Source organism: Macrobrachium rosenbergii, chromosome 42 (genome assembly GCF_040412425.1).
Source record: "Macrobrachium rosenbergii isolate ZJJX-2024 chromosome 42, ASM4041242v1, whole genome shotgun sequence".
NCBI lineage: Eukaryota > Metazoa > Arthropoda > Malacostraca > Decapoda > Palaemonidae > Macrobrachium > Macrobrachium rosenbergii.
In genome coordinates this window covers 46,762,769-46,906,947 of record NC_089782.1, presented here as the reverse complement: position 1 = coordinate 46,906,947, position 144,179 = coordinate 46,762,769, and the positions used below count along the sequence as shown (strand labels likewise).

Genomic DNA, 144,179 nt, shown 5'->3' with positions numbered 1-144,179 from the left:
AATAGAATATGAAAGGAGGTGGAGTAAAAGGAACGAAAGGGGTTGCAGCTATGGGCCGAAGGCACACTGCAAAGAACCTTAAGTAATGCCTACAGTGCACCGCATGAGGTGAAAAAGTTAAGTATACCTCAGTTTAACCACACCACTGAGCTGATTAACAGCTCTCCTAGGGCTGGCCCAGAGGGTTAGATTTATTTTACGTGGCTAAGAACCAATTGGTTACCTAGCAACGGGACCTACAGCTTATTGTGGAATCCGAACCACATTGTAACGAGAAATTAATTTCTATTACCAGAAATAAATTTCTCCAATTCTTCATTGGCCGGCCGGAGAATCGAACGCGGGCCCAACAGAGAGCTAGCTGAGAACGATACCAAACTGACGGCACTAACCCCCTACGGGAAATGTTTCCTGATGTAGAAGTGCCAAGGGACTTCAGTTGTCTTTATGACTTTTGTTTTAAAACAGCTCTAAAACAATTATTAAAATGCATGGAACTAGAGCAATGATTGATATGCCTGTAACTAAACCAGTTATTGGATTTCCTGTAAAATTTAACAAATGTCTCTGATTGAAAAAATATTTTCTCTTGGCGACATATAAATATGAAATGCGGAAGAAAATATACGATACATAGAGAAAGAGAGAGAGAGAGAGAGAGAGAGAGAGAGAGAGAGAGAGAGAGAGAGAGAGAGAGAGAGAGAGAGAGAGAGAGAGAAATTTTAACGTCACTTTTAACACCCTTGCGTGCACATGCAACGCTCAATAAATTTCCGTACTGTTGGGGCAGAATCATAAAGACAATACGTTATTTTGGAATGCATATTTTTTTTCTTTTTTTGGTGCACAGGTACCTTCAATGTGTTTTCTGCGCTTTTGGGTGAGATAGGACCTACATAAAATATGAGGGTTTAAACCTCCCAGCTGACTTAGGTGGAGAGGAAAAAAGAACATCAGTTCTTAAGTAACACAGACAAATGTTTATCCAGTGGAGAGCTAAAATTAGTTCCTGACATACGGCGAATTAAGCTCTGGTTGCCAAAAGACTTGTTGTTCAACTCAAAATCTAGTTAATATTATAACAGTAATAAATAAATGATAAATAAGATTACTATTATTATGATTTGAGGGGAGTAGACCCTCTTTCAGGCAGGTCTTATTGAAAAGGATGACTGTAGTTTGCGAATTTATCTGATACAGGATCTTTTCTATTGTCTTTATAATTCGCTTTTCAGGCTCAGCGACGTTGGTCAGCAACTGGCCAATATTCATGTCGGAAAAGGACAGTGTGTGATGAGGAAAGTGTTTTTATTGAATTATTCATTCAAAAATCCGTGGATTTCTTCGTAGTCTTGCTCAGTGGTTTGGATTCTGTATTCTTTTCATAGTTCATGTTGTGGTACCCCTACAAGAGCAACCGAATTATCCTCATCAACCCACTCTTCAAAATCTAAAATAAAGTACCCTTCTGATATCTTCTAACTGAATCGTTACAGTTTAGTAACTCTACCCAAGTAACCCTGTATTTGACACATTACTTATAGAAACTGTACTAGCTATATCCCTCGAGCTTGTCGCTACCTTCACTCACACACATTTGGCCGGGCATTTTCACGTCTTTCACTCGTACTTTCACCAGAGCAACATACCCGGGCACAAAAAACTCCTTCAGACAAGATACCCTTCTAAAACTTTTCCCCCCAGAAACATGTTCAGTATCAACTTATACAATATACTGTTATCAACTCCCGATCCCTTATCATTATCCCTGACCAAATCACCCCATCAATCTCATCCATCTCCTCGTACGGGACAAAAGCCCCAGGTACCCCAACAGTTATACCTCCTACCCCTGTATGAGCTGAGATATGGTTCCGTCGACGTGCCTGATGACCCAACAAAAATGTGTCACCCAAAGCAGCACCCTGTATACCCAAAAATGGCTCTGTGATAACTCTATTACCCAGAGGAAAAGCAGACATCCGTGGAACCTAAAACAACCAACGTACGAGCCTGAGCATCACACACTTTCTCTTCAGTAGGTCTCAAATAACAATCGGGAAACATCGATCGATATAAACCATAATTCATTAGGTTGGCAGAGGCGCCAGTGTCAATAAATAATAAAACATCGGCTCTGCACACTGACCCTCTCACAATAATATTGGCTTCGACTCCGGGGCCTCAGCTAGAAGTCCTATGTGACAGGAAAACTCACCCTTTCCTTTCCAACTGATCGACCTCCCGCAAATTTTCGCCAATCACTAGATCCCTTTGAAAAACCCCCTTGAGGAGCTTTCTTACCCTAGTTACCAAAACTCTGAAATGCAGGTCTAACATTATCCCGTTTAAGAGACGGACAAGACCGCCAAGAGCGATCAGAACTCTTACAAGTGCCACAATGTTTACTGTAACTCGGCAAAACCTCTTAGCGTGTCCCTGCATATTACAATTAAAACAACGAAACTGTGGCGTCTGATCCACAAATTTCCTATTACTGTCAACTTTGGCAAAAGGGCCACTGGAAGCTAGATTGAGCTCCCTGTCAATTTCCACGTTCCTGCAACAACTGCCAGAAGCATAGGCTGAATCCCCTTGTGATAGGTTCTTTGAAACACACGCAGAAGTCTTCAATACCACATCAAAAAATGTACTATCAACTGTCGGGCATTTCGACATAAGCTTACGAACCTGAGAAAAAATTAATGCCTCATCAGACGAATGGTCTATAATCTTGTCAAAACCATCCACTATATCACCAGGGACATTTAACACCCAAGCGAATTGCAACAATTTATGGTTATACAGGGAGATGGTGTCAAACAGTGCCCATGGAGACCCTTTCAATTTCTCTACAAACTCTCCCGCGGCGTCGAAAAGCTGAGAACTAAACTCAACCATCGACTTTTGGCCCTTCCGAATTTTATAAAAACTCCTTATATCACGGACGGAATCTCCGCACTCCTCAACACCATAGGCTGTCCTAAGAAATTCTTGGAGACCCGACCAAGTCTTGCACCTGGCGAATTGATGACTGCGACAACAATGACCTAGATCGCCTTTATTAATATCTAATAGAGTCTTAGCTTCCCCGGATGCCTCTATGTCATCTTTAATTCCCTTAGCATTTAGAAAATTGTTACACACTCAATAAAAATCTGCACTGGTTGAGAAAGAACAGCGTCCACGGCCCCTTGGAATGGACGAACTCCTGATGCGACCACTGTGATTTTATGAAGCAAAGTCTGGTCAGTGTACCCTTCAGCCATTTTCCCAGCTTTCCCCTTCTTAAATAGTCTTGCTAATCCTTTACCCTTCCTCGAGGGCATAGCGGCAGCCTAACTCCTCTTGGCTGATCACAAATGCAAAAGTTGCAAAAAAAAAATATTTCCCAGGTCATGTGGAAGGAAACCCTAAAAACAAAAAAAACTAAACTCAGTAGAAAAAACTAAAGAAGAGAAAAGACAACTAAAGACAAAAGAAAGGATTCTCTCCAAAAATCTCATACAGGAAGAGCCCCACAAAGTTATTCTCCTTTTATTCCAACAATTAACCCACAAAATCAAAAGGAATTATTAATTAAACCCACAATCAATTTATAACTCCACAGAAAAACAAACACATCGATGGGCCGCACGCACAGCTGACCGCAAAGCAGGTCAAGATGAACATTAAGTCTTCAAGGGCAAAAAAAAAAAAAAAACACCAGTCCACCCTCCGCGAAAGAGAACGCACGTCTACTCTCAAGTAAAGAAAATGGGACTAGAGCAAACGAAAGAGGAGGAGACAGGAGGAGAAGAAAGAAAATTTGTTCCCTTCCCCAAGTGCAAAAAGTCTCCTCCCATACACCAATTTCCCTATTCCCCACAACACCTTGCTTTGCAAAACCAAACAGAAAAATCGTTGAGTGCAAAAGCAAAACCTTTGAGACGCGTCCACTACTTGACCTCTGTTGCCAAGGAAAATTGCAGAGTAAGCTCATACCCGCAATTCCAGCCCCAAGAAAAGAACCCCTCTTACACACGTATGTACGCAACTAAAAAAAACAGTTCGAAATAAAAGCACGCAATACCGGTAAAAAAAAAGATAAAGAATCATAACCAGAGGAAAAAGATGTCGCCGAATCATAACAAATGATAAAGGACATTCGCGTCATGTCTTAAAAAAAAAAAACATAATAAGGAAGAAATCAAATAACCAAGGCAATAACTGCACACTGACGGAAGTTCTGCCTGACAACAACGGTGCGAAATCTTCCCACAAAGAAAAACACTTGTCGAGATAACACGCTGCTCGTATTTATACATTAAACAGTCACACAATTAAATACACCGCACTTAGTAAATTCTTCCCCGAACACTCCCCAATATAAACTAAGGCCCAGTATCACCCATAAAAACACAATATACAGCGGTGCAACATGACATAATTAAACGCATATACCAATCTGCCACACACAATATAGACTGACCAGACGGCATCCTACAAACCTTACCCTTGACTGAACCTCAGCAACCTCAAAAACTATGGATTAGACACTAATATCTGTCGTTTTCGGTTATTTTCACATGTTGTAGCTTCCAGGGCCAGTGATGTATACAGTATATATATATATATATATATATATATATATATATATGTGTGTGTGTGTGTGTGTGTGTGTGTGTGTGTGTGTGTGTGTGTGTGTGTGTGTGTATGTGTGTGTGTGTGAACGGAAAGGCAGGCGAATCAGCCAAAGTGATAAAATGCACAGGGAGCAGGAAGACCTCCACAGTAACGGCATTTTTTATTGCTTATTGTTGACGTTTCTCATTATCAAAGCTGGGATAATACATTAAAATATAATTATAAAAACAGACTCATACTTTAAAATTACAACCAAAATATAAAACAAAGTTATATGAGGAAAAAATGTAGAAAGACGTTACCAGTTGGACGAAGTGCAAAAGCAGAGTGGCATAGAGAAAGAATTGCAGGCCGGGGTAAACTCATGTCAGATAAAGAGTTGTTTAGGCAGTTTGGGTATTCAATCTTGGTACTAGTAGTTTAATAAAAGTGATTCAAAGATAGGAAGCGAAGAATTGGGAGCTTTGGAAAGTATTTTAAAATTTTTATAATATATTTCACTCTTACACCTTTTGGCGTGTTCTCGAATATCTGAGAACTACGGATTAGATCATTTTCCAGTCCTGTAACTGAACACCTTATGATAATCAATTCGAGCTTTCAGCAGGCGGCGTGAGGCACCCACGTATCTCCCCTGACTACATCGGGGGCAAGAAAATAAATAAACGATGTTTGAAGTCATAAGAGGGCTAATTTTGTCTTTGTACTGGAATATCGACTTATAATAGCAAGAGGATTAACTAGAATCAATTTACAGTTAATGGCAGGTGCATACTGTTGACTAAGGTTGTTTAAAGTGCTGTAAAGACTTAATCTTAGGAGCTGTGGTTATCTGTAATTTGGGTATATATTTATTATTCAGAAATATATTTAAACATGTATAAAAAAAAGTCTGGAAGGGTAACAGTTCCCTAAAAAGTATTTGTATAAACAAGTTACTTCATTATTGAATCCAGACCAGCTGGGAGTTACAGTAAAAACCCTGTGAGACATAGAAAAGGCTACGTTTCTCCGGTATGCTGACAAAACACATACAAATATCAAGCCACCATGGAGCATGAGAACGACAAGTTACCCTTTCTAGACGGTTTAGTCACTCGAGAAAATGACCGTTTTAATTTGTCAGTATTTAGAAATAAGACCTTTACCGGTCACGGTTTGAATTTTCATTGTCACTGCTGTTTTAACTTTAAATTAAACTCATTGGTTACCGTTTTCCACAGAGCTTTTTGCTGTAATTTCCAGCTGGTTTGGATTCTATATATATATATATATATATATATATATATATATATATATATATATATATATATATATATATATATATATATATATACGATATAATATATATACATATATATATATATATATATATATATCATAATATATATATATATATATAATATATATATATATATAATATATAATATAATATATATATATATATATATACATATATACATATACATATATACATATATACATATATATATATATATATATGTATGTATATATAAATATATATATATAATACTGTATATATATATATTGTATATATATTTAAATATATATATATATATATATATATATACATACATATACAGTATATTGACCAGCCACAAGTATAATTTACCATATTGTGTTTAAATACCATTATAAACTGCGCAAGAAAAATTAGTTATATTTTCATGCATCTATAATTTTAAAATTGAATCAATATCAGTCTTGCATTAAATGACAAGATAATTTATTCTGCTGTGAAATGGTTCCCAAGAACATGTGCGAATGTAAAATTCTGCCGACGATGATGAAACTGAAGTCATTTTATTATTTTACCTTTACTTTTTTATTATTTCCTATGAGTATGATAAACTTACTTACTGAACCACAGAGAAACCAATCCAATTAATGATTCTGATTCCCACTAAGCTACTAAGATTAGTGTACAAGAAATAAACAAAAAAACTAAAAACCTTGTATTAATATCACCTCGAATATACGTACCATTTAGTCCTCAATACCGATTTTGTTTACCTTAGGAAGAAAACGGCGGAATTTTCGAAACGGAAAATGAGCAGCACTGTGTATGGGTTCAAAGCACATCTTTAAGCACGTTGTCCTCAGACATTTGTCTCTGTAAGTCATAACCTTATCCTTCCTTACCCTTCTCATCCAAAACTCTAACCGCAGGTTCAAGACCTCATAGCAAAGAATGGAAAGACCACGAAAGCTATACAGACAAACAGAGTCTTCGCAGTTCAGGAAAACGACCAAGTCAGTGGAACTGGGAAGAGACGCTATGCTAAAATCTCCCTCGACCAAAAGCAGAGGGTATTTCTCCACGCGCTGGAGACCACAGAGCATCCTCCCAGTGACTCCTACCTCTTGAAGGTAAAACCACCATTCAGAGGGTTCTCATGCTTTACTAAATAGCCCCTTGTGTTACCTAACCATGGACCTATGCTATCTTAATGTGTTACTGAGCATGGTAAGACTATGGTTTTAATATAATGACTTGTTCAAGGTCTATATATATATATACATACATATATATATATATATATATATATATATATATATATATATATATATATATATATATATATATATATATATATATATATATATATATATATTTATTTCAGTCAGTAGCTCAGTGCATCTTAGAAACACTTCCTCAAACCCCAAATTGAGAATCCGGGCTCTTCGTCTTTAATTAATAACAAATTATTTCTTTAAAGGCAAATTAAACAGGGAACTCCTGACTCAGCCCAACTAATAGAATCTACAGAATAAAAATTCACCTAAGTTCATTAACATAAAAGTAGACCTACTTATTTCAAAGCCTTGAGTTCATTTGAAACTTATTATTATTATTATTATTATTATTATTATTATTATTATTATTATTATTATTATTATTATTATTAATTCCCAGCACAGCGACGTCATACAACTGGTGGACATTTCTCATCGACTGGCGTTCATAGAACTGTCTGTTGAAGACCAAACACTCGGCCGACTTCTCATACGCCTGGCCCCAGACACGAATTTCGCCCGCCAGTTTTCCTTGCTTTGCACTGGCGAACTCGGGCCTTCCTACGCACGGACGAACATCCTGAAGGTGATGTACCAGGGCGAGTGGACAGAGAGCGTCTTCTTCGGAGACTACGAGTCTAACGACGGCGAAGGAGGGAAGGCTCTGGTGGCAGGACCCAACTGGACAACGGAGCACATGCAAAAGATTTACAAGAGGCCGTGGAAGGCGGGCGTGGTCGGTGGCTGGGGTTGGGAGGAGGAGAGGGCGTGTCAGTTTGCCATCCACACCCAAAATTGCGACGGGTTCGAACTTCCCGGCTGTTTTGGCATGGTCGAGGATGGCCTGAACATCTTAACGGAGGCCCTGTCGCAGCAAAAGGATATAACCGAAGTCTGCATCAGTGACTGTGGGATTCTCCTGTCCCAGTGATGAATCAAATCGCATAAGTTTGAACGAGGTGCAAAGGACTGCTACAGACATTTTTGGTCTCTGCAGTTATTCATCGTCTTACAAATATTCACAATACGGTCATTTCATTTGTTTAGTTTTCAATCAATCAGCCTGAATAAACAAAAGCATAATCTGCACAGGCAAGTTTTTATCGCATTCCCATTTACAAATTAATCTGTTTTACATATTATAAGATAAACTCGTTGAATGGGTGATTGGAATTATCGTTTAAAAATAAAAGCAAATAATCAAGAGAGAAAATAATCACCGTTTAAAAGGATTAGGCAAGAAGCTAATATAAAATAAACAAGCTTTTCACAATGAATTGAATGACTCAGTATAGGCTGATGACGTTTTTGAGTTAAGCTTGGGAATCAGGAAAAAAGAATGAAATTTACTTATTTACCTATCTCTCACATACAAATATTAACATCTGGGTGAACTGTACTTTAACAAGTGCATATTGTATTCGATATATTACAAGTACTATATAATTATTAAAATTTTGCCTTCCACTTTAACAACCATGGGTACATACTACTATTAACAGTGATAATATGGGTTCTCCCAATCCCCAGAGCCTGTTCCATGATTAACACGGGATCCCTGCCCTATATATGACCTATGTGAATAAAGAGATAAGCCATATTTCACGGTTTTTGTTTGTCCCTCTATTGTAATACTGTAAAATAAATTCGTCAATGTATCCTATACCAGGGGTCGGCAACCTTTTGAACACTCTGTGCCAGTTAATAATTAATACATTTTTTTTAAGTACCTTGCGTGCCAGGTGCTATTTTTCAAGCACTATTATAGATAATATACATATATCCTGGGGATAGGAAAATTAAAATCATAATTGTACTGTAATAGCCATTGTAATTATATTGTATTTTCCTGAACATGCATACAATAAATGTAATTCAAATATAATTTTTATTTATTTATTTTCTGCATCTATTATTGTCTGTAACAAAAACTATTTTAGGTTTGAAGTTTATACACTTAGTATTAATGCGATCCTTGCCCTTGCTTCCCTTTGACCAAAGTTGAAATTTCAGGTGAATATTTCGACACCTTGAGTTTCACGCAACCCTCAGAGTGATCCGTTGTAAGCCTGCTGCGATGAGGGCTGAGGATGTGCTTCATTTGTGAAAATATCTGCTCACATTGATATGTGGATCCATACGCTGATAGCAGTGCAAAAGCTACTTTCTTCATGCAATTGAATTTATCAGGTAGTGATGCCCAAGACCTTAAGATGGATGTTGCATGATCATTCTTACTGCTTTCCAGTATTTCTCGAAGATCTTTGAATTTAGCTGACCACAATGTTGAGGCCTGAAAGTCGATTAACTGCATTTCTAATTCCTCAGTTTCCATCCACTCAAAGAGAGTCGTGTCCAAGTCACTGTATTTAAAGGTGTCCGGTCTGATTAAAAATGAAAACACTGGGCCCATGTGTTGAAAATCTTGAAACCTGATTGAGAATTCTGACTTTAATTCTTGCATGTACAGTTGTAGATCAGAAGTGTTGACTGGATGCATTGAAGATAAGTTTTTCAGATTTTTGAAATAACGGAAAGAGCCGGTTTCCACATCTGTTGAGTAGATTGCAAGCTTTGCAACAAATGCTTTCCAATTATCGTACAAATCAATACTGTTTTTCCTGCACCTTGCAGGAGAAGATTGAACTCATTTAGATGTTTGGTGATGTCTGAGAGAAACATAAGTTTCACAATCCAATCTCCGTCTTCCAACTCAGGATAGTCTTGGCCTTTTCTGATAAGAAAACCTTGATTTCATCAAAGCATCCCACAAATCTCTCCAATACCTTCCCACAACTTAACCACCTAACACTGCAATGCAAAGGTATATCTTTGTACACACTGTCCACCTCTTCAAGAAAAGCTTGAAACTGCTTGTGCATAAGAGGAGAGTGTGCAACAACAAAATTCACTATTTTGTGACAGTAGTCATCACCTTCTTGAGAACAAAGCTCGAGATCTTGGCACATAAATTTTCTTGATGAATTATGCAGTGCAATTTCAGAATGGGGTGCCCAATTTTCTCCTCAACCAACTTCGTAAAACCCTTGTTTTCCCTACCATAGCAGGAGCACCATCCGTTGTAATTGCAAAAATCTTTCCTATGTCTACCCCTCTGTTCTCAAAATGGTCGGTGAATGCCTTCAGTATGTCTTCTCCTTGGTGGTTCCATACATAGGTTTAAGACAGCACAGTTCCTCGTGTACCTCTGTGTCACTATACCTGGCAAAAACAGCCAAGCGGGGAATGTCATTTATATCCACGCTTTCGTCAAGGGCAACACTGAACACAGGTGTAATTGTTAAAGCAACCGTTTGCTGCTGGGTTACATTATCAGCCATTTTCAGAAATACGTCTCTCCACGGTCCTAGCTGAGACAGGCATGTCTTTTATCCTTGAGATAATCACGTGTTTGTTTGTTATTCCATCGAATAATACTTCAGAGCACTCCAGGAAAGCTGCTTTTATAAAATCTCCATCAGTAAAGGCTTTCCATGCTTAGCAATACACAGAGCTAGTTTGTAACTGGCCTCAGTTTCATTACTTTTGCTAGCACTCAAGTTTTTAAACACATTACTCTGTTTTCCATAGCGGGATACTGCTTTCTTGATCGCCTCAGCTTTGTCAGCACTATCCTTGAAAGTCTTTTCGTGCTTTGTTTCGAAATGTCTTTTAACACTTGATGTGCGGCATACGACATTCTCGCAGCAGAGAGCACACACAGCACGGTCATTCTGCTGAATAAATCCAAAGTCATTTGTCCATGACGACTGAAATGATCGGACATCAAGCTTTGACTTTTTCGCAGTAGCCATGGCGACAATTAAACTGGGAAGGGTGTTAAGTAAGGTGGCTAAAGAGTAACTGAAACAACAGCAGAGTACGATGCAATCACGTACCCCTCATCGTGATGAGTATGAAACGTTTTGTTACAATTCATGTATCATACTCGTCTAGCCTACATCTCGTCCAGCCTACATCTCGATGCAATCATGCACCGTACCCTCATCATGAATATGAAACGTTTTTGTTTTAATTCATGTATCATAGGAAAAAATTACTTTTAATCATATGATTTGAAAGGAAATAAACCATATAGATAAGAATAATAATGCACAATACATATTCTCTCTCTCTTCTCTCTCTCTCTCTCTCTCTCTCTCTCTCTGAAGATCTCTATATATCTCTCTCTATATATATATATATATATATATATATATATATATATATATATATATATATATATATATATATATATATATATAATTTTTTTGTTTTGTTAGGATTTTTTCTTTGCATTTTCGAATCACATGCCGTGCCATATGCAAGCACACGGCGTTGCCATCTTTGGCACGCGTGCCATAGGTTGCCGACCCCTGTCCTATACCGTCGGGCCAACATCGGGTACTGCATCAGTAAGCAACATCGTGTACTGTAAGATATTGTACAGTACAATACAATCTGAATTCCAGCACCACCGTCGCACAGTAGTTTGTGGTTTGCTTTCTTTTTTGCCGGTCCCACTCCACCTTAGACGCTCTGTGAGACCGGCAAATTAATCCCATACACAGTAGTACAGAAACATTCTGAAATATATACGGCATACTCTATAACTGGAGCTCCACAATGTTAAAAGCCCAGTGAATAACAATCAATATTCCCCATAAAAATAAAAATTAAATTACTGCAGCCTATCTTCTAACACCTTAGAGCTTAATTAAAAGCATTTGTAACTCAAATTTAAAATTCGAAATCAGTCACTGCACTTTACAAGACGTTATATTTTCTCGTACAATAACGAAATTATTACAAAAAGGACGAAAAGTATGGGAAAATTTTTGAAGCAATGATTTCGTTTAGTAGGCCTACCAAACGCAACGTGAATCCGAATCAACACCACTCCATGGCTACATGCAGTATTGTTAAAACATGATCATTAATAAATTGTTTCCTCATCACATATTCTGTTTTGCACTCTTACATGTTCATGGACCACCAGCTTGTATGATGAGAAGCAGAGTTATGAAAAATGAATAACCACATAGCGCGTATTCTTTAACTTACTGCACATTCGCAACCTAACCTGCATTGCTAGGATTATAGAAAAGGTGGATAGCCTAGGTTCCTGTGTTTACTTTTATGAAAATACAGATAAACTCATTTATTGTTACTGAGGGGGAGATAGTTTACTGCCATAATTGTGCCATGAAAATTCTTAAAAGATTGATTTTGGGGTTAATTCTTGGTAAATAAAACAAAATTTAGCCTCGTCAATGCCGTTTGCGAGATGCCATGATCGAAACATAAAAAAATGTTCATGGAGAAATTTCAATTCACTTTGTAAATTTTTCCCATGTTTTACTACATCCTTACACCATCCTAAGCTGGTAAAATCACGGATGCATATTTGCCTTAATTCCTGTAAAAATCTAATGTTAATCCAAATATTCTTCAAGTATAACAGCATCAAAATAAATATGCATATTTAATGAGCGGAATAAACTGTTACAAGAGTATCAGTCCAACTAGACCCCTCTCAAACTCACCTAGCCCAGTGAAAGGAGAAATAAACTAAATTGCGCTGACAAATTTGTAAACTTGCATTCTCCTCTTTGCTGTATTAACTGTAAGTAGTGTATCCTTATGAAAGGCAATATAGCCTAAATTATCACTCTGGTGATCGAAACATCGAACGGAACATGAATGTCGTCAGACGAACGCTATCCATGAAATGGTAGGCTAAACATTACTGCCTTTTTGCTACCACTACTGCTTGAAATGTATGCAGAACCCATTAAAATAAAACAAAGGAAAAAAATATTTTTGTTACTACCGGTAGCCCTACCACTGTTCAGAGCTGAAACAACAGCTTTGTACCTACCAATTAAATTACTGCTTGCCCCTACTTGCCCAGGCTGATACTATTTTCTACTTGATAAAGAGCCTGGTAATTTTTATCAGGGTCTGAAGAACATAGTAGGCCTAGTGTTGAAATGTGACCAACAATAACCCGGAGTTCAAACCATGCCCAAAATAGGCCTAATCCTCAGCTGAGCCAAAGTTGAAACAAATACAGACTACTTACGATTACAAAGTCGATAGGCAGATCAGAAGTATGAATCCGCATTTTTAACAAAAGTATTAATAAGAATATTGATTCACTGTCGGTTATTCACTAGGCAAAAGAGTAACTAAACGCGTCAAAGGGTTTCGCTGGAATAAATGACTAAACTAACGAGTTGATAGTTGTTCGTCAGGCGACGTCCACACAGCCAACAACGTCACTGAAAAATAAAGAACACTGAACAACGTGCCTTGTTGCCTACGACTGTCAACTGAAAACAAAAATTTTAAATTCCTTTTATTTAAAAAACAGTCGAGTATGTTTTTTTCCCCTTTACTTAGCCATGAGCACGTTTGATCAACAAGAGGATCTCTATACCCTACCTGTGGATAAAAGCTCTCTCTCCCCTGTTCTGGCATTTTTTTCCTCAATGCCTCTAATCCTCCTAAGTCATTTATTTCCCATTTCCTCTTCATTTCTCCTCTAATTTTATTTCCTTTCTCCTTTCAATTTACGTCTCTTGGCTGTTCTTTTGAATGGATAGGATTTGATTCATAGAATTTAGGCTGTCAAGCCAAGCACTGAGCAACTTCTACTATTCGGTGCTTAAGACAGTTGAAACTGTGACTGGAGTGGTTGGACAGCAAGAGAGAAACCCACAAACTAAATGATGGAGTAGCCTACATGGGTCTAAAGGTAGAACTGGGGAAAACCCCACGGTTGCACCAAGAAGCAATAGTTTTAGAGGTTGAACAGCAAGATTCATGAAAAGAAGCGAGGGCAACTTTGGACCAAAGGAAAGTGCAACTCCCTTTAGTAATGTCTACTACTCTACTATGCACCGCGTGAGGTTCACTAACCCCGCCCACCCCCCAAGAGTTAGTTTTCATGGGATTCATTCAACCGATCTTAGACTATAAAGTAACTCTTAAGGTAGAAAGGAAACGCCATAGTTGTAAATCTACTATACTGTAATTTACATGAGAAATTTCAATATAAAAATGTGGAGTAAAACAAAAAAAAACTTTATACAAGGTTACATATTTTCCTTCATTTAATAAGACAATTCAGACCTTGAGTAAGTCATCATCAAGTGTTATACTAAAATATATAATTCACGGTTAACAAAAGGAAAAATGTCACTGTTATTACCTAATTTGCAACTACTGCATACCGTAATTAGATCTATAACAGACCATTCTCTATACAATACTGTATCTTAATGGCTTCAAGTAAACAATACTAGCATTGTACAATATAAAGCTAAACTGTATCAAACTCAAGCACTGTACTTCACTTCACCTACAAAATATGACTTTCCTTGTTAAAAACCGCAGTGAGGATGAAGCCGGAATTTCAGTGTTAAATATTTATCTTGTACAACCAGCTTCTGACTACATTCTAGTTTTTATATTACAAAAGAGGAGCAAAGTGTAACTGTCAATGTGCATTATGTAACAATTCCAACACGATTAAATTTTGATACTGGCTCATTTACATTGATCTTTGTACATAAATTATGGCACCATGCTGCTGAAACACTAATATCTTTGTTTGGTATGAAGACCAAAGCTTTATATACTGTATAAAAAAAAACCTGGTAAACATATCTTCAGCTGAACACAAAGAAATTAACAAACAATACACCTTGAACTAGGTCGAGGCAGAATATATACGACAGCGGAGCGTTGGAGATAAGGAATGACAGGGTTTTGATGAAGCATAAAAGACAAACGCGCAGGGGAGACCCAATTGCATATCATTTTAGTTTTCTATTCTGTTGCATCCAAGACTTCCATCACTTGGCTCTGGCTATTGTTGTACTTTTTCCTTCTTGAACTTTTTAAAAAAGTCCTACTTGTTACTGAATTTCATTTTAAATCTTTAGATATATTATTTACTGGACTTTATTTTAATCAAATTCTGGCTATACTTCTTTTGCTGGTAGGAATGCCGCCACTTTTCTCCAATATGGAGTGTCAGAACCCTTAATCATTTTAATATTCTTACTGTCTCTGTTAATTTCTGGCTATACTTCTTTATGTCTGACAATTTTCATGGCTTTTTCTTGCACTGCTATTCACTGTAACCACATTGTAGGCTACATTCCAAGTATTGGTTCCCTGCCCTTTGATTTTAGTTACAATTATGAATTTGCATTAATTAATTGCTTGTAATTCCTTGGTAGAGATTGTTATGATTCACAATGGTAAAGACTCTTGTACATGTGCACTTGTACTTTTGCAATCTGTTTTAGAAATTGTTTCCATTTTACCCCATCTGGTCGTTTTGTCCTCTGCAATATGCCTATATTTTTACTGGATTATTATCAAGTAGTTCATCCAGACCACTGAGGTAAATAAATGACAGGCTTCAGATATTTTGTAATTTGTCGAACTGAAAATGATAAGAGATGCATATTTGTTTTCAAATCTGGGCACTCACTGCCAGTTACATTTGCAGTAAAAGGAATGAATGAGGTAGCAGCTAGGGGCCGAAGGGACGCTGCAAAGAACCTCCAGTAATGCCTACATTACACCGCATGAGATGCACTGACACGACTAACGCCCTACGGGGATTTTTTGAGATTTATCAATTGGAATCGTTGTAGAGCAATTACTGTTAACTTTTTTATTAATTTTACTTTCCCTGGAGCTTTATTTTTAAATGAATTAATTTCACTCATTCTTACATCCTGGGTAAGGAAATCAAATTTAATTAGTTCTGACATCATTTTCTGTATGAAGTTTTTTATTCAATACGACAAGTCTGGTCTTTTTTCATCTCATCAGTTATTTTAAAGAAACAACTGAGGTAAAAATATATTATATGCTTTGTGACATGTCTTGGGTCCATGCTTTGGTTATATCTATGACTGCCATCGTGACTGTATCGATATAACTGCTTCATTTGTTGTCACTTCTGTTATTTCTTCTGCGACTAAATGCGTAAAAGTCTCCCAATTTTGTTATGAATTAATAATGATCAAAGCTGCCTCAGTCAATGAAAAAATATAAAGTAAAGAAACTCTTTACATAATTAAGAAAGAATGGGACTGAATCTCCAAATCTATACAGTCATGAAGGGAGTAAAATAACTACCTACCAATAATTCTTTAAATGAGAGGAGGACCATATATTTTCTTTGTAAAATACAACGACCCAGCACCTAAGCAATTTTTTTTTTTTTACCCCAAAGCGTGCATAAGGAAATTAATGGGTGATTTCTGACTTCATTTCAAGATGAAGTTGTAAGTGCACCAAGATATCATTAAACCTGACAGTGAAAGTTTTGTAAAGGACAACAATAATAATAATATAGTTTTGCAATTTTCCTACAAAAAACCTAAGATAGGATATTCAACCGAACATCACAGTACAAAACAACAACTGATGATGATGAATGATAAAAAAAAATTAAACATATTCCTGGTAGTACTTTAAAGAATTTATTACTACATTTTGATTTAAAAATCAAACACCCATATACAATAATATAAAATATCACTGACCTTGCATGAAACCTGATAATCAGGAGTGACTTGCTAATAATGAAAATATCTATGACAGTAACTTTGAAGCACCCCTGTGATACTGTGCATTTGTTTTGTACACTTATTGAGAGTTACTCGTTTTAAAGTTTCAATTATACTGTCTATAATGTACAATGTATAGGCATCTTGAGAGTGCGTTCTACACTCAAGCTGCGAGTCTTTTACAAATAAACCATCATAAAAGTGGCACACAAATATAAGCCAAATTCGTACCTCTTAGCCCAATGAAAATCATTTATACAACACTCTAAAGAAAAACTGGAATAAATACATATTACACAGTAAAAATATATAATACTGTATGTTGTTACTATTCTTATTATTGTTATTACTATTATTATTAAATAGTTTAACCACCACGTTAACCTTCTGAACTCTTATAGGTCTATTATTACTATTATTATTAAATAGTTCAACTTAACCACCAAGTTAACCCTCTGAACTCTTATAGGTCTGGACTCAAGAGTGACCTCAATGAACTATGTTAAATCTTATTTAATATATTGCAAATTCATAAAAATTTATTATTGAGATAACCTGGAAATATTTCTCAATTTACAATATATAAAAAGTCAAGAGTAACAAAAAAAACAAATCTACAAGTAATACTGCAACACAAAAGATATTAAGATTAGTAGGTATGCCAACTGATGCAACACATACAAGTGGAAGGTCAAGAATAGTATTAATATCACGGTTGTGCAACAAAAAGGAAATTGTCTTACAAACAACAGTCGTCTTGGGTATGTGGTTCATAAAATCATTTATCACATATCATAAAAAATCAAGAAAAGAATATGAGATACCAACTTCCTTCACAATGAAAATTAAATGGAAAATGGAACGGTAACAAACAAAACAGGATAAAAATTTCAAACACTGTACCGAGTTCACTTCAAAGGAAAATGTAATGATTTTGGGCTGAGACACAAATCAGAGAGAGAGAGAGAGAGAGATGCAAGTTCAAAGTAACTAAAACACTGTAGTCAAGCTATCGCAGTTACACACGACTTGGCCTTAAATTCATTCTATGGCATGAAACAATTTAGGAACACCTGTGGCAGGTTTTACTTATCTCAATCAATTTAACACTCTGGTCCATACAAAAACTTGAACACTTATGTAACAAGAATACAAATCTTTATCACTGTGATTTTAAAATATCAAATTTTAAAAGCAATTTGTCTTTTCCAAACAAAGAGCCTTGAAGTTCTTTACATAGGAATTTTGCTTTGAGTGCGAGCTGAAACGGTCTTACAAACTTACCGACAAGGTAGTTAACTACTGATAGGTGGATGAAACCCTACCACAGTCAGTCTGCACTCCAATTTGCCTTCTTGCCCAGGTGCCAAACGAGAGGGTTGACTGAGGTGGACAGTAAATGTAAGTTTGTGTTGGGAAAAATACAAATTATTTTGAAATTTTATATTTGTTCCTATACATAGGAGACTTATCCACTGGAAGGAGGAAATCTCAGTATCTTCTACACTGACTGGTAGATTCGCCCAACCTGGAAATGTCATACTCCTGGTCAGCTAGGAGCAAAGGAAGGATGACTAAGCAAATCTCGCCTGCTGCAAATACGGAATGTTGCAGCTGCTAGACATTTGAACCATTAAGTAATGGATTTGTAATTACTTAATCATGCCATCAGAACCTGAGAGAAATGTGTCACAGACAAACAAATAAATGACACCAAGAGGTTTGTTTTATCATCTATCCTCCTCTCCTTGCCAAAGTGGAGAGAGACTTGCATCCACTCATTTCTCACGAAAAGACTGGTACCCAGTCAAATAGCTAACCTGCATTCTGGTTTGTCCAGTTTGTACAGTATATAGAATGGCACCCTGATTCTACTTTACTAGATTAGAAGCAAGAGAGAGAGGAGAGGGAATCCACTCTATCCCAACCTCTCTCTTGCCAACCAATTACCTAAATGAGACGCTATCTGTCCCCAAAGGGAAGACTGGCCAGCTACCCAACTTGTTGAGCAGCCACAACCCAGTCCAAGGAAAGCCCATCCAAGGGCTGGGGGGCAACGTTTCCCAGGTAATACCTGGTAAGCCCACAGGTTCCTACGAAGTGTTATGGAAAGTGCAATGCTCCCTCATGAGCTCTTGCCCAGACTGCACACTCACCCTCCACAGAGCAGTCATACATCCACTGTGAGAGACCAGATAGCTCACCTCTTCTTATGCTAATGTCAGGGCTAACAAAAATAGTGTCTTAGGAGTTTGACTTGTATGGACTACAGGTCAAACTCCTAAGGACAAGAGTCACTTCCCTTCCAGGGGTCCACATTCCCAGAAGGGAAAACACTACTCAAATCTTCTCATGAGTATGGAACTCTCCCTCGAGGAGAAAAGATCTACTTCTCAGTCTCAAAACCTGGCCTACAGCTGATCTGTGCCTTCAGTAACCGAGACAGAGAGAAGCTTCTCATGTCAAGTAGACAAGGAAAGCCAGTACCTGCTAATGTGCAGCTCTAGCCAAAAAGGTACTCTGTCTATGACACCAACCGCAGAGGATGGCCCACACCTTTGGTAGACAGCTGCTGAGGAAACGAAAGCATTCCAATATTTTCATAGCACCACAAGATAAAAATCTCACTGGAGAAGACACTGGACAGCCTCCCAAGCGTGTGGTACTAGTGTTCCCGTGGCCTAATGATACCTCCTACATGCAGCTGATACCAAAGGTTGTGCCATAGAAGAAAATCTCTCAGGACCTTGACAACAGAGTAACAGGTCCTGATAACATTCGGCTTGTGATTCTCATGCCATACACCAGAGAATCCACCTGGTCTGATACACTGCTAGAAAACTGTAACCCTGGAAAAACATCAGCAGATTGTGCCAAGGTACCTTCCTTGAGGCAATCCCATTCACACATTAGCTTGATGACTCCTAGAAACCAACCCTTGCAATTCACCCCGGGGCATGTTACCCTTGATCCCCAGGCACCAGCATCCTGATATACTCCAATCAAATCCCCAAAGGGGTTGGTCAATCACCTGGGTTACGGCCCATCCAGTCCTAAGACTAATCCAGGCACATATGCCTTCAGGAAAAAAGCTTGGGGAGAGTGAATGTTCCCAATTCTATCCCACGTGTATATCTAACGCTTGCTTCTCGGAAACATCTAAAGAAGTACAGTAGAGGTAGTAGGCAAATGGTCCTGGCAACCATGCTCAGCCTGGTAAAGACGGCCTATACCAGATGAGTTAGGCCATGGGTCGTCGTCAACCCAAGGTGACAACAACCCAATGTCATGACTAGTGAACTTGCTCATGTGAATGTGGACAAGGGCTTGCTTGGCCTGGAAGACGTTGCTACATAACCCCTATTACAATCCTGGGGACCCTGGCCCTTCCTAGAGGAAGAGCAAGGAGAGGGAAAAGAGCATCTGCATGCTTGATTTCCTTTACTACCGCTGGGACTTACTGACAGGGTGCATGGCCCTGGACAGCCTGGTTAGCCTAGCCAGCCAGGCCAGTGCCAGTATGCCTCGGTCCCTAGGGACCCCATACAGATGCACCTGTGAGCAAAGCACCAGGTGCAGCACTGCATGAGGCACAGCTAGCATGAGCCCCCTTTCATTCTGCTGCTGAAAAAGCCAGACAATACCAGGTTTCTTGTGGGAAAAACCAGGCTAAGTTGCCTTCATCCTCCTCCATTGGAAGTTTTGGAAGAGGAAGGAGAGGAGGCGTAGGAAAAAGTATATCGATACCTGCTGCCACTGAGAACTTAGTCTAAAGATCAGGTGTGCTGACTGTAAAATGTGCATGCCCCTCACCAACAGCGAATGGGTCATGCAAGGAGCTCTTATGCAACCTGAAAGAGTCAGGGTAAAGGGGCAAAGATCTCCTTCCTGCCATGGTCATCCCACCTTGGATGGACAGAGAGAACCTGGATAAACAGAAAGAAGACCAAAAACCCTTTGTCACCTGTAAACCTCAACCGTATGCCAGGTACATGGGAAGTGAACAAGCTGCACAAATGGGTCACACAACCCCTCTCTGTGTGACCCTGATGAATTGTGCTGAGAGGGTGGGGAGCACTCCCATTACCTAAACCTTATATCCTGGATAAACAGAAAGACCATTACTAGCCCAATGCTACCCATAATTCATTCTGTGAAACAGGTAATGGAAGCCCACAAATAGCATGAATAGGTCTTGCAAAGCCCTCGTCTGTGCTGCCCTGATGGGTCGTGTGAGAGGAGCTGTCCAGCTCCCCTATCACCACAGCTGCACAACTATGGACAGACAGAGAACACTATTAGCCCACTGCCCCGTGAAACCCAATTAGAAGACTGGGTAACTAGAAGTGAACAAGCCATATAACTGGGTTGTACAACCCTTTCTCTGTGTGACACCGGGAGTTGCAGTGAGAAAAGACTCAATTTGATGAAAGTTGGAAAGCTTACAAAGACGAGACAGAGTAGCCCTCAAGTCTAAAGGATAACACCCAGTGCCAACTCTGCAGGAAAAAACAATGAACTGTTGGTGATCGAACTCCCTGCCTTTTCCCACAGAGAAGAGAGCCCGAAGGAGGCCTAATAGGCTTCAAACGTTAATGTTAAACTTTTCCCCTCAAAACCTGCAGCGAGGGAGAAAAAGAATAGAGTCAAGAAGGACAATGACGAAGAAGACGTAGAAAGGTAGGGAGAAAAATGACAAATTCATCAATAATTTGTAGTTTTCCTAACATACAAACCCACATCATGCGATAGGAGTATCCTTAGGCGCACATGCATGCAGACGGCTATGGTAGACTCGCTTTTAGAGAGTAGCATTTGCTATAAAAGAGGCCCCAAGACCAGCATCCTCCAATTTGTGAATAGCCGGAAGGAACCGAGATATTTCGCCCAAGATGCATGAGAGAGAGAACGGGAAAGAGGGGAGGCATGAGGTGGGAAATTAAAAAATTCACATGATGTTGTGGGTTTGTATGTTAGGAAAAATACACATTATTGTTGAATTTGTCATTTGTTCCAACACTGTTATAAACACCACAACATTATGTGTGTGATACGAGACATAAAAAGGAGGGAGAAAGATCTCTCCATAAACAAGCAAGACAATTAAAAGTAACCACCAAAAAATAAAATGTTTTTAAAAGAATAATACTCACTCTTTAAAGTGATGTGATGGAACATGGGAGCTCGTTCAAGCGGAGCCAGACAGTCCTATCAATCTCTCCCTTGGCTGAGTCGGTTGAGCTTCAGACCGTCCGATGGAGTTCAATCACCGACCGGCTGATGAAGAGTTAGAGGAATTTATTTCTGGTGATAGAAATTCATTTCTCGCTATAATGTGGTTCAGATTCCACTATAAGCTGTAGGTCCCGTTGCTAAGTAACCAATTGGTTCTTAGCCACGTAAAATAAGTCTAATCCTTGGGCCAGCCCTAGGAGCTGTTAATCAGCTCAGTAAAACTAAGTATACTTAACTTAACATGCATGCCGGACCCAGGTGATATTATGGAGAAGAGATGCTCAATGAATGTGAACAGTTAAAAGATCATATCTGTCACACCACTTGTTGAGCTGCCACCACCGAGCCTAAGGAGAAGGTGTCCAGTGACTTATGTGTGACATCTTTCAAATTAAAGACATGAATGTGGTTTGTCTGTTCCAAACTCCAGCGCAACTGATAGGCCAATATTCCTGATGTCATGGGCTTTAAAGTGTGTTGGTACGGTAGATACATCACGTTCCAAACTGTAAGCTCTGCTTATTACTTCCCTCAGCCAAAAGGAGATAGTGTTTTGGAAATCTTTTTAATACAACCTGTGCTAAAAAAAGTCTATGTTGCGCTGGTCTGAGGTAGGCTGTACCCTTTAGGTAAGCTTTTGATGCGTTGTCGGGCAAGGCGACATTTCTCCCTGGTCATTACCCACAATGTCCTTAAGAGACGGAATGGAGAAGCCATCACATCTTGGGTCATGGGACGATGGGTTCTGGGTCTTTGAGATGAAGTCTGGCAGAAAATTGAAAGCCATTTCCATCCATGTGTGCATGGGTGTGGGTTACATTGTAAGAAAGTGCATGAATCTCACCAACCGTTTTAGCAGACGCTAAAGCTAAAAGAAACAATGTTTTCAATGTTAAGTCCCTGTCTGAAGAAGTTTTGATGGGTTCATAAGGAGACCTGGTCAAGGAAGTTAAAACTTTGGTTATATCCCAATCAGGAGGTTTCAAATTTCAAGGAGAACAACTTTTCTCAAAGTGTATGATCATATCCGAGATCTCCAAAGATCATGCCAAATCAATATCTCTAGCTTTAAAAACTTTGGAGGGTCAATCTATACCCTTTCACAGCCAAGACAGAGAGGTTTTCTCATTCCTCAGAAAGAGAAGGAAATCTGCTACATTTTTACAGTTGTTTTGAGGGGATGTAAATCCCTCTGACTGCACCAATCCAAGAAGACTGACCATTTTCCCTCGTATAGCTTCTTGGGGAGGATTCTCTAATCAACCTGGGAATGACTTTTGCAACCTTTCTAGGAAAACCTTTCTTTCTGAGGAGTTGCTAGATAGTCTCCAGCCGTGAAGTTGAAGTGATTCTACTGACTGAAGTATCCTTCCGCTGTGTTCTTGTTTTAGTAGATCTGGTGTTATGTGAAGACATCTTGGAATGTCTATGAGAAGATGTAGGAGATCCCATGCCATTCCGCTTGTGGTCGCATTGGGGCTACCAATGTCATTCAGAGACCCTGAGAAACAAAGCACCTATTAATCATCCTCCTGATTTGGCTGAAAGGAGGGAATATGTAAACGTCTAGGTTTTTCCACTGGTGTTGGAATGCATCCTGCATAACTGCGTTTTTGCACTGGAGAGCAGTATAGGAGTAACTTGTGGTTCCTCGAAGTTGCGAACAGCTCCACTGTGGGGCCCAGCCACAAGCTGAGGAGTCTGTTCGCTGCTGACTGAAGCAAGGACCACTCCACCCCAACTATCTGTCCTGATCTGCTTAAGGTGTCTGCTCGATGTTCTTCTCCTGGGATGTATCAGGCAGTTAGCATCAGACCCTTGAGTTCCGACCATACGTGAATCTTGATAGCCAGTTGGTTTAAGGAGTGGGAAAGCGTCCCCAATGCTTGTTCAAATAGGAGACAACCAAAGTGTTGCCACTCATCAAAACTGCTGACTTCCCTTTCAGGCCTTCTTGGAGAGATGCAGAGCTAACCAGCTTCAGCACATTTATGTGTTCTTTTGTTCCATCTTGCTCCAAGTCCTTGAAATGCACTTTTTCGTTTAGGTGTGCTCCCCAACCTCTCCTGGATGTGTCCAAGAACACTGGCATCTCCAGAGCTAACTTGCCCAATTTCATTCCCTGGAGATAATTCTTTGGATTTCTCAACCATTGTAAATCTCTCCTGGTTTCCTTTGTTACTGCAATCATTTCTTCTGCATTCTCTTGATTTTGGCTATTTTCTTTTAACTTCCATTGTAGGGAATGTATCTGAGCTCTGCCTCTTGGAACCAGTTTCTCAGGGACACTAGGTGCTTGATTAGAATCTGCCAATTCTTCATTGTTTATATGGGCTTGAGAGGAACCTTCTCGAAATTTCCAGAAACTTCTCCAACCTTTGCTGTAACGGGAGAGCCTTCAAAATCTGGGTATCTATCATCATTCCCAAGTACTTGATTCTCTGTGTCGGAACTAAATCCGACTTCTTGAAGTTTATGAGAATACCCAGAGTCTTGCACATCCTTAAAACCAAGTCTCTGTCCTTCTCGGCCTGGGCTGCAGAGGGTGAAAGAATGAGCCAATCATCCAGATACTTGCAGAGACGGATGCCTCTCTTGTGGGTCCATGCTGAAACTAGTTGAAAAATTCTGGTGAAGGCTTGGGGCTGTCGCTAACCCGAAGCAGTGGGCCCTGGACTGATAAGTTTTCTTTCTTGAGACAAATCGAAGGATTTTCCTGGAGGAAGGATGAATCAGAATTTGTAGATAAGCATCCTGTACATCCAGAGATATCATAAAATCTCCTGACTGATTGCTGCCAGAACAGACATTGTTGTTTCCATCTTGAACGGGTGAGCTGGAGAAGCCTGTTCGGTGATGATAGATCTATTATTACTGGTCTCCAACCCCTGATGCTTTCTATACCAGGAAAAGGCGGCTGTAAAACCCTGGCAATGGTGTCTTCACTACTTCCACAGCCCCTTATCCAACATATTCTGAATCTCTTGCCTTCTGCTTGGGAGAGTTTTTCCTGTAGGATGGAAGCTCAAGAGGAAAGGGTATCCATCTCTGGTGTCAATACACCTCTCATATGCAGGACTAGTTGAGTCCAGCATCAAAAGACTAAGTCAAACTTACCAGGGAATAAAGCTATAAAAGCCTACTTCCCACAACCTGTAAAAGCGAAGGCTGTGACAGGAGAACTCCCTAACTATGGTAGGCACACTCTCAAAGTCCTTCAAAGGTGACTAAATCTCACATACCTGAAAAATATTATATTAGGGATTAAATTAGGAAACTGTACAGCTGCCAATGAATGTCCAGAAGCCGTTTCATTTTTGACAAAACAGGGCCTACATCATTACAAAGAAAACTATGTGCATTCCTTGTAGTAGGCTTATTTGACCAATGGGTTTGAATTATAACAACATAAACAGTCAACAAAAGGGGAAAATGAATACTCCCGTTTATTCATCAGAAAGTCTGAACAGCAAAGTCGGACACAGAGTCCTGTGAGACACCTTAACTCAACGGCAGCCAGAAGCAAAGTACAGTGCAGACTAACATGTGGGAAGGGTTTCCCCAACCTGTCAATAGTTAACTACCTTGTCAGCAAGTCTGAACTGCCATTTCCAGCTTATGCTCAAAGCTATATTCCTTTATAAAGAACTTCAGATTTGTATGTGTAGGAACAAAGTTGTATCTTTTGCCATTATAGCAATTTCTGTGGCAAAGAATTTTGTAACGGGGTCATCAGTTATGATAAAAACTTATTTCAAGTCATTACACATCTGTGAAAATTAACATGTATCTATCAACACATTCTTAATAGTAAAAGAAAATTAACATTCACGTCAAGTGATCATAAAATCTTTAAAAAAACTGGCTTCTTCTAATGAAAAAATAAATCAAGAAAATAACTTGCAACACTTTGTCATTAAGATTAGCATTCTTCAGTACATTACCTCACGTTACAACTGTGGCAAGTATAACACATAGGTAGGAATGTATTGTCCTTTTATTATCTGTAATAATAGAGCACCTTGTGTGTTATTACAGTAAGTGTACAAGACAGAAGATATCAAAGACCTTTATTACACACCCACTCCCATAAAGGAAAAACCTAGCATAAACTGCTACAATGACGATGATGTGATTAGTTAAGAAATCTTTTGAAATTCAGGGTTACTTAATTGGTTCGTATGATACTATTTGGGCTACATCCCAAACTTCCTCCCATTCACTAATTATGCTAAAGATATACTGATCACAATTTCAAAGTATTCTTGGATAGGAATAAAATTTTCATTTCAATAAGAGTAAATGCATATCATTATTACTGGGTAGTTAAACCAGACCACTAACTCAAATCACCTGACTCATGGGGCTGACCCTGAGAGTTTGCATTACATATTAATATTTATACATTTAAAAAATTATAGTTTAAAAAACTTCATGATCTTGCAGCCAGCCTACAGATTATGTGGCCTCATTAAAATATCTAGTAATAATAGTTTGAATAATTAATGTGCTTTTAAAGGTGAAAAAAAAAAATTAAACTCTGGTTCTATGCATTATCATCATTCTGCCCTTATCTCCCTCAGCTAAAAAGTGTTTTTTAAGAAAACTGTAATTGCTATTACAAAAGCCTGAAGTTACTGTATACAGATTAAAAATTTTTATATAAAAAATAGTATGAAACTTATTTCCAGTGGTTCCTCTATGCCATTTATAGCTACACATACATACCAACCAGATACTGTATGTAGTTATGCCTGGTACAAAGATTTTCAGTGAATGTAGATGCAAAGAATCATTCAATTGTACCCTGCAGTATATGTTAAGTGATATTTTGCAAAATGTGTACAGATTTGGATAGCATAAGATTTAAAAGATGGCAAAGCAAGCACTTGTGTGTGGTTTTGTCAATTTTATTTCCTTACAATTCTTTAAAATTTTGCTTATATGGATGTATCATAACTATTCTTACACTGACAGTTGCTGCCTGGTTTTCCAATACTGTTTGGCTGTGTATCCCAAGCTAAGACAGTTTCACAGAACAAGTTCTCCTCTTTTGCCACAAATCTTTTGTACAGATTACAGCACAATATAAGCACTCATATTTAATACATATACTGTGCTCTTCCCTTAAATTCTGAGAAACCTAGTACTTAACCTATACTATACAATCACATCTCTCATTCAAATAAATAATGCATACACAAGGCTTTATATCTCAGAGATATACTTCATTATCTCATATATCCATGAATAAAATGAAAAACATGAGGTAAAATATCTAAAATCCTATAATATCATAAGTTCACAGAACCAGGTTTCACAAATGCTTTGAGACACACATAGATAGCCCATCCCCAAAAATTCAACAGTAAAAGTTTCATGAAGTTGGCACCTAGCACTTGGCAAAAGCCCCATTCCTTTTCAGGATATATCCATATGAGGCAGCTCTTGTTGTGTACATTACTGTACAATATGGCATACTAAATGCAAACCATCCTACAAAATACCCAATGTTCTGAATGTCCTCTGTTGCTTCCACAACCAGGACATCCAAAAGTCTGATAACAAGTAAAACCTGCATTTAATTTTCATCAAACAGAATACAACAAATGATAACTTGAAAAAATCTTGGGGTCCCCATTAAGATTTGCTGAGATATCAACATAAGAATATAAATACAAAAACACCTATTTAAGACAAATGCAGATAACAAAGAACACTGAAATAAACTTTAAGATTAAATGCAGACACTTAAGATGACCAAAATAAAGAAAAAGAAGGTATGGAAGGCTGATTCATTGACAAATACAAGTTATTACAACCTTGGGAAAAGTGTCTGAAAAGAAGGTCACAGGTTGAGGACTGTATAAAACAATAGTTTGTAGCTGCAGACTGTATATCAATACAGAACAACAATGAAAAAACCTAAGTACAACAAAACACAAAGATCCACGTTATACATATCTCAAAATACTGTACAGTGCTTTAATTCATGACTGGGCATAAATACAAGGTAAAATATATACATGAATATCAATTACGTCACACAAATATATATAATATATATACATCTATTTACATATAAACATAACTACCTCAGACAAAGGTAGAAAATCACCACTGACCCAAATTAAGGGAGGTATAATGTGTCATGGGAGGCTGAGATTGAAAACTCCCAAACACATAGTTCATTGTTTCTCCCGTGTGAGCCTGTTCTCTGTTGACAACTGGTTCAGAAATTAAGAACTGCGGGACACATTCTTCAATAGTAACCTGGGAAGTTGGCTGTGGACCCTGAGGTAGATGGACAGTTTGATTTTGAGGTTCATTCCTTGCTTTTTCTTAAGTGACCCTGACGAATCACCGATTCTACCATTGCCAACTTCATTCCTGTCTCCTACAACTGATGCAACAGCTGCTGAGGGAGAGTTGGCTTTAACATAGGCATCGATTTCACCATCAATGTGAGCGTGCTGTTTAATATGGGTAAGTACCAATGGTTTCCGCATATAGCCTGCCCCACAAATAGTACATTCATATGGCTTCTTATCTGAATGAGTGAACATGTGTGCTCGACAATTGTTGGAGGAATTAAAAGCTTTTCCACATATCTCACACTTGAATGGTTTTTCCCCAGTATGAATTCGCATGTGTTTCTTATAATGCTGCTGATAGACAAAGCCAGCATCACAAAACTCACACCGATAAGGTCGTTCACCAGTGTGCACACTCATTGTGTGTCCATTCAGAAGTCTTTTCCATTTGAATGCTTTCCCACATGTCTGACACTTATATCTTTTCTCCTGCAAATGTGTGACTCTTTTGTGAGAGGATAAGTTACTCTTCTGACGGAAACATGTACCACAAATATCACACTCGAATGGCTTTTCACCAGTGTGTGTTCTCTCGTGATCTTTTGCTTTACTTTTAGTTGTAAATACTTTGCTACACTGTTTACATTTGAACTGTTTTATGAGTTACATCAAAAGCTGTGCAATTTGCTTTCACTTTCTTGGTTCCTTTGTGAGTTTTTATGCTTTATAAATCTTTCTTCACTAAGAAAAACTTTGATCACAAACATTGCAATTAAACCAATCTTCTTTCAAACCATGAATTTCCATATGGTTTACCAAGCACTCCCTAGTTTCAAATACTTTGTCACACACAGAGCACATGAAAGTAGTATTCTCCTGAAAGTGTTCTAATGAGGCATCATCAATAACAACAACTGCTAATTCCTCTTCTTTGATTTCTATTTCATCTTCATCATTTAATTCTTCAGGCACCTCCTGAATTTGTTTCACAACAACTTTGCCAGATTTAACGGTCAGGCTGCTTGTTTTCCGGGTCGCCCAATTTTTCCTGAACGCCCTTTCTTGCTTGGGCCCTTGGACTTTCCTTTGTCTGAAATGAAAAATAACCTAGAATGGAACTTAGTATGGATAACGTATTCCACCTAAATTAATTTGTACCTCTCATTCTACAGTAGTGTGTGTCTAGAACCACCTATACACATTCAACTAAAAACAAACTTTATGCACTTTTTCTTCCCTGGCAAAATTTAAAAGCTGCAAAATCATGAAAGTTTAAAATGAAATTTACCCCCATACTATCATTCCAGTCACAGGATATCATTATTCACCCTGGACTGACAACAAACAGAGCTAGTTTACAGCCTGTATGCCTTGATATTCATTTCTATACAACTGCCCCAGACCAAATGTTATTCTGGTGTTAGTTTAAAGCAGAAGATCCAATACTTATGCCTGACAACAGTAGCTAACAATTTAGTTTGTTGGGTGACATAACACCAAAAAAATTTTTAAAAACAATGTCTCTGTTATGTACTAACTGGACACGACTGCATCATAATAATAATAATAATAATAATAATAATAATAATAATAATAATAATAATAATAATAATAATAATAATAATAATAATAATAATAATAAAATAAAATAATTATAATAAATAATAATAAATAATAATAATAAATAATATTATTATTATTATTTGACTGCAAAGATAACAACAACCTTTTCTCAGACACAACTGATAATAAAAAGGATTTTGACAAAGGAAAAATCTATTTCTGGGGAGGGGCCCGTGACGGTGAAATAGTCCATTCAACACTTATTTCTAGGTAATTAAATACCAGAGAAAAGCTAAAGTAAAGCTGGGGTTATACCCCACAGAGCCTCCAAGAAATGGAGTCATGTATGGTAAAGGGTAGATTGTCACAATCACAGGATGCCCTATAAAGATAAAAAGTCCCAACGAGAGAGGTGCCGATACAAGCCCATGCAATGGACTGTACACAAGGCAATACTAGTTGCATTCCATGTTAGCACCCACCCCAAAGGGGTGGGTCAATGACTCGGACCCCTCCCCAGAAATAGATTTTTCCTTTGTCAAAATCCTTTTTCTGGATGGGGTCCCGTGTCACCCGGTGAAATAATAACAGAGAAATAAATATCATTCTTATGCTATAAAAGACAATGAATAAGGGGAATAACTGAGGCAGTGAAGGGAAAGTGACTAAGAATCAGAAAGGGAACCAGAGAGAGGGACAACGTTCCTGCCGCCACCGTAGGGAATTTAAAGCTGCTAAAGATTTCAAATAACGTTGAAAACTAGGGGAGAATTCCACCCTGAACATTTGGTAAGGTCCCCGAAATTCATGTAATGAAAATAATTAATGTAAGTGGCCACTGCTCTAATATTGAGCTTTGGAATTGAACCTGAATAGGCTTGTATTAAGAAAATACAAAACTTGCTGCCTAATAGCAGACACAATGACAGTAACCCCCTTTTCTAATAAAGAGAGGGCCTGACAAAATTGCGAGGTCATCCTACTAATATACATCTAGACAAATAAGGTAAAACAATCTGAAGACAATACAAATTACAACCTATCAATGCTAAGTTTATCTACTTATATTTCACTCAGGATCACAGTTCTGGAAATGAATCATTTCAAAAAGGATACCATAGAACATGCATTATTACCTGGAGAAGATGGTGGTTTGCTGACTTTCTTTGGTTTTGGCTCTGGTGGTGGCTGAGGTGCCCTGGTCTGCTCATCAATAACAGCTTTTCCAACCATCCCTTTCTTCACTAGGGCTAGCGTCATTGTATACTTGGTTGAAACTACCTGAAAAGTTGCAAAACAAAAATTTTTAATACCTTCTCCTTTTTTAATAAATATCTTCTAGACTATAGACAGAAATACAGTAATCCCCCCCGTATTCAAATTAATACCTCCAAGGGCCTGCTGGATGCTGGAAATTTCAGGATATGATGAAAATACATTCTGCAGATGTAAAACTTTGTACCCTTAATAATATTACCTTGTCAATACCACATAACCCCACACAGAAATCATTCAATAATGTGGAACTCAACATTATCTGACATAACAAGACCAGAGACCAAGGCCCAAAGATATATGATATACAGGCTGTCCCCAGTTATCGGCGGGGTTCCGTTCCGACAGCATGATGAAAACCGAAAATCGCCCATAACTGAAAATCGGCAATAATAGCACCGATCCCTGGTTATCGGCTATCTGATCAGCATCGCCAATAAGTGGGGATCAGCGCCCGATAACCGGGAATCGGCACTGAAAATCCAGTTATCGTCGTCATTAGACAAGTCCCATAAAATCGGATCGCCAGTAACCGAGGCCACCGATAACCAGGGACTTCTGTATATAAATTTCAAAAAAACTGAAAATCTGCTCTTCAATGGTTGGCAATGCTGCAAGGCCTCAGGAAAATGTTGTTAAGACTGCTTACACTCATAAACAGAGTGAGAAAGGGTTTTGAGGGTGAGGAAGGCCTCCATTAAAAAGGAGGGACAGTCAGTGTAGAGGAACTCACTCAGAGAAGGGGTTGCTTTGGAAGGTGGGTGGAGCTAGGGAGCAGTTTCCCTGGCTGGGAGGGGTGGGGATGCAGTGTTGATTGGGTGAAGGGAGCTCAGTAAACATCGGATTTACTAAAGCTTGTTTTGTTTCCTGCTGTTATGCTTATGATTTTTTTATTTACATTTTATGCTATTTGCATTTATATCTTTACTGTATTTTCTAATTTTTTATTTTACAACCCAACAGATGAATGCAATCATGTGTGCACAGTACATACATATGAACACACTCATTTGCTGATATCAAACTTGCTACAGCTTGTTTTGTTTCGTGTTGTTACGCTTATGATTCTATTATTCATATTTTATGCTATCCTCATTTACAATTTTACTGAATTTTCTGATTTTTACTTTTACAACCCAAAGATAAATGCAACTGTGTGCATGAGGTACATATGTACGTGTCGCACTCATTTGCTGGCATTAGCAGAGCTTGTTTCTTGTTGTTACACTTATGATTTTTTAATTTACATTTTACGCTTTTCTCATTAATATTTTTACTACATTTTCTCATTACTCATTTTTTGCAACCCAAAAGATAAATGCAATCACATATGGTATGTACATACACTGGCATTGGTGACCTTGCTTGAGCTTGTTATGTTTTTGTGTTTTTACATGTATGATTTTTCCACATTTTATTAAAGGATATGTGCACTAAGTACTGCACTTGTAATGAAATACATCAAGCACAAAAAAAAAAAAAAAAGAAGATACAGGAGAGAGAGAGAGAGAGAGAGAGAGAGAGAGAGAGAGAGAGAGAGAGAGAGAGAGAGAGAGAGAGAGAGAGAGAGAGAGAGAGAGAGAACAACCAAGATGAAATACGAACAGTGATAAAATATTCTCTTGTGTACTATTATGATGTGTTATAATCATACAGTCTACTAAGCTTATGAAACACTGTACAGTAAACCAAGCAAACTAAAAAGACAAATGGGAAACGAGATACTGTGCTAAGAAACGCACCCACACACACAAACACACACCCTATGCAGAGGCAGTAACGTCAACATTGATAAAATGACACATGCAAATGTAAACACACACACACACACAGGCATACAAGTAAAGCTTGTGTGATATGAGGTGAAAGGAAAAATCATTAATTCCAATAAAACAGAAAACAATCAACTACTTTTTAATAGTGTTCTTAAAATGAATTTGCTTTGGACAGATGCCAAGGGGAAATGCCCTATGTAGTGAGAAGTACACAGAGGGTGTTTTACATAACCAGTTTCCATGATGGTCTTTACTTATCAAACAAATTTCATTTTCAGCAGACTGTACTAGGCTCAGCTTTCAAACAAGATTAACAAACTTATAACTTATGTAACAATTCATAACCACCCTTATAATTACGGTAACAACCACTTACCAAAGAACTGACATACGCAACATTGAATATGATGTAAACAAATGAGTCAGGAAACAGCTGTTTTGCAATCTTACGGGATTTTACTTTAGCATAAAGTATGTTAGTTTACCTTTGTATACCCATTTGACATTTATATACAATAATAAAAATAGTAATTCCAGTACTGTACTTGTTTCTTTAGCAACTAAAAAATGATTCTTCTAATTCTTTCTCTAGCAGGCTCAATCTGCTGATTCTGAGAACATAAATATTATGTCAATGCAAATGGCGGATGATTAGTTCTTTATACATATTGTGATGATGATATAACATCATAATAATACAGTATTACTGGATTCAGTAAGTAAAATAACAGTTTCATTACTGTTACAAATGTCCTTTTGATCATTTGCACTTTGCTTTTCCGTCTTGATATTTCAATATGACATAACGTGAAATTGAAAAAGTACTATATAAATGTTTTTGTAAAGTTCATTTGACGTTTTCCCCATGCCTTGCCCTTCAATAATGACAACCTAGGTGTCAAATGAGGAGATAAATTCATGACCGTACCTAAGTCATTACCAACCCTTGACCTGACCATATTAATCCTTGCTTGAGGGGAAAATCAGTAGCCAGTTGCACCACACGGTTCCAATCTTGTTAAATAGTCCCCAGCCAATCTTGTCACGAGAGCTCTCTGAGGACATTCCCACTCCGTTCAACTACCTGTCATGCCATTAAGCGTCACTGCCTTGACCTGACCCACACTTGCATCTCCTCCCACTAAACCTTGCCTCTCCACTCTAAGTATCTCGGTATTGTCATCTCTCTCCCTGGAACCTTTTATCGGCCGACTTCCAATGACCTTTCCAGATACCTACCAGGATTAGTGGCATGCCCAAGACGAGGACAACAGATGACCCTAGTAAGAGGGAACTGTCAAAACACAACCACCGTCAGCGCAGTTTGCAGTATAAACACGAGCTCAGACGGACCATCCTTTGCTAGTGTATCTTGCAACATCTACCTGTCAAGAAGTCTGTCTGAATAGGGGCTCCGATCGAGTCCCTAATAGATATCTCTCTGATGCTGTCACTCTGAAGGTGGTCCTATCTAACCGCCTTGCCCTTTGAACGCTGATGCCTCTGTAGCCCACCAGCGCCATTCTGCTTCATCTAATCCCTCTATGGTGGGGGAATATACGCAACGCAGCTTCCACTGATGCCCTATTACGAGAACCTGGCTCTGATCTCCTTCAAGTCTTGTCCACGGACTAAGGTAATATGATCAGTTGTTTGTTCAGCCTCACCATTTTATCTCTACCTGATTTTTTCCACCTGTTCTCCTATTTCCATATCCATACCCCTATGCGTTCTTCCCCAGACTTGTGTGATTTTGATTGTGGTGTTTGATATATCAATATTGGAATACTAGTGTTAATTTTACATTCACTTTGGCTACAAGCGGTAACATACAGTGACTTATTGATACCAGTGTCTTGCTATTTGCTTGCATATTCCAAATTAAGTGTCACACAAAGTTCCTTCATGTATTACAACATCCCTGCTCTTGCAGATCCATGGTGAGAGTGCCTGCTGTGTGAAATTACCTGTAGGTCAACAGTGTCAGCTACCTGCATTTACAGGTGCCATACCCGGTCAAGGTATCCGGAGTCCCAGTGTGATCCTTGCCTTGCTTGCTGTACCCCATCCTGTACCTTCTAAGGATCTTATCTCATATTTGCAATGTGTATTAGCCTAAGAAGGAAGAGTTATATTGCTTGCACTTGTGTGACACTCTTCCTTAGTGATTGTGATCTCAACACAGTAATTTGGATTGTGCCACAGAGCTCCACTGATAGCTCCTGAAAATATTTTCTCTTCTGATATTTTAGTAAATTATACTTTTAATTGGGGAATCTGAAAAAGTTTTCTTCTGATAAATAAATTATTCTTAATGGTTTCTAAATCCTTATTCAGTCACTGGGTAAGTCACTTTCTGTTCACTGGAGCATAGCCCCGGCTATCTAGGTTATAATTAGATCCATCCCTTATCCCCAGGGCTGTGCGAACGTGACATTACTATTACCGCTACCTTACAGCCGTCATAGCCTATATGACTTATGCAAATGGATACTGTGAGTGTCACACCTAGCCTAGGTCAATAGTTCACACATACACGTTTGTATCTTCTATATGATAATACAATTTGGTAACAACTGATAAGAAAGTTGCAGTATAAAAATTCACTAATGGTCATAAAACCATGGTAGGTTGTGGGTAAACAAAGGTAGGCTAACCACCGACTAAATTGTGTCATTTATGAGAAAGAACAAGAAAGGGTTACATGTTTTCTCAAACAGTACAGTAATATATTTTGTTATAAATATGGGGAAAAAAGATAGAAAATTCACCTTTTGCATAAAGCTTTCAGTTTAAAGTCTCATGGTTCTTGTTTAAAAGCATATTGGGTATTTACAGTTATGTGGTATTGACAAGGTTAGGTGAGGATGAGTACAGAGTTGCCCTTGGCCACCCAAGATTTTTTTACTTGCCCTTATCCAGATTTCGCCATCATCCGATGGGCCTTGGCTCTATTAATCCGGATAACTGACGGATTACTCCACACTAAATATGCTAATTAACAACAAACAACACAATTCAGTTTCCTTACCAACAACAGAGAATACACTGTACAGTACTAGACACAAAATAAAACCAAACTGTGTTTATACTGTGCACAAAATGTATAAAAAAATCTTAACACCCAAATATCCTGTGATATGCCAAAACTGCTGGACTTGAATAATCTTTTTTTTTTTTTACAAAGAATAACCAAGAAAGCAAACCGAGAAAAGCAAGCAACTCAACGCAACATGATGCTTACATGTATATTTACACACACAAACACATGTACAAATGCACAAGCTGATTTTATATTGAACAAGTGGCTACCATTTTGTACTGCATTTTGATAGTACCTCTATACTTAAAAATATAATAAAAAATTTACTCAAATGTTTGTGTGTGCAGGGTTTTTTACACATGTATGACAGCAATATTGTGTTATTTAGTACAGCATACAAAAATTTATGAAATCTTTACACCATCCAAAACAGATCAGAAGCTACTAGAGCTAAGGCTACCATAAATCTTTGTCTGAAACCTTTGCTAATGTGAAATGCACTAGATTAACACCATTATATTTAGTACAATTCAGTATGGGATATTAACTTTATCATGTACTATATATATACTGAGTTTATGCCTTGAAATTGAATATGTGCAACTTATAGAAAAAGTGACACATACTGTACTGAAACACATACTGTACCAAGCTCTCTAAGGTAGGAAAGTCAACCCATGAGTACTATTAAGACTTGAGAGAGAGAGAGAGAGAGAGAGAGAGAGAGAGAGAGAGAGAGAGAGAGAGAGAGAGAGAGAGAGAGAGAGAGAGAGAGAGAGAAAACAAAACTGCAACTGCCATTATCTTAGAAAAGTTTACAATTCATATTTGACTCACTTGATTACAAGATCTTTTAAACCTGCAAAGAGAGAGAGAGAGAGAGAGAGAGAGAGAGAGAGAGAGAGAGAGAGAGAGAGAGAGAGAGAGTTCCAACTGAACAAACAGCACAGATGATCTAAATGCCACCTAATCATTTCATCATGTCTTGAACTCATATGGATATGCAATACTCATCCCAAATGGCCTTCCCACCCCAAACTCCTGCCCTATTACTCTTTCACAAGCATCCTACCCCCAAAAAACCCTAATCTCAGTCTGTTTACGCCTGTGAGCAGCGTTACTATCATTTCTTTCAGCTCACAGAGCGGTGCCAACCATCAGTGTGGCTATTATGGGGCTGGGGCCCTCTGGATAATGTCGGGTACAGGCAGTCCCCGGTTATCGGTGGGGTTCTGTTTCTGAGGGTGTGATGATAACCGAAAATCGCCGCTAACCGAAAATCGGCAATTTCAGCGATTTTCGGTTATTGGTTATCGGCGCCTGTCAGGTATGTATCGGCGCCAATACCCAATTATCTGCGCCAATAAGTGGAAATCAGCAATTTTTGGCGCCGAAAATTGCTGATTTCCGCTTATCGGCGCCAATAATTGGGTACTGGCACCAATACATACCTAACAGAGGCGTCGATAACCGAAAATCGGCGCTTTTCAGCACTGATAACCCCCGATAATCGCCGATTTTCAGTTAGCAGCGATTTTTGGTTATCATCACACCCTCAGAAACGGAACCCGGTAACCAGGGACTGCCTGTAATTGAGGGATTAATGTATATTTTTCACTGATCTGTATTTTCTGGACCAAACACAGGGTTACAAATTTTTTTCTATTTACATGTCTGCACACAAATACAACCCTTATTTTAGTCATGACTTTCATTCCGGCTACAGATTAAAGCAAATTTTCTAGCACAGTGACATTCACTCTTCAATAGCATAAAACACTGGTTCCAGATGGGCACCACCAAAAGGGAACTTACGTGTCACAGACCCCTCCTTTCTTCCAATCTTGTGCTTCTCATCCATTCTAATTTCTTCTTGGTTGGCTGTTTAACTTAGTTAACTTTACCTTGTTTCATTTTCAATTCAAAATCAAAATATTACAATGTGACTCAGCAGTCTCATTACACTAATAATGCTGTAATCAGGATGGGTGCATGTACTATATGAAGGCAGGCCACAAGGTATATAACCTCTAATACTTCTGGATTTGTACAATTCTTCTCCTTGTTCTCATCTGTATTTATCGTTTATGGATATATAAATGTCTTCAGACTAATGACAACAATCTCCTCATTTTTAGAACAAGGGTAAGAATGTTCTGGCTATTGTTGAAATATTATACAGCCATTGTATGCCTCTCAAATCCTGCAACTAATGGTATTCAAGGTTTCATGAGTAATGATACAGGGAAGATTATTATTATTATTAATTAAGTAGGTAGTAGACCCTCTTTTAAACACATAGTGTTAAAAGTGATAGCTGCGTCACTGTGAAATGCCAGAAAATGACGTCACACACCAGACCCGCCCAGCTCAGCAAGGGTACAACAGAGAAACCCTCAGCCATAAACTTTTGGCTTGTGAGAAAATCTCGCCAGCCAATAAGCAGCGCGAATGTTTTCTCCTTAGCCAATCAGCGGGCAGCTGAATTTGGCCCCCCACTGACCTTCTCGAGTCTAAAGAGCAGGACTCACATCAAAAATCAATCTACTCCCGTCTTTTGGTGTGACCATGCTCAGTGGAGCCTTAGCAAATTGTGGCCTCAATTAACACCAAAGAAGACTTTCTCCTGAAGGACAACTCAAAAGAAGACTTCTTCCTGAAGAACAACTCTACAGAAGATGAACTACCAATTTCAGTATCCTGTTACTGTTATACAGTACTGTGTTCATCTGAAATAAATCATCTAATTTTGCAACCTGTTTTCCTCTTCAAGTATGACCAATATCGGCATGTTACTGGCAGAATACAGTATCCTAGAAAAATCAATTACAGGCAGTTCCCGGTTAACAGCGATCCGGTTTTACAGCGTAATCGACAATTTCCGCTTATCGGCACCAATAATTGGGCATTGGCACTAATATATACCTAACAGAGGTGCTGATAACCAAAAATCAGCAATTTTCGGCGCCAATAAGCCCTGAAAATCGCCGAAAATCTCCAATTTTCAATTAGTGGCGATGTTCGGTTATCATCACACCCTCAGAACGGAACCCCCACCGATAACCAGGACTGCCTGTATTAGAAAAATAGAGAAAACTCTATACTAACTGAATGCCACTGATGCAGCTATCACTTTTAACACCACTATTATTGTTATTATGATTATTATTAAATAAGATTTGGAAATCAAAGAAATCAAACACAAATCTGCACACGAAAGCAATTTCATAAATTATTCTGACATGATGTATTGCTCTATGTAAATAAATCATGGTATCAAAATGTAACTCTTGTATTTTGTATCCAAAGGGTTAGTCTTCCTATGACTAAGGTTGTGACAAAGGTGATGATCATTTTTTCTGAAAAAACCATATCATGAAATGCTACCTCTTACACCCTCCTTTAATTAAACTAGTTGGAGTGGTTTCAAAGACTCATGACATAAAAGTTTATGATGAGGATTTTGACATATTTTTCACTACAGCTGCCCAGGTCAAAAACAGCCAACCAATTGAAAAACAAGAGCTAGATTTCATTACTAGACAACACAAAACTCACCTACTGCAAAACCTTACATATCATAATGCCTTCCTTCCACCAAATTCAATAAGGAAAGTATTATCAAAATTCAACTAACCTGTACCTATATAGTATTTGTCAAAAATGACTCTTCAATTGTAATGGGTGTGATACTGGCCCCTCTGTAACAATTAACCTGTGATTAACTGCGCACTCTGTTGATACTAAGGGGTAGGCAGGCAACTACCTCTGGAACAGAGGTTTTGTCCAGGAAATGTAAAAACTGCTTGGTAAGTGCTATGGCCAACTCACCTGTTTCATATTGATAAGCTTATCCTCCAGTGCATCTATGTCATCAATCAACTTGAAACACTTTTTGCAAACTATACTTGAATGGACAAGAGAGGTGTTGAGCTCCTGGTTCACAATTGCACTCAGAATAGAATGGATCTGCATTTTTCCATGGGTGGTTGTAACCTTTCAAGAAGAAAAAATCTATCAATCACACAAAATTTAAATCCAAGTCATGGTAACCTACTCTCTATCAATCTTTCAATTTGCAATGTAACTGTAATCTATTTTTATACAAACATATCCCTGAAATAAAATGGCTTCATTTTTAATTCCTTCTTTTGTGAAGATCATACTATGATATTCAGTTAACAGTGTTAAATGCATTTATTAATATTATACAGTACTAGTTTTTCAGGTCTTCCCAGTGTTTCTTACATAATTCACGCTGTAATTAAGCTTTCTCATCTGATAAATGTATGGATTTTTTATGCTTCCATGTTCCTAATTTCTTTTCTTTCAACAACTTCAGTTATCTATGCAAATCCCACTGATACACACCTTTTCTGAAAACACTTCCATGCCTCCTTTGGCAAACATCCCTAAATGCACATTACAGACAAGGCAATGAGGTGTTGTTGAGCCCCCAGTTTTAGCAATTTTGGACGTCTGCTGAGGCATCTGGTGCATCTGGGACTGCATTTGCTGAGGCAAAGCCTGAGTGGATGGCTGTGTTTGCTGTTGATGAGGCTGCTGTTGGTGCTGCTGCTGCTGGTGATGATGTTGTTGCTGTGCTGGTAGCTGCTGGTGTGGAAGATGGTGTTGTTGCTGTTGGACCTGCATCTGAGGTATTCCAAAATGCTGCCATTTCTGCAATACATGTTGTGGTCTGTTCCAATCCATCTGCAATAAAAAGTGTCAACTTTTTTTTAAAATCAGTTATTAGCTTTTTTCTTTACTCACAATTAAAGCAAAAATTTCCCTTCCATCTTTACTCACAAAGAAAGCAAAAATTTCCCTTCCATCAAGAATCAAAGGGTGTCTGAAGCAAAGTAACTGTTGAAAAGGAGAAAACTGGAGACAGGTAGAGTTAAAGATATTGCGCTAATGTTTGGAAAATGACCAAAGGTAAAGAGTGAAAACAACATATAGAAATGCAAATCAAATGCTAGGCATTATGTCTCAAAAAGGTTTCTTTACAATAAAATTACAGTTTTAGTTTACTATTTTCTTATGTTTTCAAGTCAACAAAGAAAGTGGTAGGAGAGTGGAATAACAAGTATCGTGAATGATAAAAAGATGACTATTGAAATACAGTAGTTGAACAGAGACTGAGAAGGTATTTTTCTGTAGCTTGTTATCACTGAACTTGTTTCTATTCCCATTTATAAAATCTTTCATAGTAGACATGGCAGCCAAAAGACCAGAAATCATATCTTTTTATTTACACCAACATTTTGGAAATCCCTTCTCATCTTCAGGGCTACAATACAATCAATCTGTACATACATGCTTAAATAGCTCATATATATAAGATACTTAGTTATGTCATTAAGCCAAAAGTAAAATAAAAATAAGCCAAAAATAAAATAAAAACTATATAGCAGTCTTATGATAAAGCAAATCAAAACCAAACATAGAGTATAAATAACATAGATAAAAAAAGCTAACTCTTAAATCTTTCAGTAATAACATAAGTTATATTTGCATAAAATGCAGTATGTGTAATATATATATACCCCGCAACATAAATTCAAAAGGAAGCACTTTAGTACCTAAAAATATATTTCATAGTCATGTCAGCTCATTTCTATGTTTTGCATATAAGAGCCAGAGACAGCTGCCACAAAAACCTCAATTCAGTTACCTTATCCATAAAAATACCTGTACCTATTAGCTTCCTAATTTGAGTATGCAGCTCAACAATTGGATATGCAGTACAGGCAGTCCTCGGTTATCAGCAGCCTCGGTTACCAGCAATCCAGTTTTACGGCGGTTGTCTAGCGAAGACGATAACCAAATTTTCGTCGCTGATAACCAGTTATCGGCACCAATAACCAGGGATCAGTGCTATTATCGCTGATTTTCGGTTAGCGACAATTTTTGGTTATCGTCACGCCGTCGGGAACAGAACCCCACCAATAACCGGGGACTGCCTGTAATCATTCTGTCCAGGAGAATCCAGTAAACACAAACTCACCACATACTCTTTCTTTTACCAAAATTTTCTTTGTTGTTTTCATGGATTTTCCAGGGTCCACTTAATTTCTCAATGGTTTTTTGTATGCAGAGACCTCTTCTATCTCTAATAAACTATCCCCTCCCTACTGGCTAGGCAACCAAAACCTTCATTACACCCATACTTATCCTAACCCTAACCAATTCAAGAGATTACTGCCACTATCATATCTTTCTTCACTCAATACATCTATAACGAGTGCAAACAGAAATGACATAACTACCAATCCTTTATGCAAACCAATTCTAATTTCAATTCCTGTTTTACCACAGGGTGTTGTCTTTGTTCCTTTATACAGTGCATCATTTCAGTCAAACTATCCAACTTTCTTGGTACACTCTTTTTTCTTAAACACAAAAACTACCTTCCCGGGTATTCTATCAAATGCATTCTCTTGGTCTATAAATGCACAACGGGGCTTCTGATTACTTTCCAGCCTCTTCTCCTGTTACTGTCTCATTATAAAGAAGGCACAAGCCATACTGCTGTTCACCAATCTTCATAATTCCTCGTAATCTCTCATCAAATGTTCATGTTCTGTTAGTCCAGTTCATTTATAATCGCCACACTCCACAATATCTCCCTTCTGTTTAAACATATTTACCATCAGACTTTCCTCCAAGTCATTTGGCACCATTCCTCTTCCCAGATTACTCAACAATTCCGCAATCCGTTTTTCCACCTCTAGGCCAAGTACCTTCAAAAAGGTTAGGTTGGCTCAAGTATGCTAAGAAAGGCACTTGGGTGAAATTATATACCAGTATTTTATTCTCTATTTTATTGCTCTTGAGGTCAAGTTGGGTTGGATTGGGATGTCTTAGCAAAGGCCCCAGGTCAGGCAGGAACCAGAGCACTATATCAAGTTAGATTATGGAAGGTTATATCTTTGGTCTACCATAATTATATATATAAGGGGCTGGGGACCACAATCCTAGCCTGACTTCATAAAACTGCCTAAAAATTGTCCTCCATGTCCCCTGCTCAGAGGCAGCGAAATGATATCATGCATTACAAAAATAATGTGCCCACCGCTAACCTGCACTACATATTACTCAATATCTGTAAAGGTAAAAAATGGCTAAAACACAAGAAAAGCATTTAGAAAACTATATAATGAAAGTTCTTTGGAATGTTCTAAATCACCCAAAAATGATGTTATTTTGCCAATTAGTATTGCCCACTCAGAGATCATGAATTACAGTACGGTTCATAAACTTTCCTAATATCCAGCTCAACGTAAACAGGGGCCAGGAGCACCTGTTTCAAACAGGTCCCATGATTCTTGTTTATTAGTGCGACACACCTGAGGAATGGGTCAGGAATTTTAAACCAAGCCATATCTATCCCCAGGCTCACCTAGGTCAAGCCATAGGCCTATAGGACTTTTTTAATCCAACCAATCAGAGCAATATGAGTAACATGCACGTGCCTTGATTCAAAAACATTTGTTTTTTCAACTTCCCAATCGCCCTAATGGATGCACATTTCATAAAATTCATCAATTATATTACTGATTATGACAAGTTTAATGCCATAGAGAAACCTACTTTCTCCCAATTGAGCAGCATCACTCGTTACCTTGAATAATTCTACTAAAGTCCCACAATGGCAGGTATTATAGGGGGAATTCTCTGGCCAGTGAAAAATGCAATGTCAGGACTCTAGCACACACAAACAAAGAGGTCAATGTCCATACCAGCCAAAGAACATTTTTCTTTATGTGCTACAGTTACCAAAATGAAGAGACTGGAACCCACAGATTTCGAGTTTAGGTAATGAGTGCATTTCTGATAGGCTCGCATAGTGGTAAGCATGGATTTCAACGTATATCATCAAGGGTGCCCTAGGCCAGTGTCCATGTTTGTATTTCCATCCATTGATTTACTTGTTTGCATTTTCACAATATTATTGGGGAGGGGAGCCCACTGACATTGTTGGGGCACGGTGCCCTACTTAAGATTAGCCAAGGTTAAGATCTATTTCTGTTAAAGTATGTCTTTGATATACTTCTAAGTAGGCCATAACAACTTGTAGCCAAGGATAGGCCTTATGTTTGAATGGAAATTTGCACCCAATGACATATATATATATATATATATATATATATATATATATATATATATATATATATATATATATATATATATATATATATATATATATATATATATATATATATATATATATATATATATATATATATATATATATATATATATATATATATATATACATACATACATACATACATACATACATACATACATGCATACATACATACACATACTATGTTCAAGTTAACAGAACATAAGAGCCAAGCTAGGTTGCAAATCATCCCATATATTATGCATGTCTGTGAGTTAAGGTTAGCCTTGACTGGAACAAGTAGCCTAGTTAGACGTCCTCATGTTCAATGGGAAACTTCAACCCAGCTGACCTATACTGGCTATACACTATGGTCCCATATGAAGAATGCAGGGAGAAGCTCTGGAAAATGACCATTTTCATATTTCATATGAACGTAGGAGCAAATGTAGCCATAGGGGTCACGTGGTCTAGCTTAGGCTATCCCTTAACTGTAGCGAGCATTCTTAGAGGAGTATGGTCTAACCGAACTCACCTTTACCTCACCTTACCTTAGACGTTGTTCCCTTACCTGGCTGAGAGGGGTTTGCCCCCACTAGAACCCCTCAATCTGCACAGATATTATGATGGAATCAACGACTACAGAATGAGGCACATTTTCATGATTTTCGCAAGGATTTTTGGGGAAAAACTGAGGGTTACTACCGCATCGTGATTCCTGCCAGTTGCTGACCAAGATACTTACCTAATTTTGTTTATGTCTGTGGAGTATGTTTATGATATTTATCTTCATGTTTTTGTGAAATCATTTGAGAAATTTGCCAAGCTCATTTGCAGAAGTTTTTGTTTCTATGTTCATCCCTGAGGGGTTCGTAGTACACAAGGCGTCCCAAGAAGCTTTACTGTAGACAGAGATAGAATATAGAATTTTGGCCAATGGCCAAGCATTGGGACCTAGCCTTGCCTATGGGGTCATTCAGTCCTGAAACGAAAATTGACAGTAAATGGTTTGAAAGGCGTAACAGGAGGAAAACCTTGCAGTTTCACTATGAATAGTTCAGAGGTGAGCTAGACTATGGCAATTGACACTTTCCTATGTTATTTTACTTGCTTTACAAGAATTTAAAGTAATATTTTGTCGGCTGGCTGTAACTAAACTGTAATTGACCTTTGAAGACTACCCGGAGTGGTAGATCTAAGCCAGCATTCCACGGCAAACCCCCCACCCCCCTCCATAGCTAATACAGCAAAATTGTAACCAGTAAACACCCCTGAAAATAACAACCTAACATACCCTAGGGGTGTTTACTGGTTACAATTTTGCCATAATAGCTATGGAGGGGGTGGGGGGCTTGCCACGGAATGCCAGCTTGGATCTATGCAAGTAAAATAACATAGGAAAAGTCAATGGGTAGATTACAGTTTTGTATCCTGGGCCGCCTAACTCATTCTGCCGTGCAGAGATCCCTCCGCCAAGGTAAGTAGTTCCACCCAAACAGCTGACGACCAACGACCCGAAATGCCCCGAGACCTGCTTTGCCCTGCGTCCTTCCTCAGTCTCGTCCGGGTTCAAGAGTTGCTAACATGGCTACTTTCGTGTCTTCCGTGTCGTATCCGACCCACGTGGAATTTGCGGCTAAGAATCCAGTGACCCTTTAAAGCTTTCCTCGAATTATTTAAACGTGCATATCCCTTAAATAGAGCCGTTTCAACACCCGTCAAAATGCGGTCTAATGTCGCCGAATCACAACAATCACGGGACGCTGCTAGTTCCAGTTGTCCCGATCTCGCCGAAAGCCAGTGTCCCATCACCAAAACGAAGAAGAATGGAGCCACCGATATCGGCCATTCCGGATTTCTCAGACGATTCCGACTTCGAATGAGGTACGTGCTATTTCGAAAAGTTAACGATTTACTAACTCCACGGCCCTTCTGGGGGGGTCTGGGGGCAAAGCCCCCCCGGCCAGGTAAGGGCACGCCGTCCTATGTTAGGTTAGGTTGGTTTCATTAGTTTAGGTCGCGACCTAGGTTTGTGGGGGGGTCCAGTGGGGGTGAAGCCCCCCCGGCCAGGTAAGGGCACACCGTCCTAAGTTCGGTTAGGTCGGTTTCATCAGGTTGGGTCGCCATCTTTTTGTATCCGTCCGCCGATTCTTTAGCCAGTACCCACTGCCACCTGGTGGTGGGTCACAGGTAGGATATCAGCAGACGGAAACCCACAGCACACGAAACTGTAACTGCGCCAAGTCAATTGCCACCGCGGAACTACAGCTTAGAATTAACGAATCGTTAAGAGAGGGTGGAAAGTAAGAGAGAAGAAAGAGAATATGAAAGGAGGTACAGTAAAAGGAACGAAAGAGGTTGCAGCTAGGGGCCGAGGGGACACTGCTAAGAACCTGAAGTGATGCCTACAGTGCACTGCGTGAGGTGCACTGACGGCACTAACCCCTTACGGAGAGCTTTACTGTAGAATTCCGGACAGCCTATCTGAGCATTACCTGTGGTCCTTTAAGGTAGCCTCATCAATTTTTGCTACTATATAGAATTACCCAATTTTTTTTTAGATAGGGCCTACGGTGGGTTACACGCATAAGGTGACAATTAGTAAATACAATAATGTGGTGTTTGCCTAATTTTAATATGGTCAAAAATGATTCAAAACGCACGATATATGGTTTCTCGGGGGTATCATATTGCGAAGATTTTATAGTTCATTACCATTATTCCTCGCGCAACGTTTTGGTCAGCTGGTTATAATGCTACTCAAGACATCTACACAGATTCAAGATCATACTGTACCTTGAGCGTATGTCAACAAGAAAATGCCAGTGGGCAATTCACTCTATTTCACAGCATCAGACATTAATCGGGCGTCAAAACAGACCCAGAAGACGCCGTTGTCAGTGGTTCTGTTTTGTTCCAGCAATGCTCGCTGGCGAAATCTACAGTGTTCTAAATATAATTCGTGATAAATATATTCATTTTTATTTTTCTGCTGCATGTATTTAAATACATTTTGAATATCTCTGCCTACTATCGATATGGAGAAATTATGGTTCAATCCTTTTCTTGTAGGATACTGGCTTTTTTATTCTATATTCTAAGTAAAGATTTTGGAGCATAACATTGTCGTACTATCACTACACTGTAGGACAGTCTGCCGAAGCAGAAGGGTGGCTTATTCTCAGACAACTAAATCTATGCATTCTTTACTGTTCAGTACGACTCTACAGAAATTAAAGGTGGTGTTATTGACTCTCTATGACGGAAATACACACGAAAGCACAGCTCAGCTATAATATATATTATATTATATATATATATATATATATATATATATATATATATATATATATATATATATATACATATATATATATATATATATATATATATATATATATATATATATATATATATATAATATATATATAATATATATATATATATATATATATATATATATATAATATATATATAATATATATATAATATATATATATATATATATATATATATATATATAATATATATATAATATATATATATATATATATATATATATAATATATATATAATATATATATAATATATATATATATATATATATATATATATATATATATATATATATATATATATACATATATATATATATACATATATATATATATATATATATATATATATATATATATATAGTATATTAGTGTATATACATATCCTTTTTCCCTGAAGGAGTTAACGCCTAAAAAATGTTACCCATGATATTTTCAACAACGCGTATTAGTTTTGGACGCCTTATTCCATATAGTTCTTATTCCAGCAGTCCAGTTACTGGCCGATCACCGCCACGGGTGCTTAAATTTTCTATAGAAATACAAACGACAGAGCAAACTTGCTATGGCCATCAACCACCTAGTGTTAGTTTACAAGTAACTGCGACGCTTCGACGAACTTTACCAGAATGTGTATAACTGTGCCATTTGTGGGACTTGACCACCTTTTTTCCGTAACCGGGAATAAACAAGGACTCGAGATTTTTATATTTGATTCTTCACATTGTCAGACATTCATTTTCATGTATGTTTGGACGCTCCTTTTATTTAAGCTGGTTTTTTTCAAAAATTAATAAAGTAATGAATTGCGTTTTTAAGGGTCATTTCTGTTACTTTACTTTACTCCTCCCTGGGTAAGAAACCAAAATTAGTAATGTTGTGAGTTACACTTACTACGTGACCCTAATCAAGTATTTATTTCATTTAAAAAAAATACTTAAATGAACATATTCATCTAGTGTCTGCAGGTAAAGGGATGTAGGATACACGAAGGCCCGAGAGAAACCATTTTAGTCCTCAAGAGTAGTTACTGGACCAAGAGGCGGCTGATAATATGCTGTTAATTGGACCTCCTCTCACTTTACCTTATTATTAAGCAATTAATACAATAGTTTCTTAAGTCATTGGGATATAGCTCTTATCACCTGAATCGAAATATTTCCCATTAAGTTTTTTACAAAAGCTTCCTTCATATGGGAGCTCAGAAATAAGACTAAACATACAAAATTAAACGGATCTCTATAGCCTGCAAGTTTATGCATTCATTAATAAGCTTACGATATTCACTTAGTGGCCATTTACGGGGCTCAATTGCAATAGAAAAATAAGGTTAGATCTTGCAATAAGCAAAAGCAGTTTAGTTAAAAAAAAAGGTATCTCATTGTTCAATTACATGTATACAGGGTTGATATTTTGTAGCCCATAGGATACAGGCAACCGTATTTGACCGTTGCTAACTAACAAGTACATAATGCAGTCTAAGTGCCCATTAAGGACAAAAAGTAAGAAAAATTCACGGCTGTAGTATAAATTAAAGATTCTTAAAATTTAGTATTCTTGCATAATATGATCATGGGTTAAAGCATACGTTACTTCACTTTGGTTTTATGTACAGCGCCCCACAGGGATAATTCCCTCTCTGGCGAGCTCTTGTACGCTTTCAAAATAAGGTGCTACTTATATATTTTTTATTTGTCTTTCAGTGTTTTCTCGTCATTATCGTAGCTCCTGCAGAATAGGAGTGTCTTTAGTTTCTTCTTTAAATTTGATTTCTTCTTGTATTCTCTCCCCCTTCCGGTGGTAGTCCTGGTGCACAGTGTGCAAATGCTCTCTCGCCCGACTTACAATTCGTTCTAGGTTCAAATAGCCTATATGCTTCACTTGCATGTCTGATTACAATATTCATCATTTAGTTTATTTTAGATTAATCACATTACTGCTTAGCCAAGTCTCCGTTAGCATTAATTGTGACTATAAGATTTCTAATAGTGTTAAGTTTTATTTCCTACGGACTGTATGTTTATTAAATTGCATAGAAGATTATTAGTCATAGCCATGATCCGTTACAATATTTTCTTCTGCAATACAGCCGGTAAAGGTGTTTTAAAAGAACATGCTTACTAAAATCGAATATATTCTCCACATTCACACTTTCGATACAGTCAACATTCTAAAAAAATTGGTATAAGCCCAAATGATCAATTGCATTTGCGTTCATCGAATTCCAGTAGCCTATATTACAATAAACTATACACTAGAATCATGAGAATTTATATACCCGTTGTCACTATTTTCAGAAGTCAGCACAAAAAGTAATCATAACTGTTAAAATTATGCAGGCAAAATCTACTAAAAATGACTCCGCCCGAAAGAATGTAACTTTCCGTTGTGTATTTTCACACGTTTGTGATCATCAGTTATTACATAAAAGCAAGCAAGAGAATGTAATTAGAAACGCTTCAAAATGTCAATTGGGCCTCCATCTACTAATTTCCACTTCGAAGCCCTTTTCCGCCGGGAACGTCAAGCTCTGGTCAACTTTGTGGAGAGCAGCGACAACTTTGAACCTGACATCGCCTCGGAAGGGTCCTGCCCTGATGGTGTGAAAGAGCAGACCAAAGTTACCCCTGGGTAAAGTAAGGTCTTGGATAAGGGCGGTGACCTTGATATCGTTGCTCAGGAAATCCGTTCCTTCGAGAGGGATGTATTCCGTGGTGAAGTCGCTAAAGCCGAACCTCGCCTCTTTTAAGGGAGCGAGTAAGGCATCCATATTTTTCATAGAGTAGAACCGGGGGAACCCTCGCAGAATTCCCTCCACCTTCCCTGGAATGGGATGCGGGTGGTAGAAAGTGTACACCCAATGTCTGTGGTAAAACAGGGATATGAGATCGACAGCGTACTCGTGACCTTTGTGTAAGGTCACCAACACGAAGGTGTTGTCGAACAAGACCTCGATGTCTTCGATGTGTTCTTTCCCAATAACCGAAAGGAGAATGTTGACGGTCTCCTGATGGCTCTGTGACCTCGGAACCTCTTTTGTCACGGACACGATCACGATTCTGTCCACGTCATCTTTGGCCTCCTGACAAAGCGCGAGTTAAAGTTGGCAGATCCATCATCTGGAATGGGATAGAAAAACATTTCACCATCATAAAAGAATTAAGTGATTTCCTCGAGTACTGCGACAAAGAATGGATTAGAATAATCTCGAATACCTACAGCTGTGCATATTGCAGTCTAGCGTTTCAACAGGTCAACGTGCTATACTTCTGGTTTATTGTGAAAGTGTTCACATTGTTAACAAGTGTTTTAGTCTTAACTGTGTTATTTGGTACCTCAAGTTCAGTACCGTAAAATAAGTCTTTTTAACAAAATTTTGACTACCACAAACATAGCCAAAAGGAACTGAAAACCAAAATCAAGTCTGGTAAGTTACACAGAACACACTACCAGCACTACAGTACTGTTATCCCTGAAAACTAAAGTTCCTTCTTTAACAAGAGCTAAAGAAACTGAAGAACAATTGGATGAATGAAACACGGAAGAAAAAGGACGAATAGGCCAATGGCCAGAAGTACTTGTTGCCCATAACGACAGACAAATATGTTACAATATACATCAGAAAGACGCTGTTAGCTTCTTTACTCTTGCCATTTTTGTCTTTTCTAACAAACAAAACGTCAATGGCCAGAAGTACTTGTTGCCGACAACTACAGAAAATAATATGTTTACAATGTACGTTGGCTTCATTACTCTGATATGTTCGTCTTTTCTATATAAAAGAAACTTAAGAAAAGAACTGCAGTCGGTATTCACATAAGGAAAATCTCTCACTAACAATCGATTTGGCAAGTGGCAAAGGCAAGTAAATCTTACAAAGGTAATTAGAAAATAAAACAAGCGATTTTAAGACAATAAGAACAGGAATAATGCAAACAACAAAACTTCTTATAGTAATACTAAAAGGGATTTTGCAAAAGCAGTAGGGAATAACGTCATAAAACTATTTTGAATGGCGATTTTCTTGAAGCAATAATATGAATAACGCAGAGGACGCAATTCTAGGCTATGAAAGGGTACCAACTATCTAGTTATTGTGAATATTCCAACAAGATTTGGGAAAAACAATCCAATATGGAATGGCCCTGATTCGTCAAGCCTCTAAGCGTTAATAAAATTAACTTTACGGACAGCACGGATATCACACAACAAAAACTAACATATGAAGAGAAGTCTTCAGTTAAAAAAAAGCTGAGCTAAAATGAAACAGGCGTGGGTGCAGACCTTGAAGTAACAGAAAAAACACAAAAAAATTGTCATAACTTACGTTTTAAAGTAAAAAAAATCTGGGAAAATGTCTTAAAAGCAAAGTCGGTGTATATGAACAAGACAAATTTAAACCTGATACCAATAACAAAGCTACGAAACACAATCCTAGTTAGCGAGCACTAACGAAGCCAGGCCAAGATTAGTTGGAGGGTGTGAAGCTTGAAGAGAGGTAAATAAGTGTACCACTGGTCAGGGAGTGGTAATGGGGAGTGGTGGTTTAACCCTCCCACGCTAGACAATAACTATGCAAATTAACTGTGTAACAACCCATGAAATAAACGAAAACTGCGCATTTGAGACAGTAAAATATTGCTGGCTTCGGACTGAGGAAACCAACCTGAATGCTCTTCTAGTTAGTGTCAGTTGCTTTTTTCTTTCTTTAAATCTGCAAGTGAAAATCATTATGGACAAAGTCAACAGACTATAAACCCAACAGGGCTCCAAACGGAAATCAGACTGCAAAGAGAAGGAAGTTATGAAGAAAAGCTTTAAAACAAATACGGTGGAATAGAAAATAAAACCGATACACTTGAATTCAAAAGACATCACCAGAAAGCAGGAAAGAATTTGCTCCTCTCTGAATCATTTGGAAATGAGAAGACCCTGCTACTGCTTTAAGCGATCAATTCCACATTTTAGTTGTAGCCAAAATAAAACTCGTAGCAAACTTCTGCTAGGAAACGGAGTTCGGGAGGAAATCAGATGATTTTTTCTTATGATAAGCGAATCGAACAAAATTTAAGCATTTGGTCTTTATCGGCTGTTGTAAGTAAAGCTGAAAAGTGTTTACCAGAGTAATAACATCCCTTCCTGAAACACTCGACACCAGTGGTTCTCAAATTTTGTGGTTACTTTATCCCCGTCAGTGGTGTGATAGACCACCGTTACCTCTTTAGTTATGCGAAGTTATAATATAAAGGAAAGAAAAATACTGGAATGCTCAATTTCTAATGCATTTTTATATGTAATTAATTTCACTTTACTCAAGCCTTAAGAAATAAAGAATTTAGATTTTAGACATCATTCCTTATGATAAAAATCAGTCTATTTACTTCTGTATTATTTATTTATTTATTCATTTACTTATTATTATTATTTATTATAAATTTGCTGAAATTTACTCCAGAGAACTATTACTTGTTGAAAGTGTCTCGTTACCCCCAGAAACGGCTTCATTATCCCACGGGGGTAATACCCCCAGTTTGCGAACCACGTTCGCCTGGCGAAATCGTAAATTATCAGGTCGTATAGTTAACATTACTTAAAGTCGTTCTCGAATCATTCTTTATTCGTACAGCACTTGAAGAAATATATCATCTGATGATGCACTAAAACCTGACGATGACGGCATTGGTATCACATGCTTTAGAAATTTTGTTCTGCCATTGTCGGAAAACGTGTTGTCTGGTTCCAAGTTCCTAAGCGCTCAATCTACAGACACAGTTGCGGCCAGAGTAGCCTACACTGTTTGTGTGAGGTGCAGAGCTATTTTAACAGTCTTGCTTTATAGCTTTTCTCTTTCGTACTGTTAATCCCTCATGCAATGTTCATCGTAGGCCTAGTGTCAACTTCCCCATTCCATCATGAAATACCTTAGATTGCTTAAATGAGACAAGTTCCTTGCAAGCCTTCGTCTAAAGTGGTAGTCGTGCCATACATGAATTATTTTCTCTTAGGAGGCCCGAGATAAGAGAGAGGATTTACGTGATTTCTATTATCATGTACGCACGTCATTTCACGGAAGCTGTTTGCACACAGCTGAAAAACAGATATAACTTTATGGATAAAAGTACCCTCAAGGCTGCATTACCCAACTCCGAGTAATGCACTTTCATCTGAATTTCGGAAATCAGCACCTTCTTTATTTCCACTCATTACCGAGCTGCCATGTATTAACTGTGGATAGTGGAAATGTACAAACAATCGCTGACCAGTGGAGACCGTAGCCACTTGCAAAAAATGTTTTAGAAATAAAGGCGACTGAAGTAGATAAATTTTGGGCATCTGCGAGAAAAGGAAGAAAATTATGTTGACCTTGCTAACTTGGCATTGGATATACTAAGCTTACCCTACTCTAATACAGTGAGCGAAAGAGTGTTTAGTAAAGTCAATCTTTAAAATAAAACAAAGAAATAGATTGAAAACTGCTACAGTAAATACAGCCATATTAACTACAGATTGTGTAAAAAAAAAAAACAACAAAAACAAGGCAATTGTGTTGTAAAGACGTCAGACGCCTCTTCATTTCGTATCAATCACGTTCTTGCATCACACTTATTAAATAAACATGTCAAGAATCTCATGTTAATATTCATATGTAGAATTTCCTGGCTTTTCCGCCGATATATATTTTATCATTGTATGTATGTTATGTCTCTTAAAATTGCCATTTGTTTGACTGTCAACAAACACAAATTGCTCAGAGTGAGGGTCACGGCAATCGGAGGTCGGGCCCTACGTTTCCGTCCGCACTCTGCCATGTACAGTATACCTGAGCCCAGGTGAATAAAATTTTTTACACATCCATACTGCTAAAAACCTTGAAAGGTAGCAGGAACTGCCCACTCAAGAGAGAAATCAAGAAAAACGTTGAGCTTCAAGAGGAACTAGACCCCCCCAACACATATGCTGGCGACCTCCTAGCAGCTTTAAGGAGAGTAGGAATGCAAAATCAAGCTGCCGCAATCAAGGAAGACACGCCAATCGCAGAGTACAGAGAACATGCACCCTGGGAGCCTGAACTATTCAAGATAAACTTTACAGTCCTCCCTGCAAGCAAAGAAGCATCCACTGCTCAACAGCTAAGGCTTGCAGCCCAAGAGGCAATCAGGAAAACTGCAGTCACACATGAATATTTTACAGATGGATCAGTAGATCTCAGCATCCCAGCAGCAGCAGCTGGGGTCCACTCAACAACCCTCAAAGGATGCTGGAGGCTCTCTGACAATGCCTCCACTCTACAAACTGAACTGGTTGCCATTGCAAAAGCTCTAGAAGACTCGCAGCATAGGCAGGGAAACACAACAATTCATACTAACTCAAAAGGAGCACTACAGGCTATAACAAAAGGAAAAGCAAAGGAAAACATCAGACTTCTATCAAGCATATGGGCAATTGCAAGCCTCCACCAAAACAGGAACAGGGAAATAACATTAGACTGGATTCCGAGCCATGTGGGAATCCAAGGAAACGAAGAAGCAGATTCTTTAGCAAAAGGTGGGTTGCTACACACCAACATTAGTATCAAAATCACCCCCTCTCTCACACAACTGAAAAACAAGGCAGCAGCACACTGCCAACTACAGGAGGAAAGCAAAGTCAGAAGAGCTGTTTTCGGTGGCTCAAAAACCGCCAAATGGTACATGGACACCGTAAACCTAAAACCACACAATATAACCAAAGACATGTCACAGGCTCTAGCAGTCATAATCCATCGGCTAAGGCTAGGATACCTGTGCACATGGCAAAGAATAGTAGACAATCCTCAACCATGCAAGTACTGTGAGACAATCCCAGAAGAACCCTGAACACTACCTTCTTGACTGTACAGAAACAGAACAGCTAAGAACAAGTTATGAAGGTAATGAAAGGACAGCTACCCAAATAACAAAGCACATACTGACAAACATCCATGAATTTGCAGGCTTCCTATGCTCCTACCCACAACCATGGTAACTCTAAAGAATCCATACCTTTAACCACCCACTCTCCTTCCCAATTCTTAAATCAGACACAACAGACCTGACCCAGACAATAAATCAAAAGCCATACCATTCATCTCTAGATGCTGACTCTTTTAGAAATCACTCCCTCCCCTATCATTCCATCCATCACAATCAACACCCAACAAATACACAAAACACATACAGACACAAGAATTAGGACCGGACAAGGAATATGGCTTTAGATCACCACGAACTAGCATACTAGCTACCTGTGCCTACTACTCAATTCTTCTTTTTTTCCATCTGTCGGCCTCTCCCACTAGCCAACGCTCACTGCTATCGTACTTTTATCCTCATCTGATGGGTACCTTAGGGTTCAAAGAAGTTGCAACCATGCCTGTTAAATCTTTTCATTTCAAATTTCACCCCCACCAAAATCACTTTCATGTATCATAATAAAGTTTTCATTAACCTACCCATCTCACAGACTCATCATCAACATAGAGTTACGGGCTGCTCTAGGAGCAAGAGCCCGTGCTGGCACAAGGCCAGCTAAATCTAAAACAACAACAACATGAATAAATCATCTGTTACGGGCTGCTCTAGGAGCAAGAGCCCGTGCTGGCACAAGGCCAGCTAAATCTAAAACAACAACAGAATAAATCAGTTAGTACCCAGTTCGACCTTTTTGTCCTCACAACTGGTGACCCGAGGAGTGACGGTAAACACGGTGGTTTTGGTAAACACAGCCATTAATGGACTCACTACAGCCGCTTTACCTTCAGAGAGCCTTTAACAGAACCACACGCAACAAAAGTCTAAGCCTCTGAAAGCTGCTTCCTTGGAGAACACCCACGCCACTAATGGACTAATTACGGCGTACCCCTCCAGGTACGCTCTGGCGTGCTCAAATGGTTTGGCCTGGCCATTTATGATTCATGTCAATCATACTCAGAAGTCATTAAGAGAACCACACGGCTTATAGTTTTGACTTCTGACGAGCCCCAAACACCATTAACGGACTAAATACGGCGCATATTTCGCGTTTTGATGTGAGGAAAAAGTCAGACACTAAGGTAGAAAGTCATTCCGAGGACGCACAGATCCTCTGCATCCCCCTCTCGCCTTCGAAGGCAGCAATAAGCCAGGCGATAAAACTCCCTCCGTTCTCGCGACAAAACACCGCATCCTGGTTTCTGCGGGCAGATGTCCATTTCCGAGTGGCAAAAATTACAGACAAGGAGACCAAGGCGGACGTAACCATGACGACGCTACTGGAGGAGGTCTTCAACAAAATCACCCCATGGTTGGACTCTCAGCTGGGCAAAGTCAAGTACAGAGACCTGCGAGATTGTAAAGACTGGGTATTGAGTGACATACTGGCTGGGTGTTGACTGGTTTATTGGCAGTTCCTTACTGAGATAAATGTACAGAATCTTCGAAGATGTTATTGACGTGTGCGAGCGGTAAGGTAGCATCCACACCAAGGTCTATAGACCTTGATCCACACATAGACAGGTAAAAACAGAGGTACAGATTCGGGCATCTGTGTTTGTCGGCAGACAAACAGATGGCGATATTGAGAGACATGATTAACATACAGTGATGAAACATATATCAATGGAAAGGCCAGGAAATTCTACATATGGCCAACTGCATAAGATTTAAGACAGATTAATGAATACAATGCAGTAGCATATGTGAAATGGCGAGACGTTTGTCGTCTTCACAAACAGAAACATACGTACAGTTTGATACAGATGATTTGATGAAACATTATGCGTACTGTACATGATTATCATCTTCACGTATATGTATACACAACAAGAAAAAGTATAGACTCAAAAGTATACAAACTATTTTTGTAAATTTTAATAGAATAACACCATTCTACATTTTTATTGCAAATCCTAAGATAAATTGAAAAAGGTAATCTTGCCAATCTAAAACCATAGAACTCAATGCATATATGTTGAGGTCTATGCTATAACTATTATATACAAGTTTTCTTCACTGATTTTTCATATTTAAAACCTGACTCCTCTTGACTTTCTTGCAGCAAAATCACCTATAGTGTCATCATACGAAATCTGTTTGGATATTTCTCTATTAATACTAATTATTGCCAGCCCATTTAGGCGCTCCTGTGACATAGTAGACCTTAAATATGTTTTAATGAGCTTAAGTTTAGAGAAGCTTCTCTCTGCAGATGCCACAGTCACAGGTGTAGTGACAGCAATTCTTAATGCCACCCACATGTTTGGATAGATCTCTTTCAGGCCTTTCTCCTCCAGAAAAACAAGGTCTAATGTTGTCATATTTTGTTTTGGCCATTGTTTTGGAAATGACTGCATCTCTACAATCAGTTCATCATAATTTAAATCAGAATGATCCCCAGATGTGAGTGTATTACACAGATCTTTTGCCTGCTTTTCTAGCTCACTGGATGTCAGGTCAGAGAAGTTTATGAGAACACTGAATTTCTTTGCAACATCACTCATCATTCCAGTTCTCTCTCTCAGAGATTCAATGGCCATATCCACAACTACACTGAAAAATGAAAACTCCATTTTTCAAGGATCGGTAATAGGTTCATCAGGGCCTCATAGGAAAACTGCCTTTTAGTAGTTCTGAGTCTTTTCTGCTTTAGAGCAGCTTCCACATTCATCTCCTCACAAATCTCTTTGGGAGATGTCTGGGCATCAGCAAACCCAGTGTCTCTGTAGCTAACAAGGAGGTTTCAGCCTTCTTGAGAATGTCAACAGCTACATCCAGATGCATGCATTGTGATTGCAGAAGTTTATTCAGTTTGAACTTTTCTAAGGATATCATACCACACCACCGTACAAATAGAGAACCGGTATGATCCCACCTCTTCTGCTAAGGATTGTGCTTCAATTTTAATAGCTGGATCTGCAGTGCTTGCTCTCACATCTAAAAGAGCATCTCTCACTTTTGCAGCCTGGAATCTTACAACCTCAACACTGTTGATTCGACTCTCCCACCGTGTGTCTGCCCAGGATTTCAAAGTTGTGTCCACATGTTTCTTTAGGGTCGACCACCTTTGAGTGGAGGCAGAAAAGAGATTAAATAATTTTTGCAGGTAGCCAAAGTAGCTAGTTGCATATGAGGAGCTCTTTGCTGCATCACACACAACCAGATTAACAGTGTGTGCTCCACATGGCACAAATAAAGCCCTGGGGTTTAACTGAAGAAGTCTAGCCTGACTCCCTTGTTTTTCCTCTCATATTTGCCCCATTGTCATATGACTGTCCTCTGCAGTCTTCAAAGGGATTATTAAGCTCTTCAAGTTTTTTGAGTATGAGTCTTGAGAGGTCTTCTCCTGTTGTCTGCTCGGCCTCAAGGAACCCGATAAAATATTCCTTAATTTGTGCAGTGCCTTCAGCTGTAACTATTCGAATTATCACAGATAATTGCTCCTTGTGACTTAAATCTGGAGTGCAATCTAAAATAATTGAAAAGTATTTGGATTGTCTAATTTTGGTCACCATGCACTCCACAACCCCTCTTACTGATGCAGTCAATAAACTCATTTTGAATAATATTGCCTAGGTAGGATGTATGACTGGCACCTCCTTGCACCTTCCTCGCAATATGTTCTTTGAGAACAGGTCAAACTGAGCCATGAGTTCAACTTCTTTCAGAAAGTTCCCATTATTGGGCTGGTAAAGTGTGTATGTGGACCCTCTGAGAGGAAGATTTCGTTCTGCCAGACTATGAATTATAGCCACGAACGTGGTAAGTACCTTCGCCACCTACGTCGTTCATTGTTTATTAGTGCCAGTTCAACTTTGTCAATTGTTTGCCCCTTTTCAAAACGACTCTCCAGTTCTTTCCATGACCCCATATTCTTTGTATGTTCTGGACTGTTCTCGTGCATTTTGAGTGAGTCACTGCAGTTTTTCCAGTCATTAAAGCCATCTCTGCTTAGTTTAAATGTTTTCTGGGAAAAGAGTTTGCAACAAAAACAGTATAAACTATCTTTTTCTTGGAATATGTCAGCCATGTTCTTTTGATTTTCTCCCCCGTTCACTAGCTGTCTGTAGCAGTATTGGTGATGACAACTTCTTCCATCCTGTTTCTTTTGGGAATGGGAACTCTGATTTGATTACATATGGCCCTCGACTTGCCAACTCAATCCTCTCTCCATGAGACAACTCGGGTGACCAGTCATCAGGATTAATGGGTGCTGCTGTAACAGACTCACTGTACTCGCTTACATCTGTTGCTGTGCCTATTGGGGTTGATTGTGAAGTATCTTTAGGCTGGGGGAATCGGACATCGTCATTGAGTGTGCTGCAGCTGCTGGTGCTGGGTCCTCCTTCTGTAAGAAATCAAACACACATGAAATAGCTTTTTGAATGAAATGGTCAATCACAAGACACATTTTTATGTTTCAGTAATCATCAGTAAGTGTGTGAAAAATGCAAAAAATGCTACTAATTCTAACTGAAAAAGACATTCATTAATCATTTTAAGTAGTACATTTAAATTTACAAATATAAAATCTTATTCCACATAAACTGGCAAACAGACACGATCAAACGGACTGCACATTTAAATCTATTTACATTTTAGCTATAAATGTAAATACATTGTATTTAAATACTTAGAATAGTTAAATACAGTATTTAAATACACAGAACAAAATGTATTTGTAAATACAATTCTAAATACTCAAAAGTATTTTAAATACGTATTTAAATACAAAGCATTTAAATACTGCCCATCTCTGAGTGCATTCATAATATGATCTGTTAAACTCACCTGGTTTTTCTACTTGGGAAGAAGGCAGTGACACCGAGGCCTCCTCACACTCCTTTGTTTCAGCATTTACAGGTTGCTGTCGTGGCTTCAGATATTTTTTCAATGCATCTGGACGAAAAGAAATTATAGAATATATGTTAATTATTATGCATTTAATATAATTTAATTTATAAACATATAATTTATAAACATCTAAATTTTTATAGTACAAATATCACTGCATTGCAGCATGTAGGCCTATGCTTAGGGTCTACAAGTTACAATTAACCTCTTGAGAATCCTTGAGAATGGGCAAATGTCAATATTAACTAATATAGCACAAAATTCGATATTAGAGTAATCCAGGAAAACGTAACATTTAAAATAATAATAAAAATTAATAATAATCTTCTTCTCAGCTTTATCCCTATTTATTCGGGGTCGCCGTTTATAATGAGTCAGGGGTGCCAACACGTGGAAATGACGTCATAATTATGGATTAGGTAATTCTAGGCCGGCTGTCCGCGGTGAGCTAAACTATGGCAATTGACGTTTTCCTATGTTATTTTACTTGCTTTACAAGAATTTAAAGTAATATTTTGTCGGCCGGCTGTAACTAAGCTGTCATTGACCTTGAAGACTACGCGGCTTGAATTGCCTAAGGCAGGTAGGTCTAAGCCAGCATTCCACGGCAATCCCCCCACCCCTCCATAGCTAATACGGCAAAATTGTAACCAGGAAATACCCCTAAAAATACCAACATAACGTACCCTAGAGGTGTTTACTGGTTACAATTTTGCCGTATTAGCTTTAGAGGTTGGGGGGGCGGGCTTGGCGCGGAATGCCGGCTTAGACCTACCCTGCGTTAGGTAATTCAAGTCGTGTAGTCTTCAAAGGTCAATTACAGTTTAGTTACAACCGGCCGACAAAATATTACTTTAAATTCTTGTAAAGCAAGTAAAATAGCAAAAAAACGCCAAGTGCCACAGTCTAGCTCACCGCAGACAGCCGGCTTAGAATTACCATGGATTATTTTGACCTCATTTATGACAGGAATCAACGCAAAATAGCGCCTCCGGTTTTGACCGCGAAAAAATGATGGATGTCCTATCCATTACTATAGATCATTGGTTTATAAGGTATATAACTCCTGGATTTCATTCTGAATTTTCAACTCAGAAATATCTCCAAAAGTGAACTTTGTTTCTTATAAAACTATAGGCTAGGCTTATGCACACACAACACAGCTGCACACTTACCTCTACTTTGGGCTCGTTTTCCTCTTCCTCCTTTTTTTCTTGTTTGCTGCACCTGACAGGTTGGACTGCCTCTTCATGATTGATAAAAGCTTGAATGCTTGACAGCTGCGTTGACAACTTAAGAAGACTTAAAAAAAGAAGTAAAGATTGAGTAAACACGATGCTTAGAACTTAACTAAGGTGGCGTCGCGAGCAGGCGGCTGACTTAGTTTTAAAGCTCCTTGATACTGATGACATCTACCTATCCAGTGTTGCCAACTTTTCCGAAACATTAAACACCGTTGCATCAAGTATTAACACTTCCATTATTCATTTATTTTCGCGTTTACACTTGTATTTATTTATTTGAATTATTCACGTAAAAATAATACTTCTCTCATTTATTTATATATTAATTTTGGATGGCAATTTTTTCCTTTTTACAAATGGCGCCCCAGGCGACCGCCTGTGTCTCCTCTTGCCTAGAAACGGCCCTGATTGTACACAAATCGAGATAACAATGGTTAGGGGAGAAACAAACGGAAATATTGTATGGTTGAAGTCGCATTCCATTAGAGAATGAAAACGAGATGCTCGTTTCGTCTTGTTCACTCCGATGGATGACGATTGACGAACACACAACACACACGCGTTTGGAAGAGACGGCATCAGGCTCACAAATACTCTCCCAAGACGATGGGTAACGATCTGATTAATTTCCGGCTGCGGAGATGACTGCTCAGGTGGAGGGTGCGGTGCGTTGTGTTTGGAAGAGTCAGCGTCGGGCTTTTTCTCTTCTGCCTCAACAATACTGCCCCCAAAGCCTCTCAACGATGCGGTAATTGTCTTGCTGACAATTGTCAGTTGGTATTATAGGGCGTGGGCTGTAGGGGCGGTAGGATTTTTTTATTGTTTCGCCCGCCGGCAGGAGCTCGAGGAGGACGGGAGCAGGTTGAAGGGTGACGCCGGATGATCCTTATTATGGCTTTCGAGGGATGAAGGATGACGGCTGATGTGGTAGCCAGCTCAAGTTATAATTAGCAGGCTGAAGGATGACGTTGGCTGGTCCTTTTGGTCGGAGCTCGCCCAGTGTTTTAGGGGGTGGCTTTTCAGGTTTCCTGGAGGAGGCATCCAGGGCTCCAGTGGTGGGGTGGGTCATCTCGAGGGTTGGACTTCTACTGAGAACTCAGGAACGGTGGGAAAAGCATTGCGGCGAAGGGTCTGTTGGCGTGTGGGTTGTCATCTTGGGTCGGCTGGGTCCTTGAGTCACTCCGGGGTCACCAGTGTAAAGACTGGGTATTGAGTGACATACTGGCTGTGTGTTGACTGGTTTATTGGTAGGTTCCTTACTAAGATAAATGTACAGAATCTCCGAAGATGTTATTGACTGTGAAGCGGTAAGGTAGCATCTACACACAGACAGGTAAAAACAGAGGTACAGATTGACATCAGTGTTTGTCGGCAGACAAACAGATGGCGATATTGAGAGACATGATTAACATACAGTGATGAAACATATATCAATGGAAAGGCCAGGAAATTCTACATATGGCCAGTTGCATAAGATTCAAGACAGATTAATGAATACAATGCAGTAGCATAACATATGTGAAATGGCGAGACGTTTGTCGAGTTCACAAACAGAAACATACATACAGTTTGATACAGAAGATTGATGGAACATTATGAGTACATGATTAGAATGCTTGCATGGCAATGCAAGTAATGGTGATTGTACACAAATTTACAACAATGGTTAGGAAGAAACAGACGGAAATATTGTATGGTTGAAGTCGCGTCCAGTTAGAGAAAGAAAACGAGATGCTATCTTTTGTCTTGTTCACTCTGATCGATGACAATTGACGAACACGAACACACACGTGTTTGGAAGAGACGACGACAGGCTCTTACAAATACTCTCCCCCAAGACGTGGGTAACGTCTGATTAATCGGTGGCTGTGGAGATGACTGCTCAGGAGGAGGGTGCAGTGCGATTATGTTTGGAAGAGACGGCGTCGGGGTGACGGGAAACAAGATAAGCTCATCGACACATGCTCCATGCCCATCCCAGAGAGAGCCCAACGTGCCCTCGACCTGATGACCCAGCCCTGGGGACACATCACCCAGGGACGCCTGGGATGAACTAGTGAGGTTTCCTAATGCTGCCAGGTGTCGACGCGGACGGTCGGAGGAAGGAGATCAGCTTGTCGTGAGAAATATTCTGGCGGCGTCTTCCGCAAGAGGTGAGGGGGCAAATCACAGATGCGGACACCCTTTCAATGGATGAATTGGTGAACGTCTTCTCCTGAAAAACTCCACGAGGCCACCAAGGCCTCCAAACATGCTGCAACACCCATAGCCTGTAACCTGGTAACAGAAGAAGCCGAGGCAGAGGACACAAACGCGGTGTACAGGAAGAACGACAGCGCAGCTGCAGCAGCAGAGGACGTGGACAAACCCAGCCTGGTGTTTCTTCCATCAGAGGTTTGGAAGTGCCACCAGAAATTGCAGAGCCCCCTGTTCTTTCATAAAAACGAAAGGCGTTATTCTGACTCACAAATAACAACAGTGGCCTGCAAAACCTTAAGGAGCCCCTGCCAGTAGGGATTCTTCACCCACATCATATCAAAGCGACAAATGCTGGTAGACACCGACTATGCAATCTGTGTTTCTGCCGCCGAGGGATGACCGCAACTGCACGCGTCCAGCACCGCAACCACACTGGTGGCCGCAAATGGAAGCCCCATCCGCTGCTACGGAACTTGGACCTGCAGAATATCCATCCTTTTTTTAAATATGATTATTTTTTTCGTCATTGCGGACATCAAGTTTCCTCTCCTAGGTGCCGATTTCTTGCACACCACGGACTTTTATAAGAGACGTCGCCAAAAATGCCTGCTGGATACCAGAACCTGCCGCTCCCGACCACTCTCCACCGGGCCGGGATGCCTGCGTCTGCTCCATCTCTTCAAACAGATACAGCACCCTCCTCCACGAGTTCCCAAATGTCTTCAAGCCAGAGCTGCATCAGTTCCTGGGAGCCCAGGCCAAGCACGGCATCCATCACCATATCACCACGACAGGCTCACCAACACACACCAAATCCCGCCGCTTGCCACCCAAAAACCTCCAAGACGCTAAACGAAATTTCGCTGAGATGGAACAGATTTTCTGCAGGAAGGCATCGAGTCCGTGGGTGTCCCCCTCCACATGGTAAGGAAACCAGACAGCTCCTGGAGGCCTGTGGGGACTATTGTCGGCTGAACCTAATAACGACACTGGACCACTATTCTTTTGCCGAACATGCAGGACCTAACAGGCGCCCTGCACAGTGCCAAAGCATTTACAAAATGGATTTGCTCAAGTGTTATTTTCAGGTACCAGTGCACCGCGTCGACGTTCGAAGACAGCCATCATCACGTTTATTCAGGACATATACCTTCTCCTACTCCACCTTCAGCCTCAGGAACGCCAGGGCCACATTCCAATGCCTTATGGACACCATCTTGGGGACCTATCTTTTGCGTTTCACGTAGACGACATCCTGATTTCTCCAGGTCCCTAGAGGAACACCTGCGCAACGTCCAGGCTGTGCTGGAGCGCCTGCAGGAGAACGATTTGGTTGTCAGGTTCAACAAGTGTACCTTTGGAGCAGAAATGATAAGACTTCCTGGGCCACGAGATCTCTCCGCAGGTGTCCGCCCTATGGTCTCAAAAGTGGACGCAGTGAGGAAGTTTCCAACACCAAAATCCATCAAGTCCCTGCAGGAGTTCCTCGGCATGGTTAACTACTACCGAAATGTTCGACATCGCCTGCATCATGTATCCCCTAACTGGAGTACTGAAGGGAAATGGAAAGCTCTGACGCTTGGGCAGTTGGACAGCAGCAGGCGTTTGAACAGACGAAGGCAGCCTCCCCAGTGCCATCTCAAAATTGTATTTCTGCTTGCCCTGGCATCAGCAAAGAGAGGCGTAAGGCAAACTTCATGGTCCTTCTTATAATGTTAACCACTCGAGGGGATGGGGATCTGTTTCTGTACAGTGAATTTATCCCAGGGAACTCATGTTGAAGACTCAGAATCCATCAGGCCCTGGTGCCAGATTCAAGTCCTTCTCGATCCCCTCCCTAGAGGACTTTGTAGGTAATGAACCAGAGGAGATGCTACTTTGTCCAGTAGTGCTGCGGCGCTACTTTAAAAGACTCTGCAGCTCAGGCCTGAGTGTTGACGACTTTTGTTAGAACTGGCAAGATCAAGAAAGAGGTGTCCAAGAACACAATATCTTTCTGGCTTCGTGAAACTATCACACAGACATACTAAACATCAAATGAGGAGGACTCAAGTATGTTCCAGCCCAGTGCTCATGAAGTTAGGGGCATTGCACCCTCCCTCACGTTCAGGAAGAACCAGTCGGTATCTCAGGTGCTGAGAGCAGGAGTGTGGTCAACAGACGATGTTCACCTCCTGTTACCTAAGGGACATTGTCCACAGGTCCTTGGACAAAATTTTCCTTGGGTCCTGTGGTGGCTGCTCAATCCAGTTCCCCTAGTGGGACAGATAGCATCTGGTCTGTTGTATGGTAGTAGAAGAGAAAGTGGGTGTGTGTATGTGTGACTGGCCTCCTCCTTTCCCCTTTCTCGTACCTTTCCTCATACGCCAGGCAGCAGATAGGTTTTAGCCGTCATATGCTGGACCGACACAGATGCAGGTGAGTGATCACATCAGCCTTTCTAGTTTTTTCATTGTCATGATTTAATTGAATAAGCCCTGCCCTCTCTCTAGCAAGGGAGAGAGGGATAAGCAATAAAATAACCCATTACTGTGCTGTACAGTGAATAGCCATATTCAAGATTTTGGGGATGCATGCCACATATATATAAATAGTTAAAATCCACGAATACTTAAAACCCTATAAAAACAATTAGAACTGCCCATTTTGATAATTTAAACACAAGAAAAATCCTGTAAAAATGCTTATACCTGAGTATTTTAATTTTATATCAAAAAGTGCATTTATTCATGAAAATTATATGAAAATACAGTAATTTGCAAATACTTTTCAGTGAAAAATATCACGAATGGGCGAATTTCCCGCGAATAATGGTTATATATGTTCCACAGAGAAACCTCGCTCTCTCGCGTGAGTCCGCTAATCATGAGAACGCGAATACTGGGGGGTTTACTGTACTTATCTTGGCATTATTGTCTCTGACACAGTGTTCTTCAAGCCTTTTTCGGAGTAATGTTGCTTTTACACCCATTACTTTGAAAAGCCCAGAAGTCTGACAGTCAAGTTACACTTTGTTCCCCTGATCAGAGGCTCAACATTGCATGACCAGGAAAAAGTCCTGGGTGAGGCGAACCTCCAGTATAGTTAGGAAGTCAACTCAGATCCTCCCACCAAACAGTAAGTCTTTTATGTAAAGACCAACAGTTTGTATTCGTGTAAGAACAAATGACAAATTTTGGAAGTAATTTGTATTTTCCTAACATACAAACCTGAGGTCTTTTAACAAACTACCCACCTCTAGCCACCCGTTACCTGGGCTATAGAACACGTGGTTGCGTAACTAGCAAAGGGAGGTGGTGAAGGGTACCCCTTGCCTCTCCCACCGGTAATGCAACTACCGAACAACCTTGTTGAATAGAATAGCCTGCTTCAGCTTGTGCTGAAGGTAATTCCCATTTAAAGACCTCAGGGTTGTATGTTAGGAAAAATACAAACAACTTCCAAAATTTGTCATGTTATATTTGCAGTATAACCCACAGACAATTCTCCTTAACTGCATCCCATAACATTGGGTTCTTGTTTCATCTCTTCCTATCCTACTATCACCAGCAAAGGTTGCACACAATTACTTGTTAAAGTCAACCATTCTCTGTCGTCTGCCATGTGTACCACAGTTACAGTTCTTATCTTCCGTCATCTATTTCCATCATAACAGCGCTCTCACTGATCTCAAATTTTACCTTTCACCAATGGCAGACTTCTTTCAGCTATTTCTATCTGTTTCAGCAGCTTCTCACACTATCACTAGTTAACATTATCATCTACAACATCAGCTACTCCATATCCCTTACCAAAGCGTTCCTTTTCCAACAAACCTGCATAAGCATACCTTGTTTTTTCATAATTTTCCTCTTCACTCACAGGTACAGTCGAGATGTATTGCACCCTTGTCTGAAACTCCCACATACACTAAAGCAGTCAACTCTCTCTCTATGTATGTATATATATATATATATATATATATATATATATATATATATATATATATATATATATATATATATATATATATATATATATATATATATATATATATATATATATATACTGGTGTTTTGAAATTAGAGGCCCCCTCCACAGAACAAATGGAAAGTTATGAAGTTTTCTGCTATAGCTTATCTCCAAGTACATTATTTTAAGTTTCTATTAAGCTATTTTTCATTTTACATTTCTTGTATTTTCAGACTGAGTGACAGAGTTAGATACAGCCATGGCTAACGATTTGGAGGAAATCAGATGGATTGACCGAATCCAGGCTATACCTTCAGAGAGGCCAGGGATGCTGGCGCATCCTTCATTTCATGTTCCTGTTCCTGGATAGCTAAATACATTAAAAGAGATGAATCCTTTGTTAAAAGAAACTGGAACAAAAATCTGTAAGACTGTCATCACGAAAAGAGTGAGAACCTTGGAAGGCCTGAAATCCTTTCTCAGGAGTCAAAAGACATCATAGCTGAGGCAGTGCCACGGTAGAAAGTCTTTCAGATTTATATTGGTGCTTGAACTAGAAAAAACTCTGGTGAAAGAAGAGAAGTTTTAGTGCTGTACGAGTATATCGTGAGTTGAAAAATCTGCAAGTATCTTCGTCCATTTCATGTTATCAGCAAGCACAACATCACTCAGCAACAGAGAGAAGACCATGCATGGTTTTGTGGTTCATTTCTTAAAGATTGGGATGAAGCTGACTTTTCCCGTTGCTGCATCAGATGAATTCTTCATTTACACAGTCAGAAAGCCAAATCATAAAAATGACATCATTTGGGCTGCAAAGTTGGATGATATCAGCAATGACGTGCACTCTCGCCAAGTTGTGAAATTTCCTGAATGTTTGGGAATTTTTCTCTGTTTCACAGCCAAACGGTTAATGTGGTTCATCAAAGAAAAAGGACAGTCATGGAATGACGAATACTTCAGAGAAACTGTGCTTACTGGTGGAGTATTTCCTTTCCTCAAAGATCCTGAAATTTTGTTATCTGTTGAAGAAGTCAAATTTTTGCATGATAAGGCACCATGTTTCAAGGCTCTTCAGACACAGGAGCTGCTTTCGAAACAGTGGTATCGATTTCTTCTGTCAAGTATCTTCCTGACCTTAATGTGTGTGAAAACATTGGTAGTATCTTAAAGGATCGTGGTGAAGTGCACACAGTGAACTATGATGGTATATTTAGACGACCTATAGAAGAGAGGTGAAAAGTGCTCAGGGAAATGGGGTTTAAGTTTCAGCTTTTTTGTAATTTGCTGAAATCATACCCTCAAGAATGCAGGCTGTGGTACAGGCAGATGGAGGCAAATTCTGTAAGGGAAATATTAAATACTCAGAGAGAACCTTAAATAAATACCTGTTCTGAATTACTTTTGCTTTTGTCCATATCAATTTTAGTTTATGCTTTAGGTGGGAGCCTCTAATTTTGAAACACCCTGTATATGTATATATATATATATATATATATATATATATATATATATATATATATATATATATATATATATATATATATATATATATATATATATAGTAGAACCAGTGGCCTCGACTGTACTAGAACTCGAAATAATCGGATTTCAACGACTTGAAATGTTGAGTAAATTTTGTGTCGGAGTTCAAACAACAAATTGGAATCCGACCCGATGAATCATATGATGTTTGTAGAAAAAGAGTTTGGAAGGAACTGTTCTTTAGTTGGTGTTGTTGGTATGCGTTCTTCCCATGCTTATTTAAAAGCATTTAAAGCCCACACATGTTGCTGTTGCTGCTGTTGAAAAATAAGCCATATTATCACATGAAATGGTATAATTGCAGTATCTTATAATTTGAATTTCTTGTATGTCTTATCATAAAATTAAGAAAAATTTCCGAAATTAAATGTAATTGAACTCGGACGTAATTTCGGAAATTTTTCTTAATTTTATGATAACAGACATACAGTAATTCGGTTTATAAATACAGTATTATTAATTTCACGTGATATGGCTTGTTTTTCATTGTTATCATTATTAACAACAGTTTTCATGTGTACCTGTTACAGTACATTCTGGTAGTGCCTATAAGGCTACTTAGCCTAGCCTATGGTAATCTGACCCGCATTGGTCATAGGCCAACTTTTTTTATACAGTATGCATTTAAAAATGTAAAAAGTGCTTCTGATACAGTAAGTTATTCAACTCTGAACCTATTTAATTGTAATTTGTGTAAAGTTTTGTATAAAAGGCAAGGTTGGGGTAATGACTGGTGGTCAGGAATGGATTAATCCATTTTCAGTTATTTCTTATGGGAGAAATTAACTCTGAATTCGACAAAATCGAATCTCAACACTTCTTCTGAACGAATTAGCGTTCGAGAAACAAAGTGTTCTACTGTATATATATATATATATATATATATATATATATATATATATATATATATATATATATATATATATATATATATATACATATTATAATAATGACTACAAAAAAAATTCGAGGGTTGAGGCAAATGAATAGCAGAGAGTGTTTTGTGGGTATAGTAGGGTAAAGTGGAGGAGGAAATCAAAGGTTTTAGTGAAAAGTTCATTATTTGACTTGCAATTAAATGAAGAAGAGAAGATCATGTGCAAGAATACATGGGGACAGGGTAATATATGAAATAAAAAGAGAGAAAGAAAAAGAAAGCAAGCAATAAATATAGAGGGGAGAAACTGAACAAAACTTAAGGAAGAAAAGTTCCACTGGGATGAAAACCCACTGAGAAAGGTTAATGACGAAATGGACCTCAGAATAAAAGATGTACAGTATATGGAAAGATGCCGTCTTTAGTAAATGTAGTTAAGGCCAATGAAAGTACTACTCTTAAGCACTGAATGCTGCAATAGTGGAAAGGTTAGTGTAAGGTTGAGAATGCTTGTGGAAGTGACTTTTCAAGATATATATATAAGGAGGATAAGTAAGAAACTGCAGAATGGAAACACATTGTGAGTTGAGAGGATTACAAGCAAGATTCACTGGTACAGTGGTAATACTGTGACTACATGGCTGAACAAAGCCTTTAATAGAACAGAATAGAATATACAAGAGAACAAAACATAACAAGGCTTTTAAGCTATGTCTGGACGAAGGAAAGGTTCTGAAGGAATGGGTGAGAGGAATAATTTTTATAAAAAGGTAAAGGTGTTAAAGGTGACTAAGAATTATAGGATCATAACATTACATAATGAACCAGGAAAGGTATGCAGTGATTTTGGCTAAGAAAATACAAATGACAGAGGGGCTGACAAGGAAAGAGAAGCATGGGTTTAAACAATGACATAAGTGTGTGGATCAATTGTTGGTTATGAAATATGAAATGGTTATGTGAGAAGTTTGAAAGTGCATGGACAAAGATGTATGTGGTATGCATAGACCTAGGAAAAGCTTGATTTGTAAAGTCACCAATTCGGGCGCCAGGATAGTGTTTGCGGCGCCATTAATTAAGTCTCCGCTGAGCTTGTTTTCTTTGGTGACTTCCCGTTTTCTTCAAGCTCAATTAGTCACGCCTAAAACGTGCCAGGTCACGCATTTTAATCATTTTTACTTTATGGTATTTATACGAATGTCACACATTGTGTATCACATGTTTCTTCATTCACAGGCATCAAGACTGTATCTATATTGTAGCTCTGTATATTTTGTATTGTAATTTGTACTCGTTCACTGCATATTATTGTTTATTGTTTCGACCTCAGGTCACAGTCAATTCCATTGTCTCTCACGGCCCGGCGTCAGTCGGCCGCAATATAAGCCGCCTGGATCTGTAATAAAGCAGCAGTAACCTTTACCTGCTCGTTTCTTTGACACCTTACAGTGGTGACCCCGAGTATCCCGGAGCCATTAGCGGACTCACACAGCGACTCAGTCTTGGCTCCAGGATTTCTCCAAAACGCTCTTAGCGGCCTAAACACGGCGCTGTAACCAGCGTTTGAGTGTGCTGACTCGTCGGCGTACCCCACCAGCGCCACTAGCGGAACCACACGGCGCACGAAAGTGCGTACTGACGATACCCCACTCCAGTAAGGGGTCAAAGGAGCGAGCATGGACGCGGATATCCCCTCCTTCATGCAGTTAAACGCGGACCCCGCGGACTCCGAGGTTTACCTACCTCCCATCACAGCCGCGCCCGCCCCCGCATCGAGGCCCTCCCGCAACTCCACACCAGCGCCCCGAACACACGACGGCCGGGCAACACAATCGCGGGCCGCCCTCACCGTAAAGCTGCCGCCGTTTACGCAGGGGAACCCATCGAGGTGGCTGCGCAGGGTGGAGAGCCACTTCAGAATCGCGGACCTCACGGACGAAATCCTACAGGCCGACACAGTGCTCAACGCCCTTCCGGAGGACGTGTACAACAAACTCATCTCGCGAGTACCCGAAACACTCACCCTCACATACAGCACCACAAAAAAGTTCCTCCTCGAAGCTTGCTCCCTGCCCATCGCCGAGCGGGCCGCCCGTGCTATCGACCTTGCCAATAATCCACGCCACGACCTCAATCCAAGAGACGCTTGGGGCATGGTCGTAGATCTCCTGTCAACACCAGTCTTGGGTGGCACAAACAAGCGGCAGGAGATAAGCTTCATACGGGAAATCTTCCTTCGCCAACTCCTCCCGGAAGTACGCAACCAGATCGCTCACCCCTACACCATGCCTGTCGAGGACCTCATAGAGGCGGCACAACACCTCACAGACTCCGTCAAGGCTTCACAGCGGCTAAAACCGGCCACACAGCCGGGTCAGCTCCGTCCAGCCTGAAGAGGACGAGAGCAGCCCGTCAACGCCATCGCCAACAGACGTCCACCGAACCACAGCAGACGGTGGTCCCCGGCTTCTGTCGCTACCACAAGTGGTTCGGAAAGGACGCCCGAAACTGCCTGCCGCCCTGCTCGTTCAACCGTTCAAAAAACGGGGTGGCGGCGCCAGCAGGACAGGCCGCCATGGCAGCCGAAGAACCCAGGGCCTCAAAAAATGATATTTTAATGATAAAATAAAGTTTGTTCATACTTACCTGGCAGATATATATATAGCTGTAGTCTCTGAAGGTCCGACAGAATTTCAAATTTCGCGGCACACGCAGTGGCCGGACAGGTGGTTAGTACACATTCCCGCCGCTGGGCTGGCGGGTATCAGGAACCATTCCCATTTTCTATTCAGATTTTCTAACGCCACTGTCTCCTGAGGGGAGGAGGGAGGGCAATATGAATATATATATCTGCCAGGTAAGTATGAACAAACTTTATTTTATCATTAAAATATCATTTTGTTCACGAGACTTACCTGCCAGATATATATATAGCTGAATACCACCTTTGGAGGGGGGTAGAGACAGCTTAAGAATAATGGAAAACAATTTAAGAGATAAAATATTTTGGTTCCTTACCTGATAGCATAGCTGACTGAGTGGTTACTGTCACCCTAGCCTGCTTCTGCTTTACTAGAGACCCCAGCAAGGTAGTGACCTATAAAGCTGGCGACTGCTAGATGATCTGTCAACGGGGGCGTGACCACAATGTGACTAGACCATGGATCATAATACCAGGACAAACGAGTATACCAACCACCTAACCAGCACTTTAAGATTTATGTAAAAAAGATTGGGAAGACTGACACCATCAATCGACCCATCAACCATAAAAACACAACAAAACACAATTAAAAACCCTCCTAAATAGGATTAAAGGATAGAGCAGAGCTACCACCTGACCCCAAGGTTGTAGCAGCAGCAACGTATGGTCCCAGAGAATAGCAATTTTCGTAAGCTACCTTGACATCTCTTAAGTAGTGTGAGGCAAACACTGATTCACTTCTCCAAAAAGTGGCACTGATAATATCACTGAGCGCCATATTTCTCTGAAAGCCATGGAGGTAGCGACTGCCCTAACTTCATGGGCGTTCACTTTCAACAACTTAAAGTTGGAGTCGTCACAACAAGAATGAGCCTCCTTAATGACATTCCTAATGAAGAATGCTAAGTGCGTTCTTCGACATGGGATTAACAGGATGTTTCACCGAACACCATAAATTGTCCGAGGGACCTCGCAGGTCCTGAGTCCTTCTAAGGTAAAACTTTAGCGCTCTAACAGGGCACAGAACTCTCTCAGGATTCTGTCCAGCTAGGTCAGTCAAACCTTGAATCTCAAACGATCTAGGCCAGGGATTAGAAGGCCTTTCATTCTTAGCCAAGAAAATAGGGGACAACGAGCAGACAGCATTGTGTCCCTTGAAGCCCACATGACGGCTGAAAGCCTGAACTTCGCTCTCTCTTCGTCGCCAGAGCAATGAGGAAGACAGTCTTTCTAGTAACATCCCTTAGAGACGCTGAATGAATTGGCTCAAACGGACTGGCCATTAAAAACTTGAGGACAACATCCAAATTCCAAGTAGGGGGAATAGGCCGGGGAACTTTAGATGTTTCAAAAGATCTCAAGAGATCGTGGAGGTCCTTATTATTAGACAAATCCAGTCCTCTATGGCGGAAAACAGAGGACAGCATGCTCCGATACCCCTTGATAGTTGGGACTGCCAACTTGAGTTTTTCTCTCAAAAAGAGAAGGAAATCAGCTATTTGGCTCAAAGAGGTCGAGGAAGAGGAAACTCCCTTCTTTCTGCACCAACCTCTGAAGGTTGCCCACTTTGCTTGATACACTTTGATAGAGGAAGCTCTTCTGGCTCTAGCGATGGCCCGTGCCACTCGGCCAGAAAACCCCCTCGCTCTGACCAATTTCTCGATAGTCTGAATGCAGTCAGGTTCAGAGCGGGGAGGTTTTGATGGTATCTCGCGAAGTGGGGTTGTTTGAGCAGATCTGCTCTCAAAGGTAGTGACCTGGGAACGTCCACTAACCAGAAGAGAATCTCCGAGAACCATTGGTTCAAGGCCAAAAAAATGGGCGATGAGCGTCATCCTTGTTCCTTGAGAGGCCGAGAACTTGCGTATGCACTTCTCCCAGAATTTTGAACGGAGGAAAGGCATAAACGTCCAGACCCGTCCAATCCCAGAGAAGAGCATCTATCGCCACTGCCCCTGGGTCTAGAACAGGGGAGCAGTAGATGGGAAGCCTCGCTGTTCTTGAGGTCGTGAAGAGATCCACGAGAGGACGACCCCAAAGGGACCAGAGGTCTTGGCAAACTTCCTGATGAAGAGTCCATTCCGTTGGAAGAAGTTGGTGGCGCCGACTGAGCAGGTCCGCTCGAACATTCTCTACCCTGCAACAAATCTTGTGAGGATTGTAATGTTGCGAGCCTGAGCCCAGAGGAGAATTTCTCTTGCAAGGCCGAACAGGGAACAGAGTGTGTTCCGCCCTGTTTTTTGAGGTACGCCAACGCCGTAGTGTTGTCCGAGTTCACTTGAACAACGTGATTGGCAACTAGAGACTCGAAGACTTGGAGGGCTAGGAAGATTGCTGCCAACTCTTTGATGTTGATGTGCCAGGAAATCTGTTGCCCTTTCCAGGTTCCTGACACTTCCTTCCCTCCCAGTGTTGCTCCCCAACCCGCCAAAGAAGCGTCGGAAAACAACACTAGGTTGGGGCTCAGAAGCTTGAGAGAGATCCCTTTCCCAACTTCACAGGATCGAGCCACCACTTGAGGGAGTCTTTTATGGAGGGAAGGATCCTCAATTCTTCTTCCAAGTCTTCCTTGTTCTTCCAGTTCTCCAGCAGAAAGAACTGGAGAGGTCTGAGATGCAGACTTCCTAGAGAAACAAACTTCTCCAGCGAGGAAATGGTCCCCAGCAGACTCATCCATTCCCTCACCGAGCATGTTTCCTTCTCCAAGAAGACTGCGACTTTTTCAACAAAGAACTTGCCTTTCTGGCGACGGAGACGCTAGAAAAGCCGCTGAATTCATCTGAATCCCCAGATAAACGATGGACTGAGAGGGGATCAGTTGCGATTTTTCTACATTGATCAGAAGTCCCAGGGACTCCACTAGATCCAGAGTAAAATGAAGGTCCTCCAGACACCTTCGTGCTGAAGAAGCACGGATCAGCCAATCGTCAGGTAGAGAGAGATCCTGACTCCCGAGAGGTGCAACCACCTCGCCATATTCTTCATGAGAAGAGTAAACACCCCCGGGCTGTGCTGAGTCCAAAGCAGAGAGCCCTGAATTGGTAAGTCTTGCCCCCCAAGACAAAGCGGAGATACTTCTTCGAGCGCGGATGAATCGGGACGTGGAAGTATGCATCTTGAAGGTCTAAAGACACCATCCAATCCCCGGGACGAAGAGCTCCTAAAATAGACTGAGACGTTTCCATCTTGAACTTGTCCTTCTGGACAAAGTCGTTCAGCCTGCTGACGTCCAAGACAGGTCTCCAGCCTTCTGGATGTTTCGGAACCAGAAACAGTCTGTTGTAAAATCCCGGGATTTTTGTGTCTAAGACTGGCTCCACTGCTCTCTTCTCGAGCATTTGGTCGAGAAGGTCGAACAGTATCTTCTGCTTGGCAGGGAGGTACTTGGGAGAAAAATCTCTGGGGGTCGAAGACAAGGGCGGAAGAGTCAGGAAAGGAATTAGGTATCCTCTCTCTACTACTTGGAGGGACCAAGAGTCTGCCCTCTCTCTCTCCAGGCTTGAGCAAAATGAAGAAGCCTGGCTCCTACTGGCATCTGGAGGAGAACGAGTCACTTGCCGCCCCTCTTGGGGACGACCTTGCCTCTAGGAAAACCTCTGCCTCGAGGTGCGGGTTTGGAGAAACTACACGTGGAAGAGCCTCCACGAAAGGGCTGCATTTCTTTTTAGCCTGATGAGGCACAGAAGACGACGAAGAAGGTGCTGAGGGACGCTTAGAGGACCTGGAAAGGAGGTCTTGAGTGGCCTTCTCCTGAAGGCTGAAGCGATATCCTTAACCAAGGTCTGGGGAAGAGATGGCTAGAGAAAGGTGCGAACTGAAGTTCTCCTTCTGAGAAGGAGAAACCGACTTCGCAAAAAAAAGGAGCAGAACAATGCTCTCTTCTTTAAAAGAGCTGACGAAAACTGAGAAGTCAGATCTTCAGAGCCATCTCTGACGGCCTTGTCCATACACCGCAAAAACGCTGGACAGCTCCCCAGACTAATAGAACTAGGGCTATTAGCCTTAGTGTGCAGAAACTTCCCAGACACCAGTCCAAAAAGTTAAAAACTTCCACTGTCTTGAAAAGTCCTTTGAGGTGGTGGTCCATTTCAGTAAGAGTCCAGGAAACCTTGGAAGAGGACAAGTGGGATCTCCTAGAGGCGTCCACAAGACTAGCGAAGTCCCCTTTAGAAGTAGAGGGAACTGACAAACCCATATCTTCCCCTGTGTCGTACCATACTCCGAATTTTTCCCGACAAGCGAGAAGGAGGCAAAGCAAAAAGAAGTCTTCCTTGGTTCTTCCTAGTAGACATCCAGTCTTGAACTTTCTTAAAAGCCTTCTTGGTAGAGAAGGACTTCTTCATTTTAAGAAAGCCAGGAGATTTCTCGCCTGAGACGAAGCCAACTGCGACGGGGGGGAGCGAGGAGCTGAAGCTTGAAACGTATCCGGAAATAAATCCTTAAACAGACAAGTCAGAGTCTGATAATCGGAAGAAGCAGAAGGAACTTGTTTCTCTTCGTCCGAGGGTTCTGACGGCAGGGGTTCTTCTTCCTCAGCTGGAGGATCAGGAGAGCAGGGAGGAAGGAGTCCGGAATCGCTGATACGCCAGCAATTAGGACTTAACATGCTTGGAAGTAGAGGCTAAATCTTGATGAGCCTGAACAGAAGAAACGGGAAGTTGGTCATCAAGAAAAACTGCAGGCGTGGTAGCAACATCCGTATGATGAGAAGAGATAACACGAGGAGAGCGAGTAGCGTCCTGGCGATGAAGCGCGCGCATCTCCGTGAACTGGCACGGAAGAGGCTTCACGAAGGAGAGCGCGAGGCGTCCTGGGTGGGCGCGCCGAGACACAGGGTGAGGCGGCGAGAAGCGTGAGCGGGCGCGAGAAGCGTGAGGAGCGCGCGAAGCGCTAGAAACTCGAACATGGCGCGCATCGGGAGAGACGTCAAAATCTTCAAAGAGAGAAGGAATTTCTTTAAAACCTTCCTTAGGCGCAAGACGAGAAGCTTCCGGAGAAGCAGCAGACGAAGACGACGAAGCGGGAGAGTGGGAAGGCCTAGACTTCTTCACAGGCAGATGCAAATCTTTCGACGCGCGGCCTGGCCTTCCACGATCCATAAGAGAATCCAGTTGCTGTTGCATGCCTAACAAAATCTGGCAAGTAGGGGACACAGCTCTCTTAGCAGACGGACTGAATTTGCGAGAAGGCGAGCGGAGAGAAGGCTTCTTCTTTCCCAATGGGGAAAGGTCTCCCATCTTAGCGAGCAGCGTCAAACTCGAAGAACGAAACTTCTTCCGATGAGGACTTCCTCGAAACTTTCAGGTGACGAGCGAGAAAACGTCTAGAGGAAGAGGGACGTGAAGCGTCCTCTCCTCTCAGGCTTCTCAAGAGGGGTCGAGAGTCCAACCGGCGCTCCAACCCCGACAAGGGAGGACATGTCGGAGGACGAGAAGCATTCTTATGGATGCGTGCCCGAGCACGATCCCTGGCAGCCTGGGTGGAGTCAACAGGACCTGCCGAAGGGACGTCAGATCGGAGGGGAGTCCCCGTAACCTTCATGCGGCTTTCGACATGCCCTCTCCCGGGTCTTGGGAGTTCGGCAGAGGTCCAGGCCTAGAAGCATTATAGGGTCGATCTGACGCCCCCTCCACAACACTAGGGGATTAACACACACTACACTTTGCGCTTGCAGGGCATTCACTTTGTTTTCAAGAGCGAATAGACTCAAGAACTAGAGTCAGAGCATTACTTTCTGCAACAACCTCAGGGCCCAAGGCAACACTAAAGGGTTAGGACTACAAGCTACAGGGTTACTAACGTGAGAAATCCCCTGACCGACCGTCCACAGAAGCACTCCTGGAGGAAGACCTCCTCACCCTATCACGCTCCAATTTACGCATATAGGATTCATATTTCTTCTTCCATTCTCCCTCAGATAATCCCTCACATTCATTACAACGATTGTCCACAGAGCATTCCATACCTCTACATTTCATACATAAAAGTGAGGGTCTACAAAGCCTTCGATAGCCTCACCTTACACCCACCCAAGCTACACACACGATAGCTAGAGGAAGACATTATATAAAGAAAAGTCAAAAGGCCAAATTCAAAAACAGTCCAGAAAAGCGTATGCCAAGTCACAGATCCAAGTCGATACCAAAAACAACCAAAATACTCAAATGACAAAATATTGAAATCCAAAAGCGGAGGAACTGACAACAGGTGTTGACAGTCCGGCGACAGAGAAAATCTGAATAGAAAATGGGAATGGTTCTGATACCCGCGCTCCCAGCGGCGGGAATGTGTACTAACCACCTGTCCGGCCACTGCGTGTGCCGCGAAATTTGAAATTCTGTCGGACCTTCAGAGACTACAGCTATATATATATCTGGCAGGTAAGTCTCGTGAACAAACAGTAGGTTTTTACGTCCGCGACACCGTCTCCGGCAGGATGATGCTGGTCGACACAGGAGCCTTTAAGTCGGTCTTCCCAGCATCCAGAGAGGACCGCAACCAGACACCAGACCCGGCCGCCTTCCTGACGGCCGCCAACGGAACCCCCATCCTCTAAACGGCACCAGGCTCCTGTCGATCTCCATCCTGGCCAGAGTTACTCCTGGGACTTCATCGTCGCGGACGTAGGGAACCCCACTCCTGGGGGCCGATTTTCTGGCGCACTTCGGCCTGCTAGTCGACGTGGGGCGCAGCGCCCGATACCCGACTCCTGCCGGTCTCTCCCGTTAACGGCGGGACCCAGACCCACCATCAGCGCCGTCGCCCCCACCAGTATGCACACCTTCTGTCGGAGTTCCGAGGTGTTTAAGCCCGAGCCGCCAAGTCCCGGGGCCCCAGCCAAGCACGGCATATACCACCATATAGTGACTAAAGGGCCCCCGACACATGCGAAGTTCCACAGGCTTCCCCTCAGCGCCTTCAGGCTGTTTAAAAAAAGCATTGATGGAGATGGAACGGATGGGCATCTGCAGGAAAGCCTCCAGTCCATGGGCCTCCCCCTCCACATGGTGCAGAAACCGGACGGCTCCTGGAGACTAAGCGGCGACTACAGGCGGCTCAACATTGCAACGGAGCCCGACCACTACCCTCTGCCCAATATGCAAGACCTCACGGCCTCCTTTCACGGGGCCAAAATATTCACTAAATTGACCTTCTTAAATCTTATTTCCAGGTACCTGTTGCGCCAGAGGACATACCAAAGACAGCCATCATCACGCCCTTCGGGTCCTATGTGTTCGCCTTCTCCACCTTCGGGCTGAGGAACGCCGGGGCCACCTTCCAGCGGCTCATGGACAGCATCCTGGGGACCTAAAATTCTGCGTCTGCTACGTCGACGACATTCTCATATTTTCCAGGTCTCACAGCGAACACCAGAGGCACATCAAAGCAGTCCTCCAGCGCCTCCAAGAAAACGGCTCGTCGTCCGTTTTGACAAGTGTACCTTCGGCGTCCAGAAAGCAGAATTCCTGGGTCACGAGGTGTCTCCGTCAGGCGTCCGCCCTCTTACATCGACAGAGCAACCACCTTCGTGCCGCCACAGCTGTCATCCGCCACCCACGTCTTCATTCAGAGTCGACGCCGTCCGTCCACCACTAACTAAGCCCTACAGGGACCCTTCCGCGTGTTGGAGCGGAACAGCAAGCTGTTCGGCTGGCACTCCCAGGCAAGAACGACTGGGTTTCCATAGACAGGCCTAAAGCCCGCCTTCCTGTCGGAGAGTCCCGGCAGCGACGCAGCACCCCTTCCGCCCCAAACGCACTCCAGCACGCCCTCACCCCGCAGGGCGGCCGCCCCAGGAAGGGACCGCCCAAACAGCAGCCTCACAGGCGGGAGGCCCCTCAGTTATCTTCGAGGAGCCGCGGCACCCTTTCAGCGTCCCACCAGGTACAGGGATTAATCAGACGGCGTCCCTCGACTTGGGAGTATTTGTAAAGTCACCACCTGGCGCCAGGATAGTGTTTCAGCGTTGCGCCATTAATTAAGTCTCCGCTGAGCTTGTTTTCTTTGGTGACTTCCCGTTTTTCTTCAAGCTCAATTAGTCACGCCTCAAAACGTGCCAGGTCACGGATTTTAATCATTTTTACTTTATGGTATTTATACGAATGTCACACATTGTGTATCACATGTTTCTTCATTCACAGGCATCAAGACTGTATCTATATTGTAGCTCTGTATATTTTGTATTGTAATTTGTACTCGTTCACTGCATATTATTGTTTATTGTTCAGACCTCAGGTCACAGTCAATTCCATTGTCTCTCACATATCTGCCCGGCGTCAGTCGGCCTAGAATATAAGCCGCCTGGATCTGTAATAAAGCAGCAGTAACCTTTACCTGCTCGTTTCTTTGACACCTTACAGATTCACCCAATGCACAGGCAATGTGGAGGACGCTGAAAATGCATGATGCACAAGATAAGCTACTGAGATTTTACAATGAAAGAAAAGTGCACACTATATCAAGTCAGCAGTTGAGTGACTGGCTTAGTATAAATGTGGGTCTGGGATAGTACAGTACTATAAACTTATATGTTGTGTTTAGCAAAATTATCCTTTCAGATAAAATGGAGATGAGAATACATACATGCAAAGGATGTTATGATAAGCTACACTATAATGTGAAATTAAGTGCACTAACAATAAGGTTATGAAAAATAAGAGTAATTAGATTTTTTATTTAATCCAACTGTATAACAACTTGCACTGAATGAAAGAAGCTCAACTGTTACAACAATCAAATCTGTTACTTTCCAAAGAATGTAAACAACTGTTCAGCATTACTCCCTTTTCACAAGCAGAAAGGGAAAAGATATTCTGCACAGTAAAGGTGCCTAAGTACCTGAAAACAAATTATATTATCTTCCATACAGCTCAGGATAGTGGAAGTAGATACACATCTGTGTAACAGACGACAGTTATCTGCTGTTATCTTGATTTTATAAAATATATAATGAAGCAATATTAAATCCATTTCCTCCTACCTAACAATTAAAAAATATCTGAATACTTCACCAGCATTTGGCTAACAATATCTTTGGTTCTATTTTATCTTATGATTAGTATACAATTTCTCTCCCTATAGTTTGCTTAAATCTTTACACTTTAAAATGTCCTTTCTATTTTTTTGTCTTTGTTTCCCTTATACATGTGCCCTTATTATAAAGGCTGTTGGAAGTCATTACAATATTACTGTACTTATAACTAAAATATTTTCCTCTGAGCAATCACTACTATTTACACCATACCTTCGGAGAAATACTACATTATCAATAATTATGGGGTTCAGTCTCTATGAGATAACTTTCTCACCCACAAAAATTGGATAATTTTTGTACAGTATTAAGATTTCAATTATTTCCACTTACATTGTCTAGATGAAACTTTACATAATCTATCCCTGATCTCGGACTAGAAACCTGAGGCAGCATTCATGTTATAAACATCTTTTAAAGCACTATAAAACTGTTTTAAAGATGAAAAGTTTAAGGAACATGCTAAATATTTTTTCCTATGAAAGTTCTCAGTATAACCTGCAATTATTCATAAAAAACCTGAATTAAAGCCAAAGCACCCATTTTTATCACTTATCAGTGACTACATGCATAAAGAGCAGAATAATAATCTTCAGCATTTTGAAAAACTTAAATATCAAAAGCTATCTGAAATTCACTCACTACATCACAAAAAGGCACAAAACTTCAATTCAGTCAGATGCTAGTTGTGATGATTACCAAGTATAGTACTATATCTGCACGGAACTCTGTGTGACTTAAAAACGTAGGGACAAGGTATGCCCAGAGCACTCCAAGTGCCTTATATCGAAGGCTCCCTCCTGTTCCACACAATAGGCCATAGCAGGCCTATTTTTTATTCACAGTCTTTCCATGCTTCCTAAGTTATCTGTAACACTGTGTGTGGTCTAATTGCTTAACTTTTAAATTGCCATAAGAATTAGCTCCATTTTGAACCAAGAGTCTTCATTCTATACTCATATTACCCTGTGCCATCAGCAACGCTCAAGATATTCTGTTATGCAATATATCCTGCTTTGCAACAGTTACAAGGTTTGGAACATTTTCTTATACTGGACTAAGCAGCAGCCAAATAAATACCCTTCAGTAGCTCCGTCTTGTTATTTCCTTACCTGTGACTATTTGGTAACTGGGTCCCTCATCACAGCATTTTGACAATCAAAGGGAAAACCACAGAAAGCTCTGGGCAATCACCAATAATCTTTTGTTGGTAAAAGTCCATTAAGCAAACAAATCTGTTGCAGCAGGCAAATCATCCTCTATAGTTACAAATATCTCCCTCAAGACAAACTTCATCAGCTTGTGTCTTGAGCAGTCTAAAGGGATTGGAACCAATGCGAGATTGTATAGTGGGTGAAAAAGTGTGTCTCATGTAGCAAAGCACAAGCAAATGAGCATATATTGATAATAAGTGTAGGTTCTTTACGAGATGATACACAATTGGTTATAAAAATGCACAAGCACTAAAAATTAAATTAGAATTCAATAATAAATAGTACAGTATAAGGTGATAAGCTTCTCTGTCTTGACATATCCTACAAAGTATTCAGAGAAGACAACCACAGCCAATAGGTAGAACAGTATGTGAACTGTAATTTGCTTTTATACTGATACCATACTCTCACCAAGAGTATTCCTTATAAAATACAGTATGTACAATTTACTACTGATGTTGACTAAAAGTTATATGAAACTGTGACCCATCCTCCTACAGAGCTCTTTCAAACTACAGAACAATTACTGTTTCATATCAACCCATTAGAACTAGATATCTACTGGATCTAATTGTTTTTTCATTTAACCAATGAGGCTCTCTTACACCAATGAGGCTCTCTTACTAAGTAACAAAAATATTAGTATGAAATAAAACTTACAGACAAGCTGATAACTAAATAGTATGGAAAAACATGTAGTACAGTATAAATAAGTTTCATGCATAATCAACATTTGTTTACTAAGTCCAACCAAAACCATCATCAAATACATATCCATACAGAGTCTGTTACATTGCAAATTAGCACTACATACATTCATAACATTAATATTAAGTGTTATAACAATCTCCAAAATCAAAGTACAAAACTCACACAACTCCGGTAAAAAGAACATAACCCTGTATTATGTATAAGAAACAAACAAGACAAATATGATGAATTAACTGTCTATGGTGTTTAATAATGATTAAAATACTAAAATATATTTCTGATATATACACTACTAAGTTCTACTAGCACAGAAAACTACATTTGAAATAAATACAATACAATCACTGACGCTACATTTACTACAGCATGGAGGTAGAACTTCTAACAGACAATAAATAATATCCTACAAAAGCTTACAAATGCCTATGGATGCTTGTCTTCAACTATGAATTAGAAAATGGTTTTAGCAGTAGTATTGAAAAGGCAGTACAATGACTGAATATGAACAACATCAAGACAATTTTGTCTCAGATACAAACCAATTAATGCTGTACTTTTAAGGTTGCTATGATGCCTGGTCAAGGGTGGTATACCAACATTTGGATTTATAGTTATCATGAGCAAAATGTTCATTAAGATGTGCATGTCTTTTCACTATAAATGGACCTGATTCAATGGTTAACTTTACTTTTGTTTGTGACCAGAAATAAGTGCCAATCAGAAGTGAATATAGGGCACAGAGCAATATAAAAAAAAAAAATTTGTCTAAAACAAAAAAGCAAATTTTTATCTAAAACAAAAAGGCAAATATTTTTCATGAGTTTAAATATACTGCAAATGTATTACAGCACCTTTAATCGAGCAGAATAGCTACTCAAGAGGCAAAAAATGAAGAGGCTCAAATTAGCAATGTCACCTTTGACACATGCACATCAAATGATCCTTTATTGTTCTGTCAAGGTCAACCTGGACAGCTACTTCAGTTCCTTGGCTGCCTGGTTCCATGGAAGAGAGGGAAGACAGCCAAGTGCTAAGAATGATGACCCAATCTTCTACACACATGACACCCTTCCAACACCTGTTGGTGTAAATTCTCTCTTCAAGTACTGAACGTTACTTTACTGTGGTGTGCAGTTTTGCCTGCACACCACGGTAAAATAACATTCATTTTGAATGCAAGAAGAAAAGTAGAAAATTTCTTTGTTAAAACTAGACACAAACTTAACTGTACGATCAACTGTAAGGGGTGTGTCCACATTAACAAAACACGTTATTAACACACACTGGAAACTTACTGCATAGATATCACAAACTCTGAAAACAAGTCAGCAACCCTAAGTACAGAAAGAACCTTTGGTAATCGCTGGATTATCGTAAGAATAACTAGGACTACCAATAAGTTACTGACTTGTATACAGCCTGTTTATGATGGCGTACTATGAACTGTCGATGTGTGTTTATGACATGTTTTCCTGTAGTATGGCAACACCCTAACAAGGGCTAAAGCAAAATCTCACTATTCATAACTGGAATCTTTGTTTTCACTGGGTAATATATGGAATTTAAATAGTCACTACATGTAAAATACCATTATGCAAGTTTTAAAGTGGACTTCCTTGTTCCTCAGAAAGGAAATCCACATCAAATAATATATTGTAAACAATTATAATTTAACAGTGATATGTAAATATCACCATAATTACGATCAATCCCTAAGACATATAGTAGGTTTTCAACAATCTTCCACTTTCCAGAACATTTTCAGAGAAGTCACAGCATCCTCTCTATACTGTTCAGTTAAAGTTAGCACATTATCCAAAACTTGTAGTGCTTTTCTCTCACCTTAAAACCTGTTACACTACCAACATGTTATCAATGGATCTGCTGAATTCCACCATGCTTAAAAAACTGTTGTTTCAGATGCGCACAAGTGATAACTTCTCCATGACCAATATATATTTCTCTACTAGCTGGTCATTACATGGACTGTTAGGTACTGTACTTTACTTGTTTGAAAAATGGAGGCCACCTCAACCATCTGTAGGTAATGCCTAGTGTCTTCAGTACAGTATGTTTACTGCATTGCTAAATAGCATTTCCAATAACATAATACATATTGAAATATTCATTATATTTTTTTAAAAATTTTGTTTCATTTCTTTTAAGACTCATATTAATGTCTTATGTCCACTTGCTTCGTGATCATACTGGTTGTTGTAATTATTCATGTTAGCTGTTATCAATAAAGGCACTTTGAATAATTCTTTGGATGTGTGTACTGCATTTTTCAGCTTCTAAATGTTTAAATATGCGAATTCTTTCTCCTTGATTTCTTTTGAGTGCTGCAGTATAAATATTGCACTTGAAGTAGGTATTTGTCTATGATGTAGCATTTCCATAATGTACGCTAACAAGAGCTCTTTCACAGTAAGAACTAGAAATCTATGGTCATTTATGAGGTACTCTGATTGGCTGAATAATACTTTCTGGTGACAGACCTATAATAACTTCTCAATCATTCAAAAAGCTTTACCTTCACCCAACTGGTCTAAAAGAACAGGCAACCATTAACCAAGTCACTGATATATCTTCTGGGTAACTGACAGTTATGACCCGCACTGCCAAAGTCACACTGTCACCTCGGCACTCTACAATTTCCCGGCCAATACCTGAGCTGTAAAAAGAAATTCATATTGTAAACAAGATGGTAATATTAAAAGTCAAAATAATGCTACTTGTTATAAAAACAGTAAAATTTGTTTCACAGCAAACCCTTTACTGTACTTACAATTAGCTTAGCCCACATTCGTTATCTTTGCGAATCCTCAAATGTAAATTAATCATAAGTAAGATTTCATTAAAAAAAAAAATGACATTTTTATGATAAAAAGGGATTTTGACGAAGGAAAAATCTATTTCTGGAGAGGGGACCGTGTCACCCAATGAAAAAGTCCATTCAGCACTTATTTCTAGGTAATTCCCGTTGCTAGATACCAGAGAAAGCTAAATGAAATGCTGGAGTTACTACCCCAGAGCGAGCTCCATCAGATGGAGTCGTGTATGGAAAAGGGTGAACTACAAAAAACACGGAACCTTATCTTATAGAGATCCCAAGGTCAAAAGTCCCACAGGGAGGTGCCGTTACAAACCCATGCACCACTCATGGACAGCACACAAAACACCGCTAGCCGCATTCCATGAAAGCATCACCCCACCAGAATGATGTTTACTATGGGAGGACATGACACATTATGGAGGTGGGTCCCGGTCCCCTCTCCAGAAATAGATTTTTCCTTCGTCAAAATCCCTTTTCTGGATCGGGTCCCGTGTCAGCCGATGAAAAATTAACAGAGAAATAAACATCATTCTTGAACTAAAGAGATAAAAATTCTAAGGGGGACAGAAGACCGAAGATCCAAAAAGAAATTTTTTAATCACTAGTAACAATAACAATAATGTACAAAAGAAACTGATGTTAGCTTAAAATTAACATGACAATGTGAAAAATATGCATAAACAAAATAACTATACAATATTGAAAACCTTGTAACTTAAATGTGTCATTTAGACAAACACATGGATAACACAGCCAGGTGAGAAGTCAAGGCAAGCCTGACTGAAATGACCGTAAGGGGATAACTGAGGCAGTGGAGGAGGAAATGACTAGGAATCAGAAAGGGAACCAGAGGGAGGAACAACGTTCCCTGCCGCGACTGCTGAGAATTTAAGAGCTTCTAAGGATTTCAAATAGTGACGTTTGAAAACCAAGGGTGACTTCCAACCGGTGTACCTGGTAAGATCCGTGAAATTCATGTAATGAAAGTAATTAATGGAGGTGGCCACAGCTCTAATATCATGAACTTTGGGACTGAGTCAGGTTAGCCTGCTTGATAAAGTAAAGGATCTGTTGTCTAATAGCAGACATAGAGAGCTTACCCCCTCCTTCCTGATAAAGAGAGGCCCAGAAGAGATGTGAGAGGACCTGTCTAAATAAGCCCTCAAAGTATGAACTGGGCACAGGGACAGGTCTAGAGGCAGAGGGAGAATTTTCCAAGGTGACCACCTATGCTGCGGATCTTCATTTTTGGCCAGGAAGGTAGGGTGAGGAATCAGCAAAACCTCCCCTGATGGAAGGAAGTCGACGTGGTTGGGTTCCCTAGAGAGTGCAGACAGCTCTGAAATTCTTGCACCCGAAGCCAGGCTAACTAAGAACAACGTTTTCCTCAACAAGGAAAGGTAGGGGCAGGTCTGATTATCGATATCTGAGGCTAACTTCAACACGTCATTTAGAAACCAGGAAATCGTATGTGGACGGGTTACTGGCCTCAGACGTGCACATGCTTTAGGGATGGAAGAAAAGTAAGGGTCTGTGAGGTCAATTTTGAAACCATACAAGAACACTTTTCGTAAAGCCGACTTGACTGTAGTAACAGTACTAGCGGCTAAACCCTTCTCAAACAGTGATCTAAAAAAGGAGATTGCTAAATTTATGGTCATTACTGTAGCCTCAGATTCTCTTAAAAAGAGTGCTAGTTTCTTAATTGCTGAGTCGTACTGACGAAGAGTGGAGACCCGCTTATCTGATTCCAAGAACATGGTATTGACAGGATCAACGTTAGCATCCCTTTGAGCCGCAAACTTCATAAAGTCCACAAAGCCAGGGCATTTTGGATTTTTGAGGAAGCTGACACAGTCTGAGTTTGTACTACTTGTGTTAGTTTCGGACTGGGGATTCGGATGTGGCGAAGTTTCAGTTCTAGTAGAAGAGGAAACCAGCTGCTCTTTGGCCAGTAGGGAGCCACTAGAGCTACTTGACCCTTGAACGTCCTCAGTTTGTGAAGGACTTTTAACAACAAGTTCACTGGAGGAACAGATAGATCACCTTCCACCTGTTCCAATCCAATGACATTGCGTCCGTGAAAAGAGCTTGAGGGTCCAGGTTGGGAGCTACGTAATGAGGGAGCTTGTTGTTGAGCTTGGTTGCGAACAAATCTACCTCCAGACCCGGAACTAGTTGGCAGATCCAATTTGAACGAGCCCCTGTCTAGGGACCAATCCAACTCGAGGGGAGTTGTCCTGGAGAGAGAATCTGCTACGACGTTCGGACCCCTGCAAGATGGGTGGCAGATAGGTGCCACTTGTTCTTGCAGGCCAAGGAGAAAAGTGCAATCATTACCTGGTTGATCCTGTTCGATTTTGAACCTCCCTGTTTATGCAGTGGACTACCGTGGCGCTGTCCAGAACCAGTCTTATGTGAATCTTCTTGGGGAAGAAGCTCCTTCAAGGTAAGGAAGACCGCCATGGCCTCCAGAACATTTATATGGAACTGGCGGAACATGAGGACCAAGTCCCCTGTACTTCTTGGTGTTGAGAATATCCTCCCCACCCGCTTAGGGAGGCGTCTGTGTGGATAACCAACGCCGGAGGAGGAAATTGAAGGGGACTGACTTGGACAGGCTCTTGACAGTCGACCAAGGACGGAGTCGCTTCTTCAAGATGTGGGGATCAGAGACACCTTGTCCCTGAGACTGATATTTGCCCGACTCCGCCACACTCTGTTGATGTCCTTCAGTTTCACTTTCAGCAACAGGTCTGTCACCGAAGCGAACTGAAGGGAGCCCAAGACTCGTTCTTGGGTCCGCCGAGAGGCCCTTTTGGATTTGAGAAACTGTCTGGTTGCTCTGGCTATCTCCTTCCTCTTGGGAGGAGGAAGAGAGCAACTGAGAATTCAGATCCCACTGGATTCCTAGCCATTGAAAACAACTGCTCGGAACCAGGCGGGACTTCTCCTGTTTACACAAAGCCCAAGGATTCTAGAAAGTCGACCACCACGGATGTAACTCTCCGGCATTCCTCGACGCTGGATGCCCAGATGATCCAGTCGTCGAGATACGCGGCCAGCGTAATCCCTTGAGATCGGAGTTGCTGTACGACCGTGTCTGTCAACTTGGTAAAAATCCTTGGGGCTATGTTCAGGCCGAAAAGGCATCACCTTGAAGGAATATGCCTGCCTTCGAGCCTGAACCCCAGAAAGGGGGAGAACCTTCTCGCAACCGGGACGTGATAATAGGCGTCGGAAAGATCTAGAGAGGTGGTTATGGCTCCACGGGGCAGTAGGGTCCGAACTTGGGAGACAGTAAGCATCCGAAACTTGTCGCAACGAATGTAGGAATTCAGACGGACAAGTCCAGAATTACTCTCCGTTTGTTGGAACCTTTCTTGGGAACACTGAAGAGCCTGCCTTGGAACTTCAGAGACCTCACTTTTCTTATAGCCTGTTTCTGTAGGGAGATCCTCCACAAAGTCCTCGAGATCCTTGGTCGTAGCCTGATAAAACTTGACTGGTGGAGGGGATTGTCAATCCAACTCCAGCCTAGGCCCTTTGAAACTATATACTCTGAGCCCAGGGACAGAAGGTCCACCGAGCTCGAAAATGGTACAGCCTCCCGCCCACAGGATGTATGTCACCGGTCCTGTGTTTGCTTCCCCCCTCTGGAGCCTCTACCTCCCCTGTTCCTGGGAGAGGAGCGGGGGGCTCCCCTTCCCCGAGCGAAGCCACGGGGCTTATTGCCTCTGGTTGATTGTCTGGAGCGAAATTTCCCCTGACTTTCATATGCAGGATTGAAAGCTGGGGAGGAGACATAGGAGGGAGCAGCCAAAGACTGATGTGCCGGGTTTACCAGGACATACTGAGGCGGAGGATGGGAGGAAGAGGTCGAAGGCTGACTTTGTAAAGGAACCTGAACCAAGGACTGAGCTGGAAGACGTTTGAAGTGTTTAAATTTCTTACTGGACTTTGTGGGAGGGCTGGCAAGATCAGACTGTTTCCTTTTATAGGGCAGACCCCAACGGGAACGGAGGCTCTGATTGACCCTAGCTGCCTCAGATAAGACTGCATCAACTTCTTCTTGTGGGAAAAGATTAGCTCCCCAGATCAAACTCTTAAGAAGCTTATTTGGTTCATGCCGAACTGTGGCTGCTGAAAAGATGTGCTTCCGGCAGGCCAGTCGGGCAGTCATAAAGTCAAACAGGTCTTGTTGAAAACTCGCCAAGAGAGATTTCGTCAAGACCTGGAATAATGGATCTTCCCTGTAAACCAAAGAAGTTGCTTCCGCTAAAGCCAAAGAGTTCAAAGACCTGGCGAGCCTTTCCTTAGTATCAGCCTCTGTTTTCAAGAGCGTCTCCGGGATCTTAGGGAGCTGCTCACTGAACAGATCAGAGGCGCAGTCTGGGTCAAGCCGAGTCACCGTAAACGTATTAGGGGCTCCCTTCCAGAATTCGGTGCCTCCGGGAAAGACGAGAGATGTAGGGTCCGTCTCACGGAGATGAGGAAGGGGTTTACCTTCAAAGCAAGCCTGGCTAATCAGGGAGGCCACTTTCGAAGTGCAAGGGAGAAGGAGAACATCACTGAGAGTGAACATAGTGAACACTCTCTTAGCTGGTGTAAGCTTAGTGTTCTCCGCTTGCCACTCCGTAAGGGTCCTCATCAAAGACGACTGGGCTTGGTCCCTAGGATAGATGACCGTCTCCTTAGGGACTTTATCAGACCTGTTCCCAAACCTCTCCCTTCAGCCTGGCAAAACCAGTGTAGGGAGATGTCAGGTCGGAGGATAGAACTCCAACTCTTCCACTCTCCTCATGCCTAAACCCTCTATGGTAAGAGTACCTTCGTGCTGGAGCATAAAGGCGAGGACGCCAAGGATTCCCTAGATCAAAGGGAGGGAGAGTGGAAGGGTCAGGAACAGAATGAGACCTAGAACGAGAACCTTGTTGAGATTCCACCTTCTTCAAAAGAGACTGAAAAGAAGAAGCAAGGCCAGACAGCTTGCTGTCTACCCTCGCGTCGATCTTCTCAAACCTGGCGTCGATTCTTTCCAGGAATTGTTCAAAGAAATGAAACGTATCCAAAGAAGGAGGAGGGGGAACTACCTGACGTGACTGAGGCTCCGCTTGGGACCCGGAAGGGGAGGCTGTACTCGTCGACGGAACGGGCTCGTCGTCCGTACGCCGCCGAAGGGACCCCATATCGGCCTGCGGAGTAGGTAAGGTTTTTCTTTTAACGGACTTCACCTTCGAGGGCAATAGACCCAGACGTGCCCGAAAGGTATGAAGATTTAGAGAAGCCTTTAAAAGAAGCAACAGAGGAAGAAGGAGAGTTAAACAGTGAAGAACCTGCCTCACTTACCCCCTTACCTGCTTGATGCCCGGGATAATGCTCAGAGACTCAAGGCCAAGATCGAGTTCCGCGCGTCTTCTGGAGCGCGCCGCCGCTCAAAGCCGAACCGTCTGGAGAGGGCTGGGTCAACTCCCCGAATCCCGGCAATCAACGGAGCAGCAACCTCGTCGGTGACAGAAGCTGTGATCCAAGCGCCGGGAAAAAGGACATTACAAATGTCCTTCGAGAGTATGTAGGGATTGCCAGCTCCTACGTTGCGCCCAAAGCCGCTAACCCAGACTTTAAGGGCCTGAAGCGAAGAATCACGAGACTTGCGGTCAGCCTGCCGGAAGAAAAACATTATTGCGGTTTTACCGAAGGCGGAGGGAATCGATAAAATGTAAACATTATAGTTGGCTAAGAAGGAAAGATGCATGATCACCTACCGAATCATCGATAGCCTGCTCGTAAAGAGCGTAGCAAACATCACATCCGTCAGGGTGCCAAACAATAAGATCCCCTACGTGGACCGCACATCCGGAGTGAGACCGACAAACTTCGTGGCCGCTGGCCTGATGGAGGGCTGCGGAGCACCCTTCTTCTTGGCAGCGTACCACCTGTAAGAGTATGAGATTATGAGTACACTGTGTAAGGTGCCGGAGTAGTGTGCCGGAGCAACACAGTATTAAACAAAGCCGTGAAACCAGCCGGAATGATCCGGGAGGTAACCGGGTAAAAAAATCTCATACCAACAAAACAAAACAAAATAAATAATAAATAAAACAAAATAAATTTACCGGAACTAGCCGGGGTAACATGCCTTAAAGTAAGTGACGGATACAAAATGAAATGAAATGGGAAGGTTAAACTGTCGGAGAAAGCGCATTCCGGCAACTAAAAATAATATGAAACTAGCGATAACGGAAGACCGATAAGCAACGCTAGAACCGCGGAGCGGGAAGCAAGGAATGCGCTCCGATAGAAGACAGTAGTTAGCTAAGTGCAGGGAACGTCAAAAGCCCAACACGAAGACAGTCGGCGGAAAGCTCTAGCTGGCAATGAAGAAGGGACTGAACCGGAGTGTCGTCAAATTAAACGACATGCCGGAGAAGACGTATGAAGGGGAGGAATGAAAACCCCCGGAGGAAGAACCGAAAAAGAACGACCAGAGAGTGGGAATGCACAACGGGCGTTCCGTGTCCTCCCGCCCACTCGCTGACTGAGTCGTTACCCAGCAAACGCGAGAGAAGCAGGAGAGGAACAGGGACAACCTCCTCCATGGGGGGGGGAACAGGGAGATAAAGATGCCCAAAGATGGTGGACAGGAGAGGGGGAAGCCCTCCCAGCCACCAACAGTCCCAGGAGGGAGGGTAAAGAGGTAAAGTCACGGACCGTACCAAGGAGAGGCCAAACAATGCAGAGGAAGGGGGCATAGGCTATAGGCTAAAAGGAAGGAATGCTCTCATAAACCTGGATAAGTTAACAAGATTGAAAACAAATCAAGGGGAAGAGAGAGCACTGGGAGGAGGAGGGGAAAAGGATGGGTCGACATAACCAAAAACTGGAACTAACCTTAAGTAAATACCAAACTAGGGTAGGCTACATGAAGCCCCTCGCTATCCCAGCTTAACCAAGAGGCTCATTAGCCTACGCGAAAAGCCGAAACAGGGAGAGGGAAGCAACATGAGGTCCCTCGCTATTTCAGCTTAACGAGAGGCTTATTAGCCTACGCAAAAAGCCGAAACAGGGGAAGGGAACATAAAAGGAGAAGACCCTAGTAAAACTTAAGGAAAGCGCCGCATTGGAAAAAACGAACACAAAACCTTATGAAGGGCATGTGAAAATTATAAAAAGAATGAACGACCACCCCCTTTTTCATGGAAAAAGGGGGCAATAAGCCTAACGCCCCAAAAAGGAAATCCAAAGCTAACACCAACCCATAAAAAAGGATAAAATAAAATAAAAACATAACAATACAAAACAAGAGGAGGACCATACCCAACACGATGTGGACGTGAAGGGAAATGGCCACCTCGTAACAAAAGAAATATCCATGATAATCATCAAATATCAAATGCATCCGAACACTGGGTTAAAGATAAAACAAAAAACTTAAAAGTACTAACGTAAATAAAATTCCCAGAAGCTAAGAGAAGAGGAGGGCAAAAATAAGGCATGTTAATGAATTGATAAAAGGCGAATAGGCTCAGGGGAAGCCCGACGCTAAAACACCAGCCCTCAACTCGAAGCAAAGGGAAACAAACGTTAATCAATCAAAATCACTAATTAGACCTCATGAAAAGGAAAATGCTCCTAAACACGAAGAGGAACCGTGAGAAAGATCGAAAAAAATAGGGCGACCCAAGATCACGAACCACGCATGGAGGTCACGTGAGGCCATGAGAGGAGATCGAGACAGGCGTTATAAATCCCTTTAATTATTAAACTAAAGGGAAATAAGGAGCCTCAATCGCCTCAACTAAAAAAACGAAATACTGGTACTCAACTTAGGTGACGAAAGACCTTGTGAGGAAGCCAAAATGATGCAAAAAGGCACAAGATTAAAAGCACAACGAAAAACGTGTGACCGATGGTGCTTGCTGAAATGGAATGCGGCTAGCGGTGTTTTTGTGTGCTGTCCTTGAGTGGTGCATGGGTTTGTAACGGCACCTCCCTGTGGGACTTTTGACCTTGGGATCTCTATAGGATAAGGTTCCGTGTTTTTGTAGTTCACCCTTTTCCATACACGACTCCATCTGATGGAGCTCGCTCTGGGGGTAGTAACTCCAGCATTTCATTTAGCTTTCTCTGGTATCTAGCAACGGAATTACCTAGAAATAAGTGCTGAATGGACTTTTTCATCGGCTGACACGGGACCCGATCCAGAAATAAAGTTTTATATATACTTACCCAGTAATTACTTAGCTAATAATACCTTGCCTCGGTAGCTTGGAAGTTTAAAAAATTTGTGGGTAACACTCCGCAGGTTTAGCGCAGGTGACTGGTCCTGCCCACTAACGGGAATATCAAGAACCACTAGCAGACAACCTCATTCTGTTTATGCTGAATGTTCACCAGCGGGGAGGAGGAAGGGCTCTGTCCGTAATTACTGGGAAAGTATATATAAAACTTTATTTTATCATAAAAATGTCATTTTTATATAAGTAACTTACCAAGTAATTACCTAGCTGATTCCACATTGACAGGAAGTGGGATACATGGATATGCAGTACTCTACTCAAAAACATTAAGTCACATAATGAATTTGAAATATAAAGTCACTAGCATTGAGTACAATGCTTGTAGTTCTTTAACAGTTAAGAGAGTCTGCAGTAGAGAATTACCTCTGGTTGTTGCTCAACTTAACCTGTAGTGGCGTGGCGGTAAAGCCAAGGGTCACCTCTACTTAAGTGGGAGCTTTGTAGCGAAGGAGTACTCCGATGGCTACCAAAGCATCAGTGGAAGTTATGCAGCTAAGGAGTTATCTGATAGCTGGCAAAACTTTAAAAGGTGCCCTTGCCCTGGGTGCAGTACCAATGTAAAAAAAGGATTTTGACAAAGGAAAAATCTATTTCTGGAGAGGGGCCCGTGTCACCCGGTGAAATAGTCCATTCAGCACTTATTTCTAGGTAATTCCGTTGCTAGATACCAGAGAAAGCTAAATGAAATGCTGGAGTTACTACCCCCAGAGCGAGCTCCACTAGATGGAGTCGTGTATGGAAAAGGGTGAACTACAAAAACACGGAACCTTATCCTATAGAGATTCCCAATGTCAAAAGTCCCAACGAGAGAGGTGCGATACAAGCCCATGCACTACTCGCGGACTGTATACAAGGCAACACTAGCCGCATTCCATGTTAGCACCCACCTCACTAGAATGAAGTTTATCAAGGAGGAGAGAATGAAAAAAACAGGGGTGGGTCACGGGTGACATCGGCCCCTCTCCAGAAATAGATTTTCCTTTGTCAAAATCCTTTTTCTGGATCGGGTCCCGTGTCACCCGGTGAAATAATAACAGAGAAATAAACATCATTCTTATGCTATTAAAGACTTAAATAGAAACATTGAAAACTAGGAGAATTCTACCCTGAACATTAGTAAGGTCCTCTAAGTTCATGTAATGAAAATAATGTAAGTGGTCACCGTCTAAGATCATGAGCTTAGAATAGCACCTGAATAGGCTTGTATTAAGAAAATACTTCCCTGCAGACCAATGACAGTGCCCCCCTTTTTTAAAGGAGAGGACCTGACAAAATTGCGAGGTCCTGTCTAAAAAGCCTGCAAGGAGAAAACTGGACACAGAAACAGACCTTGTAAAAGGGGAGTACTTTCCAAGGTGACCACCGAAAATGAGGACCTTCAATTGTAGATAGTAAGTTAGGGTGAGGAATTCACAACACTAACCCTGATGAGGGGAAACCAAACTGATTGGTTCCGCCAGACAGGGCAGACAGTACAGGAAAACTAACACTAGAAGCTAGGCTGATTAAAAATTTTGGGACTCCTTAACAAGGAAAGGTAAGAACAAGATGATTGTTGGTTACCTCAAGCTAACTCCGATACATTACTCAAAGACCAGGAAACCGAATGTGGACGGAGTACTGTTCTTAGACGAACACAGACCTTAGGGATGAAAGTTAAGGGCCTGTGAGTCTAGTTCCAACAAAACACTTTCCTCGAGGCCAATGCGGCCGCATCAGTACTGTAGCTTCAAAACTGTGTGAAGAGTGCTAGTTACTTAACTGCAGAACCATACTGCAGTAGAGTAGGATCCCTTAACTGATTTCAGGAAAACAGTAATAACAGGACCAATATCAGTTTCCTCCTAAACTGTAAGATTCACAAAGACCACAAAGCCAGGACATCAGAGTTTGAGGGGGCTGACGCAGGCTGAGTTTATACCAGACGGGACAGCTTGATAGTTTGTGGCTGAATTGGGTTGCAAACAGACCTACTTCCAGGCCCAGGAAAAAGTCACAAGACTACCTGAATGACGCTCCGTCTAAGGACTATTCTGACACCAGGGGGGAGGCCCTGGATAGGGAAAAAGCAGTGACCTTTTGGACCCCTACGAGAAGGGTGGTAGACAGAGGCACCTGCGTCTGTTGGTTATGGAGAAGAATGAACCATAACCTGAACGAAGCAATTCGAGTCCAAAACCACTTGTTCACGCAGCGCACTATTGCTGTTTTGTTCAGAACCAGCCTAAAAGGAAACCTCTTGGGGGGAAGAAGTTTCCCAAGGACAGGAAGACTGTCACCGCCCCCAAAGCGTTGATATGGAACTGCCGAACGTGACCGACTAAGTACCATGTACTTCATTGGGCCAAAAAATATCCACCTCACCCGCCCAGAGAGGTGACAGTGTGGAATACTGAGGCCGGGGGAAAGCTGGAGAGGAACTGACTTCGGTAAGCACTTGATAGTTGTGCAAGGCCGGAGGCCACTATTCAAGCAGGAGGAATCAGGAGGCACGTCCCTGACTCCACCATACCCGGGCATAAACCCCAGCTTTGACTTCAGAAGGAGAACCGTCACTGAAGCAAACTGAGAAAACCCAGGACCTTTTCTTGGGCACGGCGAGAGGTATGCTTGAGATGATGAAATGATAGGACGTCCTTGCTATCTCTTTCCACTTCCACTGGATTCATAACTACGGAAGGCTACCCTCCTGAATCAGGTGGGATTCCTTCCTGGTTACTTAGAGGCCCAAAGACTCTAGAAACCGATTATAATGACCGGCGCCCTCAGGCAATTCCCGACGCTGGGTGCCCAAATGAGCCAGGCAACTAGATATGCAGCTAGCATAGCCTCCTAATACTGGAGCTGTTGAACTACGGTATTGTTCAAACTGGCAAAGACTCTGGAGCCGCATTGAGGAGGGCATGAACCTGAAGGGGTACGCCTGCTCCCCGATCCTGAATCCCAAGAAGGGATAGGACCTTTCTGCAACCAAGATGTGAAAGGAAGCATCGGAAAGGTCTATAGAGGTGGTTACGGCTCCACGGCGCAGTAGGATCCGAACCCACAAGACTGTAAGCAACCGAGACTTGCCGCATGAATAAGGAAAACAAACAGGACACGCCGGAAAAATTTTCCAGTGGAAGGGAACTTCCTTGGCAGGCTGAAAAAGCCTGACAGGCCATTCACAAAGACCCCCAGAACTCTGGCCGGAGGCTGATTGAACCTGATTGGAGGGGGGGGAACAACAGTCCAGCTCCACCCCGGGCCCTGATAACTATACTCTGGGCCCAGGAACTGAAGTTCCAGTGGCCCCGAAAATGGTACAGCCTCCCACCCATATGAGAAATACTACAGGGAGGAGGCTTGAATGCCTCCCGTGAAGCGAATGCCTTCCCAATTTCTCGGAGAGGAGTAGGATGCTTCCCTGCTCCTATGATAACCCCGAGGGTCAGAGCCTCTGGCCAAATGTCTAGTGAAAATTCTTTCCTTAGGTTTTCGTATGAAGCAAAGAAAACTCCGGCGGAGGCACGTGGGGGAGGCAGAGACACACGGGGTGTTACAAAGGGCTGATGTGTTGGCTGAACCCACACACATCGAGGTGGAGGCTGGGAGTGAGAGCTGACGGCTGTCTAGGGGCAGAGACCTGAAGAGCCTGCACCACCGCCTGAGCAGGGGGGTTCTTGAACTACATGAACTTCTTGCCGGACTTGGGACAGGTCCCGGCAAGATCAGACCGTTTCTGCTCGTAGGGTAGACACCCATGAGAACGGAGGCTCTGGGTAACATTAGTAGCCCCAGACGGGCCGTAACAACGCCCACCTGGGGAAAAGATTAATTCTCCAGGTGAAACTGTTCATAAGATTTTTCAGCCCAAGGCGGAATGGGCAAGCCTGACTTACACCCTGTTTCAGCTTCCGAAAATTGACTCCGGAAGCTTAAGGAGCTGTACGCTGAATAAATCAGAAGCATAGTCCGGGGTTAGAAGATTCACTGTGAATGTATCTGTGATATCTGTCTCCCGGAAATGCCTCAGCGATACATTTTCAAAACAAGCCTGTTGATAAGAGGGGCTACATTCGGAGCACAAGGGGTAAGAAACAGGGCTCTCAAAGAGAGCACGGTAAGACCCCACAGCTGGCATGAACTTGGAATTCTCCGCCTGCCACTCCGTTAGAGTTCTCAGGAGACGATGTGTCCAGCCCCTAGCTGAGGGCTCACTTATGGATCCTGCCAGACAGATGCCATGCTCGTTCTGACAGTCTGGTAAAACCCGGATAAGAGGATACCAGACCGGAAGGGAAGAAATGCCCTTCCACCAACCTCCGTGTGCCCACACCCCCGACAGGAAGGTGCCTTCATGCTGGGAAGCATAAAGGGAAGGCACCAAGATTCCCCAGACTGGAGGGGAAAAGAGGTGGAGGTGTCCGAACGACAGAATTCGAACGGAGCAGGACTTAACAGGTGATCCATTGACAATGAGTCTTGAGATTAATCTCTTGGGATTTAAGCTCCTGGGAAAGGGAAGGCACGGACCATGAGGTAGATAGTTAGTTTAATAGGTTGACAATGACCCTCAAATCGAGCTCCTTATAAGGAGACCCGTAAAAGAGTTTTCAACAAAGGAAGGAGGGGGTAACCGCCTTGCTTTGCTTGGACCGTGTCCCTTTCCAGAAGACGAGGCCAAACTCGTAGATGGCACCGGATTAGAGATCCGAGACGTCCTTGAGGGGGCCCCGGAGCGGGTCTTCTTGGTTTAAAAAAGGGTCTTTTTTTTTTTTTTTTTTTTTTTTTTTACTGACTTCACCTTAGGGACGGTAGACCAGGAACCGTCGAAAAGGGATGAGAAGTTAACGAATCCCCTAAAGGAAAAGTTTGCCTCACCTAATTCCGAGCTAAGCGGAAAAGGTTTGCCTCAATTATTCCCGCACCTACTTATCGCTCCGGGACGATGTTCACAGGTCCGAGAACGAGACAGAAGGCCGCAACGTCTTCAGAAAACTCTCCGTAAACAATTAACTTGAAACGAAGAGTTACGAGACTTGTGGCCGGCCTACAGGAGGGGGAAAAATTAGGACCCCAGACACCGGAGGAACAACTATTAATAAGTTATATAAGATGGAGTTTGGCGAAGGAAAAACCGATAGGTGTATATGAAACCTACCAATTTACCGAGAATCTCGCCCGGAAACGGAGTTTGGCGGAGGAAATCAATAGGCGTATATAAAACCTACCGATCCACCGAGAATCTCGCCCGGAGAGAGCCCAAACACCGAAAGATTAACTATTAATAAACCACAAGAGGCGGAGAACCGATAGGTTTATATGAAACCTACCGAAATAACGAAAATCCCGCCCGGAGACGGAGTTTGGCGGAGTGAAATCGATAGGCGTATATGTGAAACCTACCGATTTATCGCCGAAAGAGCGACTATTAATAAGCCACATGAGGCGGAACTTGACGGAGGTAAAACCGACAGGTATATATGAAACCTACGGATTCATCAGGTAGCCTGCTCGGGAGAGCATAGAGTACAACGCAATCTGCCGGGTGCCAAACGACTAATAATAAGCCAAAGGAGGCGGCGTTTGGCGGAGATAAAACCGACTGGTGTAAATAAAACCTCACGGATTCATCAAGTAGCCTGCTCGAGAGAGCATAGCGCATTTTACAACCTTCCAAGTCAAGAATAAGTCACATGAGGCGGAGTTTGTGGCGGAGACGAAACCGACAGGTAAATATAAAACCTACGGGTTCATCAAGAAGTCTGCTCGAGGAGAGCATAGCATACTTCATAACCTTCCGTGCCAAACTATAAATCCAAAACAGACTGCGCACCGGAATGGGAGCTATAGACTCCGTGACCGCTGGTTTGTTGCAGGATAACGGAGCATTCCTGCACTTGACAAAACCAGCCGAAAACGTATGAGAAAAGGGCATGCTGGAACGGATGCCGGAGCAGAGTACCATAGCAGCCATTAGCCTAATCAGACCAGGAAAACCCCCGGAGAAAACCGGAGAGAAAACCGGGCTAACAGGACAAAACTCATAGACATAAAAACAGAGTCAACGGAACATTCCGAAGCAATCATGTTTGAACAAAATGTGGGAAGGTTATGAACTGTTGGAAGTGGGCGCACTCGAGCCAAGAGAGGAAAACCCCGGAGGAGGATATCCTGAACGAAGTGATAGCGGTGGGGAATAAACGCCGACCACTAAACACTAAAACCGCCGTAGCAGTAAGCAAGGAGAGCGCCCAACAAGATAACGGCACCAACAGGTAGTAGCAAAAAGGAGGGGGAACGCCGAAAGTAAATAAAGCAGAAGACAGTTAGGTGGAAAACGCTAACTGGCCTCGTATGAGATCCCAACAGTGAGGTGTGAACATGTAGGAAGCACCACGAAGGGAAATAGTCGACGTAAAAGGAAGGGGGAAAGATAGGCCAGGAGGTTGGTAACCCAAAGCAGCGACCAGGGTGGGACAGCACTCCCGGGCGCCCAGAGATTCTCATAGATCCCTCGCTATGTAAGCTGTGTTGCACGACAAGAGCGAGAGAAAAAGAGAGGAAGGGCAAAAACCTCTACGGCCAGGAGAGCAATGAAAGATAAAAGGAGTGTGAACAGGAGTGGGGAGAGCACTCCCGGTCACCTCCAGGTCCAGGTGGAGTGCCAACTCAGACACACCGAGGACAATCAATCAATGCAAAGGGAGGGGATGTAGGCTACAACATAAAATAAGGATAATTGCTCTCAAGCCTTGGAAAGTTAACAAACTTTGAAAACAAACCAAGGGGAGAGAGAGAGCAAAGGATAAAAGGGAGAGAAGGGGACTCTCGAAACCACAAAATAACATATATATAGTCGGTAAAAGAAGTGTGAACAGGAGTGGGAGAGCACTCCCGGTCACCATTGGTAAGCAACCCAAAGAAGGATTGAACTAGGATAGGCTACGCAGGTAAACCCTCGCTATTCCAGCTTAACTTATTAGGAACATTAGCCTAAGTGAAAAGCCGAAACAGGGAGAGGGGTGGACGTAGGCAATATATCCAAGCCAAAACCAAACAAAGGGAAGCACCAGACATAAAACACACATGTACAGAACGAGATCACCGACATGAAACTCATACGTACAGATCGAGATCGTCCCCTCCTTAACGATTTTTCCCTGAAGGGAAAAAGTGTTACAGCCAACCCCTAGGCTAACCTAACTGAGGCGATGTAAAGGAAGGAAGCCTAGGAGAGGGGTAAAGGCTAACCAATAACTCAAAAATCATAATAAAACAAAAATTGTCTATAAGGTATATGTAGGAGGATAGGCAGGCCCAACACAACATGGACGTGAAGGGACATGACCGACCTCCAGTTAAATGAAAGTATCCCAAAATTAACAAAATTCAAAAGCATCCAAGCACAAGGTCAAAAATTAAATGTACCAATGAAAATCATGTTCCCATACAGTTAGAGAAGTGAGTCTAAAACAAGGCAAAATAAAGCCAAAATTAAGAAGCGAATAGGCCCGAGGGGGAACCACGTAGCCTAAACAGCAAGACAGCACTTGACCAGGAAGGGAACACAAAATTCACAAAATAAACAAAATTATAAAAACAAAGTAAAAACAAAGTAAAAACCGTAACAGTACCAATGAAAATAAGATCCCCAAAGGCTAAGAGAAGTGAGTGACAAAAATAAAGCATAATGAGGCCATGATAATAAGGCGAATGGGCTCAGGGAAGCTTCGTAGCCTAAACGCTCAACAACACTTCTCGTAATGAAGCCACGATAAAAAGCGAATGGGCCCGAGGGGGTAGCTCGTAGCCTAAACGCTAAACATCACTCTCGTAATGAAGCCATGATAAAAGGCGAATGGGCCCGAGTGGGTAGCTCGTAGCCTAAACGCTAAACATCACTCCCGTAATAAAAATCACTCTCGTAATGAAGCCATGATAAAAAGCGAATGGGCCCGAGGGGGTAGCTCGTAGCCTAAACGCTAAACAGCACTTCTCGTAGTAAATGGGTACAGAACAAACATAAAATTAATCAAACCCACTAAAGTTAGGGATCATTAATGGTAAAATATCCCCCAAAAAAAAGGGATACAAATAAAAACACAAAACAAACATGCCGACCCAAGACCAAGAGAGGTCAAGAGACAGACGTGAGAGGAGATCGAGACGGGCGTTATAAATCCCTTTAATTATTAAACTAAAGGAAAATAAGAAGCCTCAATCGCCTAAAAACAACAAAACCCTGGTACTCAAGTAACTGAAGAAGAACCTTGCGAGGATGCCATAAAAATCCAAAATAGAGCACAAAATAAGGATCACAACGAAATTACGTGTGAACGAAAAACGTGCTAAAATGGAATGCGGCTAGTGTTGCCTTGTATACAGTCCGCGAGTAGTGCATGGGCTTGTATCGGCACTCTCTCGTTGGGACTTTTGACATTGGGAATCTCTATAGGATAAGGTTCCGTGTTTTTGTAGTTCACCCTTTTCCATACACGACTCCATCTAGTGGAGCTCACTCTGGGGGTAGTAACTCCAGCATTTCATTTAGCTTTCTCTGGTATCTAGCAACGGAATTACCTAGAAATAAGTGCTGAATGGACTATTTCACCGGGTGACACGGGACCCCGATCCAGAAAAGAGCCAGAAACACTGTCACCTACACTGAAATAACACCACAACCCATCCACTAAGAGTGGTGGGTGCTTCAGGTACTTTGAACCTCCTGGCTCCTAAAAACTCTATGCCTCACTAGTAGGTGAAGGGATATTAGGAGAAAATGCCATGCTTCCTTCCGCGGTCTCATGCCAGTTACTGATAATCGCAAGGTACTGTAAAAAATTTAATGCTGTTTCCTGTAGGATGATTGTAGAATGGACGTTAGGGACAAGTAGAACCTGAAAGTTAAAGAGGAAAAAACTTTTCTGATGTCTTTAGCTTTCAGTCAAAAAGTAGGGAAATGCTCCCCTAAATCTGAGAGCATCTCAGAAAATAAAGTCCATAGTATAAAGAACCAGATGTTCTAAACAGAGGACGAGACAAGATCTAGCCATAACACCTTAGGTTAAGGATGCCCTTTGAACTACCGATTCTTTTCAGGTAATACCTGAACATCTCAGCTGGACAGAGAGATCTCTATTCATCCTCGGATTTGGTGAGCACTGCTGGGTGCTCAGAAAACGAGTTGGCGCCAGTCGGTGGTTGGGGCCAAAAGTTTAAGTCAGAGAATGACAAGAACTCTTGCTATCACACTATAGAAAAGATGGTCTAGAACTCCTGCTTCCTCCCAGGTAATACCAAAATGCTCCAACTGTACAAGAAGCTCTCTATTCTTCCTCAGAGTTAGTGAGGACTTCTGGGCGCTCAGCAAATGGCTGGCACCAGGCTGTAAGCGAGGCCAGCAGAACTGGCTGCCATCTAACTACTAAATGTCTGGGAGCTGGAGGGTGTTCCTAGGAGCTTTGGTTAGATCTGGCTACTAGCTGTAACTAGTGCCAGGCAAGAAGGAAGCCAGGTGAGGAAAAAACTTGTACTAATGGGTGCTCCTGGGTATATCCCTAGCTGTCAAGACTGTAGAGAGTATTCTCTACTGTCATGGAAGGGTCCTTGTTCTCGGTAAAAAATTCCCAGGGTAAATGAGCAAACCTCGTTATTGAGCCAAACTTAGCTCAATCCCCTTTCCCATTTCTCAAATGTCTTTTGTAGCACTTCTTATAAAAAGTCCCTCTTTTTGGTAAGCACCCAGACAGCCCAAAGCCTGTCCACATAAGAGTGTACCACCCTTGATGGCGTCTCTTGAAGTGAGATTGTTCAAGATGGTACAAAAGGTGGAAGGATTCTGGGATAGTCAATCAATCCATCGCAGCAAATCGGGAACCATAATTACAATTCAGAACAGGGGCCTCAAGGGACATACTAATGCTCTGATGAGTCTGAAAAAACCCAGCCCTTACTTGACCATATCGAACGGTGGAAGAGCGTAGAAGTCCAAGTTATAACAATCTCATAAAATGGTGTCCGCTGACTATGTTAGAAGGTTCCCTTAAGGTGGCAGATGGTCAAAATCTGCCTGCCCCATAGATAGCACATAACTCGACAGATCAGGGGAATCGAGGTCCACTCAGGAGTGAGAGTGGGTTTCTGACAGTTCAGTTTCTCTGCCAGAAATTCCAGTTAGACTAGAGAAAATTTGATCAATCGTTCACAGTAAAAAATTCTCTTCGCTTCAGGGTGAGAGTTAGAGCAAAAAATAAGAACTGTGGTGATGTCTAAAGGAATACAATACCTCAGTCTAGGCTCTTCTGGTATATGTGAGAAGGTTCCATTTTCCAGGGGATACGTCCCGAAAAAACTCCCAGTTCCCCGAGTGGGCTCCCTCAACTAGAATGAGGAGTGAGAAGTAGTCTAAAACTAGACTCATGATGAGTGACCTCTTCCAAAAGACTTAAACTCAGACAATTATCACCGTAGGTCCAACTGAAAATTCAGGTCTTAGGGAAGAGACAGTGGAGCCCAGCTAAGAAAACCTGTCCCTGGTGGTCTTGTGGAACAGGCTGAAGTTCCTGTCCAGAAAAGAAAACAAAAGAAAGCGGAGCGTAGACTTGAGAGAAGGCTTGTGCCATAGCTGTCAAAGCCAAAACTCTCGAACTGGCAGACTCTGTCTCGTGAGACAATTCTCAGACATCTTCCAGAGTCTGTATGTGGACATGAAAACGAAGTATCCTATACAACCACGAACTCCATTCAAGTGCCACAGGGAATGGACGACAGGACTGTATGGTTTGTTATGAAAACCGAACAAACTTGTAGAATATTGTGCAGACTCGCAGATAACAAAGAGGACCAGCTGCCAACCCTGTCGATACCTGACAGCCACGGATACATTGCCATCAGGGCGGGATCGACTTCCTATGCAATAATGCCCAGTGCTGACTCGAAAACACCTCGTACAGACTGACAACATATGCAGCACTGTACTTGGCTAAAACTAATATCTGACATGCTTAAAGGAACTGGGAAAATCCATAAGACACACAAAAGCCTGGCCATATGATAAAAAATGGTCTTGAACCCAACCAGGAATAACAACTTCTGCTGCAGTCAAGCACAATGCTCTAAAAAATCTTACGAAAAATAACTAGGCGTTCAGCGGTGATAGCCTAGTACTGTACAGCTAGAAAAAGCCAAGCACTCTGACGCAGGAGTCTGGCACTCGGGATTTGGCACCAGGCGCCCATAAGCTGGTGCCAGGAGCTCTAAAGATGATCGGGTGCTTTGGAATGGGTGCCTCTAGTGAAAGGGTTCATGGTGCTCCTTTCAGCCCAGAGCCCAAAACAGACTATCCCCAAAGGACAAAAGGACTGAGCATATATGCTTTCTGAAAGTAGTTGTGATTCTTTTGGTAGACAGCTGAGGCTGGCAACACTTGCAAGTCTCCTGTCTTCTAAACCCCTGCTGCTGATGTTAAGATAAAAGAGATCCTTACCCCAATTCTTGACAAGAAATTCAACCAGGAGGACTAAATCCATCTAAGCATCAGAGGGAGTAATGGACGAAAACCATTGTCTTGCTCCCTTAAAAAACCAAAGTCAGGCTCCAAACACCCTGTGGAGGTGACAGCTTTCTTCAACAAGCTCATAATTTCGTCCATCAAAGTCCCTGTCTGCAAAGGCCAATGCTTTGAGGCACTAAATGACGTAACGAAAGAGAGCAATTTGGGCCGTCTGGAACTCTAGGCGAAGGTTCTAGGCGAAGGAAGAACAGGTTAAAAAGAGACAAAACCACCTGAGAGCGTTGTATGGTACTCAAAGGAGGGAGTCTGATACTGTAGAGAGGACGCCCGATGATCAGAGACTAGTGTCGGCCACTTGAAGACATGAGCTAGGCTTTCAAGTGGAAATTGTGCTCAAAAAAGAATAACAGTACTGTATGTTCTTTGAAGAGATAGGCATCGAGCTAAAGAGAGATTGGTGTCAGCCACTAGTAGGCTGGCACCAAATGCATGACAGCTGGTGTTGGGAGCTCTATATGAAGACAAGTTTTTTTGCTGATGGATGCTTGGGTGCTATAGAATCGGAGAAAAAGAACATTCAGACACTGACGGTCCGCTTGGCGCCAATACTGCCGTTCAACAAGCAGAAGTTCAGGAGACAAAAGTTCAAGACTGTCCCAGAAGATATAAAAAGATGTGGACTACACTCTGCTCCCTTGGACTACACTCTGCTCCCTGAGACATTTACAGGACAGCGAAGAGCGAATCTCATCCAAAAAATGCCTCTTCAACTGCCGACAGCAGGCTTGACTGATGAACAGCTATCAGGAGCAAAACCCCTTCGGACTCCCATGGACCAACAGTATGCCTCCTCCCAGGTTTAGGGGAGTCTGACAGTGGCTGTCTGTCGATACCTGGGACTGGCAACAGGCTCCACTGAGGGGGCGACTACCCGTGTGTAAACCCCCCGACCTCCCTTGGACTTCCAGTATGTCTCCTCCCAGGTTTAGGGGAGTATAACAGGGACCTTTGTCTAGGAGAATCGAGGGACGAGTAGACACTTCCTCCACTACACAACACTACACTATTATAAGATTAACATCTGTTAACCCAAACTCATGACTGGCAATCGCACGGGAGGGAAGCAAGGAAGCCAGGTGCGGGAGCAAGTAGGGAAATTCACAAGGACCAGTAGAAGCACAGAAAATTGGAGCCAGGAGAGAGTTGGTGCCAGGAGAGCTAGTAGCTTGGGAGCTAAGGGCTCAAAGGTTGGTGAACAGTTTGGGGGCTCGAAGCACAGTTCCTGGGTATCGAGAACGGCTACTCTCCTCAAAAAGGCAAGTAAGAATAAGCAAATTCTCTCCCCACTACATACTGCCCTTCCATCTCCAGATCTCTGCAAGAGCAAGTGTAAGAAGATGTTCAATAAATCATTTACCAACAATACAGTAGTTGGAGTACACAGGGTACCATTATACAGACATATCTCAAAACATATCAAATACTATTGAGAATTGCAGACAGGTTATGCATATCATTACTGAAAATATATGTCCGGAGGTAAACACAATATTAACATTCAGTACGCTACTCGGGAAAGGCACTTAACCTTTACCGACCATAACATAAGTACACAGAGCATCATTATACATATATATCACAATTACTATTACACATCATTGAGACCTGCAGATATGCATTTCATTATAGAAAAAATCAGTCCATTAGCGAATACAATGTTAAGTTTATTACGCTATTCGGATAAGGAACGTTAACCTTTACCGACATTAGTTAAAGTACCAACATTACCATATACAAACATATCTAATTCCTATCAAATATTATGAGACTTGTAGAGATACATTTCAATACCGAAAATATTGCTTTGGTAGAGAACACAAATTCTACGTTTGTTACGCTAATCGGTTAACGAGGTAACGAACGCAAAATTTAAGATTCTACGCTCCTCAGAAAAGGAAGGCTGAAACCAGTAAGTTCCCTCAAATCTATCAGGGATTAACTGAGGCTCTCAGATATGTGTTCACTACCAAAAAAAAAACACACATATCAGCCTGGTAGCGAACAAAAAAATGTTATTACTCTATTTGGAAAAGGCAACTAATCCAATGTTTACATTATAATGTTACTTACTTATACAGTAACATGTCTCAAACGTAAGAATTAGTTCAGCATCGAATGCAATGTTTACATTATTATGTTAACCTGTAAGGGTGGTAGCGCAGTAAACTACGATAACGGTAGTTAAACAATTTGATTGCAAATTTGCTACTGCAGCGAAATATGAAAAAAAACTTGAATCAGGACCATTAATAACAAAAACTATTCCAACTCACTCAGATTAAGTAGAGCATTTCAAACCGTCAGTGTTATCGCATAGCCTAAACGATTCGAAACGTACTGACCTAATCATAGCCAAGTCTTATACTACGACACCCAGGTTGCTTCATTCTTATGACAGTTCAAATTGTGATTATATCAATGCATTGCGTTGTGTATATTAACTAAACAAACAATATAAACATACTATTGGCACATTCAACTGTTCCTAGCTCGATGTACAGTAGTCAGATTTGCGTGAGCACAATCTCTATTTCATGACCCTCATCGAAAGCACACCTCAAGAAATTCTCCTTACATTTAGATATGCATATCTCCTAAAGGAAATTTTCCCTAAATGTACTTTAAGATGAATAGGAATACTTAAGTGGATTTGTAGGCACCGACAATTATGGCTGCATTCTTGAGTCACCACTAGCTCGAACCACTCTGTATCAAGGTTATGAGGAGACTGAGTTCACAGCCGTCTTTGAAAAGACTGACACTAAACCTTCGACTAACCACCGGACAAACAACCGATACCAGTAGTTAAGCACTATAGTATTACACATATACTTACAATTAAACACACGAAACGGCTAAAACAATGCCTTTTATTACAAAATACAAACACAACAAAACATAATATCCTTCTTCTACATAATACGCATTTCCACTTTACGTAAATTTAAAGAGAATACATAAAACTATACCACAACTTGCGGAAAAGTACAATCTCTCTTGTCGAAGTTTCGACAAAAACAAAAAATACTGTCCTGAAAGCTGAAAGCTTGAAGGCTACCCAAAATCGGTGATAATCCTTCACCCAAATCCAGTCTCCGACCTGCAAATTTAAGAACAAAGCTACCCTCAAAATCAGTTTTACCCAAATGCCGGCAGAAATAGAATGAGGTTTTCTGCAAGTAGTTCTTGGTATTCCCATTATGGGCGGGACCAATCACCTGCACTAAACCTGTGAAGTGTTACCCACGAATTTTTTTAATTTTCAAGCTACTGAGGCAAGACATTGTTAGCTAAGTAATTACTGGGTAAGTTACTTATATAAAAATTTTATTTTAAACTTTTACTCCAAGTCAATGTCAAAACTGTTCAGTGATAAGTACTGAAATGTAAAGGGGCATATGTTCAATGCCATATCTACTACAAAAAAACTGCAAATACTATGATTATTCTAATATAAAGACTACAATGCTTCTACATCAAACACTACGGTAACTTGATCAGCCTATGCATTACAAGTTTGGGTTATCAAAATTATCTAATAAAAGCAGTTATTCTGTACTGTACAGGCAGTCCTCGGTTATCGGCGGGGTTCTGTTTCTGAGGGTGTGATGATGACTGAAAATCATCGCTAACTGAAAATCGGCGATTTCGGCGATTTTCGGGGGTTATTGGCGCAGAAAAGCCCCGATTTTGTTTATTGGCGCCTCTGTGGGTATGTATCGGCACCAATACCCAATTACCGGCGCTGATAAGCGGAAATCGGCAACTTTCGGCGCCGAAAATTGCCGATTTTCGTCGCTAGACAAGCCCCATAAAACCGGATTGCTGTTACCCAAGACCACCGTTAACCGGGGACTGTCTGTACTGTATTATCATGAAAGTCAATCATGAAAGTTCACCATGAAAGTCCATCATGAGAGTTCACCATGTAAGTCCATATTTATTAGTATTACTAAATAGTTCAAACAGAACCCCCTAATAAACATAATTTATTGCTCTTTGTCTTTTTATTACCTTGGTATTAATATGATTGACGGGAATATTTACTAAACTTACCAGCTTATTTTCTATATGAAAAAATATTGCTTGGCTATGAGCAAAGGTAAGGGCTCAATGGATGAAATAATTCTATTAAAACCAGACGTGCTTGATTTTCAACTTAAATGCTCGAGCATAATCATGATTTTAATATACTGTAATTTATTTTACGTCTAGTTAAACTCATTACTATTTGCAGGCCTAGAGGTATAAGCTAACGTTTCCCACTGAAGCCAAGTAAGGTAACAAGAATTTTAATTGTTTTATAGATCATCTTTATTAATATAAGCAATGAAAACAAAAATAGCATTACCTATTTTTTACAAGCTCCTAGGTGAGCTATTATGACAGCTGGCGAGCATTACCCAGAGCAACTCTGTGCAACGACTGATTATCTGTCAGTTTTTAAGTTTCATTATTCATGTGAATAGGGGACAGGTGATTCAGTTCTAATATATTATGTACACTTTTATAAATTTAATCATCACTATTTTGTTACTTTCATTCAATGGGTTAGTGAAGAAGGCGTAAGCTTTATACATTTAAGAAACACTGAAAAAGCATGCTGTTCATTTTATTGGGTGCTTGTAAAGCCAGTCCTCTCAATATGTTTGGAATGGGGCAATGGTGGTTGTTGTGACATCGTAAGATCTATGGTAGACGGTAGTTGGAAAAACAAATGGTGGTGGAAGGGAGTCAGAAGTTTGAGGTGGTAACGGATGGTTGTGAGTGCTCTTGGATATAGTTTTTCAACTGGGTTCGTAAGTCTTTCTTTGTTTATTAAGGTTATGAACTGACTTAGGTGAACAATACAACAAAAGAAAGTAAATAAACTAAATAACTGTTGTATATTGGTTAGGCTAGGTGCTTATTCAACAATAACATTTGACTGCCCTGCCCACTTAATATAGGGAGTTATTTTTTCTTACATTAAAAACATTTACAGTATTTAGAATTACAGTAATCTGTTTATTAAGGAATTATTTTTTAAGTTCAACAAAATAAATTAATTTTGCCTGTTGTATACATCTTATGCCATCAAGTTGGAAAAAATCAAACTTAGCTGTAAAAATCTTGCATAACGAACAACTCTGGTGCTGAAAAAACTCTTTGGAACATCTTGAAATGCTTTTTATCAGAAACCCATCAGTAGATAAGAGACATGAGACAGATTTTCCTAATCATTCTGATATATTATATATTTGACAATAATGATTCAAATAACAGCACTTTTTGACAGAATGGATAACATTTTCCATAGTTAAACAAGAAAAACTAAGAAATGCCTCTTTCGCTAGTTAGTGCCTCTAGAATAAAATTTGACACATATAAATCATTTACAAAATTCAAGTATATCATCCATTCCCTACTTCAAGAGAACATGTAACAATTAAATATGCTCATATGTAGTCCTATAAGATAAAAATCCACAATATATAATCAACCACATCACTTGTCTCACTTGGCTTATATAATATACCAGTGGGTTTGCAGTATATCTGTGATACTAGAAAAACAAATCATTATATTAATCTCTGAAGGTGCCTAAATACAAAAGAAAATACTGAGGTAGGGAGAGATAACACTTCCCTTCTTACAAGTTACAAGATAAAAATCAAGATAATGAAAAAAAAAATGATATACAATTACCTTAGAATTGACGAGAAAGCTCTTCTCGGTGAATTGTGAATGAAATGAAGGGGGAAAGCCTTAAAAGTATATCCTTCAGGCACTGTATGCATGAGAGCAGCTGAAAAGTGTTCAGGGCTACCAACATCTTGACTGACACTACCATAAATCATTTTTCTCTCGTATGACCACAAAGCAGGCATCAAAACATAACTTAAATGTTCATCAAATTTCGTACTTAATCCTGAATCCTGGAAAGCAGCAACAGAGTATGAGTTACTCCCAGATTCTCATATCAAAGAAAGAGGGAAAAACAATATTAAGAGCTTAAGCAAATTAACATAAGAATATTCCATGAACAACAAAAAAACATAATCTCCAACCATAAAAACTATATTATCTAACCTTTAAGAATGCAACTTTATGATCCAAAAATGAGTAAATTTTTGGTTTAAATTATCAATGGGATTTCAATAAAAGATTTTCTTGTGTCTACCACAAAGGATTTGCTCTTGAATGGGATGTGAAAACTAGACCAGGGCAAAGCTAAAGAAGTTGAGGAGTTACATGGAAATAATTAAAAAGGAATTGATGAAAGCACAAAACGTCTAAAGATTGCCCTGTAAAGCACACCGCACATGGCACGCCTCTATACGTTCAATGGGAGAAAATTAGGTAAATAGTATATGTTCTGATATTAGATATCCTCAAACTGAGTTGATACTCTACACTTAAGCATGTCTTAAACCAAAGGGAATGAGAAATTAATATAGTATTTGGTGCATAATATATTGGCATTTGGTGCAAAGCCTAACATACTGTTAATATATGCCAGAAAACTCACTGTAACATAACTTTCATAAAAAACCAATATAATTAAGGGCCAAAAACTGAAGGACAGCTATGTTGAGGAAGTTGGGCAGTTAAGTGGGAAGAAACCATAGAGAATGGAAGAAAATGAACAGACAAGAAGCAACAGATGGGTGCTGAAGGGACATTACAAAGGACTTACACTTCGGTGTTCTATAATCAAGATCTTCAGCTGTACTTCTAAGTCAGAACTTCTTTTGTTGCCATCAATAGTAGACAGGTTGAGTGGCAGGTAACACAATGTCTTGTCAATGACACTAGAGATGGCACTAGAAGACATTTTTTTCCAAGAATTTGTGTCCTCAAGAAGAAAAGTACAATAACCTATTACATTCGATGCCTGAAAAGTGAAAGAAAATGTTATGTGATCTCTCAAGTTACAAAAGCATTGCAAATAACAAAAACTGATACTGAACATGTATAAAACAATTGAAATACTTTACATACCATAGTAGCTTAAGCCTCATCTGAAACTAGCTGCATTCTAATTGTCATCAAGTACTTTACATTTCCAGACTCACATGAGGGCTTGTTCAAACGATATGTTCTTGAAAAAAATGTGAAAATTGAAGCAGGTAAACTTAATGAAGTCAGAAAGTTTTATTTAAAGACCAACAGGATAAGATTGGAAGTAAAAAGCAGGGACAAATGCAGTTGGGGGTGAATAGACACTGCTATAAACCTTTGGTACTATCTATAGAAAGCAGGGCTTTGCTGTGGGGGACTACTGCAATTAAATCACCTACCTGACAAGAAGCATAAAAATGGCTATCATTGAAGACACAGCCAACGGTTTCATATTCATGCACAGGCTTCTGTCCAATCTTATGTACATATCTACAACCTGTGAGGACAATTGGGAAGATTGATAAAAACATTTGGAAAAGGATTACAGTATACTCTTTACATTTTTTTAGGTCACTTAGTCAAAAATAAAAAATTAGTTTAACCAGACAACTGACTTAACTCTTACACAGATGACCTGAAGGGTTTGTCCTTACACAATATAAGAAATAGAATAGAATTAAACATATTTTCTCAAATAATTTACAGCTTCATGACTCTGTTGTTGTACTACATGATACTGTACTCTGCTGCATACAGAGGTACTGTAGTATGTTCTCACAAAGATACAAATTCCTTAGAAAATTAACACAAAGAAAAGGCCAAGTTACTGAAAACCAATAGATTTACCCTATCCAATAATCACCCTTATGAAGAGGTTCATCATCTTCATATTGATCATTTTTACATCAGAATTTGCCTTTAAGGGGAAAAACTAATGTAAAAAAAGACCATGATGATGATGGCGGTCCACACATAAAATATATAGTAATCCCATATAAATACTAAATGTTATCCAGTCTCAGTAAATTTCATCATGTATATAATTTCTAGAAACAATAGTGAAACAAACTCATAACAACCTGTTACTGTCTCCCAGAATGTAATTGCAGTGTATGGTCCTCTTGTCATAATCCAGAAATGGGAAGCACCACCTTTTCGAGTACCTACACACACATAAGCATCCAAGCCAAACCCAAGTAATATACTGCATAATAAGATGCACTTGTTTTCCACTTCCTGAAAATAAGATGTATTTACACAATGACAATCCACCATAAAATTCATGACCAAACTACAGCATTTGCAAAAAGATTTCCTTCTCTTCACTACAAACAAAAGTAAGAAAAATATACAAGAAAATTCTGACAACTGTGTATAGCACAAATTAGTAGGGTATTCTGAATCCAGGTTGGTACATCCCTGAAATTTATAGTCAAGATGACCTTGATCCAAACCTAAAAACAGCACCTTTCAGTTTTCTGGACAACTATAACTTTTCAATCTGATACAGCACTAAGAGCTAGGCTACAGACTTACCAACTGGGAAACCAGAGCAGTGGAATGAGTATACCATGGCTTACTACAACCTGTAGGAAGCTGGTATGGAGATGGTGCTGGTATCAAACTAATCCAACGAGCAGCTTCTTCGGGTGAACGAAGAGCACGTCCAACCTCCAGTTTTCTAATGAACTCGCAAACAAACCTACATCAAAGCACAACAAAGGAAAGTACAGTAGTGCAATTACAGTTTTTATGTTCATTTATGTGTTAGTATTGGTATGACATCTCAAGAAATGGTGTACAAAATCTGATAAAACTTGAGAGATATACTCTGTCAATTAGGGGAGCTTCCCTAAATGATGCACTCTGGGAAGAAACTGGATAGGGTGAGATAGCTTCCATGACTACAAAGCATCAACTATGAGCCAGTTTCTTCCAAAAGCTAATCATCTCAAGAAAGACACCAAAAATTTATAAAAACCTGTCCAACCATTCTAAAGATTTCCTACTATACTTTGTGTGAGCTTTCCTAGTGTGTTAACAGGATATATAAGAAATGTGCTTATCATAGTTTGATGAAACTTGTCAGATAAATTCATATGGTGACCTTTTCAAGGAGATTAATCAACTTTTCATAGAAACTACCATAGAGCTGATATGGTTTTCAGGGAACAAATAGTCAACCCTCAGTATGTTTCTCACAAAAGCTTTTCTTCTTGTGGCCACCTAATAAATACATCTGTAATGTTTCATCTATTCTTAAGCAAACCTGATATCACGTACGGACAAAGTGACAGGCATTGGTAAAATGTTGCAAGAGGCAACTGTTAGACTTACATAATTAGTACTGTTTACACACCAGTGTTTAGGAGATCAGTACTATTTACACAGCAGTGGTTTTCAAGTTTTGAAATATGAAAATCATCTTTAACAACATGAATTTGTATATATTACTTAGGATTAATTACAGCTGAAACACAGTTGATATAGAAGTAGCAAGACAAAGACCTGAAATAAAGACCAGGAAATCATGGAAAAAGGGCATAGATAAAAACCTAAACTTTAACAGGAGTAAAGGAAGAAAGAGCACACTGAACAGTGAAGACAGGAGAGAACTCATTTCAAGTCCAAACCAGTAAAGAGAGAAGCTACAGTAATAATAAAATATTTCTGATGATGACATTAATTCGGTTGTGTTTAAGAGCAAGTTTTTATAATTCCATTACTTTTTCATGTATATTTCCTTGTAATAGGTGTTAGCAAACTACCCTCATGTTCTTTATAACCTTCAAATCTTCCCTTATATATTTTTGATTTTCTTCAGCAGATATCTACAAAGCCTATAAGTTACTCTGTCTACAGTACGTAATTATATTTACATTGTAGCGTTGGTATTTTGTTTGTTTTTTGGCTGTACACTTAACAGAGTTCTCTGCACAATTATACTTTGTGTTTTATATTAGTTTATGTGTTTCAATTCAGCATCTTAATTTCATACTAAGATGCCACAACTTATGTACGTATGTATGCATAGTTTTGACTGGGATCTGCACCATTAGAGTGCAGTATTTACCTCAATAAGAATCCAACATCTATTACTGTTGACCTTATTCAGTCTCTGCATCAGTTGGTCTTCAATAATAATCTCTGCCACATCCATTTAAGTTGGTGTCCATTTCCTTACAGTAACTTTGCAGTTTCTTCTAAAAATTTATAAAATCCTAGTTCCTTCTGGTTAATAATTCATGCTCTTTCCATTAACTTAGGTTACTGCTATATTTTAATTGGCTGTCACCTGTTGTATGATTTTAATACTCTATTATTCCCAACCCTTTATTATTGCCAACCCTCAGGATCTCAGTTACTGTCCCAACTCAATTAACATCTTCAATTAAGCTTGTTATCATATAAGAAGTGACCTCTATTAGACTACAAGAAAATTTAAATGGCTCATACCCACTCCTGTACAGACTGAAAACTAAATTTCAATCTAGCACTTCATAAATTGCATATTTTCAGATTTACAAACCAAAATACACAAAGCAAATATTTTATGAATCTTCCTTCTTTCTCACCTGTTTTGACCCCATTCATCCATAGCAAATATTTTCACAGGTCTAGAAGAATGACTTGCAGCCATTTCGGTAAACTCTTGCCACCACTGTCTGGCATAAGCAATAAATAATCGTCGCCTCTCTCCAAAACGCTTTTTGGTCCCTTCCAGGAATTCTGAGACAGTAGAATGTGGGAGGATTTCTTCTAAGTTAGGAATGACTGTTACTTCAATATCCAAAAGGCCTACTGGAACTTGCTGCTCAGAGCCTAAAAATTAGAGGTAGAAAGACCTTAGTGATACGTACAACATAAAAAGTAATTTTTCTATTACAAATGATAGAAAAGAACTGTATTGTACCCCAGATAGCCATAGCTAAGCTGTTAATTAGAAGAGTCCCTTTTTGTTGCCTCTTCTATATGAAGAACTCATAGCAAATAATGCAAAATCCTCATGGGTTATCTTCCAATTTACTAACCTACTCCCATCAGTTGACAAGACACCTTCTGTGAAGAGGAAGGCTGACTGAGTATAGAACGCCAATCTACAGCATGGACTGAAAGCAAAGTTGAAGCTATTCCAGATGTCCCCTCTTTTCTCACTACTACAAGATTCAGGGGTGCATCAAGAGTTAAAAGGTGTTTACTGTCAAGCATACTACTACAACCTGCAATAAACAAGAATTATAATCACAATGAACTTCATACATTTACATTACAATCAAATTTGAAGAAATTTCATATTTTATTTACAAATCAATCTAAAGAATATAGTATTGTACTGCATTTCAGGCTAACAAATTTAACAAAACAGAAATGACTGATAACCTGGCACATCGTGAAGGTGAGTGAGACCAATGCTCTCCATGGCTCCTATGTTATATGCGAGGGTGTTGTTATCGTTTACTTCATTCAAGTACAGACAAAGTACTACTTTCCAGGTTTCTACTTTTGGATTTTAAACAAGTGCCTTGCTCTTGTGTAACCATCAGCACTATCATCTTTACTTTTACACTCAATACTAAATGTAGTAAGTGCAACAGCATTAATTAAAATTATCAAGACCAAAGTTCAATGTATAATTAAAGTTATCAAGAGCAAAGTTCAATATATATGTCTTTTCATAATGCCAGCAGCAAAAAGATGAAAACTATGAGCTAGTATTCAAAATGAAAGCTACCCAGAGCTATTTCCCACCAACCTGTGTGGATCAGTGACCAATGCAAATTACAACAATATGGAACTATGAAGAAGCATTACTTTCATGAACAGATATTTGGTTCTGTTCATGAAAATAATGTTGTTTATAGTTCCATACAGTATTTCTTTAAATTTCCACTGGTCACTGATCCACACAGGGTGGTGGGAGAAAGCTGGGTAGCTGTCATTTTAAATGCTAGCTCGCAACATTCATTTTTTACTGCTGTCATTATGACAACACGTGTTAAACATTTGCTCTTGATGACTTTTATTTACTGCTGTTCACATACTGCATTTAGTATTAAGCGCAAAAGTAAAGATAATAGTGCTGATGATTAAGAAAGAACAAGATCTGCATCATGATGACAACGAAGCACAAAATTCCAGCATAAGGGGGTAGAAAGGCGAATGGATACCATAATTAAAATTGGCACTGTTCAATGGCTCGATATACACAGTAGACATATGAATTTTTGTTCCTGTGCATGGAGTGTCAAGTGTAAAGTTAATATACAGCCTGAGTACCAGCAATGGTTCAAGATCCCTCTACATGGAATGCTAACTAACAAGAAGAGAAAAAGAACCCTGTTGGTCATCTAAATGCTGATACCCTGAGTCTGAGGAAATGTTGATAGCCGGCCATGGGCAGTTTTCATCTTTTTTAAAACATGATTAAATCATTTACTCAAGAACTTACAATGAAAATCTCACTGGCTGGCTTGTAAAATACATTTAACTAAAACCTGCATTTTTGAAATCGTAATTACACTTAAGAAATATGAAAATGGAGCTTATAAAAAGGATACAAAGTTTTTCCAATCATTCTATAACTGAGGTCAAAATTATATGACCTGCCTCAGTCAGCCAGTTAGCATGGTTTGTCAAATGTTTTAAGTAAGAACATCTATTCTAAACTATCTACCCTACTGTATTAGTTGTTTATTTCACATGCTTGCTAGCAATTAAAATCTACAACTTTCTACGTCAAACTGCATTTTCCTAAATCTATAAATCTGAATTATATAAGAATATCTTGACTGCAAACTGGGTCAGTAAATGAAGCTTATTAATAAATTCGTTATGCAATGCCAAATGGATGAGTGGGACGAGTAACCAGCCACTTGCTGTGTGCATACCCTCAGTTTTTCCCTCAGCTGAGGGAACAAATGCAAGGATGGTTCAAAGTGGGATCAGGGTAAAAAATTTAGGTTTGTATATCTAGAAAAAAGTAATTCCGTTTCAATCTGAAATTTGTTCCTATGGGAATACAAACCTCAGTCATATTTTTTAGGAAATTCATATCTTTCTTGGGAGGTACTGTCTGTGGAACTGACTGGCTGCTTACAGTAGATGTTTCTGTAACATAGTACTATTGCATGACAGACTGTCTCCAAATTATGAACAAGTTACTGTACATCCATCTGCACTTACAACTAACAAACTTCCAAGAAATAAGTTTAAAAAATGTTGGAAAATTACTTTTCAACTTAAGTAACAGCTATTGCACAAATACAAAAACAAAGGCATAATATATACTGAAAAAATGTATAAGTAAAAGACTTACTTTGCAAGTCCACAATAAAAAAAAGTAACGCTTTGATATGAGAAAATACAGGCATGAGTTGCAGCTATCAACTTACACCTATTCCAATTAATGTCTCAAGATCAAGAACCCAACCCAGTCGAAAGTCAGGGGCCATCAATCATCAATCTTTACATAAGAATAAATCCTCTAGAGACACTGGATGAAAATCCATGCAAACTATAAAAAAAGCTTCACCTACCAGGTTTAAGTTTCTGAAGGTCAAACAGAAACCCTTCATTGATTTTTGGCTCACACACACATTGTGCGCCTTGCGAAGCATATCTTGAAGAGAAGACCCAGGAAAAACGTTGGGAAAAGATGGATTGAATAAAGAAAGTTAGTACTTTATGCAATAATACAAACATTTAAACATACAATAGAGTATTAGATAATAACCATGTACAGTGCACTGTACAAACTAATTTTGTACATGCCTTAATACTTGAAACAGGTATTAGGAATTAACAGGGAAAATTAGATTTTTAAAATTAAAATCTATTATGTTATTAAAAACACATTTTAAATTTGCCTAATCCTGCGGTCAGCAGTTCCTCCAACGAAATCATACAACCAAATTAGTTCCCCGACAGCTTAGAAGCATGAGATACTCGGCAGCAGCCAGTTGTCTTATATGTTCTCAAGTGGAGAGACCATTTGGACAGTATAGCATGGTTACAACTGGTGACGAGAGCTATTTCAGTTTTTTCTCCTTGTATCTATCTGGGGATCACATTCATAACTTGAACCTTTGACCCTCTTTGAAGCCTCACAGCTAAGTGGTACACTTCCAGGGATGTTGTACCCTTACTATCTTTGGAGAGTGTTACCAAACTGGAGTTGCCAATAATCTCCACTGCCTGCTAAACAGAAATAATTCCAGTGCACTGTTGCAAAAATAGTTCAGAAAGGACGAAGGGTTGGATATACCACCCTAATATTTAAATACACTGATGTGGAACTTGCTCTAACTCAAAGCATAAACTTAGCACCACATAGTAATATCTTTTATGGTCCCTGGCTGCCTAGCACTGCTTATAATGCTGGGAAAAGCTTCCGTTGGCAAAGCATATTGTATAAATGCAGTGTTTACTTTGCCTCATCCTACAAAAATTGCTTGTTACCTACAGAACTTGTCTATTTTGAGGAGCAGACTTCCAGAAAAGCCCAAAATCTCATCATACATTACACTTGTCCTTAGAGCAAGCCAATGTCCTGTATCATGTCTATCAGTTTGTTTCAGAAGGGCTCAATCCCTTCAGTGTACCTGCCTCACCAACTAACTTGTCCATAATGCAATGTAGTTTGTGGCATCTCAACAATCACCCACCTGAAGCATAAAAATTTTAAGTTTTCATTTTCTCTGCAAACTTTGCTCAGCCATTTTCAAATCTAATGCCCCTCCAAAAAATCCTTGTTGCTTGCTATTGTACAAAACAATCACAAACAGTATTATCATAATGTATTTCTCAACCATACTGTGATAAAAGCTTTGTATTTTCAAATAGCTGTAACCTCTTAAGAACCATCCACACCATAGCTTTTGAGAAACCACATAATTTTCCACTGGTTTGTTTTACATCACTCACTGTTTGCTTCTTTACTTGAAGTCAATTATGCATCCTAGATACAATCTGATCTGCATCTATTTCCTTAATATGAGCTAACTGTTGACAAATATTTTAATGCTTACAAGGTTTATCACTTGCTGAGATATAATGCAAAAACTGAGCAATAATTCACAAATGATCTACTAAAATCAAACATTGTCACAAGACAAAGAACACAAACATGACATTTTTATGATAAAGTAAAGTTTTATATATACTTACCAAGTAATTACATAGCTAGAAGCTTCCTACCATGGCAGTCTAAAAATTAAAATTTCGTGGTGGCACTACCATCACTTGTGTAGGTGACCAGGTACCGCCCAAATTCGGGGACTGACAAGTACAACTCAGCAAAGAGCTTCACGTTGTTTTAGCCCTGATGTCCATATGAGGGGAGGAGGGAGGGCTCCGATTATGTAATTACTTGATAAGTATATATAAAACTTTATTCCATCATAAAAATATCATTTTTATATAAGTGACTTACCAAGTAATTACATAGCTGATTCCACATTGAAAGGATGTGGGTGACATGGGCATGATCTACTCCAAATCATAAAGTAAAGACTGAAATAGAAAAGTTGCTGGCATCATTATAATGCTTGTTGTACCTTACCTGGTAAGAAAGCTACTGCAGGCGGGTACTGCCTCTGGTCAGTGCTCATCTTAACCTGTGGAGGCCATGGCAGTATGGCCAGAATCACCTCCACTTCAGTGGGTACTTTGCAGCCATGGAAGTTCACCAATGGCTGAAAAAGATTAAAAAAGGGTACCCTTGCCCTGGGCAAAGACGAGAATAAAAAACAACGCTGTCACCTACAGTGGAATGAAAACCCACACCCCGATCACTAAAAACTGGTGGGTACTCCAGGTACAATGTACCCCCAGACTTCCCTTAAACTTAACACCTTATGAGAAGGCGAGAGGACACTAGGGGGACAGAGAGCCCCATATGCTTCCTTTCCCAACACCATACCAGCCACGGATAAAGGTCTGCTTACTATTTTCGAAATCAGTTTTGAAGTCCTTGAGGTAATGCGAGGTGAAGACTGACTCGGACCTCCAAAAGGTTGATTGCAAGATAGCTGCTAGAGACATATTATGTCGAAAAGCTAGATATGTGGTGAGAGCTTGAACCTCGTGAGCCTTTATCCGAAAAGATGGTAAGATATCTTCTTGAATCTGAGAATGTGCCTCAGTAATTAAGCTTCTCAGAAAGAATGACAGGGCATTTTTCGAAAGGGGATGTGAAGGGTTCCTCACAGAGCACCAGAGATTGTTTGAGGGTCCTCTGATCTTCTCTGCCCTGTGGAGGTAATACCTCAAAGCTCTCATGGGACAAAGTAGTCTGTCATCCTCCTCCGATCAAAGAATGTCCATTAAATTCTTAATGGCAAATGAGCAGGGCCAGGGATTGGAGACATTGTCATTCTTGGTGAGGAAACCAAGGGAAAGAGAGCAGATAGCATCCCCTTGCGAGAACCCAACTCTCTTGTCTATGGCTTGGAGTTCACCGATGCGTTTGGCGGTAGCCAACATCACTAGAAAGAGAATCTTTTCAGTGAGGTTCTTGAGAGAACCTGAGTGAAGGGGCTCAATGGAGGAGTTTGCGAGCCACTTCAAAAGCACGTCTAGATTCCAAGACACTGCAACACGTTCCTGTTGCTTGGAAGTCTCAAAAAGATCTGATGAGGTCACTGACATTTTGATTGGAAGAAGGTCCAAACCTCTATGCTTAAAAACTGAACTAAGCATTGACCTGTATCCCTTAATAGTAGAGGGCAACAGCTTCCTAGAGGTCCTGAGGTAAAGGAGAAAGTCGGCGATCTGGCTTATAGTCATTTCAGAAGATGAGACATGATTGCAGCTGCACCATCTTCTGAAAATTGTCCATTTGGACTGATAGAGCTTGCTAGAAGCAGCTCCCTTCATCTAGCAATACAGGCAGTCCCTGGTTATCAACAGGCTCGGTTATCGGCGATCTGGTTTTACGGTGCTTGTCTAGCGATGAAAATCAGGAGTTTTCAGCACCAAAAATCGCCGATTTCCGCTTATCACCACTGATAATTGGGTTTTGGCACCAATAACCGAAAATCGCTGATTTTCGGCTATCATCATGCCGTCAGAACAGAACTCACACTGATAACTAGGGACTGCCTATAGCTTCTGCAGCTTGCCGTGAAAAGCCTTTTGCTCTGACAAGGCTCTTGACGGTCAGAACCCTGTCAGGGCCAGAGCAGACAACCCTTGATGGAACCTGTTGAAGTGGGGCTGTTTGAGCAGCGACTGTTTTTGTGGAAGCACTCCTTTCTGGGCCAGAACAGTGCCACACAAGTCATCGTGATGTTCAGATGAGATGAAAACTTGTTGATCACCACCCTAATCAACCCAAAAGGGGGGAAAGCATACACGCCCAGGCCTCTCCAACCTAAAAGCATGGCATCCATCGCCCATGCTAGAGGGTCCAGACCTGGGGAGCAGAAGAGAGCAAGACGGTGGTTCCTCGATGTCATGAAGAGGTCTATGGAAGGTTTGCCCCAACGCTTCCATAGATCGAGACAAACTAGGGGGTCTAAAGTCCACTCCGTTGGCAGGATCTGATGACAACGGCTTAATTAGTCTGCCAGGATGTTCAGTCTCCCCCCTGGACATATCCAGAACTGATCGTGACTTGATTCTGCTTGGCCACCAGAAGAAGGTCCTTCGCTGCCTCGCAAAGAGTGAAGGAATGAGTGCCTCGCTGCTTGTGGACATAGGGTAAAGCTGTGATGTTGTCAGTGAAAACTGCTACTATCTTGCCTGTCACTAGTGGAGAGAAGGCTTGAAGACCCAGGTGAATAGCCTCAGCTCTTTGACGTTTATGCGCATGGACTTCTGCTCCATTGTCCATGTCCCTGAGACTCTTCGACTCTCCAGCAGGGCTCCCTAACCTAAATCGGAGGCATCGGAATAAAATTCTAGGCTGGGGTTCGGAGGAAGAAGAGAAATCCCTACCTGAAGTCGCTTCGCTCTTCTGACAACCACCATCAAAGATCCTCCTTGATCTCCGACGAGATCAGGAAGACGAAGAAGTCTGACTGGGTCTTCCTGCACCATTTTGCCATCAGATAAAATTGCAGGGGCCTCATGTGATCTGCCCAACTTCAAAAACTGTTCCACTGAGGCCAGTTTGCCCAGGAGACTCGTCCATTGGACTGCTGACCAGGTCCTGAGAGAGAAATTCTTGAACAGAGAAAACCCCGAAAAGCTCGAGTCCAGAATCATCCCCAAATAGGGAATCCTCTGCATCAGGGTCATCTGTGACTTTTGAGGTTTGATTAAAATGCCTCACTCCTGTGTTAGGCGAAGAGTTTTCTTCAAGTCCTCTGCGCACTGCTCTCCAAATTGGAGCGGAGAAGCCAATCATCCAAGTAGAGGGATACGTTGATCCTGAGAAGATGAAGCCTTTTGGCAAGAGGAGCAAGGATCCGAGTGAAGACCTGTGGGACCATGGACAGACCGCAGCAAAGGGCAAGAAATTGGAGAACTTTGCCCCAAAAGACGAACCTCAGAAATTTTCTGGAGTCTGGGTGGATTGGGACGTGAAAATATACATCCTGCATGTCCAGGGTGACCATCCAGTCGCCCTGATGGAAAGAGGACATGACTGAGCAGTTCATCTCCATAAGAAACTTCATTTTCACAACGACTGAGTTCAAGGAACTGACGTGCAGAATGGGCCTCCAGCCCCCAATGACTTGGGGACTACATAGAATCGGTTGTAAAAACCCTCCGACGTTTTGTCCATTACCTCCCCTACTGCCCCTTTTCGAATATGGGACTCGACATCTTGAGAAAGAGCCAAAAACTGCTTGGGCCCTGCCAAGAAAGCCGTTAAGGTGATCAGTGACTTGGCCAAAGGAGGCCTTTCTTTGAAAGGAATGGAGTAGTCTCTCTCCAGAACTTGGACAACCAAAGGTTCCACCCCTGTGCGGCTCCATTCCTCCCAGAAGAGATGTAGCCTGGCTCCAACAGGGGCGCGAAGGAAAAAATTCTCACTTCTTGGCGGCAGGCTTGAAACTTGTTTTCTTGATGGACCTCAATGGGGGATGAAGGTTTGTCTGAGGTCTAGACTGGGGTCTTGATCTCCCTCCATGAAAGGGATGAGACTGCAAAGGCGAGAAAGACTTGGGAACTAAAGAAGGAGTCTCCTTCGGGCATTTGGTGGACTGGGCTAAGAGGTCCGTCATAGATTTCTTCTGCAGTGCTGACAAAACCTCCCTGACTGTATCCTGAGGGAAGAAGTGTGTCTTGTCTGGGGAGAGAATAAAAGAGCCAACTTTTTAGTTGCGGTTACCCCCTTCGTGGAAAAAGAGCACCACAGGTCCTGTTTCTTTAAAATCCCCACTGAGAAAAGGGAGGCAAGCTCAGCAGAACCATCCCTGACTGCCTTGTCGGCACAGGATAAAACACCTAACCATTCGCCAGCAAAATCTTCTGCTAGCCCTGGGCAGTCTTCAATCTTTCTCGCTAAAACTCCCACTGTCCAGTCAAAGAAGCTAAAGATCTCCAGGACTTTAAAAGGATTCCTGACGAGTTGGTCAAGATTGGGCGAGGAGAACACGATCTTTGCTGAAGAGAAGCGCTCTGCTGACGCCTGGGAACGGCAACAGGTTCGGCAGAGGGGGCGACTACCTGTGGGCAAACCCCACCAGCCTCCTTTGGACCTCTGGTATGTCATCTCCCTGGTGCGGGGTAGTGGGACAGGGACCTTTGTCTAGGAGCGCTGGTGGGACGGGCAGCCACCTCCTCAACATGCACAACACTGTCACTTTGCACTGCACTTGCACTGACACTGGGGACACTGAAAGCCTTCTCTACAAAAGCTTTAAAAGAAACACCCAACTCCATAACCGTGTTGACTAGGAACTCAAATTTCTTGTCACACCTAGATTTGGGGCTGGCAATGGCATCAAGATTGGAAGCATGGTAACTTGGTAAAGGAGTATGAGACAAAGAGGTGGGAGGGTTGAGGATGGGAGACAAAGCAGGAATTTGAGGTGAAGAGATAACGATATCTTCTGCTGCAGAAGGAGAAGGAACAGGTTCAACACTAGTCCTATTTTTGGCTCTAAGGGCAACCTTCCTCTTCCTATCCCTCTCTAACTTAACTAAGTGAGATTTCAACACTTTCCATTTTTGATCATCCCAACCCCAACACTCAGAACAAGTAAGATCTTTATTACAGTCCTGCCCCCCTACATTTAACATATTTAGTGTGAGGGTCATAAGCAATCTTAACTAACCTAGTCTTACATCCTTCGGAGCAATACCGAACACTAGAAGAACTAGAGTCTGACATCCTGAATAATTTGTATACAGTTAACCACAGCTAACAATATAACTAATAACAAAGCCTTTGGCACAAGACCGAAACAAGAAATCTGAGTACTTCACCAAAGAGACTGGAAACAAAAATCCAAAAAAGATGAATGACTGCACCAAACCACCGATGTTGATCAGGAGCCAGCAGAAAATGAATTGAAGCTCTTTGCTGAGTTGTACATGTCAGTCCAGTATGTAGGGGGCAGGGGGGGGGGCCTGGTCACCTACACAAGTGATGGTAGCCCCACCGCGAAATTTGAATTTTTAGACTGCTGTAGTAGGAAGCTTGTAGCTATGTAATAACTTGGTAAGTCACTTATATAAAAACATAGATTACATGATAAAGGCTCAATCAGAGAAACAGGCACAGAGCTAAGATGTTGTCACAGCCAGTGACAAAGCCTGAGGGAGATGGATAGCAAGGAGCATATTGAGTCACAATGTACCCCATGCCAACAAGTTTAAATAGGAAGCTTAAGTCACACATTCAATAGTCCCTCATACTTTATCAGACGTTCATATTATCAAAATTAATCTTTTAGACTACTTGGTCACATTTAGACTCTCAAAGAGCTGGCACAAAAGAATCCATTCTTAAATTATAAGAAAATTGGAGTTTGATACAGTTAAAGTTGAACAGCCCAGTGAGAAAAGATTCCAGAGATCAGATGAAAAGTATAAGACAGAAAATAATTCATCTAGGGAGGCCAAGGGATGCTGCAAAAATACCTGAGTATCATTTCAAGGGCATTACAAAACATACTAAACAACAAATCTAAATCCACTTCTCGACCTCATCCATAAAGATTTGCACAGCATTTGAATATTTAGCTGTGTAAACATTAAACTATTAACTGATGAAAATATCTTTTAATATAACAAAAGCCTCCATTAAAATTTACATGTACTCTAACTTACCTTTGACCATCAAGGGATAAGTGAATAAACAATGAACTTTGGTTTTCAGTTCTGTATTTCACAGTTTCTTCTCTCACATGATCCACAAAAGCTCTGCCACCTTTCACTTTCACATACAGATATCTTCTCCCAGGTAAGATTTTTTCTGTAATAATATTAAAAAAATTGCTGTTCTATAACAACTTTTCCCTACACTACTGACCAACCAAAACAGAAAGCATACCTCTAAATTTACTGCAAATATATGGAATAACAAAAATAATGACCTTTATGTTTCATGAGTATAAGGAATACAGAATATTGTACAACTTAAATACAGTGAAACAAGCAACAACTAGGAGATTCACAGCAAATCAGCAATAATATTAATCTCAATATCAAGTAACTACAACTGAACAATGAGAAAATACACAAAATGCAAACTTGTAAGAAAAACTTCAAGTTATAACTGGCCCTTTGCTGTCACACTGATACTGTATTAAACAAATACTATACTGTCTAAATGAATACAAACCTTGGATTTTTGCTGGTAGTTCAACAGCTGATAGTTGAGTGGGCAATTTTGTTCTAGAGGTTGTAGAAACTCTTTGCAATAATGACTGAATTGTTTCTGTATCCAAAAGGCAAGATACAATCAATTCAGGATCAACAGATGTTAAGCTTCCATTATCTTGTGAAATTACTTCTCGAATTACCTGGTCAATAGCTGTCCTTACATTCTCCTGAAAAATAAATACTCATCACTGTACATTAAAATACAACATAGAAAAACAAACCCAAAAAATAAGTCTGATGAATTTCTACTTTAAGACAGATCACGATAAGTTCCTTGGCAACCTTCCTGTCAGAGATTACTTACACATTCCAAGTAAATTACGGTTCACATTACAATATTCATACATTTCTGAGATAATGATGAAAGGGAGATGGAAATGGCCTGGCCATGTCCTTTGCACAACCCCTGGGAGAATACTATTTGTTATAGTCAGCTGGGCTCCTATAGGTACAAGAAGTGCTGCATGACCCAGACCTTCTTGGATGACAACTACGAGATGGAAGGCAAGAGGTAAGTGGAGAGTTATGGAATATGAAGCACAGGAAGACATGAGTTGTTGAATTTCACGAGGCCCCATACATTATGAGGAGTTGGATGCAATAATGATTAAAAGATCACTGTCATAACATTGTTAGAAGCTTTAAAAAATTCAGTTAAAAGGTATATACCTAAGGTAACTGATATTTAGTACAGTGTTTGATAAAGTACCATTTTGGATTTTTAAGCTTTTATATATATCCTTGTGCTTCATATCTTGAAACATTTTACCATTATATTAACTGATGAATATCTGTCTTTAGCCTTCACTGATTAACATGTCTGCCTTTACGCTACTGATGCCTAGAAAGGAAAGTAAATTCTGAAAGACAACTCACATATCAAGTAGAAATTTTCCAAGTTATGGAGTTCCCCCAAAATTATTTAGGTAAAACTTTACTTTAAACTATTATTGTTGGAATTAAAAATATCATTTCCCTATGTTTTAATGTGTGCTTTCATAACTTCTGATGTTCATTTCACTAAGAAATGACCTGACCAACCATACCTAACCTAACCTAACCTAGGGTAAAATGTCCTTACCCCCTGCTGCATGATATTGGTCTGAAAACATTCCAAAAACTTCTCTTATTCTACATGAGAACTATCAATGGGATTAATGGCTTTGTATCTCACTCATTTTGAGTTTTCTCCTCATCCAAAAAACAAGCTTTTACACTGTGGTCCCCCAAATGTAGGATATAAGGGTGAGGTTCCCAATCTCTAGCTTAAAAGGATTCATCTGCAAAAAAAAAGAAATATTTAAAGCATACATAAAAACATATTAAAATATTTGCAAGACCAAAATGTATTAATAGTTTTAAGTAAAATAATATCATTTCTTATATGAAGATAGGCATAGAGGAAAACAAAAAGTGGCTTGAACAAAAAAAAAAAAAACATAACATAATACATAAACCATGATGGAGCTAAGCCTAAATGGTCAGAAAAATATTTGGGTTATGTATCTGCCGAGAAATTAACAAAACCTACCATACAACAAGGCTACCCATTTCTGAAATACAACCTCTCGTATATATGTTATAATCTTAAATAAAAACTCCCGTTCCAGTCGGCCTACGGTGGGTTACACTCAGGTAAGTTGGGCTAGGTTATGGGACAATTCACGTACCGGTAGCCTAAATTTTGGCCAAGAGAGCGTCATTGACAGTCTACACAGCATGCTAAGCTACGCACCTTCTCAATTTCTGCTTTAATTGCTCCTTCTAGTGAACTTGGTCCTTTTGGCTCTACACTTGACATTTTGAATGGTCTAATGAGTCAACATTGACAGGTTGTCGGCACTCCGTATGAATATAAACAAACACTTCTTCTTCTTCTTTCCTTTGATTAAAATTTGCTTTTGATTATTCACTCTTTTTAATTTTAACTTGACGAACAGAGGTTCTTTTGCCATGCTTTTAATCACCGCAGCATTCATTATTGTTCATACATTTTATATATATATATATATATATATATATATATATATATATAATGCAAGCGAACACCTGGTATAAGCCCAGACTGGTTTCTTCTTTAGTTTTTTTTTTTAAGAATTCTTCGAAGGGACTGATACACAGGGGTAAAAATTTACATAATATATGATGGAGTGCCAGTACAAATGAAGACAGAGACGGCTGAAAAAGCATTTGTGCCCTTAACAAATCTTAGTTTTCGTTGCAGGTGAGCTCACACCTTTGTCATCAAATCAGGACAAACTATCTAGGTTATATATTTTACGACGACTTACAAGGGGTGTATATTATAATTCCGTGTAATCCATGTGACAAATTTTACTCTGGTCAAATTAGAAAATCATTGAAAAGAATACAGGACAATATAAAATACTTATGAGATATGCAACGGACAACAGTGCAATTTTTTCACTCATGTTGGTGAAAATAATGATGTGATCAACTGGAAATTAAGTTAAGATGCAATACAGAGTTGAATGGTGCAGTTTATGCAAAGTTGTTTAACACGCTGCTGATGGGTTGTCTGTTTAGGTGTGTAAAATGCGTGTGGTGTAGAATTTTCAGCACGGAAGTTGCACCCACAATTCAGCAGAATACTACAGTGATTACCGTGTTGCTTTATCCTGGAGCCATTGTAATGATGGAAATCCCACATTTGAATTAATGGCAATACCCTTCATAACTGGTGGACTGGAAAAATTAATTGGTTTTCATCTTATCAAGACGCAACGTAAACCACTCGAAGTTGAAGTTGTCTATGATCGAGTGTGGGTGCGTGATGAGTAAATATATCAGAGTACGTAGTTGCGTAAGCTCAAATCACACTGTTCGAAACGTGTACGACAACGCGAGAAGGAAAAGTAATGTAGCTCCCCACGTTGTCCCTTTGAAATACCACATTTCTCCCTTGTAAAAGGGAACCAGTTCTAGAAGGGAACAATTATGGAAGGAATCCACCAGGAATAAGTTGCTTTCACAATGTATCCACCTACTGTTAAGAACTAAGAAACACTAAAGAAACCGCAGGAGTCAGACTTTCCATACCTGAACCTTAACCTCAAGATGGAGATTCGTCCGTCTTCGGCGTCAAGTACCAGTTCCAGCTAAGAATAGGCCTAAGATTATTGTGTGGTACACCTTTATTAGCTTAGGCCAAGTCTTAGATTGTTATGTGTAGTCTTAATTAATCGTCCTAAAATGACTGGTAGCTTCCGAGTGTGAATCAGAGCAATTGAAAGACCATACACTAATAACATTATACCATCCCTGTTGGAGGAAAAAGACTACGTGGAAAACATTAACACACACACACACACACACACACACACACACACACACACACACATATATATATATATATATATATATATATATATATATATATATATATATATATATATATATATATATATATATATATATGTGTGTGTGTGTGTGTGTGTGTGTGTGTGTGTGTGTGTGTGTCAGCACTTCACTCTTCAAAGATGGGTTCAGCAATGGGATTTAGCCGTTCTTGCTAAGAAACTTCGACAATTATTGCTACGTGACTTGATTAAATATGTTTATATAAATAGCCTTGTAAATATGCTCTGTCATTCGCTAAGAATAACTCAGTCTTGGGTATTTTATTAATATCCTGATTCTGCTGTGAATAGGCAGTCTTACATAACAAAAGGTACACTTACCTCCTACAAAAGAGGCAATTGTTAAAGTTGTTTGTCATCTGAATTATGCAAGAAAGTCTTCTGTAGTTATATACTGATTTACTGTCTCAAAATAAGTGTTCACCGACTCCAGGAAAGTCTTCTGCTTACAACATTCGTCTTAGCAGAGTCTCTTTTGTGCTGGGTTGATCATTTGCTTTAAGTTGGTGAACAAAATTCTTGCATTTTATGTATCAAAGTAGGTCAGTCGAAACTCCCCCATTTTCATATGACAGACATCTGCCGTACGCTGGTTTTTATAGCTGTGTTGATGATAAAATCGCTTTACCATTACGGTTACCTGGTGTAATTTTTCAGTGTTGGTCTTTAACTTTCCTTTTCCTATTTCATTCATTACTGTAGTTGCTATAGTATCTTTCGCGGCCATGCTGTTCTCTGATTAATTGAACTGAATATTTTTTATATAACTCTCAAACTTACATTGGCTGCAATGATTAGACTAGTTAGTTAAGTAATTAGGTAAAACTGCTATTAAAATGACATTTCAACCTCTTCCTCTTTTGTTTCTAAGGTTACCTCTCTCTCTCTCTCTCTCTCTCTCTCTCTCTCTCTCTCTCTCTCTCTCTCTCTCTGTGTGTGTGTGTGTGTGTGTGTGTGTGTGTGTGTGTGTGAGTGGCAGAGTCGACGCGTGGAACCTCTAATTTCTTGTACAAGATGTGAACTCAAGTTCGTCATGTTTCTCAGAGACAGCCGTCTCCTGAATGTCGTCTAGATAATGATCGTGGATCGTATCGAATTACAGACTAATGTGCTCGGCTAAAACTTCTAGTAGTCATTCCCACGTAGGCTGTCTTTCTTACCTATCTGCCACTTTCGACGCGGCAGTCACTTCGTTTTTTATGTTTGTTTGCAGAGGTCGAGACTCCCGGTATCGTTTCATTAAAAGTCCAGTATTCAGTCTTTACTGTGAAGCGTGTCGTCAGTTTTAGGTAGTTGAGTGGGCCTATGAGCTAACGACGTCCGGCCAAACCCAAAGTGGCTTCAGTTATGTATGACAGGGAAACTAAAGATCTGCGTCAGCTAAGTTCGATTATTTCCTGGACGAAAAAGAAAGAAGTAGACCACTAAATATCCCTGTTTCTCGGGAGACCAGTCAGCCAATCAGTCATCACCAAATCAAAAAACGTCTCTGTTGTCAGGAAGGTCATTCTTCAATCCTCATGTGAACATTTAGCCCAGGCCCGAAAAAGTGTGAGAGGGGAAGCAAGGGGACTTGACTCCTGAATGAAGCATGATAGCTCTGCATTCTAAAGAACAGAAAACGGAAGCAGGAAGAGTATTCCGCAACTTGTAGTCAGGGCCCAAGCATGGGTGGGGAATGGTACTACTTTCCCGAAGCCCAGCAGTCTGGGGAAGAGGGTACAGTGATAGCAGCTTATTTATTTTTACTTTTCTTTTTAGGGAATAAACAAAATCAAAGTTTCCAGAGAAGAGAGTGACAAAACGTAAAAGATTTCATGATGAAGTACTGGATGAAGGTATAAAGTCAACAAAAGAATCCGCTGAGGAATCAGATTTCAGGATTAATGTTTTCTATTGTACTTTAGATTATATTGTCACTGACCTGGAGCAGAGATTTAAGGCAGTCAAGGGCATATGTGACACTTTCAAGGCAATTCTCATGTATGTTTCTCTGAACGAAGCTGAACTTGAAGATGCCTCAGAATACCTGGCTTAGAAGTATTCTTTGGATCTGTCTCATAATTTTGTTAGTGAAATGTTGCATTTGAAGAAAATATTTAGGTTTTTTCCCCACTCAGAGAAAGAACTAGCTCCTCTTAACACTGAATGAAATATACAGTAAGAAACTCCAGCCAATCTTTAGTGAAGTTTGCATAGCACTTTGTATATTCTATACATTGCCTGTCACAGTCGTTGAGGCTGAACGCAGTTTCAGTAAAGTGTCCAACATAAAATCTTTCAAAAGAGCGACCATGGGACAAGAGCGCCTGTTATGTTTGGCACTATTTTCAATAGAGAGCGCACTAGCCAGATCTTTAGATTACTGCTCACTTATAAATGATTTTGCTAAAAAGAAGGCAAGGAGGGTGGAACTTTTGTAATGGTGTTCTCACATTAAGTCACTGTACCGTAGCATGATTCCTTTGATAAATTATTTTGAAAAACCTTCATGCCTAGTCATCCAGTACTCTTGAATTATCCTTTTTAACCTGAAAAATTATGGTACTGATTGAAATATTAGTTTCGTGTTCAGGTGTCATAATTATCAAAAAATTACGTTTTATACTGTACCATGTTATTACACAATTGTTGTGGAAATTTGAATGTATATATCTGTATTATTGATTGAGTTAACTTTACAACATGATTTGAGATGCGTTATTCTTTATGTATGAGTCAGCTGAGTTCTTGTTGTGTATTTGCTTTGCAAGTTATATAATATTATTATTATTATTATTATTATTATTATTATTATTATTATTATTATTATTATTATTATTATTATTATTCATTTTTAATAACAGATGATCAACTATATTTTTGGTATTTCCACTTTTGTAATAAAACTATGTAAATTAATTGCGTTTGATATATTCCTAATATTTAATTTAAGCCCGTAGTTGGACACTTTTGAATTGTGTGAGGCCTGGGATGGAGGTGATTGTGTAAGGCTCCCAGGGGTAAGAGGAAGAGTGCGGGAGGGGCCCAGTTTTTATGCAAGTACCGGGGTCTGAAAGGGTAATGCTTAGGCCCTGTTTGTACTGAAGAGAAAAGAACGTTGCCAAATCGGGTACTCCGAGCATCTTATAAAACCACTAAAGCAAGTAATGAATGACGTCAAGTTTCCTTCCTAAAAACTAGAAAAGTTTTTGCCATTAGCAAAAACACATCCGACACGCGTCCTTTTACCGAACGCGGAGAAAACGGGAATCGTGACCGAGGACAGACGGCGGCGTCAGACTTTGCGAAAACGTTACTATGCGACAACCTTACGCAACTTGCAGACCTGAAAGTTGTGTCCGATGTTGTTGTCCGTTGTAACTGTGTTGAATGTTGTTCCTACATTGTCATCCACGTGGCTGACCTATCCGACAAGATTTCGTGATTGGGCTTAACAACCTCGAGGAACGAGTTGAAATTGATACGTTCATGGGGAAGGGAAGCCGAAACCGTCTCATAGGAATATTGAGAATGGACGTTGGGTTGGCAGCAGTAACCATACTGATTTCATATTGATAAATAATCATAAGAGTTCGACCGAAAACGCCATGAACCATATTCGTATACTGATCGCCTGACTGAGTACTGACACGGCCCAATATCGCCCAACATGACGGATAAACTAGCGTTGTAACAAATGTGATACTGCCTGGGGTTCATCGACTGGGCACACATCCTGTAGCGAATATGTTTACTGACATACAAAACAACAGTCCGCTCTTGGATTGCATGCAGAATTAAAACCGATGCAATACGAATGACCTCTCTCTCTCTCTCTCTCTCTCTCTCTCTCTCTCTCTCTCTCTCTCTCTCTCTCTCCAGCTGTAGAACAGTCAGTTGCAAATATTTTAAATAGTTTTGGATTTAAGGCAGAAGTGGTCGCAGGACACCGGAATTTTGTGCTTTCTAATGACTGTGCATAAGGTTTGTTTTCCTGATCCTTTGAGCTCCTTCCTTAAGAGTACGTTGCGAACGGTAATCATCATAATAATAATTCTTTAACAAAAGAAAGCTGAGAATAATAAGAATAAAATATCGACGCACAATCACGTTCCTGCTGATAATAGTAGAAGGAAAAAAAAGTATACCTTAGTTTTACCAGACCACTGAGCTGATTAGCAGCTCTCCTAGAGAGGGCTGACCCGAAGGATTAGACTTATTTTACGTGGCTAAGAACCAATTGGTTACCTTGCAACGGGACCTACAGCTTACTGTTGTATCCGAACCATGTTATAGCGAGAAATGAATTTCTATCACCAGAAATAAATTCCTCTAATTCTTCACTGGCCGGCCGGAGACTCGAACTCGGGCCTAGCAGAGTGCTAGCCGAGAACTCTACCGACTCGTCCAACGAGGAACTGATAGTAGAAGGAGACCCATTAAGTGAGATCCGTGTTTCTTTTTATTCTTTTTATAAAAACATAATTACGCATGAACAATAAATATACACAAATAGTGTTATCACAAGGACGCAGCAGAGATGCTGTCACAAAGATGCTGTGAAGTTCACAGCAGGAGCTGTCTATCATAAGGTAAGCATTGTTTGTGCAAATTATTCACATGTAAAAATGTTTGTGCATCAAGAGAAAAAATGGAAAAAAAGTTCACTCAGAGAATCTCTTCCTCCCATTATGAATAATAATGAATTGAATATAGAATATAGGCCAAAGGCCAAGCACTGGGATCTATGAGGTCATTCAGCGCTGAAACGGAAATTGGCAGTAAAAGGCCTGAAAGGTGTAACTGGAGGAAAACTTCGCAGTTGCACTACGAATCAACTGTTGGGAGAGGGTGGAAAGTAGGTGGAAGAAAGAGAATATGAAAGGAGGTACAGTAAAAGGAACGAAAGGGATTGCAGCTAGGGGACAAAGGCACGCTCAAAGAACCTTTAGTAATGCCTACAGTGCACCGCATGAGGCGCACTGACGGCACTAACCCCCTACGGGAAATTAATAATAATAAATGCCTTAAGATAGTATCCACGTCACAATTAATACTAGTCAAAATTCCTCACAAGTGAACGAACACTACAAACAACATCAACAACGGAATAAGAATTCAACATCTTTGTTTTTCCTCCAAAATATGAATGTAGCAGTAGAAAAATTCTGGTTTCCGAAGAGCCGCTGTATTAACGATTGTAGTGGATATCATTTCACTCCAAGTGGAATCCGATTCCTTGGAAACCTCCGGTTCGGTGGGATAATGGCGTCGAAACCACTGGTTAAGATCTGGTCCTGTGAATTAGTCTTATCTCAAAGGACTTGTATGTCCGTGTGTATGATCAGTAGTAGGTAAAACAGTCATTATGTTTTAATGTATACATATATATATATATATATATATATATATATATATATATATATGTGTATGTGTGTGTGTATGTATATATATATATATATATATATATATATATATATATATATATATGTGTGTGTATATATATATATTATATACATATATATATATATATATATATATATATATATTATATACATATGTATATATATATATATATATATATATATATATATATATATATATATATATATATATATATATATATATATATATATATATATACTAGCTGACCAACACAGCGCTGCCCAGGAAAACTCTGAATGACAACTGATAACTCTCTCTCCTCCCCTCCCAACACCCCCTCTACTCTCTCTCTCTCACTTCCTCTCCCTTCTACTAAGCTCTTCCTTGGGTGAGTCAGTAGAGTTGTGGTCTTGCACTCGCTATGCCCAAGTTCGACTCTCCAGCCGGCTAATGAAGAGTTAGAAGAATTTATTTCTGGTGATAGAAATTCATTTCTCACTATAATGTGGTTCAGATTCCACAATAAGCTGTAGGTCCCGTTGCTAAGGAACCAATTGCTTCTTAGCCACGTTAAATAAGTCTAATCCTTCAGCCCAGCCCTAGGTTTAGTGGGGGTGTTTCAGTTAAGTGGGGGTGTTTGTTTAGGTTTAGTAGGGGTGTTTCAGTTAAGTGGGGGTGTGTGCTCAGTTTTAATGGGTGTGTTTCAATTACGTGGGGGTATGTGTTTAGGTTTAGTGGGGGTGTTTCAGTTAAGTGGGGATGTGTGCTTAGGTTTACTGGGGGTAAATGGGACAGTTACCACAGCAATTCTGGATAAAAGGGACAGTCAGCAAAGTGATACCTGGGGGACAGTCACCACAGTAATGTCTAGATAAAATAGATAGTCGCCACAGTAATACCTGGATAAAAGGGACAGTTAGCACGTAATCCTTGGATAAAAGGAACAGACAATGCACTAATACCTGGATAAAAGGGACAGTCACCACAATAATGTCTGGATAAAAGGGACAGTCAGCACAGTAATACCTGAATAAATGGGGCAGCCACCACAGTAATACCTGGATAAATGGGACAGTCACCACAGCAATATCTGGATATAATGGACAGTCACCACAGTAATACTTAGATAAAAGGGACAGTTGGCACAGTAATACCTGGATAAAAGGGACAGACAGAATGGTAATGACTGGATAAATGGAACAGTCACCGCAGTAATGTCTGGATAAAATGGACAGTCACCACAGTAATACCCGGGTAAAAGGGACAGTCAGCACAGTAATACCTGGATAAATGGGACAGTCAGCACAGTAATACCTGGATAAAAGGAACAGTCACCACAGTAATACCCGGGTAAAAGGGACAGTCACCACAGTAACGCCTAGATAAATGGGACAGTCTGCAAAGTAATACCTGGATAAATGGGACAGTCAGCACAGTAATACCTGGGTAAAAGGGACAGTCACCACAGTAATACCTGGGTAAAAGTGACAGTTAGCACAGTAATACCTAAATAAATGGGACAGTCAGCACAGTAATACCTGGATAAAAGGGACAGTCACCACAGTAATACCCGGGTAAAAGGGACAGTCACCACAGTAACGCCTAGATAAATGGGACAGTCAGCATAGTAATACCTGGATAAATGGGACAGTCAGCACAGTAATACCTTGGTAAAAGGGACAGTCACCACAGTAATACCTGGGTAAAAGGGACAGTTAGCACAGTAATACCTAAATAAATGGGACAGTCACCACAGTAACACCTAGATAATTGGGACAGTCAGCACAGTAATACCTGGATAAAAGAGACAGTCACCACATTAATACCTGTGTAAAAGGGACAGTCAGCACAGTAATGCCTAGATAAATGGGACAGTCAGCACAGTAATACCTGGATAAATGGGTTTAGTCACCACAGTAATACCTGGATAAAAGGGACAGTCAGCACAGTAATACCTGGATAAAATGGACAGTCAGCACAGTAATATCTTGATAAATGGGACAGTCAGTAAAGTAATGTTTGGTTAAAACGGGCAGTCAGCACAGTAATCTCTGGATAAAAGGGACAGTCAGCACATAATTCCTTGATAAAAGGGACAGTCAGTACAAGGAAGTGCAGGAAAATTTTTCTGAGTTCGTCTGTTTTCCCAGGCAGTGCCTGGTTGATATATATATATATATATATATATATATATATATATATATATATATATATATATATATATATATATATATATATATATATATATATATATATATATATATATATATATATATATATATATATATATATATATATATATATATATATATATATATATATATATATATATATATATATATATATATATATATATATGTATATGTAAATATATATGTATATACATGTAAATATATATATATATATATATATATATATATATATATATATATATATATATATATGTATATATGCTGTATATACATATACATATGCATATGTATGTATGTGTGTGTATATGTAGGTTTGTGTGGGATATGACCAACAAAAACTGACCCACAATCAGTACATAATTCGCTGCTGTTGTCAACAGAGACATATGGAGCAGTGAATTTCAATGAAACTTCTCCAAATGGCCATTACCCCGTCCAGGATCAAACGTGGCGTTTAACGCTCGTGAGGTGAAGCACAGAGAGAGAGAGAGAGAGAGAGAGAGAGAGAGAGAGTGAAGGGCAAGCGGGCGAGGAATCAAAGCTTACAATTATGCATTGTCAGAATTGCAAACGTCTTCTTTGACTTCAGGATTACGATTCATATTTTGTTTATGGAGCCTATACATAACGAAGCCAAGCTTTTATTTCAGAAGTGTTCTGAAATCGTACCATGTTTACGAAAGAACACGTACCATGAGGTGAAGTTGTGTATCTAAAGGATATTTACAGAACGAAACTCATGACAGAGAGACAGAAAAGGTTTACGCTCTTTTGTAAAAATTTTTTTACAAATCAGAAACTCTTTAATAGGAAGGTTGAGTTACCGTAAGTCACCATTTTATCTGTCTATCTATATATACATACATACATACATATATATATAATATATATATATATATATATATATATATATATATATATATATATATATATATAGAGAGAGAGAGAGAGAGAGAGAGAGAGAGAGAGAGAGAGAGAGAGAGAGAGTATATAGTTAGTTAGTTTAAGGAAAAGGGGGATATCATCATCACAAAATCTGACAAAGACGGGAAAATAGTTCTCTTAGACAAGGAGACACATCAATACAGTTCAAGAACTTCTAAACGATGCGTAGGCCTATGACAAATTAAAGAAAGATCCCTCAACAAATATTGCTGTTCACTTTAACAAATCAGTCAGAACCATAGGGGGCAATAAGAAGGACACAGAACTACTAGAGACATATAAGGTAATCAACCCCTCTCTCCCCTATTTTTACGGCCTCCCGAAAACACATAAAGATGGGATTCCTTTACGCCCCATAATATCTAGCAGGGGCTCTTTCTAGGAACCTTCTCATACTCCCACGTCAAACATGCAGAGGATTTTATACAAAAATTTAATAGTTTAAACATCCCCTCAAGTAACATCAAATTGCTCAGCCTAGACGTCGAGTCATTATTTACTAAAGTCCCGATCGCCGACGTGTTGTCTTTTTTAGAGAGGTAGTTACAACCATATGAAGACCATTTTCCTCTTGGCATAGATAAAACTTTAAAACTTATCAACTTCTGTGTAACTAACAACGTGTTTTCTTTCAATGGTAATTTTTACAAACAAAAATTTGGCTGTAGCATGGGAAGTCCCCTATCACCCCTTCTAGCAAACTTGTACATGGAATATTTCGAAACAGAAATTTTGTCGTCTATCAAACCCCGAAATATGATCTGGCTTAGATACGTAGATGATATTTTTACTTTCTGGGACAATAGCTGGGGAGACTTTAATGAATTTTTAATAGACTAAATTCGCTAGTTCCGACCATAAAATTCAAAACAGAATGGGAAAAGGAAGGAAAATTGCCGTTCCTAGATGTATCGATCATAAGAGAACAGAACAGATATGCCTTCACAGTATATAGGAAACCCACTTTCGCTGTTTCCTATATTCATTTCTTGAGCTACCACGATGTCTCCGTAAAGATCATGGTAGGGTGCAACTTATTCCTCAGGGAGCTTAGAATATGTTCAAATGGGTACCTAGATAAAGAATTCAACACGATCCAACTTCTCTACCCACCACACATTATCGAGAAGGCTATTAACAAAGCGAATAAAATATACTACAAAGGTCCCACTCACAACAGACAAATAGATTTTAACAACAAAATAAAGCTTCCGTACGACGAAAACATCCAAAAAGCCACAGAACAACTCAGGTCTAACAATCCTTTTATCTTCCATTATCCCAAATCCATCGGGAGCTCGCTCGTTAACGTATACTTAAATAAAAAAGGGGAAGAAGCCGGAGTTTACAAGATTCCGTGCAACAATTGTAATGAGATTTACGTGGGAGAGACGGGCAGGTCCCTCTCGCAAAGATTAATAGAGCACAAAAGATCGGTACAGTATGCTTCAAAGAGTTCGGGGATTTTTTCTACATATCAGGGATAGAGGCCATTCCATAAACTGGAGCGGGGCAGAGCTGGTTTTCAAAAGCAGCTGTCTGTACAAAAGAAAGATGCTGGAATCTGCTATCATCAATCAAACCAACAATATGAACTTGTCAGGAGGACATTGGAAAGCGGATGAAATCGACAGGTTAATCCTTAAACCTCCTGTCAAACAGGTGCTCAAGGGAACACGACCACCAGACGAATCGCAAAACAGGAGTTAATGAGGCCAAAAACCACTAGGGAATTGTTTATTTTCCCTCCGTCTTGGGAACGGTCACCTGCATACCATCGGAGACTTAATGCCACACCTACATATGCTTTGTATATATACTCCTGTAACATTTCATCTGTCCATATTTTACCAGTAAACAGGGGCACAGAAGGAAGTGCTCGAAATATATGGTTGCAACGTTCAAATAGTGTTTTATGGGCCTTCTTATATTCATATATATATGTGTGTGTGTGTGTGTGTGTGTGTAGGTACATAAATATGTATATTAAATGTGAGGGAAATTTTATGTTAGAGTAAGAATCTGAAGTCCCTGTCTAACCTTATTACCGTCAGTGCCTATCAGCCGTCGTACTTATACTTTAAGTAGGTTATAGAAAACAATCGAATGTCTCCAGTTGGAATTAGACCAATTGTCGATTCTGTGATAGCCTTGGGGCAGTTCTCTCACAGAAGATGGCTTCCCTTTTTCTTCTCCCTTTCTTACAAAGCTCCAGATGACTTTCTCTTTGATATCTGTCCCTTCTCTCTCACTGACGGCTTCTATTGACCTCTGGCTCATTAACAGCTCAAAACAGAGTAAAGCATGCTCTTTGTTTCAAGACTACTTGGTGTTCACCAGACAGGGTCGTTCGTCCTACGCTCAACGCTCTTCACTTATCTGGTATTGAGGTAGACTTGAAAAATGGGGAGTGTCCACTTTTCTTCCGCTCAAAACATCAACTTTTGGGAAGAAAAGGCCTGAGTGCTGATCATTGCCAATGCTCAAGAACTTCCCAGAACGTACTCACAAGTTTTCATGGTTAATGAATCGTCTGTCCAAGACATCTCATCAGATCATGATCGTAATTGCCATCTGCCCCTATCTGTCCAAGCTACCTGTCTCACAGCTACCTTTTCATCACTTTATCTTCAGCTTCCATCTTCCTTAACTTTTTCTTCAACGAGACAATGATCATGTATACCCCCAGCTGCTCCCCTTCTCACCGATGCATTGATGTGCTCTGCACTGACACATAATCTAACAAACTCTTTTCTTCGTAATTTTCTCTTTCCCAAGTCCATCTCTGTATATTTTTTCCAATGGTATTTATTTATTTGCAACAATAAATCCCTTTTCGAAGCACATTTCCACAAGAATCTCTCCATTCCAATTTACTCCAGGAACTCCACATCCCACGACCCCATCTCTTTTTCATTTAAATCACTTATATGCATATTAAATTTATAGCCTTCATTGCTCAATGTGAAAGGTACAGTTCGTACCGTCTTCGTTTCTTTGTTTGCTTATTTATTTGTCGTTCTTCATCGTCCTTTGCAGTGCTGTCCCGTTGTTTGTGAGACCCGAGGGTGAGAACAATAGGTGAGACAGCTCCATTTACTCTTAATTTCTGGCTTTACATCAGATGAAGTTTAAATCCCTGAGGTACATTTCTCATTGTTTCCAAGACGCCGTTGGTGGCCAACTAGCGCAAGCTTCGGCGACTAAAAAAGTCGCTGATATATTGTTTGTTTCTCTCTCCTCTCCTTTTTCTTACTTTATTTTTAATCTCTGCTAAGTTTTATACCATTTTGTTTCCTTTTACTTTTTTCAATCTTATTTTTGTTTTCATTAAAAAAGTTTATCTCATACTTTGTTTCCTTCTTTCCTTCCCCTCCTTTTTTTTTTTTTTTGTCTTTTCAAGTTTTTTTTTTTTTATTTCTGCTACACTTGATTCTCTGTCTCTTTCCCCTTCACCTTTTAGTTATCTGACTTTTTAAATCATTCCGTTTATTTCTACCTCAATAAATACTTTGTTTCCTTCCTTCCACCTTACCTTTTTTTAAGTCCATCTTTTCAACTGTTTGCTTCTGACACATTTTATTCTGTTTCGTTCCTTCCCCTCTCCCTCTCCCTCTCCCTCTTCCCGTTCTCAATTTTTTTTCCCACGGTGTCACCTCTGGTGGATCCCCCCTCTCACTTAGGAGTTGATTAGACTGGTTATGTTGTTTTTGTAAGAGATACCATATCAAATAATACCCCTTATTCAAATTAACACAGATACCCTATCCATTCAGACCAGCCTGACATGGTGTCCACCCTCCGGCAAAACGAGAATTAAAGCAAAAAGGACAATGAGAGAGAGAGAGAGAGAGAGAGAGAGAGAGAGAGAGAGAGAGAGAGAGAGAGAGAGAGAGGTGCCTAGCAACAATAAGCGATAATATTAGGGTTACAGACTTCAAGAAAAATTTCGAGAACCTGTCCCCTTTTTGGCCAGTACCTGTCTTGGTAGTGAGGATTATTGTGTCCGTATTTTTTCAATCTTCTCTTGCTTCTTCTTCTTCTTCTTCTTCTTCTTCTTCTTCTTCTTCTTCTTCTTCTTCTTCTTCTTCTTCTTCTTCTTCTTCTTCTTCTTTTTATTGTTCTTTTTCTTCTCCTTCTCCACCTCTTCCTTGGTTCTTCATCCTGTTACCATGGAA

At 40.4% G+C, this 144,179-nt stretch overlaps 2 protein-coding genes, 1 long non-coding RNA gene and 1 pseudogene across 5 annotated transcripts in view; all 4 read right to left on the bottom strand.

Moving 5' to 3' along the window:
* LOC136828410 (glycine, alanine and asparagine-rich protein-like) overlaps positions 1 to 13,480 on the bottom strand; it is a 282,803-nt gene extending 269,323 nt beyond the window's left edge. For both annotated transcript variants that reach the window (XM_067086441.1, XM_067086442.1), the window contains exon 1: positions 13,250 to 13,480. In XM_067086441.1, coding sequence (XP_066942542.1) covers positions 13,250 to 13,291 — 42 coding nt within the window. In that variant the 5' untranslated portion in view covers positions 13,292 to 13,480. The remainder of the gene's footprint in view (positions 1 to 13,249) is intronic.
* Positions 13,481 to 27,734: 14,254 nt separating this feature from the next.
* LOC136828405 (zinc finger protein 85-like) lies at positions 27,735 to 47,050 on the bottom strand (annotated as a pseudogene).
* A 2,503-nt stretch (positions 47,051 to 49,553) lies between these two features.
* Positions 49,554 to 52,326, bottom strand: LOC136828403 (uncharacterized). The gene is made up of 2 exons (XR_010850031.1): positions 51,765 to 52,326; positions 49,554 to 50,556 (listed from the first exon to the last, which is right to left on the bottom strand). It is a non-coding gene; the product is annotated as an uncharacterized lncRNA (long non-coding RNA).
* A 29,135-nt stretch (positions 52,327 to 81,461) lies between these two features.
* Positions 81,462 to 130,006, bottom strand: LOC136828402 (centrosomal protein of 76 kDa-like). 2 transcript variants are annotated; one of them, XM_067086433.1, is made up of 13 exons: positions 129,853 to 130,006; positions 128,077 to 128,284; positions 127,563 to 127,707; positions 119,873 to 119,955; positions 117,368 to 117,556; positions 116,912 to 117,158; positions 114,873 to 115,038; positions 114,416 to 114,572; positions 113,735 to 113,832; positions 113,131 to 113,328; positions 112,140 to 112,369; positions 86,292 to 86,432; positions 81,462 to 84,836 (listed from the first exon to the last, which is right to left on the bottom strand). In XM_067086433.1, the coding sequence occupies exons 1-12, from the start codon at positions 129,916 to 129,918 to the stop codon at positions 86,294 to 86,296; spliced, it is 1,926 nt and encodes a 641-aa protein (XP_066942534.1). In that variant the 5' UTR covers positions 129,919 to 130,006; the 3' UTR covers positions 81,462 to 84,836; positions 86,292 to 86,293. The 2 variants fall into 2 exon arrangements, with proteins under 2 accessions (XP_066942534.1, XP_066942533.1); XM_067086432.1 differs by having other exon boundaries at positions 81,462 to 86,432.
* Positions 130,007 to 144,179: the final 14,173 nt, after the last annotated feature.

Bases quoted from the DNA above. Each gene is read 5' to 3' on its own strand.
- LOC136828402 (XM_067086432.1), bottom strand. From the start codon at position 129,918: ATGTCAAGTGTAGAGCCAAAAGGACCAAGTTCACTAGAAGGAGCAATT. The intron at 127,708-128,076 runs GTTTGTATTCAT...ATATTATTACAG, and splicing joins ACTACCAGCAAAAATCCAAG to AAAAAATCTTACCTGGGAGA. The intron at 113,833-114,415 runs GTTGTTATGAGT...TTGTCCTCACAG, and splicing joins ATTCTGGGAGACAGTAACAG to GTTGTAGATATGTACATAAG.